This window comes from Brassica napus, chromosome C4 (assembly GCF_020379485.1).
Source record: "Brassica napus cultivar Da-Ae chromosome C4, Da-Ae, whole genome shotgun sequence".
NCBI lineage: Eukaryota > Viridiplantae > Streptophyta > Magnoliopsida > Brassicales > Brassicaceae > Brassica > Brassica napus.
This window is the reverse complement of record NC_063447.1, coordinates 16,019,002-16,155,114: the sequence shown is the minus strand read 5'-3', so window position 1 is coordinate 16,155,114 and position 136,113 is coordinate 16,019,002. Positions and strand designations below refer to the sequence as shown.

General features: G+C 35.8%; 15 protein-coding genes, 1 long non-coding RNA gene and 1 pseudogene across 19 annotated transcripts; 12 read left to right on the top strand and 5 right to left on the bottom strand.

Annotated features, from left to right (window-relative positions):
• Window positions 1-17,249: 17,249 nt before the first annotated feature.
• Window positions 17,250-20,108, bottom strand: LOC106390563. Of its 2 annotated transcripts, none has more exons than XR_007322313.1 (2): window positions 18,172-20,108; window positions 17,250-17,749 (listed from the first exon to the last, which is right to left on the bottom strand). It is a non-coding gene; the product is annotated as an uncharacterized LOC106390563 (long non-coding RNA). The 2 variants fall into 2 exon arrangements; XR_007322312.1 differs by having other exon boundaries at window positions 17,250-17,550.
• A 6,466-nt stretch (window positions 20,109-26,574) lies between these two features.
• LOC106394926 (cell division control protein 6 homolog) lies at window positions 26,575-30,508 on the top strand. Its single transcript, XM_013835467.3, has 16 exons — window positions 26,575-27,130; window positions 27,241-27,319; window positions 27,393-27,613; window positions 27,699-27,773; window positions 27,858-27,967; window positions 28,072-28,178; window positions 28,286-28,345; window positions 28,471-28,544; window positions 28,828-28,878; window positions 28,979-29,028; window positions 29,173-29,254; window positions 29,360-29,449; window positions 29,731-29,793; window positions 29,904-29,999; window positions 30,136-30,225; window positions 30,328-30,508. The coding sequence occupies exons 1-16, from the start codon at window positions 26,942-26,944 to the stop codon at window positions 30,358-30,360; spliced, it is 1,470 nt and encodes a 489-aa protein (XP_013690921.1). The 5' UTR covers window positions 26,575-26,941; the 3' UTR covers window positions 30,361-30,508.
• Window positions 30,509-33,430: 2,922 nt separating this feature from the next.
• LOC106396425 (pleckstrin homology domain-containing protein 1) lies at window positions 33,431-34,207 on the top strand. The gene has a single exon (XM_013836811.3). The coding sequence runs from the start codon at window positions 33,590-33,592 to the stop codon at window positions 34,025-34,027; it is 438 nt and encodes a 145-aa protein (XP_013692265.1). The 5' UTR covers window positions 33,431-33,589; the 3' UTR covers window positions 34,028-34,207.
• LOC106396424 (UDP-glycosyltransferase 71D1) lies at window positions 34,105-36,399 on the top strand. Its single transcript, XM_013836810.3, has 3 exons — window positions 34,105-34,335; window positions 34,556-34,661; window positions 34,799-36,399. Exon 3 carries the CDS (start codon window positions 34,868-34,870, stop codon window positions 36,260-36,262), a length of 1,395 nt encoding a protein of 464 aa, XP_013692264.1. The 5' UTR covers window positions 34,105-34,335; window positions 34,556-34,661; window positions 34,799-34,867; the 3' UTR covers window positions 36,263-36,399.
• A 7,705-nt stretch (window positions 36,400-44,104) lies between these two features.
• On the top strand, window positions 44,105-45,903 carry LOC106396507 (UDP-glycosyltransferase 71C2-like). Its single transcript, XM_013836915.3, has one exon. The coding sequence runs from the start codon at window positions 44,241-44,243 to the stop codon at window positions 45,705-45,707; it is 1,467 nt and encodes a 488-aa protein (XP_013692369.2). The 5' UTR covers window positions 44,105-44,240; the 3' UTR covers window positions 45,708-45,903.
• A 233-nt stretch (window positions 45,904-46,136) lies between these two features.
• LOC106392213 (F-box/kelch-repeat protein At5g48980) lies at window positions 46,137-47,633 on the bottom strand. The gene has a single exon (XM_013833015.3). The coding sequence runs from the start codon at window positions 47,480-47,482 to the stop codon at window positions 46,337-46,339; it is 1,146 nt and encodes a 381-aa protein (XP_013688469.1). The 5' UTR covers window positions 47,483-47,633; the 3' UTR covers window positions 46,137-46,336.
• A 3,659-nt stretch (window positions 47,634-51,292) lies between these two features.
• On the top strand, window positions 51,293-53,756 carry LOC106392876 (UDP-glycosyltransferase 71C2-like). Its single transcript, XM_048754334.1, has one exon. It carries the CDS (start codon window positions 52,198-52,200, stop codon window positions 53,656-53,658), a length of 1,461 nt encoding a protein of 486 aa, XP_048610291.1. The 5' UTR covers window positions 51,293-52,197; the 3' UTR covers window positions 53,659-53,756.
• Window positions 53,757-57,584: 3,828 nt separating this feature from the next.
• Window positions 57,585-62,559, top strand: LOC106395817 (F-box/kelch-repeat protein At5g48980-like). The gene is made up of 2 exons (XM_013836164.3): window positions 57,585-60,629; window positions 61,990-62,559. The coding sequence occupies exons 1-2, from the start codon at window positions 59,842-59,844 to the stop codon at window positions 62,303-62,305; spliced, it is 1,104 nt and encodes a 367-aa protein (XP_013691618.1). The 5' UTR covers window positions 57,585-59,841; the 3' UTR covers window positions 62,306-62,559.
• A 761-nt stretch (window positions 62,560-63,320) lies between these two features.
• Window positions 63,321-65,754, top strand: LOC106396637 (pentatricopeptide repeat-containing protein At2g29760, chloroplastic). Its single transcript, XM_013837087.3, has one exon. The coding sequence runs from the start codon at window positions 63,388-63,390 to the stop codon at window positions 65,605-65,607; it is 2,220 nt and encodes a 739-aa protein (XP_013692541.1). The 5' UTR covers window positions 63,321-63,387; the 3' UTR covers window positions 65,608-65,754.
• Window positions 65,755-66,624: 870 nt separating this feature from the next.
• On the top strand, window positions 66,625-72,184 carry LOC106396598 (villin-1). 3 transcript variants are annotated; one of them, XM_013837033.3, is made up of 23 exons: window positions 66,625-66,765; window positions 67,098-67,204; window positions 67,286-67,385; window positions 67,465-67,533; window positions 67,623-67,856; window positions 67,945-68,122; window positions 68,207-68,339; window positions 68,410-68,575; window positions 68,641-68,791; window positions 68,868-68,956; window positions 69,036-69,191; window positions 69,309-69,377; window positions 69,486-69,554; window positions 69,626-69,754; window positions 69,844-69,972; window positions 70,079-70,226; window positions 70,374-70,384; window positions 70,450-70,590; window positions 70,802-70,930; window positions 71,024-71,086; window positions 71,237-71,444; window positions 71,645-71,796; window positions 71,899-72,184. In XM_013837033.3, exons 2-23 carry the CDS (start codon window positions 67,149-67,151, stop codon window positions 72,010-72,012), a joined length of 2,694 nt encoding a protein of 897 aa, XP_013692487.2. In that variant the 5' UTR covers window positions 66,625-66,765; window positions 67,098-67,148; the 3' UTR covers window positions 72,013-72,184. The 3 variants fall into 3 exon arrangements, with proteins under 3 accessions (XP_013692487.2, XP_013692486.2, XP_013692488.2); XM_013837032.3 differs by having other exon boundaries at window positions 66,633-66,765; window positions 67,124-67,204; XM_013837034.3 differs by having other exon boundaries at window positions 66,690-66,765; window positions 67,116-67,204.
• A 1,195-nt stretch (window positions 72,185-73,379) lies between these two features.
• LOC106395002 (protein FLOWERING LOCUS T-like) lies at window positions 73,380-83,809 on the bottom strand. Its single transcript, XM_022700332.2, has 4 exons — window positions 82,734-83,809; window positions 81,899-81,960; window positions 80,417-80,457; window positions 73,380-80,206 (listed from the first exon to the last, which is right to left on the bottom strand). The coding sequence occupies exons 1-4, from the start codon at window positions 82,932-82,934 to the stop codon at window positions 79,983-79,985; spliced, it is 528 nt and encodes a 175-aa protein (XP_022556053.2). The 5' UTR covers window positions 82,935-83,809; the 3' UTR covers window positions 73,380-79,982.
• Window positions 76,569-77,034, top strand: LOC106392877 (non-classical arabinogalactan protein 30-like). The gene is made up of 2 exons (XM_013833653.1): window positions 76,569-76,905; window positions 77,021-77,034. The coding sequence occupies exons 1-2, from the start codon at window positions 76,569-76,571 to the stop codon at window positions 77,032-77,034; spliced, it is 351 nt and encodes a 116-aa protein (XP_013689107.1).
• A 25,260-nt stretch (window positions 83,810-109,069) lies between the features above and the next one.
• LOC111205642 lies at window positions 109,070-114,558 on the top strand. Its single transcript, XM_022701776.2, has 10 exons — window positions 109,070-110,442; window positions 110,884-111,747; window positions 111,836-112,237; window positions 112,338-112,436; window positions 112,521-112,568; window positions 112,646-112,714; window positions 112,802-112,876; window positions 112,972-113,040; window positions 113,108-113,257; window positions 113,349-114,558. Exons 2-10 carry the CDS (start codon window positions 110,896-110,898, stop codon window positions 113,433-113,435), a joined length of 1,851 nt encoding a protein of 616 aa, XP_022557497.2. The 5' UTR covers window positions 109,070-110,442; window positions 110,884-110,895; the 3' UTR covers window positions 113,436-114,558.
• On the top strand, window positions 113,694-116,673 carry LOC125585831. The gene is made up of 9 exons (XM_048755526.1): window positions 113,694-113,771; window positions 113,869-113,937; window positions 114,031-114,117; window positions 114,195-114,605; window positions 114,689-115,117; window positions 115,253-115,506; window positions 115,594-115,675; window positions 115,798-116,182; window positions 116,279-116,673. Exons 1-9 carry the CDS (start codon window positions 113,694-113,696, stop codon window positions 116,542-116,544), a joined length of 2,061 nt encoding a protein of 686 aa, XP_048611483.1. The 3' UTR covers window positions 116,545-116,673.
• A 7,352-nt stretch (window positions 116,674-124,025) lies between these two features.
• On the bottom strand, window positions 124,026-125,867 carry LOC125585830. The gene has a single exon (XM_048755524.1). The coding sequence runs from the start codon at window positions 125,865-125,867 to the stop codon at window positions 124,026-124,028; it is 1,842 nt and encodes a 613-aa protein (XP_048611481.1).
• Window positions 125,868-127,562: 1,695 nt separating this feature from the next.
• Window positions 127,563-128,889, top strand: LOC106377250 (presenilin-like protein At2g29900). The gene has a single exon (XM_013817449.3). The coding sequence runs from the start codon at window positions 127,687-127,689 to the stop codon at window positions 128,857-128,859; it is 1,173 nt and encodes a 390-aa protein (XP_013672903.1). The 5' UTR covers window positions 127,563-127,686; the 3' UTR covers window positions 128,860-128,889.
• A 6-nt stretch (window positions 128,890-128,895) lies between these two features.
• LOC106377251 lies at window positions 128,896-130,393 on the bottom strand (annotated as a pseudogene).
• Window positions 130,394-136,113: the final 5,720 nt, after the last annotated feature.

Below are 136,113 nucleotides of genomic sequence, written 5' to 3'. Positions count from 1 at the left end.
CTGTGTACTTGGATGATTACATCCTTATGGCGGAAACATAATGTGAAAGGCTTCTAATGATTATCAATGACGAACCTTGGGATTTTAACGAAGCAAAATAACTAAAAGTCTGGATCAATGCATGTAAAGATGAAATTGTATCTATTGAGAAGAATGATACATGGGAGCTCGTCGATCTACGATTGGGAGTAAAACCCATTGGTCTCAAGTGGGTGTTTAAGATCAAAAGGAAAGCTGACAGGAGTATTAGCAAATTTAAGGCGCGTTTAGTAGTAAAAGCCTATGTTCAACGCCATGGAGTTGATTATGATGAAGTATTCGCGCCCGTAGCTCGTATTGAAACAATTCGTTTGATCATTGCTTTAGCAGCAAGCAAAGGATGGGAGATTCACCATCTTGATGTGAAAACTGCGTTCTTCCATGGAGAACTCAAAGTGGAAGTATTTGTCTTACAGCCAGAAGGCTTTCATGTCGCGGGAAAGAAAACAAAGTCTACAAGCTTAAGAAGGCACTCTATGGTCTTAAACAAGCACCTAGGGCTTGGAACACTAAGTTGAATCAGATTCTTTTGGAGCTCAAGTTCGAACGGTGCTCGAAGGAACCGTCAGTGTATCGAAAGGTAGAAAAGAAAGGTCTTCTAATTGTTGTAGTCTATGTAGCCGAATTACTAGTGACTGGAACATGCTTGCAATCAATTCTTGAGTTCAAACAAGGGATGTCTACGAAGTTTGAGATGAGCGACCTTGGATTATTAACATATTACTTGGGCATAAAAGTACAACAATATGGCGAAACCATCATCCTTAGACAAGACCGATATATATGCTCAAAAGATACTTTAAGAGAGTGGTATGAATTCATGTAATCCGACAGCCATACCTTTGGACGTGAATGTGAAGCTTTCAAAGTTGTCTGAAGAGAAGAGCATCAATGAAAGGGAATATCGAAGAGCTATAGGGTGCTTACGGTATCTGCTCCATACTCGACCAGACTTATCGTTTTTTTGTTGGTGTTCTCAGTAGATATATGCAAGATCCTAAGGAATGCCATGGTGCTGCGTTGAAACAAGTACTCCGATATCTGCGTGGGACAACGGCTTTGGGTCTTGTGTTTACACGGACTAAGAAGATCGACTTGATAGGTTTCAGCGATAGTTATCATAGTGTTGATGCTGACGATGGCAGAAGCACTACAAGACATGTGTTCTATCTTGATCAAAGTCCAATAACGTGGGGTTCACAGAAACATGAGATAGTTGCTTTATCGTCTTGTGAGGTTGAGTTCATGGCTGCAACAGAAGCTGCTAAGCAAGCAATATGGCTGCAAGATCTCTTGGGTGAAGTGGTAGGCCAAACAAGCAAGAAGGTGATTATATACGTCGACAATAAGTCTGCTATTGTATTAACCAAGAATCCGGTGTTTCATGGAAGAATCAAACACATTCATCAATTTTTTCACTTTATCCGGGAGTGTGTTGAGAATGAACAAGTGGAGGTTAAGTATGTTCCAGGAAGTGAGCAGAGAGCCGACATATTAACAAATTCGCTTAGAAGAGTTAAGTTTGTCGAAATGAGAAGACTAATTGGAGTTCAAGATATGAATGAAGATGATGTCAAGCTTAAGGGGGAGAATATTGGATTAAGCTTGGCAATAGCTTGAGAAATAAGCTATCCTAATCATAATATGTTTTGTGTTTATCTAAAGGATTAGGAAATATTAAATGTGTTATTACTATTAGGTTTAGGATATATCTATTCCTATATATTGAGATGCATATTGTGTTGCATCACTTGTGAATTGTGAGAGCAAATTGTGAGTTGTGATTTGTGATCTTTTGAGTGATTAACAAGAGAAGGACTTCTTATTAAATTTTGTATGATTCAATAAAATATACCCAAATGTACTAAGCATAACTACATATCATACATAATTTATAACGCCAAAATCGGAAGAGACTAAAATTAATCAAAATTGTTGAATCCTAAATCCGGTAACAAGGGATTTATAGACTAAACAAAGATATAAGTGTGATTAATGGGCGCCAAAGGTTTCGTTTAATGAAGTGTTTACAAAAAGCCGAAGCGAAGAATGAAAGAGGAACTCGTAGTCGTAAAGACGAAATCGGGATTCTCTATACTTTATCTCTCTAGTCTTTCTTTCTCTATTTTGCCTCCCTTCTTCATTCAATGCTCTTCTCTATTTATACCGGTTTGGATGCGTCTTCACCGCTTTGTAGTGGTTGTGTGTCAGGTAGTTGGTTCGGCACTCATCATTACCCTATCGCTTGCTTAGGTGTTCTATCTACAATCGGCGGTCGGTGCAGGATATACACCTAGGCTCCTGTTCCTTGCGTGCACCGCGGATGTTCTTCTTTTGACGTGGGCCTTTGTTGGGCTTGTCCTATGGTACCAAACTTGCGAATGGGCCAACGGCCCACCCTCCAACAATACCCCCCCCCCCCCCCGAGTCTGGCGCGTGGATGTGCGTCAGGCGTCATTATTGCGGTTTTGAGCGAGTTGGGTAGATAGGTTTATTTCGGACGCATGTCGACTCCGGAGTGGCCCTTTCTTCTTCGTGGAATGGATTCGCTGTAGTGAACCGCCGATATTGGTCACTCAAGAGTATTTCAGTCACATCGATAGACGTCGAAGCCTGCAATCCTGCCGCCCTGCTCTCCCTATTGCCTTTTGTTGTTCACTTATTGACTTGTTTACTCCGATTTTGCTGCGTTTGCTCCTTTAAAAGGTACTCTTCTTCTTCCTACTCTTTTGGTTTCGTTGTTTCTTTTTGTTTGTACGCTTTTTATTTTCTCCCCCTCGCTTCTTTTTATAATCGTATCGTCAGTATTTCTTCTTTCGCGATGGACGAAAGTCTCGAATCGTTAGTTAGAACCCCAGAAATGGCAGATTTTGAGGATCTCCTTCGCACTGTTCCGGCTTCTGGCCCTGTTCTTCCGGAAGAGGTTTCTTCTCTTCAGACGATGGTCCTTGTCCCTCAGGCGGTGGCTTCGTCTGCTGTTCAGGAGGCGACTTCCACTACTCAGGCGATGGTTTCTCCTGTTACTGACTCCGTCGGATGGGCTGGTTCCGGAGCTGATCTTCCGTCTTCTCCCCCCGCTGATTCTTCCGGTAATGACTCTGGTGGCGAAAATTCTGCTGCAGACGAGCCGGTCGAAAGTAATCAGGGGATCTAGGGGGGCCTCTCTTCTTACCAAGGATAGCTTGAAGCGTATGAGGAGAAAATGCGGGTTTTCCCGAGAGATCGAGACACGACTTCCTTCAAACGAGGAGAGGCCGTGGTCGGCCCCGCCGGGTTGGATATGTTTATATAGTCAATATTTTCTTCAATCGCGGCTATGGTTTCCTCTTCCTCGGCTATTGACTTCTTATGCCACAAAGCGTGATGTGGCTATCTCTCAGATGTCCCCGGCTGCCATCCGTAATATGGTGATTTCTCTGGTTCTTGGCGCAGAAGTGGACGTTGATGTCGACGCCGAGTTCTTTGAGATGATTTCCCAGATGAATTTTATCACGGGCAAGACGTTCTCCGTTAGTATCAAGACTCGCTGTCGCTTTATGGAGGGTCGGGGACCGTCTAAGGCCAATGGTTGACAGCGGAAGTATTTCTTTGTACGCGTTAGCCCTGCTTCTGTGGCTGATTCCTCTGCGGTTTTAGGACCGAGTGGAATCCCGAGCCTGGTAGTTTATTTGTTCTCCCCTTTTCTCGTTGTCTATGTTGCTTGGTTCGTTGACTTTGCGCGCTGTTTTGTTTTAGTGCTTCATGGGAAATTCCGGCCCCTTCCGTTGTGGGCGACCGACCGCTTGAACCGTATTCTTAGTCCCGGGTGGATTGCTTGGGTTGATTTTACCGCTGAGCGCGTTCGTCGGAGTATTCCCCGTATTACTACTGGCAAGTTCGACGATCGCGACATCTTTTCTTCTTCTTTGTGTATGTTTCTGCTCTTTATTTCCTTCGTGTTTTCTAGCTTCTCGGGTGATTATTTTCAGTCCTTCGATTGTTGTTGAGTCTTCTAAGAAGAAAGGAGGTGCTTCCTCTGGTAAGAAGATGGGAAAAATTAAGAGGGATATTCTCGTGTATACTAAGGTTATGAGAGGACGCCTTCTGTTCCTCCGTCGGCGAGTCTGAAAGGGGGTGGTTCGTCTTCAATCTTGACTTCGGCTCCAGTTGTTATCCCTCCTGCCACTCCTAATGCTGACCTTTCTACCGCGGCTATTCATTCCTCTCTTGACAAGACAACAGGCAGTGGTGATCACCTGTCAAAGGCCGGTCTCTCTGATCCTGATGCCCCGACATTTTCTCCGCTGGCGGCTCCCACTCTCTCAGGTGCTCTAGTTGTCGGAGGCCCTGGGGCCGCAAATGCTTCTGAGCGGCCTTCGGCTGGAGGTTCTAAGAAGAGGAAGAGGACGTTTGTTTTCGAAGATCCTGAATCTCCTTCGCTTACGCCTGAAGATTGTGCGCGGTATTTGCATAGTTTTCGTTTGTCGTCGAGTTCTTTGCCAGATCTGGAGGATATATCCTTTGTTCAGGAGTATATTGAGTGGGCTTCCTGCGAGGCTCAGGTATTTCTTCTTTCTTTCCTTCTTGCTGTTTTGTTTATTTTCTTCTTGATGTGTTGCTGCTGTTTTTGCAGTCGAAGATAAAAGGAAATCATCTGGTAGGACTGTTCGAAGGGAAATGCATGCGTCTGTCTGACGATCTTGAGGAGTAGCGTTGTCTCTTGGCTGAGGAGAGGGAGAGGTTGTCCGCAGCTCTTTTGTCTTTGAAGACTTCGGAGGAGAACTCGATCAAACTTGAAGCCGAGAGTCGGGACTTGAGGGCTGAGTCGGTTGTCTTAAGGAAGATGTCACCGAGCGGGACTGTCGTGAGAAAGAGTTGCTGACTCAGAAGTTGGTTTTGCAGGCGGAAGTAGCGCATCTGAAAGAATCTCATGCCGAGCTGGCGGAGTCGGAGAGGCGTCGTATTGAGTCTGCTATGTTTGCTCGTTTTGGGCGGGTTTGTGGAGAAGGTGAGGAAGTACTTGTCTGGTCGGAATGTAGTTCATCCCCAGATTTTGATTGAGTCTCAGCTTTCGGGGGTCGTTAGCTGCCTTAAGTTGTTCATCGAGGAGGGGATTCCTATACCCGCGGCGAAGCTGGCGGAGAACAAGCAGGCTTTCGGCGCATACGACCGCTTTAAATCAGATGGAGGTGAATGACTTGGAGAAGAGCGATCTTCCGTCTTTTTCTTTTGATGGTGATTCGGTGATTGACTGATCGTTTCTCCTTTGTACTTTTTGTTTATGTATGTGTAAGACTTTTAAGAATGTTTGAAGGAATTTCTTATCTTTGCTTTTGAAGTCATAGTTTGGTTGAGTTTCCTTTTGACTGTCGGAGATTTTCTCTTGCTTTGGAATTTGCGTCTTTTGTTTGTTCCGGAGGCGGGTCTTGTCTTCGTGCGAGCTCGACCTCGGCTTCGCTGTAGGGTCGGGATTTTTTAAGCCCTTCGCAGAGAGCGTTTTTTCGTTAGGTGGAGGGCGTGACTCGGCCCGGCTTATCCCTTGTAAGGTAGGACCCAGATAAGTGCATGAGCAAAGCTCGATACGGCTTATCCGATCGCCAACCCGTGCGAGTCTGGCCTCGGCTTCGCTGTCGGGTCGGGGTTCTTTAGGCTATTCACCGAGAGAGTTTCTTCTTTAGGCGGAGGGCAGGACTCGGCCCGGTTTATTCCCTGTAAGGTAGGACCGAGACATGTGCATGAGAAAAGCTCGATACGGCTTATCCGATCACCGACCCGTGCGAGTCTGGCCTCGGCTTTGCTGTCGGGTTGGGGTTTTTTAGGCCCTTCACCGAGAGCGTTTCTTCTTTAGGTGGAGGGCGGGACTCGGCCCAGATTATCCCCTGTGAGGTAGGACCGAGATAAGTGCACGAGCAAAGCTCGATACGGCTTATCCGATCACCGACCCATGCGAGTCTGGCCTCGGCTTCGCTGTCGTGTCAGGATTTTTTAGGCCTTTCACCGAGAGTGTTTCTTCTTTAGGCGGAGGGCGGGACTCGGCCTGGCTTATCCCCTCTTAGGTAGGACCGAGATAAGTGCATGGGCAAGGCTCGATACGGCTTATCTGATCACTGACCCGTGCGAGTCTGGCCTCGGCTTTGTTGTCGGGTCGGGGTTTTTTTAGGCCCTTCACCAAGAGCGTTTCTTATTTAGGGGGAGGGCGGGACTCGGCCCGGCTTATCCCCTGTGAGGTAGGACCGAGATAAGTGCATGAGCAAAGCTCGGTACGGCTTATCCGATCACCGACCCGTGCAATTCTGGCCTCGGCTTCGCTGTCGGGTCGGGGTTTTTTAGGCCCTTCACCGAGAGCGTTTCTTCTTTAGGCGGAGGGCGGGACTTGGCCCGGCTTATCCCCTGTGAGGTAGGACCGAGATAAGTGCATGAGCAAAGCTCGATACGGCTTATCCGATCACCGACCCGTGCGAGTCTGGCCTCGGCTTCGCTGTCGGGTCGAGGTTTTTTAGGCCCTTCACCGAGAGCGTTTCTTCTTTAGGTGATATTGTGGCTGCACCCTTTTCTGTGGGCTGCCTACGTACCCCGAGGGGATCAAGCCATACGTAGTTCATATGGAACTCCATCCTTTTTTTTTTTGAGGTCGGGGGCTAAGCGTTTTCATGTGTGATGCTTATTCCGCGAGCTCGGGTTATGAATTGCTTAAGTCGTTGATCTCGGTTGTTGGCGATGCGAGTGATGACGATGATGGTGATGATGGTGTTGCGTTTGACGGTGATGGCAGCGTTTCTTCCTTAGTTTTCTGGACGGGGTTTCCTTTTTCGTTTTGTGACGCTTGTTTTCCTTCGTCTTGGGGGGTGGCACCTTCTTTTCTGATTATGACGTGCTTGATCTTGGTATTCTTCTCGGATGTTCTCTTTCGCCGTTGGATTTTTTCTTTTAATTTTTTGTCGTCGTCGGGTTTCCTCTTTTGTTCCCTCATTTTCCGTTATGTCACGAAGCACGCTCTGGAAGTGCTTTGGCTTCCTTTTATCGTGCAGACTCCATCCGGTAGTGGAATCTTGATGCATTGGTGGTAGGTTGACGGTACCGCTTTCATTGAGTTGATCCAGGGGGTTCCGAAGATTGCGTAGTAGATGTTTGGCTTGTCAATTATCGTAAATCGTACTGCTCGGTGGGTGTTTCCTACGTACACTGGGAGTTTGACCGTTCCTTCTGATATGGTGGTGTCTCCTCCGAAGCTGACTAAAAGACTTCTTTCGGGTTTTACGCGGCTTTCGTCTATGCCCATCTTCCTTAGGGCGTCTTTGAAAATTACGTCGATGGAGCTCCTCGTATCTATCAGGATTCGAGGTACTTTGAAATAGGCAATGGTTAGCGTGATGACCAGGGGATCGTTGTGCAGGGAGTCTAGTCATGTGTTGTCTCAGTTGCTGAACGTCACCGGGGGATGTTTGATTTGGTTGCAGGTGACGTCGTTCTTGGACGCGCCTGATCCTTCGGTGGTTACGGCTATTCTCACTGCTTGAGGGGTTCCCCTCATGACGCTGTTGATTCGTCTTCGCGGTGGAGGTGGGAGGTTGTCTTCAAGCCGTTATTCTGAGCGCTCTCTTTTTGGAGATATCACCTCTATGCGGTTTTCGTTTTTGACCTCTCGCTCCGTGCGGATTGGCTCTTGGCGGCGTTCTGCGGCGGTCATCCCTTCGGTTATCGTCGGTCCTGGTTCTTTCACCGTCCGGGGGTTTTATTTCGCCTCTTTGATACTTCCCAAGTAGGTATTCTTGCAAGTGCATGCATTCCATCGTTGAATGCCCGTTCCTCTTGTGAAATTCGCAGTACCTTGTTGAATCGTCTGCTCGGGACCATTTGTTCCAGGCTTGTCTCGGTGGTCTCTGCACATCACTGACATGGAAGCTCAGGGCCTTTCGATCACCTTCTTCTTTCTTTCATTCTGTCTCTGACCGACTTCGTGACTCGCGACTTTCTTCCTTCGGTTTCTCTTTGGTTGCGACCATCCTTGTTGTTGCGTATTTCTTAGCCATGGCCTCCTTTTCTTCTTCCAGTTCGATAAACAAGTTTGATCTGTGAAGCGCGTCTTCGAGCGTTTGTGTTTTGTTTATCTTGAGGTCTTTGCGCAACATTTATTCGTACCACAGGGCGTTGATCAAGGCCGTCGTGGCTATCTTGTCTGGTACTTTGACGCGAGACACGATCTATTTGAATCTTCCGATGAAGCTTCTGAGGGATTCGGTTCGTTCTTGGGACAGAGTGTAGAGATCTGCTTCTGTTGCTCCGTCCTCGATAAATATCGAGTAGTGTTTAAGGAAAGCCGTGGACAGTTCTTGGTAGCTGTCGATCGAACCGGATTCGAGCCTTTAAAACCAGCTGAGGGCCTGTTCGCTGAGATTTTCTACGAAGAGCTGACAGTATCCGGCGTCTTTCTCGTCTGGGGTGAAGTTGGTCCGTCCCATGGCTATGGTGAAAGCGATCATGTACTGACAGGGATCTGAGTTTCCGTCGTAGGTCGGGAATCTTATTTTTCCTACGTGTTGTATCGGCTTATTGTAGATCCTGGCGGTGAACGGGGAGTTTTGGGTACACAGTCTATTTTTGGTGCAGCACTCGTGGCCTGATGTACACGAGAATTTATGTCTTTCAGGGTCGCCTGTAGTTCTTTTATCGCTTTGTCTTGATCTGCGTCCTCCGGGTTGCTTTGGCCTTGGTCAGGAGCAGGTGTCGCTTGTCTTTGTGTCGGTGTTCCTGAATCCCCGAAGAGGTCTCTTTGGATTTGTGCTGCTAATTCTGCGGGTATGCGCCTGGCGCTTCGTAAGTTGGCTATCTCCTCCTCCTGACCCTGGGTTGACTCGGGACCGTGTTTGTCGGTTCCTATTTTTGCGCGAGTGAGATCGTTTACCTTTTCTAGTAAGGTACGTAGCATCGTTGCTAGGTCGGCGTTAGGCATATTTCCCGTGTCTGTGTTCGAGGGTTCTTTCGAGTAAGTGGTTGTTTGCGCCGGAGGTGCTGCACTCACCGTTGGTTCGACAGGGTGACTCGTGCGTGCCGTGGAGGGCGTCGTCGAAAAGGCGTTCTTTGCCGTTGATAGCATTGCGTCAATGGCTGCGTTGGTCGGAGGGCGAGCGCTTCCCGGATTTCTTTGGCTGCTTTTTCCTACTTCAGATGAGCCGTCGCTTGTTGTGCTTGAGGGGTGTCGTTTGCCGGCTTTCAGGGTCGGTCCCCCGGGTGTGGAGGACATTTCAGTGTTCATTCGTTTTGCTGACTTCGTGCGTTAGAAACCTTTCAGCCCCACGGTGGGCGCCAATTGTTGAATCCTAAATCCGGTAACAAGGGATTTATAGACTAAACAAAGATATAAGTGTGATTAATGGGGGGCAAAGGTTTCGTTTAATGAAGTGTTTACAAAAATCCGAAGCGAAGAATGAAAGAACTCGTAGTCGTAAAGACGAAATCGGGATTCTCTCTACTTTATCTCTCTAGTCTTTCTTTCTCTATTTCGCCTCCCTTCTTCATTCAATGCTCTTCTCTATTTATACCCGTTTGGATGCGTCTTCACCGCTTCGTAGTGGTTGTGTGTCAGGTAGTTGGTTCGGCACTCATCATTACCGTATCACTTGCTTAGGTGTTCTATCTACAATCGGCGGTCGGTGCAGACTATACGCCCTAGGCTCATGTTCCTTGCGTGCGCCGCGGATGTTCTTCTCTTGACGTGAGCCTTTGTTGGGCTTGTCCTATGGTACCCAACTCGCGAATGGGCCGACGGCCTATCCTCCAACAAAAATCCATCGGATTAACAAAACCAACAGATGAACCAAACCAAACTGAAAACCAAGTGTCAATAAAAACACTCGCACAAGATGTGATAGATATCTTTGTTGGAACGTGCCAACACAAGAGGGGTGAAAAATCGACGGTGGGAGGGAAAGATATCCACCAACTTGCCGTAAATTAACGTCGTTGGGAAAGCGACGTTAGAAGAAGGTGAAGAATTGACGGCTCTCATTTGGTAGTTTGCTCATATGCCCATGACTAGTTTCTTTCATTGAACTCTTCTCAACTCATTGATATTAATTTCCCCAAGTTTAGTCAAATTCATTTAAAACACGTACGTTGGAATCTAGCCCCGTACTTTTCTTTATTTATTATGGTCTATATTTGGACCGCCGAGAAGAATTCATAAGAAAAAAATTGGGGGCACATGGATTTTATATGATAGTTATCTCCTCTCGTGACTAGTTTTAAGCATATCGAAAATGAAATGTATTGTTGATTTTCTTTTAATGTGTTGTGAAAACATGAAGTTCAAAGGACCTTATCACTAATAAAAGTTACTAAGCATAGTCGGAATTAGGGGTGGGCAGTTTACCCGATATCTGAAGCCGCACCCGAACCCGATCCGAAAACCCCGAACCGAAATAGCAAAATACCCGAACGGGTATTGAATTAGGAAGATTGGATATCCGAACCTGAACATGTAATATCCGAACCCAAATGGATATCCGAAGATAACCGAACATATGTACAATTAACCTTATATTTCTAGTTTACATCTCTCATTTTATATAAAATATTTATATTGATACTACACATACTTTAAGTTCATATGATATACATAGAATTACAGAGAAAATGATTTGCTACTCACTTAAAATGCATGTCAAACTTTTTATTCCAAGAATTAACAAAAAGTTACATCCAAAATTTAAAAACAATAACAAAATAAATGTCTTTTTTAGTTTCAAATGTTATGTCTAAATCTATTAACCATTCAATCTATTAAAGATAAAAAATTAGTTAAATGAAAGTTATATTTTTAAATACAAGAAATTTGAGAAATGAAAACTTTTTTAAAAAAATTCAAAATCTAAATATCTGAACCCGATCCGAAATAACCGAACCCAAACTAAAAATACCCGAATTACAAAAATACCCGAACGGGTTCTATACCTCTATACCGAAATACCCAAAAATCAGAAATACCCGATCCGAACCCGAACGCTCACCCCTAGTCGGAATTTACAATTTCAAAGTTATTAAAAGTCCACAGTTATTACTTATTTACTTATAAGGATTATGTTTTCTGGAACTTTACTTTTAATGTATGACTAGATCCTGATCCGCGCGACAGCGCGGATATGAATTTTCAGTTTTTAATTATTTATTTTATTAAATGATGTATTTGTAAAATTCATTCATATTATATTCATTAAGTAGATTTTTTTTTTTGCATCTTAAACTATCTAATTTTTTACGAATGTGTGATATCATATAAAAAAATACAAAAAAATGAGTATACATAGTTAATTAGATAATTGTAAAAACATAAATTTTTCTTTCGTTTGCGATATCATATAAATAATGATCCGCACAGTTAACAAAAATCATGATTTTTTTATGTGTAATTTTTTTTATTTTGACTATTTCCTTAAAACTATATTAAATTTTACATATTTTAATTAGAATATTTTTAATATCTTTACCTTTTTATTTGAAATGCAACTCAATATTTTTTAAAAAATTATAACAAAATATTTAAAAAATATTTTTAGAATTTGTTTAAAAAATATAAAAATTACATTTTAAATTAAAATTATCCTAAAATATGATAAGTTTTGAAGTAAACGAAAATTCAAATTATGTCAAAAATAATTATATTCAATGACAATAACAATTTAAATTGATTATTTTTTAAAAAATACATTTACAAAAATATTGTTTGAAAGAAAATTCATTTCTCTTTCAAATATAAAATGAAAATATTATAATTAAATAATAAAAAATATAAATAAAACAATAAATTTAGCAAATGACAACTGAGTTATATTATGCTAGAATTTTATTTATAACAATTTAGCAAATGACAAATGAGTTATGAGCAAATAATACCATATAATTTTTGAAAACATAGCTATTCTTAAATATTTTTTGAATAAATATATATTATTTTAATTTAATCAACTGAAAATAATATTCGTACAATTGTGTGAGTCAAATTCTAGTTTTATTGATGCATGTTATATATATTAGTGCTGTATGTTTTAGGTAACATTTTAATGATGCGCGTTTTTTTATAATCTCTATTATTAAAATTATGCACGTAAGGATAACTCATGAGTTTTTTGTTGATTAAATGACATTATGTCCAAATTTATTTAAGGATATTTCATTAAGGTAACTGAAAAAGACAAACAATAAAATAGGAAGTTTAAATTCATTTAAGCATATTTCAATAATGTAACTGAAAAGAGAAGTAATGAATTAGACATTTTTATTCGTTTTAGTATATTTCGTAAATGCAACTGAAAAAGACAAGCAAAAAAAATAAGGAGTTTAATTAATGAAGTAAAAACATTTTCAAATGAGGACTTCTCTTTTAATAATATAGATTGATATCTTTTTACTAAATTTACTGGTGCTCAATTTCGGCATTTGCAGGAATAATGGTAAAATGTAAAATGAGAGTAATTATATGAAACTATATACAACTAGGTAGTAATCCGCACATGCGAAATAATTTATTAGATTATTTATTGTATGTTGTACTAAATGATTTGTTGTATCGTTTTTTCTATGGATGGACATTCATATATTTGTTCGGATTCAGTTGATCTATTCGAATTTCAGATTTTAGAGTTAAACATTTAAATCGTATTCGTACACTGGTTTGAATCATTGTGGGTTCGGTTCGGATACGAGTTAAGGTATCTATTTTAGTTATGTATTTTTAAAAAAATATATATATTTAAAAATCCTCAAAATACAAAAAAAACTAATAATATAAAACATAAAAATTTGAATAATGTAAGGCTAAATATTCAATTTACATAAAAATTAGTTCAATTTAAATATTTGGATGGAGAACAAATAATATTTTCAGTATTTTGAACATTTCTGTTATTTTTAGATATTTAATTGTAACTATGTTGATAATTTTTAGATATTTTCATATTTTTGAATATCTAATAGATATAAAATTTAAAATAACTAACATATTTAAGTATATAATTGTGATTTAGATATTTCTGATATCCAAAATATTTTAGTTTGGATCATATTCGTATCTGGTAATTTGGATATTAAACTTTTAGATCCATCTGAGTGCTTAATCAGTTTTAGTTTGTGTTTAGTATTACTTTCAAATCTACTTCAGTTCGTTTCTTCGATCAGATATTTTATTCAGACTTAATTTCTACTAATAATATAAAGCAAAAATAAAATAAATGTAAAACAAATATTCTGGGTTTATTTAACATACATAATTATTTGACTATATTTTTAAAATACTAATAAAATGGTTGGGCATCGTGTAAATATAGTTAGGCATGTTTCAAAAATGACGTAGTGTATAACCAATAAGTTTTATTTTTTTATAAAACTTTTTTGGTAAATATAATAAAAACACTATACAATCGAGTGAAAAGTGTTAGAGTTGCGTGGAAAATAATGTGAGTCTTCAGTCGGCACCTGAATTATGTTTTTCAATCAATTTCATGAACTATTTTTCTTTTAAAGTTTTTCAGATTTCTGATTTTTTCTAGAAATTTAATTATGTTTCTAATTTTTGGTCTGATATGAAAACTCTGCAAAAAACAATATTTGGTTATGCTAACGATCTAACTTTGTGTGTGGTGTTTTTACCTCAATTTCTTTAATTCATAATTAGTCACAATTATTTATTGCATTCATGTACAGAAACTTCAACAATGGCTAAGTTCGGCAACGTACGAATTTTTCAATTTCTAAAAACATTCTCATTATAACATTTTAGTTGATGTGAATTTTAAGGATTTTTTGATTTTTTTATATTTTAAAATGATATTATTCAGTAGTTGTACATAGAGAATTTAAGTTCACTAATACAAATGTTAAAAATACATAAACTAAAACTGAACTGACTAATAAAAATTAGTTTAAACACATTAAATTGTCCACGGTAGAGTTAAAAAAAATTAGTGTATAAACACATTTATTGTTAAATAGTTATGAGACCGACACGTTAACATGCTCAAATTAAAATCGATGTGAGGGTAGCAGATGTCCAATATAGCGTAAAAACGATAAATAACAATGTTTTTCTTTTAGTCTTTTAATATACAAGGGATGATGATAGAGTAATCGTGCAAAATATTATGGACAACAATGAATGAGTAATTGTAGGTAGGGGTGAATCGGATGATGTGTCATGAGTTATGATTGATAAGTATATCTAAATTATTTTGTTTTATTCAAATGTTAAAACTATTGATTAGAAAAAGTGAGCACTGATGGTTCACCCTGGAACAAGAAGAATTAAAAAAACAAACCTATTAAGTAGCATCAGCATAACTCGAGCCTTGGCTCATTCACTATTGATGCAGCATTCCGCCAAGGCGTGTACAGATCTATAATTGTGGAAACTTGTTTAGTCTAGTGTTTTGCTTGATGATTTCTTAATAATTCTGTATTAGAAAGTCTATGTTTTGAATTAAAAAGATTTATTTAAAAGGGAAAATTGTTTTTTTAAAGCAAAAAAATGATAACTATGTCTTTTTAGACTAATCTCTATTTCGTTTCATTTTTTGTCTATAATACCTTTTAATATTTTTAAAATAAATTTAATAAATAGTTTTACAAACAAACAAAAAAAATTGAAAAAATAGTAACTATTGATAAAATACCTATATGAATTCAGTGGTATTTTTTTCAGTTCTAAAAATATTTAAATCATAATTTTCATATTCCGTTCTAAATAAAGTAGAAATGACATTCTACGAAGTAGAAAACGAAATCCACTTTTTCATTGAATCTACAATGTTTAGAATACGTGATCTAGGTAAATAAGATTATTATAAAAATATTTAGAATACACATTCTGCGCTTAACCTACCGATCTAAAATCTTTAGAAATCAAAATCTACACATTAATATTAATCTAAAACACGTAGAAACCGACTTCTGCAGATTTACTTTAAATCTAAAACATGTAGAAATCAAAATCTACACATTACTATAATTCAAAAAACCTGTAGAAACCGATTTCTACATATTAGTTATATTCTACGGATAAGAAATCAGTTCCTAAAAATATGAAAACAAAATATTTGAGAATATTCACTTTCATATTTTGAAAAAAACAATTTTTTTTTCAAAAAACAAAAAAAAACGAAAAAAGTGGTTACCTTCTTCTTACGCCGTCTTCAATATTCCATTGATTGTTCACAAAATTTTCACTTTATTTCTACCATGATTCATATATATGCTTCCACGGATCGATCGGTCTATAATTCGAGATCGGTCGATCTGTATGAAATCGACCTTTGCCGATCGAGTGAAATGGATCATGTCGACCAGTATACGCTCCACGTTTTTTTTGTTCTGCATAGTGATCAGGATCGATCGATCCGTTCGACCTTGTAATTTCGGATCGATCGATCCCGTTTGATCGAACTCATTATTTATTATATTTAAAAATTATAATTTTAAGGGCATTATTGCTCTTTTGAAAATAATTAGTGTAATGAAACATAAAGTATGTGAGATTAGTATAAAGGGACATAGTTATCATTTTTGCTTTGAAAAAACAATTTTCCCTATTTATAATTATCCAAACTAGCGGATAATTGGGTGAAGCTTCATCTATTTATAGCTTGGTATTCTCTTTAACGAGACCTACATCTTGATTTTCAGATCTAGAGTAAGAGACTTTGCATGTGATGTTTTTTGGTTATTCCCTTGGTTTAGAGATGTTTGGATGTCTCAAGATTCGTTGGGTCTTGGTCTTCTGGGTCTCAATCACCGGTTGTTAGGGTTCCGCTTCGTCTCTCGCTTGTTTCCTTCTGGCTTGGATCTGTATGAGCGTCGTGGGTTGTTGACTTGTTGTTTCAGGTGGCGAAGAAACTGTACTTAGGAGGAATGCTTTCTATTGGCTATGGTGCAACGGCTGTCCATCGTTTCCATTATCTGGTTATGAATTTTGCAAGTGATGAAAGTACTTGCTAATTGGCAATGACGAGAAAGACCAAAGTATTAAGACAAATTGGAAAATCAAACACTAAATGTCCGAGAAATGTATGGAGGGTAAATAAAAACAAATACAAAATGATAGAATACACCATGTGAACGGGTTTGGTTTATGAAGATTGAAACGATGAACCATGGGACAAATAATATGACGCCATTTTCGACGGGTAAAAGTGGTGGGGGAGGAGGGGGAGCGAGGACCGCGGCCTACTTGTCGTCGGAGACTATATATTTTTATGGGAAGTTTACTATAATGACACAAATTAATTGTGTTATTATTAGAATAACTCATATTTTTTGAAAATTATTAGAAAGTTTTTCTGGTCATAATTGCACTTATTCATAGTTATAACAATAAAAAACATTACTAAAGTACCATTAACATTTGATCGACGACCGATTTATTTTCAAAAAAAAATCTATCGAGTAATAAATCTGTTCATAAAATCTGTATAGACAAAAAAAAATCTACCGTTAAAGTGGTGCCAGACTTTCTTAGAAATGTCAGATTTGTTTCCACGACAGAGTTAATTGTCCAATTTGAATAAACAACAGATTTATAAAAATATGTCTGTCGAATGAAGTGGCAGATTTGCTATAAACGGTAGATTTTTGTTGTCAACTTATTTTCTTATGTTCGACTTATTTTCTTACGGCAGAGTTATATATCTGATTTAAAATTATCGGTAGACTTTTTATTTATGTGGTGACATACTTTTTAATTCATGTTGTGGCAGATTTATTGACGAAGATCTGGATTTATATAAACCAAACGTAATTTAATGTTCAATTTCAACCCGGTTTACATTAATTTCAAATCTGGTTTATTTTTAAGTTAATTAAGATCAGAATTAGGTAATTTTTTTGGTAATTGTCATCATATCATCTCTTTCATCCCTCTTTTCTTTCTTATCAAGTTGTTTATTTTTTATGGTGGTTTAAACAACTTGCATCCCTCTTTTCTTTCTTATCAAGTTGTTTCTTTTTTTTATGGTGGTTTAAACAACTTGTTGCAATCTTTTTTGATTGGAGAAATATGGATCACATCATTCTCGTCCGCGGAAAGTGAAAATTTGACTCTTTTTAATGATCTCACGGTGTAGTCCGAGTGATAGTGAGAAAGAAAGTTCCAAACTTTTTCTTATTTTATCAACAGCTTCATATGTTGCACAAAAAAAATCAACAGCTTCTTTGATGCTCTTTCTGGTAAGTTCAAGCTGTGGTTACCATGAAGAAAGGTTTGTAACATTATCAAATCAAAGTAGTATACAACATTCAAGCGTGTAGAGTAATATTAGCAATACAAAAATAGACAAAGAGCGGTCTCCTATGCATACAATACAATCCCAAATGAGAAAATTTGTACAAGAGAGTAAAAGTAAAATTCTCTGAACATCTTATTGGAGTAGATACATTCATCCACAAGCAGACAGAGATTAGGATTCTCCAATGCAGCTACCAACTACCAAGTCTTTCTTTATCATTCAGCTGTTCATCGGCATGAGAACCGGGAGACACTCTGATATCAACCTGAACATGAGTAAAAGGAAACAGTGACAAACATACATATATAGCAAATGACCATTGAAAAAAATCTATCTTTTTACTTAAAATCATAGTTGACATTATAATGGAGGGGCAAGCATTCTTTAAGCTTAGTTCTCAAACACAGACCAATTATAGTTGCCATACTACAGTGCTGGATCGTCGGTGTAAACGTTATCCTGAACTGATCACATAACCAAAAACCACAAACTCACAAATCATTAAAGATCATGTACACAGAAGAAAAAAAAAGCCTCACACTTTTGGATCCAAAAATAAAAAAAGTTTGGAACTTTCTTTCTCACTAAAGGAATTGAAAGTTAAAATGTAAAAACAGAACCAAAATTAAACTTAAACTCAGAGTTCAATGTGAGCCGGTGGCAAAAGAACTAGGAATTAGAGTCTACAAACTTTCACAATCAATAAAACAATAATCAAACAATCTGTAATAACCAAAATTAATTACGGAACAGAAAAAAAGTCTCGGTTCAAAGTGGAAGGAATGTTGAAATTGGGATTTAGGGATTTCAAAATTAAACACTCAATCAAACAATACATGTTAAAATATGTAATAACAACTTGGAATTGGACAGATTTAGCACTTACAGTTCAATTTCGTTGATCTAAAACGGAAGACAAATCAGACCTAGGGTTCACACAACAGGGGCGATGGCTACTTGACGAGGAGGTGTCGAAATCTACGGCGGCTGTGACGGAGGAGATGTTGTCGGAGTGGGATAAGAACGACGGCGACTCCTAAACGGAGAAGGCTCCAGCTTCCGTTTCGTCGATGTCTTGTGAGAGAGTTCCAGAGACACCACAAACTCTTTTCTTCTTTTCTGATTTTTTTTTTTTGTCGTCAGTTCCTTTTTTTAATGTTTTTAACATATATTTTCTAATTTGGAAAAAAAAACGTATATTTTGTTAAGATTTGAGAGAAGATTTTGTGAAAATGTGTTGTATATTTCTTATTGCTTACACCACTATATATAGTGGTTCATACAAGGTGGAGTCAAATGGAGAATTGATTACAAAGATACTTTACATAATGACATGATCAAACCCATAAAAACTAAGGTTGAATGGGTCTTCCATGTGGCTGGATGTAAACCTCCAATGGACTTTAGTCTTGAACTTGTATGGTCTAGGTTATGGACCATTCACTTCATGATTCATAACACTCTCCCTTGGATGCCATAACCATATAAGGTTTGTAACATGTTAATGTTGCCTCATTAAAACCTCTCCCGGAAAACCCAAAACCCAATGTGGTAAAAAGGGAAACCAGAAAAAGGAAAAAGGTCCTTGAGTCTACGCGTGCCAATCTTGTTGCATGAACTTCCTAAATGTGCAAGAGGGCAATGATTTGGTGAAGAGGTCGGCTGAGTTTTCACTAGACCGGATCTGAAGGACGTTGACCTCTCCAGCTTTCTGCAACTCATGGGTAAAGAAGAACTTGGGTATAATATGTTTGGTTCGGTCACCTTTGATATACCCGTCTTTGAGTTGAGCAATGCAAGCTGCATTATCTTCATATATGATGGTCGGACCCGTTGGGTCGCATATGGACGCATAATGTGGTCCTATACCTTTTGTTCAAAGATGAACTTCGATCTTATAGCTTATCTTTATGATAGCTTATTCATTCATACCACATCTTGGTTGGTTCATGCTGAGAATTCGACCAACCATAAGTATTACCAAAATTTGGCTAATTTGTGGTGATGGTCTATAACCTTTTCTAAGGTTTAATGAATAACCATTTAACCTATCTTAGGCTGGTTAGTATAAAACACAAGGAATTTAAAATTCCTCTATGGACTGATTTGAATTGTTCTTATAGAACTCTTCACTTGCTTACATGTAGTAATTTAATTTAGTCCATGAACAACTTTAGGAAAATGCTGTTCAAGAGAACTTCTTTTCTCATCTTTTGATTCTGAGCTCAATACCGTTTGGTAAACCTTTTGGTACCAATAATATTATCATCATCATCCAGTGAGTCATATATAGCATACTACATCTTTTGAATTTCTTCCAGACATCATATGTAGTGAAATATGTAGTAGTATCCACCACATTAGATTATATAGACCTTTTCCGGTCTGTCTCACGATTTATCCTTCTTTCAGGATTTATATATTCACTGGGCATCATATGGCGTTTACATATTCATGGCCAATACAATACGCCTTTTATATATCACTTTAAACCCCACGTTTCTTTCTTTATTCATTATGAGTATTCTTGTGTGGGTTTATGATCCTCGATACATATCTTTGTATTCATGTGCTACATACTTGCGCATTTTCTATGAATGTATGTGTCGACACACTTATATATATATATATATATAGTTCATTTTAGTTCCAGTGGTATAAATCAATTTGAGATTTCATTATCTAGGACCTTAATAACTTTATAACTTGGCGTCCCAAGCTATATGGCATGGTACCTAGTTGTTCAGCTGGCAAGCCTTATATCTCAATGTCTGGAATGATTTTCTTTAATAAAACTCAGATTTTATCCCATGCACCTTTCTTTCTTTCCGAGGTTCCTTAGAATTTATGGAACTTTATTTGGAACATTTATTTGGTCTATCTTATATAGAATTTGTAGCAACTTGGTTGTGTCTTTAAGACATCAAAACCGTGTGGTGCTAAGCTGGGATGACATAGTCATTCTTTCTCTCGGGTCAATGTGTCTGGCATTTTATTTTGCTATCATTGTAGCATATGGACGTCTATAAATTATTTTCTAGTCCGAGGATCTTTGCCAAGACATTGATGGTTGATACCAGATGGTAGATACCATTTTTATCATTCTTTATACCAGCTTATTACTTTTCTCCTTTCATTGTTGGATATTCGGATTCATAAACCTTATGTAATCCTTGTTCCTTGGTCTATAATTAGATCACTCATTTTGGCTCAAGGTTTCTTTTAAACTTATGGAGAAAGTATATTCATAATATATATCCAACATATATTCTCAATCCTCTTTATGAGATTCTAAGATCACATGATCTTAGATGGCACATATATTTGTGGTGGATTCTTTCATAATATCTTAAGATGATATATGTCTGGACTCATGACCCGTATCAGTCTGAGGTGGGAATATCTATGATCACTTATATGGCCTGATATAATTACTATGGCCTGATGCAGGTTCATTCTTTTATAACTCATGGTGTCCCCAAGCATATGTACTTTTAGAATTTGAACCTTATAGGTAATGGTCTTTATATCAAATTCAACCAATATGTAATATGGTTGTGGACCATGTTTCACGGATTTTAGTATGGTCATGGGATTTGTCTTCACTCCCCCTCATGAACATACTCAAATTTGTGGTGCTTGAGACAATAAATTCCCTTGTGCATAGATATATTGCACACACGTGAGATCTTATGGGATAACATTTGTGCCCTTTTAAATATTTGGATCATAATCCGAATGGCTAAGTATGGTAATGCCTTCTAAGTGATAAATTTCGTGGGTTAATCAAACATGATTGCCCTGGCTATTTGCCTAATATCATATTGATCACTAGATCAATAGAGAATGTAGTCTCGATCACTTAGGCGATTTTAATTTAGGTACTCTTATTCCCTTTTGTCCATTGTTGGAAACCATTTTCTCTTCTTAATTCAATGGACCTTATAGGGTGAATATAATGACATTTAGGCAAAGCCTTGGTCGAGCTTCTTTTCCTTTCTTTCAAGGAATGTCCAGTTGAGTTCAAGAGTATTTTATAACTGAGCCTGGATGGCAGAGCATGTCGTGCCATTTGTCAAAGGCTTCTTTGAACTCTTTGGAAAAGTGAGTTGGGGTATTAATCCTCAATCATATTTATCTTGGCACAATAAAGGCATATAGATATAGTTTCTTATCAAACAACAGTTTGAATAAGATAATGATGAACTCAAAGTAATTCATTTTATTAATGAAGTCGTGTATAAAGCAAAGTATCAAAGCAATTCATGAAACATAAACTCAGGAAACATGAAAATGAGAATGTCAAAAGACAATTATATAATATGGCCTTCACAATGCATGTGTTGCCATATGGCGCTCAACTTCAGCTTCATCAGCTATAGGAGGCCTCATCTCATTATTCTTTAGCTCAATGTATCTTTTCTGAAGCTTGTCAAATCTGTTGATGGTATTTTTGATTTCCTGCTTTCTTTGTTCAAAAGCCAAAAGATATGACAAAAGGTCATTATAAGTGGTGAACTTCTTAGCCGTGTGTAGCAACAGCACATCCTTTGGATGGAATGTGGAGTAGGTCTTATATAATAAAGAATAATGTGTTATCCTTTCACCACATAGTTCAAGACTATAAGCAATATCCATCAGAGCAGAATTATATTTGTCCACGGATTCAAAATCCTGGAATCTGAGGATCTCCCATTCATGGTTGGCCTTTTGCCACGATACCGGTTTGAACCTTTTCCTTAACTGTAACCAAAGGTCACAAGGATCCTCAACATGGAGATACAGGTCTCTTAATTCCTCAGTGAGATGATAACGAATAATCGTTATAGCTCTATGCCTTTCACTGTCAATGATATCATTGTACTCATTGATGCATTGTCCGAGTCCTCTGGATCTCAGGGCAACAAGAGTATTCTTTACCCATTCTAGGTAATTATCTCCAGAGAGATTTAGGGCAGAGTAATCTGAGGGTTCAAATCTCGACATCTGAATATTTAACGAGTAATTCAAGCACTCAGAATTCTATGTAAGCAATAGAATAAATCAATGTATATGATTTCAATAAGGTTTTCCCCCAAATCATATAATCTATTTGCTTAAGCAATCTTAGTATGAGAATGATCAATTGATCATTGCATCTAGTAATCCTTTTAATTATAATTCAAATTGGATTGATTATATATATAGGGTATTAAGGCCCTTTAGAATTTGAATAAGGATCAATCATCATTTTATTAAATGAGATCAAGCAAGATGGATGAAATCAAGCAAATGCATGGATCAAGAAATAGCTGAATGCATGTTCAGAACTAAGCATTTGACTTAAACAATCTATATGTGATTCCTAATGCATGAGGATATTTGGTTTTCAAAGATCATAAAGCAAAAACTGATTTCTTCCCCCTTTTACTAGGTAAACCAAGACAAGAAAATTTTATAATTTTCAGGATATGTCTAGAACAAATTCAATTAGATTTTCAATCAATCGGTTTCAAAGCTGGTTTATGTTTTCAAATTAAACAAACATGCTTAACTTTAAAAATAACCGATTTAATCTAATTAGATGCAAGCAATATGAACCAATTTAGATTTTATTTTAAATGCCCCATGATTAGAATGATCTATTATATGTATGCATGCTCAGTTTTAATAAAACTATATGACAAGCGGATGCATGGAAATGATCAGTTCATGATATGTGTATGATCTAACAATTTACTAATCCATGTTTGATCTAATAGATGCTATCATGTATGTATATATGATCAGTATATAATTCAATCATCACAAAATCAGTTTTCAAGGTTGGTTTTTAGATCAAGATAAATTTATATCATTTGTTCAAACTATAATGAACCGATTTCAAGGCCGGTTTAGATTTAGATAAATTTTGACAAACAACTATGTGATCAAATGATTTCAACTTAGTATTTATTTTAGCCTATGTCATAACTATTTAAATCAAGACTATATGTTATAATAGTTTGATAAATACTACCTAGTCAAAGATATGCATTTAAAACAATCATAAAAGTTTTAAATTTTGATCAGTTACAATATAAAACATCAATGGTCAAAGATATGCATTGATTAGGATTTAAGTTTTGATATCTTTGGGTTTGACTGAAAGATTATGGCTGAAAAGATTGTGGCCGGAAAAGGTCATGGCCGGAAAAAAATCATGGTCGGATTTGGATTTAGGGGTTCAGTCGATTATTGCTTAGAGTTTAGGGGATTGATAAAAATCAAGCAAAAAGGATGTAGGGAATTGATATGTATAATGGCCATCAAGATAAATATCCGGTTATAAAACAAACAAGGGGATTTGAGATTTTGATGTGGATAAGGGCCGATTTGGATCGGTAAGCACATCGAATGGGATTAAGATTTTGATGGCCAGCTTATTCATCCGGCTATACAGCCGGTAATACGGCCAAACAAAGATTATGGGTTTCAATCCTTTAGTCAATCTGGATTTAAGGCCGGATCAAAATAGGAGAAAGGTGAACCGATTTTAAGGCTTGCTAGCTAAAAGGGGTTTATGATTTTCTCTAAAATCTTTTATAATTTCAAATAGTTCTTAGAAACAAGATTCATATAAATCTTAGATTATTAATAAGTTTTATAAGTTTTTAGAGATTCTTAGATCTTTAGAGATTCAAATAATTTTAGAATCAAGATTCATATAGATTTTAGATTCAAGATTAATATTTGTGATAATTTTAGATCTATAGATTTTTATAAGTTTTATGATTCAAATAGATCTAATAATCATGATTCAGATATGTGGTGTTCTTAGATTTTATGGATAGATTAGTTTACCTTTTAGGAAACACCAAATTGATATGAATGGACCACCGTGAGAGAGAGCTGATCCGCGGATGAGCTGGTTGAGAGAGAGGTGGAGGAGCTGGCCGGAAAACCGTGAGAGGGATAGACTTGGCCGGCGGAGCAAGTTTGAAGGCCGGAAGAGATGGCCGGAAAAGAGATGATCGCCGGCGGATGGGATTGCTCAGGTGGAGAGAGTCTCGTGCTGATAACGTGTTAAAATTTGAGAGAAAATTTGTGAGAATGTGTTGTATATTTCTTATTGCTTACACCACTATATATAGTGGTTCATACAAGGTGGAGTCAAAGGGAGAATTGATTACTAGGATACTCTACATAATGACATGGTCAAACTCATAAAGACTAAGGTTGAATGGGTCTTCCATGTGGCTGGATGTAAACTCCCAATAGACTCTAGTCTTGAACTTTTATGGTCTAGGTTATGGACCATCCACTTCATGATTCATAACATATTTTCTAATTTAAATTTATTAGAATGGAAACTCGTGGTTAACTAAGTCAGAGATGGCTTTTAGTAAATTTGCTTCCATACCATTTTAGTCTAGTAATTAAAATTTAATATGACTCATTCTAGTAATTCTCAGATGAATTAGAGTCATTCCAAGTAATTTTTCTAGTTTTATTCTTAACAGTGTTATGGGTCTTAGAAAAAAATATTTTCTTTTACTTTTTAAGATTTATATTCATATAATGTTTACAATAATTATAAAATTTAATCAGTTTTCTGATTAGAATAAAACTATATACATATCAAATATTTTTTGGGTCTTCTTTAATTTTATTTCTTATATTTTTTTGTATGGCTGGGCAAAAAACCTGGATCCGAAGAACCGAACCGAACCCGTTCCGTAAAAGTAGTACCAAACCCGAACCGAAATTGATTAAATATTCGAACGGATTCAAAATTTTGGTATCTAAAGAACCGAAACCGAACTCGACCCGAACCGAAGTATCTCGGGTACTCGAATGTAACCGAAATAGATTTATATACCTAAATATATTGCTTATTTTTAGATTTAATATATATTACAAACATCCAAAAAATATAAGATACTTTTAAGTTGCCTAAAATACTTGAAAATATACATAAATAGTCAAAAGTAAATGTCTAAAATAGCTAAAATATATTCAAAACACCAAAATGCTTGAAATATCTATTGATTTTCTATCCAAATATTCAAATCAAACCAATTTATGTGTTAATTTTAGGTATTTTGACATATATTATATAAATTTATATGTAATATATTATTTTGTTTTATAGATTTTGAGAAATTTTAAGCATATAATGAATATTAAAATTTTAAAAATAATTTAAATGGGTTATCCGAGCCCGAACCGAACCCGCAAAGATCCGAACCGAACCCGAACCAAAATTTTGAAATACCCGAATGGGGCTGAAATCTTTAAACCCGAAATCCGATTAGATCCGAACCGAACCGAATGGGTACCCGAACGCCTACCCCTATTTTTTTGTATAAAAATATAGACTTATAAAAAAATTGAATCTCTTAACTATTAATATACAGAGGAGACACGGATTTGGATTCAGGATGGTCCCACTGTTCGTCCTTCTAGTTAGCCGGCCCTGGTCGGAGACATGGGCAGTCTTCAAATTTTGGGGCTACAAACATTTTAAATAAAATCAAAATAATTTTTATTTTTACAAATTTAAAAATATATATATATTTTTTTTTGAAAGCCTATAGGTCAATATTTCACTTCACTATGTGTATGACCATTTTTTGGTGGAGAGATTTGGTCGCTTGCCAGCTTCTTCAACGAAGATCTTGTTTGGTGCCTTCTTTACGCATCTTGATCTTGTTGACGGTAAAATTTAGAAGTCCCTCCCAACAAACACACTCGGATTTTGGGATGCTTAGCAATGTAGATGTAGTGCAAGTATATATACAAAATCACTGGTTAAGTCGGGATTCTCATTAGAATTAGTCAAGAATCTTGAATTTGAGTTGCAACATAAGAGAAGAGATCACTCATAAAAAAACATTGAACTACTTTTATTCTAATGCAAATCTTATTTACTTGAACAAAACAATATAGAGCCAAACACATGTGTATATGAAAGCCATGCTTAGCAGCTTAGGTGGTGGTTATTGATAAGATGCGATAGCCAATTTGAGAATCGAATGGAATGAGACACTACAAAAGGCCACCACTCTTATCTTTTTTCTACCTAGTATTTATCAAATTTTGCTTTCATATACCATTCGTATGTATCTCTTTACACTCAGCTTGTTTTGTTTATCTACGTACCATAAGATTATATCATCAATTTATGTGGATATCCATTTTTCTATAAGTTCTTTAATGAACCAACCTGATTGATGAAAAAAATATCTCCACGTCGTTGTATGTCGATATCTCATACGTGAACGATTATATATGTAGAAATAAAATAAATATAAGTAAGTGCATTGACACATCGATCACCTAGATTTCTATCTTCAGTTCTACAAATTGTGATTCTTTTATCAATAGAGGAGGATTATGCAAATATGGATGGGCCCTTAACGGGCTAAATTTAGTCAATAAATTGTTAAAGCGTAACGTGGCCCAGTAAAATTGCCGCGAAGCTGATTGTACAAAACGGCAACCGAATAAAAACAAGCGGTGAAAACGTTTTCCCGCTACTGCAATTTTCCCTCTATTGTTTTTGTTTTTCTCAACCATTTCCTCTTTCGATATCTCTTCATAAGGCTAGTATCGACCATGAGATTGATTCTTCACCTCGCTTCGATTCGATCTCCATCTCTCGATTTCTTTTCCTCTTTTTCTCCTGACGTACAATGCCTACCATCGCTGGACCAAGTTTGTCACCTCACAAGCGTATCGTCGCCGCCAGATCGGAGAATACCGGATGTCCTAGATCCGCCGAAGACATCACTCCTCGAAAGCGAAAATTGAGATCCGATTCCGCCGCGGCGGTTCCTACGCCGATAAAACGGAAATCTCCTCGACGATGTGCGCTTATGGCGGTAATTTCTAGCGATTAAGACTTGTTTAGTTTCAATCCGAGTGTTGTTCTTATTGGATGTATCATCATCATTAAATCGATTAGTGTTGGAATTTATAATTGATTTTGCAGGAGGTTGAGGAAGAACCTAATGGAATGCTGGAAACTCAATTTGATTGTTTAGATGGTAAATCGAAGTGGAACCCTAGAGGTATACATGATTCTTCAGTGTTCTATTTAGTCTAGTGCTCTCAGTTTAGTTAATGTACTAGTGTAATGCACAGATGATGATCAAATGAAAGCTGTAAAGGAGGCATTGCACGTTTCTACGGCACCATCAACTGTTGTTTGCCGTGAGGATGAGCAAAGACGTGCTTTGGAGTTTGTAAAAGGTTGCATGGAACAGAATAAGGCTGGGAGTTTGTACATATGTGGCTGCCCTGGAACTGGGAAGTCGTTGTCAATGGAGAAACTAAGACTACAAGCTGAAGACTGGGCAAAACAGGTGATCAATCTTCTGTCTTCAGGACTTGTGACTAATGTGAATTTATCAATATAAAAGACTGATGTTCGTTTATGAGTTCTTTCAGGAAGGCCTGCCTTGCTTGGAAACAGTTTCTGTTAATTGCATGTCATTGACCAAAACAACAGATATATTCTCCAAGGTAAGGCCTTGTGCAATTCAAATACCTCCAAGTTCTTGGTTTCATTTTTTTATCTAGTTATTTATTGGGCTGTTTTGGTTTCAGGTACTTGGTGAAAACGAGACTGGGAAGAAAGCTATTGGCTCCTCTACACCTCTAGAGCAACTTCAGATTTTATTTTCTCAAAAGCAACAATCATCCAGCTCAAAGATGATGTTTGTTCTTTCTTCATTCTTGTGGTTGCTGTGATTTGACCACCTGACAATAGTTTTTTTTTTTTGTTAAAACCTCCTAAAGATTTAAACTTGCATATGCACAGGCTAATAATTGCAGATGAGATGGACTACTTGATCACAAGAGATCGAAGGGTCCTTCATGAGCTTTTTATGCTCACAACTTTGCCATTGTCAAGATGTATACTTATAGGTACCTCTCTTTGCGATAATAGTTATAGTTCAAAGTTTTGTATATATGTTCCACTTTCCCTCTGGTCATACAAAATTTTAAGTTTATCTGACGTATTCATTCTCCAGGTGTAGCAAATGCAATAGACCTCGCAGATCGTTTCCTTCCAAAATTGAAGTCTCTTAATTGTAAGTATTTTTTCATCATTTTTTACAGTTGGAAGATTCGTTGCTGTTCACCATAAGTCCCTTAGCTTTGATAAAGATCAACAGTTGAGTTTACTCCTTCAACTTATTTTCCTCAATTAATGCAGGCAAACCTTTGGTTGTCACTTTCCGTGCCTATTCTATGCAGCAGATCGTAAGGATACTTCAGGAGAGGCTTGTGGTAAGTCTACCTCTAATTTGTGGTATAGAGTGTGCTTTCGCAGAGAGATAAATGCCTCATTAAGTGACTAGTAAAGCTAGTGAAAATATGATGTAAATAATTAGGACGAATCCGTTACCAGTGTAACAAAGAACTTTTTGTTTCAAAGTAGTTGGTATTCAAGAAACTCAAGAAAAAAATGAATAGCAAATTCAGAACCATGTAAATAAATTTTGACCTATCTAAAACTCATACGTTATCGATTTTGATCATAAATTCTTATTCTTCAAATCTGTTATAACAGGAGCTTCCATATGTTGCATTTCAACCAAAAGCCTTGGAGCTTTGTGCCAGAGTAAGAATATATATGACATTGTTTCACTCCCTGTGTAGTCGACCAACTTTTTTCATTTTGGCGCTCTATATTGATGTTCTATATTTTTGCCTTGTGCCAGAAAGTTTCAGCTGCATCAGGAGATATGAGAAAGGCTCTATCTGTCTGCAGGTGAATACTCTTAAAAAGTTGTCTCTGAAGTTGCTTAAGATGAATGAGAGTACTATCTTTTATATATTGTAATTATCCACTCTTGAAATCATCATATTGAGATTGATAACCCCAATTTTTTTTTCATATTGATTCGATATTCAGGAGTGCCTTAGAAATTTTAGAAACAGAAGTTAAAGGTTCAACAGATGAAGAACCACAAATTCCAGTTCCAGAGGATCAAATGGTTTGTATTTTCACTCTCTACTTTACTTAACTGACGATGTAAATATGAAGGATCCATAGAATATGTGGTCTTATAACATACTTGTTATCATCGATAACTCTACAGGTCAAGATGGATCATATGGTAGCTGCACTGGCTAAGACGTTTAAATCGCCAGTAGTTGACACCATACAATCTCTTCCTCAACACCAGCAAGTAAGTTCCATCACCATAGACTTAATTGATATCTGGTACTTCTGGTTCTCAAATCTTAATATGCTTACAACATGCATATGCAAATCTTTAGCTTTGTTTTCCAGTGTGATCTAAAGTATGGTTCATATAATTTAAAAATGCATACTGTTATACACAAATAAACTTAAGTCCCACGCTGGTCACTGGTGTTTGTATGGTGTATGTTGTGCTTTGCATACGCATGTTGCTTATGAAAGTTAGTAGTGGACTGTAATCACATTGCTTGTATTGAAAACTTGCAGATCATAGTCTGTTCTGCTGCAAAGGCCTTTAGAGGAAGCAAAAAGGACAGAACCACTGCAGAGGTAATAATATTTTATCGAATGCACAATACAGAAACACAGCTTCATTAAGTTATAATTAAAGACATTGTACATATTGTTTTGCGTCTCTGTTTTGACACACTTGGATGCAGTTAAATAACTTATACATGGAGATCTGTAAATCTTCGATGATCACTCCAGCTGGAATAACAGAGTTCACTAACATGTGTACAGTGCTAAATGACCAGGTACTAACTCCTATGAAGAATACACATCAACTCGTACGAGATTATGAGTTAGAATAACTCTCATGTTGTGTTGGTTTTATACTTTTATTTTATATAATTCAAGATAAATTGAAAGAGTCAGTTTGGATTGGCACAGGGGATTTTGAAACTCAGTCAAGCTCGGAACGATAAGTTAAAGAGAGTGAGCCTCAGAGTAGATGAAGCAGACATCACATTTGCTCTCAAGGTAACCACACACACCTTTTGTCTTGTTTCAAAATAATTGAAAACTTTTCTCCACACATATTACAGTTTCTCAACTTCTCTTTTTTGTTTATTTACATAATAGGAAATACGATTCTTCCGCAACTGTCTTCTGTGATGAAGTCATTGAGGATGTGTTTCTTCATTCTTTCCTTACAGAGTACAAAGAGTAAAAATCTCAGTATTCATATAAAATTGTTTTCTCTATGTTATGTAAATAAACAAACAAAATCTACCTTTAATCAATTTAGTACATTTTTAATTAATTTATTACATTTTACTAAGCAGATGAAGATAAGTGCGCAGGTTAAATTTATATGAAAATTACTTAAGAAATATTGTATGGAAAAAAAATTTATATTATTAATCGAATTAATATATTTGGCACTTAAACAATTTTTTTAAAATTTTTTTTGTTAATTACATAATTTGTTTACTAATGAACTGATCCAATTTTTAAAATTATTTTAGGTCAAAAAATTATTTATCGCATAAAAACTTAACGTTTATGCCGAAGAATCTCATGCCTACTGTTTGGTTACAATGAAACCATGTTAGCTCGGTTTTATATCATGATTTAGCAATTTAAAAGTTAATTATGGTTATGAGAAGTTTACGTTCACGTGCCAATTCTATCTATCTTCGATATTTTTCTCTTTTTTGTGTCATTTTGGTTATTGTTTGATATAAATATTGATTTTAGAGTTTATCCTCATTTCTTTCTTTTATTTTGGCCTGAGATTTAGAAAATGTTTAAGATTCGAAATTATTAAATAGTAACATACTTAGGTTAAGATCTGCGCCTTGTGCAAAATAAATACTTATTTTATATTTTCTGCATATTATGAAATAATAAAATAATAATTATATATTAAATAACTAAGAAATCAGTTACTATTATGTAATAAATTGGCTTGCACATATAAATCAAATGACTGCTCTTGTTTACTCGCAATCATTTTAGAATAAATAAATCAAAACAATCAATCTTATCTATCGTATATGATATATAATTAAATTGAAACGATATGAAGTATATATATATATATATATATATATATATATTAGCATAAACACCTATTAAAATAAAATTATTTAGTTACAAGATTTTATTATCATTATATCTTATTATAGAAAAAAATTAAACATTGATCACAAAAGTTTATGTGAGACTTTTAACAGTTTTAGTAATTTATATTCGTTTTGAAAAATTCAAAATACAACATTTACAAAAAAATCTAAATTTTTAATATATGATTAACGTAATTGTGTAATTTATTTTAATGGTAAAGAATTAAACAAAAATGATAGAAAGCATACAAATTATTAGTAAATCTTCATTATTTAAAATCATTAATTACTATATATATCATAATCACATTAAATAATTCCGTAGGTTTTATTTATGGAAATCATATATAATAAATAGCCACCTTGCTTTAGTTAATATCATATGATATCATATAGTTGGTATTAAATGTTTCTAGTGAGATATAAAAATTGAATTGGACCAACATGTTTTTCAATTTCAATGTGAGGCTGACACGTATGACTAATTAACTACATAATTGATTGACACATAAGGTAGAGATCTTTTTTAATTATTACAAAATTGAAGTTACATTTTTTTAAATGTTCCTCAATTAATATACAGAGGATGTTAAATTTATGCTTTTATCCAAGTAAACAAAAAACACCATTAAAAACAAATTTCAATCCAATCAAGTTTTTTCTGAAGGGTTTTTCACTTTTTCTCCTTTGTTAAGTTGGCAGCTAACCGGTTTAGGAGGTGTTATTGGTTTATATATTTTGATTGATTTAGAAATCCATATATTATTTATAAATCCAAGTAAAATATGCAAATCCGGAGGTTTTCTCTCGGATTTGAGTCTTTGTATTTTTAACTAAAAAATGCAAACAAATCCATTCAAATCCATTATTAAATCAAATATATTAGTAAATCCGTACGATTGAATAACATTTGATTTGATATAGAATTTATGAATCATTAAATCAATAACACATGATTTTAATACATATTTGAAAATCATAGAACCAATAACACTAAATTTAGTTCGGATTTTCAAATCCATTAAAATATAACAACCAATAACCCTTACTTAGATTTTTAATGGCTACAATTTGACATATTATTATATGGAAAGGAATGTTAATTCATAAATGCAATAAGAAGAATAATGTAAATATCAAATGTTATGTACACAGTAAATGAGACTAAATTGAATGGAATGCAGTAATAATCAGCGATTAGTATTTACTATTTACCAATGTTTTTAAATCCGACCCGGACACTGAATCGGACGACTTACTGGATTGATTGGTCACTGGATCGACCGCGGGTGAACCGCGGATTAATAAATAAATTAATTTTATTATATAATAATATATCAGCTATGTAAATAAAAAAAAATAGAAACTAAAGTTTAATATTTTGTAAATGTTTTTTAAGAAAGTAAAATAATAGTTTGGATATGTATATATTTTATGTTTAAAAACATTTAGAAAATACTTAACTTTTGTTTTTATATTTTTATTTTCATTTGACATACAAAATATCAAAAAATAGTTTAAACTATTTAAAATTTTCTCTAACAAGGTAAGATGTATGACATCTAAAAAAATCAAAACATAAAATTTATAAATATTTAAATGTGTAATGTGAATAATAAATTAAACTTCAAATACAAAATAAACCAAAAGTAAAAGATCATTGTAATAAATTGTCAATAACGAAAATAAACTAACACCAAATCACATCAACTAATTTTGGTTCTCTCTACCATCGTTTATTTCATTTTCTTCAGGTGGCATAGTGAAATCTTCATCAAAATCTAAAAATTACAAATATAAAATTGAAAAGGGAAAACCTAACTTTTTTTTTAATCATCACATAATTTCTTAATTGGAAATTTATAATATAAAACATAATCTAAAAACATAATTAAAAACTAAAAAAAGAAGTTAAAGTTATTTATTGGTTTAACCGGTGGTTCAACCGGTATCGGGTTCCGGTTTTTACGGGTTTTTGCGGGTTTCTAAATATTGGATTTTTCACAAAACCCAAACCGGATTTTTTCTGGGTCACCGGGTTTACCGGTTCAACCGCGGGTCCGGGTCGGGTTTCAAAACACTGCGATTTAGTAATGAAAATCTCTCAACAGTTATTGCGTGTCCCAATAATACGCAGCGTGAACACGACCGACTTCATTGAAAGAGTGACCAATACGCTGCGTTTTAACGGAAATGAATTAAAAGGCGATCAAGGCAGTTGAGCTTGAGAGCGAGCCGTGTGTGTGAGAGAGAGATTTAAGGAGAGACGGAGGAGGATGGAGAATCTTTGGCGAATCGCGACGGGTCAGGATCCGAACCGTGAAGATTACGAAGGGGTCGAGTTCTGGTCCAACCCAGAGCGATCCGGTTGGCTCACCAAGCAAGGCGATTACATAAAGACCTGGCGCCGACGCTGGTTCGTGCTCAAGCGAGGGAAGCTCCTCTGGTTCAAGGACCAGGCCGCCGCCGAAACCCGCGGATCTACCCCGCGTGGCGTGATCTCCGTCGGGGATTGCCTCACAGTCAAAGGAGCCGAGGACGTGGTGAACAAGCCTTTCGCCTTCGAGATTTCCAGCGGAAACTACACGCTGTTCTTCGTGGCGGATAACGATAAGGAGAAAGAAGAGTGGATCAACTCTATTGGAAGGTCCATCGTGCAGCACTCGAGATCGGTTACTGATTCTGAAGTCCTCGATTACGATCACAGGCGGTGACTTTAGCTCAAACTCTATGGTTTTTTTATATTTTTATCTTCGATGTAATGTTTGATTTTTGTCTTACTATTTCGCCTTTAGGGTTTCCACTCTTGTGTCTCTTGCTTAATTATTGTACCGATGTAAGTATGGCTCTCATGTCCTAGATCCTAATGTCTCTTTATTTATCTTCTTGATCGATTCTGTTGACTCAATAGTAGAAGGTAAACGTTCACAGGAGCACAACAAGAACTAGCTTCCCAGATTCTCTCATTCTACCGATCTGGTTTAGTTCGGTTTCTTCGGGTTGGATGGTTCGGTTTTTTTTGGTTAGTGGACTGGAAACTGATATTTTTGCCAAATTGACTTCCAATTGTATCACGTGTTCCAAAAACAAAATCCAATTGTATTACTTCAAGCAGAACCAAAATTTTAAATTCACGGTTAAATTAGAATAATTTTGGTTAGTTTATTCGAAATAATTGTATAAGTTGGTTCACTTTAGATTTCCGGAAATTTTGACATTCTCGGTTTGGCTCAAAACCGCAGGCTCTGTGATTAGTTTATCAGAACGAAGAAAGAGAGACGCAAGAAAATAGATTTCTTTTGGTTGTGGATCCCACTTGCTGATGTCGGCCATTATCTTTTAAATTTTGTAAGTTTATCTTCTCTCTTGAAACTGCCAAAGTGTGTGCCAAGGACCACCTCCGCATTTTTGAACACTCTTAACAGTAATCATCACGTGTGACAATGTCAAGATGAAAATTACTAACTCTCTTTTTCCGTAATTAGTTTGCTGTTCTTGTCATTACAAGAGAAAAGGCTGTCAGAGGAAAGAACAAAAGCTACCTCTTGTTAGAGATGAGGAACACAGAGCTCATCTTCATCCCAACACCAACCGTTGGTCACCTCGTTCCGTTTCTTGAACTTGCTAGGCGTCTCATCAACCAGGACGATAGGATCCGTATCACAGTCCTCGTGATGAAGCTCCAAGGTCAGTCTCATCTGGACACCTATGTTAACTCAATTGCCTCGTCTCTGCCCTTTGTTAGATTCATTGATGTCCCTGAGCTAGAAGATAAACCAACACTTGGCAGCACTCAATCTGCGGAAGCCTTCGTATACGACTTCACTGAGAGAAACATCCCTCTAGTGAGAAACATAGTCATTGGTATGTTATCGTCTCCTTCACTCGATGGAGTTAAGATGAAGGGAATAGTCGCTGATTTTTTCTGTCTCTCAATGGTTGACGTTGCAAGAGACGTAACTCTCCCTTTCTATGTGTTTTTGACTACAAGTTCCGGGTTCCTAGCTATGCTGCAGTATCTAGCAGATAGACATAGTAACGATACATCGGTTTTTGTAAGAGATTCTGGAGAAATGCTATCGATTCCTGGCTTTGTAAACCCTGTTCCAGTCAATGTTCTCCCGACAGCTCTGTTTATGGAAGATGGTTATGACGCTTACGTCAAACTTGCCATGTTATTTAACAAAACCAATGGAATACTAGTGAATAGCTCCATTGATATTGAGCCTTACTCCGTGAATCATTTTAGTAGTGAAAAGAGTTACCCTCCTGTTTATGCTGTTGGCCCTATATTTAACCCCAAGGCCCAGCCTCATCCGGATCAGGACCATGGGGGTCGCGACGAGCTGATGAAATGGCTTGATGATCAGCCCGAGGATTCAGTTGTGTTCCTTTGTTTTGGGAGTATGGGGAGGTTAAAGGGTCCTGTAGTGAAGGAAATAGCTCATGGACTTGAGCTTTGTCAGTACAGATTCATCTGGTCACTCCGGGCAGAGGATGATTCTTTGCCTGAGGGGTTCCTTGACCGTGTCAAAGGACGGGGAATGGTATGCGGTTGGTCTCCTCAGGTGGAAATATTGGACCATAAGGCAGTGGGAGGTTTTGTTTCTCACTGCGGATGGAACTCTATAGTAGAGAGTTTATGGTTTGGTGTGCCGATCGTGACGTGGCCGATGTATGCAGAGCAACAGCTCAATGCGTTTCTGATGGTGAAGGAACTGAACCTCGCGGTGGAGCTGAAGCTTGATTACAGGGCACGTAGGGATGAGCTTGTGAGTGCAAACGAGATAGATGCAGCTATTCGTTGTGTGATGAACAAGTATGATGGTTTAGTGAGAAAGAGAGTGATGGATATCTCTCAGATGGTGCGGAGAGCCACGTTGAATGGTGGATCTTCGTATTTGACTACTGAGAAATTCATACAGGACGTGATAGGAGTCAAGCCATAGACTTTTTTTCTCGTCCATAAGCTATGTAATCTTGTTTATGTTATGGTTATGGATTTGCTTACTTTTGAACGTTGTTCCTCTCGTTGAGGTTTAAACATTCATTAGTCGTCTCATGCATGAAGCTTCTTTGCCTCTAATTACAGCGTTTGCTATTTGTTTTGTACCAAATCAGTTAGTTTCCTTAGTTGTCCTCTGGTGTTTCTTTGTGACAATAAACCAATGCAACCGAAGATGAAGAAGTTTGTTACAACTTCAAAGACTCGACCTTATCTCTTTTATCTCTCTAAGCGAGGTCAAGTCTTTGGTTCTTCCTTATAACAGTCAAAATATTAACCTAGTACTCAACAGTTTCCACCTTGGTTTTACTCTTCGACCTTCATCTACAATCATCGGTTTCGCATGTGGATCACTTTCTTGAGTTACACCTTCCAGCTCTTTAAGCTTGTGAGACTGAGGGTATGTTCGTTTCTTCATCCGGATGAGCCCTTTGGATGGAGATAAGAGTTTTGTTTGTTTAGGCACTAAAAATGCAACTCATCCCGATAGATCATCCGGACGATTTTCAGAAATTTAGGCTTAACTTTAAATTCCATTCAGCTGATCCAATTTGGACCATTTGGATGAAGATTGTTCATTCAATATGGTATAATGTCTATTATGCCCATGATGTTATTCATAAATTACAAACATAAACACAATATCATTTTGTCACGCACGAAAACTGACAAAACCACAAAAACGCATTTTCCCGCGAAAACCTAAAATTGATTTTTTCACGCCAAAACCTAGAGATGGCAATCATGGACTTGGACCGCGGGTCTGGCCCGTAAAGGACTGTCACGGAACGGTATTGGGATGAGGTTTTCTAGGTCCGTAAATTTGCGGGCCTTGCGGGACGGGTCTTTGCGGGACTGAGCTTTTTGCGGGATGGGGCGAAACGGGTCATGCGGGATTACATGGACCCGCATTTTTTTCATTTCTTATTTTACCTGAAAAAACGAGAGAGAGAGCGAGAAGAAAGCGACTCTTGTGACTTTTCCCCCTGAAAACATAAGGAGTTCCGACGATGATGATTCGAGCTCCGGTGATGATGATTCAAGATCCGACGATGACGACTCCAGCTTCGAGCTCTGGTGGTATTTTGATTTGGTTTTCTCTTATTATTACACACAACTATGATTGATATATTACAATGTGGGATTTCTTGTTTAAGTTGATTGGTTTTGTTTTCAGTACTGTGAAATGGTGTTTTTCTTAAATTAAATTTGGTTACAATGATGTTGTTTTGGAGAAAAGTTAGTTGTATATCATGTCACTTGTATAGTTTGAAAAGTGATTCACGATCTTTTGATAAAGACATATGATACCATTCAAATTATCCTATGGAGTGATTTATACTCTCTCAAATAAGAGGTCGAATTGTAATACCTAGGGATCGAATTCACAGGGAGCTAGGGAACCTAGGGATTCTAATATGATTTGTTAAGCAAAGATGTTTTAAGAGTTTTAAAAGTAAATTGTAGTTTTATAAAACAAGTGTTTGTTCAATAGCACGTTTTTGGGGTTTTTTTTTTTTTTTTTTGACAACTGGGGTTTTGGTGCTTAAAAAGGAAATAGCTAGACTTAGGGTTTTTATTCAGGAAAGTTGGAATTATAATCCTATAGATGCCTAATGAGTTTCATGCATGATAATGTAAAGCTCAACTATTTGATCAACAAGTCTTTCGGCTCTTGCGGGCATTGACTTGTTGTCTATTAACTAGATCTATGATCTCAACTCTCGTTATATTGATCTATAGAACCTTTTGCACCGTCGATCGATTATTTAAGTATGATATCGATCAACGCGCTCTAATCAAGCTTTATGCGCAGGTTGAATGAATGCTTACTAAGCTCACTAAATCAGCTCTCGCCTTGCTTATATCAAGAAACATTGCTCTATTAGAATGTTTTCAGGATGAGAATAAAGCTATGGCTTTTATCAATCTATCCAAGGGCATGTTCTAGGTAGCTAATCTAGAAACGGGCATTAATGAACAATCCTAAAGATGATTATCACAACTCAACAATCTATAGTTGAGGCTAGTCCCTCCTAACCTATTTAAACCCTAAAATTTAACAAATGAACTACTCAGGCATGGCTAAGCAATTCATAACAATGGTTAAGTATAAAAACTTCATAGAATAGATAAAATAGATATCAATGGAGTTCCAATCACAAATTATAACTTTGGATCTTCTCTCCTATCTATCAATAAAACAATGAAACACAAAGAAAGCACACTTTGCCTCTAACATGGCGGCAAAACTTATATAATTAGGTTAAAAACTTGTCAGGGGCAATCTTGTAAAATAGTGAAATCTTGGGCTTCAAGCCGGCTGTGACCAAACGGGCTTTCTGCGCGCTTCGCTGTCGATCGATACCATGTCTTGTGTATCGATCGATTCTAGCTCTCCAATATCGACCGATAGTCAATCTCGATGGTCATCTCGGGTGCTTGCTCCAAATATCTCCAAAATGCTCCAAAATCATCACTTATCTCCAAAACATTCCTTATCTTATAAATATAATAAATAGACTCTATAATAATATAATTATTAGTAAAAGCACCTATAAACTATAGATAAAATGGGTCAAATCCATAGTTTATCAACATACAACACTTGAGCCAAGTTATTACAAAGACAACAACTCAATCAAATTCAAACTTAATAAAATCTTATGTTGATAACAAAAAAGGCTTTTAACTCAAGAACGCAAGCACAAACAGAGCTTTATGGCATTGATTTTGATAAGGTTTTAATGAAGCTTAATGAGCTATCTTCAACTCTCTTACACAACTCTTCCACTTGAACATTCATGAAGGAAGTTGTAGTAGGCGGTTTGATAAGGAGGCATCCTGCGGGACGGCCCGCGAAGGCCTATATGTTCAACGGTACGGGTTTGGGCCGACATTCTGAGGACCGCAGCCCGCGCGGGACAGGCCCGCTCGATGACTAACCCGCCGCGGTACGGGACGTGACGGGATGGGTAAACCTGTTTGACATCTCTACCAAAACCCTAAAAATGCATTTCCGCACAAAATTGCAAAAAATGTGTTTTACCGCAAAAATTGTAAAAACGTGTTTTCATGCCAAAATCACAAAAACACGTTTTCCCGCCAAAAACACAAAACATGTTTTCCCGCCAAAACCACAAAACGTGTTTTCCCGCCAAAAACCGAAAAATGCATTTTCTCATCAAATTGCATTTCCCGCCAAAACTGGTTCTCGTGAAAACCGTAAAAAAATATATTTTCCCGCCAAAACGCATTTTCCACGAAACCCAAAAAAACATAATTTTCCCGGCAAAACGCATTTTCCGCGAAACCCGAAAACGCGTTTTCATGCCAAAACTAAAAAAATGCGTTTTCACGCCAAAAACGCAAAAACGCGTTTTCCCGTCAAAATCGTAAAACGTGTTTTCTCGCCAAAACCAAAAATTGTCGTTTTTCTGCCAAAACCGAAAAATCTTGTTTTTCCGCCAAAACCGAAAAACGTGTTTTCCCGCCAAAACCACATAACGTGTTTTCTCGCCAAAACCGAAAGTTGTATTTTCCCTCCAAAACAAAAAAAAAAAATCTCGCTTTCCCACCAAAACTGAAAAATGCGTTTTCCCGCTAAAGCTGAAAAAATTCATTTTTCCGCCAAAACCGCAAAAATGTATTTTCTCGCCAAAACCAAAAATTGTATTTTCCCAGCAAAATCGAAAAATCTCATTTTTCCGTCAAAATCGAAAAATCTCGTTTTCCGTTAAAACCAAAAAAATCGTTTTCCGCCAAAACCGAAGTTACAGTCGGTTTATTATTAATATTCTTTTAGTTTGAAACTCTATAAAGTTTTTTTTCAAATACATGTTTATCAAATTTTTTGTTTGTTAGAAGTTATTATTGTAGTAAATTTTAACATATGATTAAATCAAGACAAATGTATTTTGGTAATTTGGTTACTAAACTCATTTGGATGGAAATTAAAATAAAGAAACAAACATATAATTCATTTAGATGATTCATCTAGATGAACCATCTGGATGGACAAACAAACTGTCCGAAAAATCTGAATGGATCATTTGAATAAATCATACAAATGGATCATCTGGATGGAGATGACAGATGGTGAAACAAACAGCCCCTAACTCTAACGCTGCATTCAATTTATTTACATGAACCATGTTTTGTTAATTGTTAGAATGGGGCTGTCCGTTTCTCCATCTACCATCTCTATCCAGCTGCTCCATCTATGTAATACATCCAAATGAGCCATCTAGATAAGTCATCTCGATGGATTTTATGTTTTTTTCTTTAATTCTATTTCCATCCAATGAGTTTAATAAACAAATTACAAATACACTTCTTTTTGGATTTAATCATATGTTTGATATTAATTTTAGCTAGATTAATTTTTATTATTTAGTGTAAAATATATTTACACTGAAATTAATTTAAAATTAGCATTTCACATTTATAAATTTTTATATTATATAAATTTACTTATTTTTATTTAAATTTGCATTAAAATTTAACTACAACTAAATTTTAATAAAACTCAAAATAGAAACTCAAATTTGAATAAACTTCCAAACAACTCAAAGTAGAAACTCAAAGTGGAAATTCAAATTTTGTAAGACTAAAATTTAAAAGATGAAAGCAATGGTAAGAGCATCATGTACTCAAATTTTGCAGTTTCCGCGGAAAATATGTTTTTGCAGTTTTGGCGGGAAAACACGTTTTAAGGTTTTGGCGGGAAATCATGTTTTTGCGATTTTGGCGCGAAAACGCGTTTTTGCAATTTTGGCAGGAATACGTGTTTTTGCGATTTTGGCGGAAAACATGTTTTTGCGGGTTTGACGGGAAAACACAATTTTAAGGTTTTGGCAGAAAAACAGGTTTTGGTGGGAACCCGCATTTTTACGGTTTTGGTGGGGAAACACGTTTTTGCGGTTTTGGCGGAAAAACATGTTTTTTACGATTTTGGTGAAAATGCGTTTTTTGTGGTTTTGGCGAGAAACCGCGTTTCTGCGGTTTGGCGGGAAACACACAATTTTATGATTTTGGCGGGAAAACACGTTTTTGCTGTTTTGGCAGGAAACCACGTTTTTACGGTTTTAGCGGAAAAACATGTTTTTGCGGTTTTTGCGGGAAAACACTTTTTGCGGTTTTGGTTGGAAAACGTGTTTTGATGTGAAAGTAGATTTTTGTGGTTTTGACAGGAAAATCTGTTGTGGCGGGAAAGTACATTTTTACGAGAAAATTGTGATTTTGACAAAAATATGTGTTGTGGTTTTGGGGGAAAATGTGTTTTGTAGTTTTGGTGGAAAATGTTTTTTTGTGGTTTTGTCGTTTTCATGATGGTATAATAGACATTATACCAATTTGGATCAACCAGCCGATTTTCAAAATTAAACCTAAATTTTAAAACTCATTCAAATGAACCATCCAGATGACTTGTACTTTTAATGTCTAAACGAACAAATTTTTTATCTTCACTTAAATGACTTATCTGGATAGAGAAACAAACAACCTCAATATATGTCGGTTTCCTGCCTGTATGTATGTTTTATACATCAAATTAAGTCCCATTAGCTATGGCATCAAAAACAAATGCCTATTTCTTTCAAAGTTCTACATTGTTAATAATGGAGCACATTCTCATGAAAATTTTAAAACAAAACAAAATCATATTTGGGTTCCAAAAAAAAATGAAAATCACAAATTCATGAAACTAGGAGGGCAAACTAAAAACAATGGGTGCACAGATGAAATTTGACTAGAGTTTTTGTTTAACTTAAAAACAATTTTCTTTATAAAACAAAATTTATTTAAAAAGTAGTAGGTTATGCCCCATGTTCGAAAACGCGGCCGTCTAGCTGCCTAGGCGCGACTCGGAGCTTGACCGTGGCGAGGAGAGGCAATTCGGTGATTCAAATCGGTGGACCGCACAACGTCTGCGTTTATCCGCGTTGTCCGCGTAAATATGAAACGCGGCCGCCTAGTTCAAGACAAAATTGTGGGGCTAACCGTTCTCTGTTCGCGAATTTTAGGTAATAATATTTTTTCTTTTGCTTCTTCGTTTTGCTCATATGTGTTTGTTTGAAACTGATTTTAATTCTTTGTCTGGATTCAACGTACTTGTTTGTTTTTATTCTCTTTTTGTTCACGTTTTTTTTTATGTTATCAAAACATAGAAGACTAATGTTTTCATGTCATCAAAGTTTTGAAGACTCATACATTGTAGTTCTTGTTCACAAAGAATCATACATCGCATATAACATGTGTATATCATTGACTCAAGTAGTATAGTTTTTTGTTAATGAACTTCTGAGAAATTTGATTTTAATTTGTTATTGATGGTCAGTCAAGTGTTTGTATCTAACATGATGTCTCTCTTTATATGCTCTGGTTTATAGGTATTGGTTGTTGTATGTCTTTTTATTTGCCATGGTTTAATTGCAAGTTTGATCGTATTGTCCAAACTATTGCAGGTGTATGCTACAAGATCTAACTCCTAACCCATCTTCACAATTCATGGTTTTAGAACCTAAAATCTACACTCAGTATTTGATAGTCATCGGGGTTTGATCTAGGGAAGACAGATGATGTAGGCAACGATATCTTAAGAACACAACGATGTTAAATAGTTTCCAGTAGGTAAAAATGGACTTTATTGATGAATAAGATAGAATACAATGAGTTGAACTAGATCGAGTGATACAAGCGAGATTCGTAAAGAAAGAGTCTAAGATCGGGAGGAAAACAAAGTCGATGTAAGTGTGTAGCTCTCTCTAGGGTTTTCAACGTGTCCTTCTTCATGTCTCCTCGCCTTTCTTTATAGTGAGTCGACTTCGTGATCTCCGTAACTGCTCCGCGATCTCCGGGACTATTCCGCGATCTCCGGAACCTCGATTCCTTTGCTTTCGAGCTCGATTGCTTGCTATGGGCTTCGGTTCCTGGCGGCCCATAACTTTGATCGCGGCCCACTATCGTTTTGACCAAAATTGGGTCCAACAATGGTGATTACTTACTTGATCTGAAGACAAAAATGATGAATACTTGCAATCTTTTATTGTATTGTGTTTTCAAGATCAAAACATTCATTTTTTTTTTGTTTATCTCATGAATTGGAAGTTTCTTTTTGTGACTTTTGAATCAGATGTATACCGGAAAAACAATGTTATTCTGTAAAAGTTATATAAGCATGTATTAAAACATATATTTGGTACTTAAACATATTATAAATATATTAAATCCTATTAAAAACTAGACTCCGCGTATATCCCGATTACTCCCTGATTTTTTAGTAACTCGCTAGGTATGAAATAGCCGCCTGACTAGCACCTAGCGTAGTTCCAAATAGGGGTTTTGCCACACCCATCTATGTGATGTGCACGCAATGCATTTAATAAATAAAGACAGATGATCTATCTTTTTCATCCATTGCTACAAACGAAATCAAAGAGTTGTGAGGTAACCTATAATCTTTGATTAACTATGGTCAGAAAACCAAATCCACAAAAACCTTTAGTCAGAAACTCACCACAGAAACTAAGTCGAATAGTCTCGAAATCCTTAGATATTGTAAGGCTTTGATATTTTCTCATCCCATCCTATCCCGAGATATGTACATGCCCACATCCTTACCGGCTTCACCCAATGTTTGATTCAAAACCCTCTTTCTAAATCCAATCGAGTGGTTGAGAAAGTCACAGACACATCACATATATATTATCATAGAATTCTACATCTATAGAATTCTCGAATGGCTGAGAAAAATACAGACGTCACATATATATTGTAGTTATCTAACTTATTTGGCGCTACCTTAAAGTCACGTGTCATCATGGTATAATCATATGCTTATTTGTTTTTAAACGACGTCCAACTCTCACTACTCTTAACCATCAACACATACTTTTATTTCTAAACCAATAGAAGCCCTCGTGATGGAGAAGCAAGAAGCAGAGCTTATCTTCATCCCTTTCCCGATCACCGGACACCTTCTCGCCACCATCGAACTCGTAAAAATTATCCTCAGCCACGACCCTCGTCGGATCAACACCATCACCATCCTCAACTGGGGTTTACCTTTCCTCCCTCAGTCCAACAACGACGCTTCCCTCCAGTCCCTAGCCAAGTCAGAGCCTCGAGTCCGTATCGTCGCTTTACCCGAGCTCGCAAACCCTCCACCGATGGAGTTCTTCGTAAGAGCTCCCGAAGCTTACCTTCTTGAATTCGTCAAGAGAATGGTTCCTTTGGTGAGAGACGCTGTCTCGACTCTCTTGTCTTCTTCCCGTGATGGATCAGACTCGGTTCGCGTCGTGGGAATTGTCCTCGACATGTTCTGTGTCCCTTTGATGGATGTCGGAAACGAGTTGTGCCTCCCTTCGTACATTTTCCTCACTTGTAGCGCCGGTTTTTTGAGTTTGGCGAAACACATCCCGGAGAGGCACCTTCGTGTGAAGTCCGGATTCGATCGGAGCTCCGGCGAGGAGGAGAATACTGTTCCTGGATACGTCGCCTCCGTTCCGACCAAGGTTTTGCCACTTGGTCTGCTCACGAGCGAGTCCTACGACGCATGGGTCGATATGACCGGAAGGTTTCATGAAGCTAAGGGTATTTTGGTAAATTCGTCTATTGCTATCGAGCCTAACGCCTTTGGTTATTTCGATCGTATACCAGTAAATGAATACCCACCCGTTTACCCAGTGGGTCCGATTCTCTGCTTCAACGACCGTCCAATTTTGGACCCGTTGGAGCGAGATCGGGTCATGACGTGGCTCGACGAGCAACCAGAGTCATCCGTAGTGTTCCTCTGTTTTGGGAGCTTGAAGAATCTCGCTGCGACTCAGGTTAAGGAGATAGCTCAAGCTCTAGAGATCGTCGGCTGCAGGTTCCTCTGGTCGATTCGAACAGACCCGAAGGAGTACCCAAACCCGTTTGAAATTTTACCAGACGGGTTTATGAACCGGGTCTCGGGTCTGGGCTTTGTGTGCGGTTGGGCTCCACAAGTTGAGATTCTGGCCCATAAAGCAATCGGAGGATTTGTGTCTCACTGCGGTTGGAACTCAATACTTGAGAGTTTGCGTTTCGGTGTTCCAATCGCCACGTGGCCGATGTACGCGGAACAGCAGTTAAACGCGTTCACGATGGTGAAGGAGCTTGGTTTGGCCTTGGAGATGCGTTTGGATTACGTGCTGGCAGATGGAGAAATAGTGAAAGCTGATGAAATCGCTAGAGCCGTCCGATCTTTAATGGAGGGTGAAGATGTGCCGAGGGGGAAACTGAAGGAGATAGCTGAAGCAGCAAAAGAGGCTATGATGGACGGTGGATCTTCGTTTGTTGCGATTGAAAGATTCATCGACAAGGTGGTGGTATCTGCTATGGATTGTTCCAAGTCTAGAGAATACTAAATCATCTTACATATACTTGATGAAAAAGTTGAAGTTGAGGAGAAATAAATAAATAATATTAAAAGTCTAGGATGAAGAGTGTTTCAAAAAAAAAAAAAGGAGTGATAAAGTGAATTTTTAGTCACAAAAATATATGTAAGAATTATTTTTCAACTATTTTTATACAAACAATAGATGAACGCAAGCTTTAATCAAACCTCATTTTCTTCTGCAACTTGGTCATTAAACAAATAAGAAACAAACGGTAGTTTGGTTTTGTTTTAAGGCCATTAATTAGCTAAATAACAACTTATGAGAGCTTAAATAGCCGAGTAACAGAAATTGACACTAACACTATTATCATGGTTGTAAAGAGAACCGTAGGCCTTCTATGCAAGGCAACAAACAAAAGCGTTTTAAAAGACAAAAGCTAAGCTAAAAGTGAATGCATAGGTTGAAAGCCGCTTGTCTCATGAGTCATTCATCAAAGAGTAGCCTAAACAGTTTGAAATCAAATACACAGTTACATAATAAGCTTTAATCATCTACAAGAAACATGACATAACTTCAAGAAGTGCATAATAACAAAACATAACCTGCTTAATTCCCTTCAAACCTGTCTCATGAGTAGTTAACCTGATTCATTCCCTTCAAAGGGTAGCGGCAATAGAATACACGAACTTGTAAGACTTTGGTACTGTAAGCACAGCATCGAACCACTCTACCTTTCCCCAAACCTCTTCACTGCTGCGCGTATCCAGCGAAATCTCTGCACACCAAATCATCTTCTCCTTATACCCACCACGTGCAGGCACATACTTATCCCAAAACACCACCAACTTACCACCACTTTCAACTAAATAAACATTGCAATAGCGGGTAAACTTAGGCAGTCCTTCCAAGCCTTGAACTTTCCTCCAAACATCTGATTCGGTGCTACGGTTAGACCAAAGTAGCTCCCCACTGGATGATGCATATCGATAGAATGCTTTCTCTATCAAACAGAGAGTACCAGACCCTTCCACGGACGTTGTACAATCCTTTAGCCTTGCAACCACAAGCCACCTACGAGACGACGCCGCCGCTACATCATTGTTCTCGTAAGCCCTTCCTTGTAAATCTCTGAGTCTGAATATCTTCTTCTCGGGAGGCACGGGGTTCCAAGTTTGTGTCTTTACGTCAAACACTTGCACAAAGTTGAGAGAATCTGGGCTCTCGGAGCCTCCTGGTAAATACATCATCCCATCACACTCTGAAAAGGTGTGAGCAAGCCTCAAGCTCGGAGTTTCAACCCACGTGTGCGTTCGACAGTCGAGAAAGAAGACGTCTGAAGAGCAGGGGCCATCTCTGACTGCGTAGAGCTTATGACCAACAGCTACGAGATTTGACCATTCCACGGGAGGAGGAGAACCGAGAATCCGAACCTGACCCAAGACATTGCCACTTGTTGAACTCTCCTTCTTCTTCTTCTTCTTCTTCTTCTTTATCTTAAGGGCTTTGTCGGGTTTCCGACAGAGAGTGAACCAGCGGAGGCGAGGGTCATTAGGGAACTGCAGGCACACGTAGAGACAGTTCTCGGTGCAGTTTAGTAGAGATCGGGTCTGGTAAAGCTCCGGTGAAGAAGTGAGCGAACGAAAGGTCTTGGAGACGAGTGAGAGAATCGGGTAGTGCAATCTCGAGGCGCGAGCGAAGCAACCCAATACTAGCTCATCTGGGAGTGGCAGATTGGTCGTAGGTTCTATTGCTAGCTTCTTTGACGGTGGCTCTTCACCGGAACCGATGGCTGTCAACGACATTTCAAAAAGATTAGGGTCTTTCTTGGCTCCACTCTCTCTCTGCACTGCAAGACTACAACTACTTTGGGCTGCCCTACGCGCTGAATTTGCCACATATTGGGCTTTGTTTAAATATGGGATATTAAGGGATAACGAGCTACCGATCAAGATTTTTACTTTCCTTTCCATTTATGGTTTGCCTCTGGCAGAGGCAGCTTTTAACTACAAACATGAGATGAATAAATGGAAAATTGCATTAAAAAAACTTAAAATAATATTCATTAACATGATTCACTTGTTGTTCAAGTTGAAAATATGACATGTTGATAAAATAAGGTAACGTGTCAGTTTTTTTTTCTGTTGGGACTCATATGTTCAAAAAAAAAATATAAAACAAAAATTTAGAGCTTTTATATAATTTTAAAATGTAAAAATTCTTAGTTATATGACTTTTTCCAAAAAAAGTAATTTCTGACATATGGATAATAATGGTGATATGTTAGTTTTAATTAATGGTGATATGTTAAATATTATTTTTTGAGCTTTTATATGATATTTTTAGGGAAAAAAGACTTAAAAAATCTTAATATTTTTTTGCCAAGTTGTATTTTTTTAAAAATGAAACACTTTTAATTTTATGATTTTTTTAAAAATTGATATTTCTTTTTGCTGTAGTTTCTAATTTTTATTTATGTTTCCTATTTTATTTTCTTATTAAGTGCTTTGCTTAATTAAATAAAAATATTTTTGGAGAAAAATTGACATGTCACTTTATTTACACATCAACAAGTTAAATTTTTGACTTGATGAATGAGTAAGCCCTGTTGAAAAATTTTTGTGATACAAAACTCAATTTAAAAATTTAATAGTGCTAGTTTAATATTTTCAGTATTTAATGTGTTAGTGGATGTCAATTTAAAAGTTTTTTATGCGATTTTCTTGATGAATAGATAATAGCTATATAAATATTTTAGTGTGTGCATGTGTCTGTTTTGTGGGTGAAAATAGTTTGACATTGAGGACAAGGACTTTAAAAGTGACGGTTTTAATCTAAATTAGAGTTAAATATTATTCAAAACATCAAATTTAAGAAAAATATTTCAAATCATCATTAAGTTTTTCCGTTCTTTTTAAAAATCTTACCAAAATCAGTTATATTCAAATCTAATCTATTAAAATAGAGTCCTATTTGAAAATTACCATGACATATTTTTTCAGACATATTGAAAATGTTGTTACTTATTATCTATTAATTAGCCTTCCTTATATTTCTATATATATCGTATTAACTAACCTTCCTATTATTTCTACATATCTTTAAATTAGCTTTTATGAAATATATACTTTCTCTCAACACATTATTTAGTCAATCAATTTAAATCATCTAAATAAATATCGTTTGAAAAATTCAATAGATAATATCCTTGAAATTCATACTCAACAGTAGACCAAAATATATGATACTTTTATATTAGAGTTCATTGTGCCCTATAGCTTTGACCTAACATTAGGTGAATCATAAAACATGTTATATAAGACTCCGTTTCAAATATACCGTATTGATATTATCTTATAATTTGTACATTATAATGACTTATAAAACATGTTTACTTTCCAGATTCAAATATTTTTTCTCCATGAACAATAAAATTCCGGATAATTTCGTTGTTCATCATATAGTTTGTGTAAAAATATTTACACAGCAGTGACAAAGAAATATTTTTTAATATATTATATCCTCTTTATTATTTCTAATATCCCAAATTCGTAGAACTAAAAGCAAAGCAAAATCGTATAACTATATATATAAATATATTCCAAAAATAGGTGCAGCGACATATTTATTATGTTTATAGATATAAATGAAAACAAATCGTAAAGAGATTCAAGTATAGTTCTTTAACAATAACATTCCAATCTTTATATGGACAACCAAATGGGATATTTACACAATAAATTCATTAGTTTGTAAATTAAGTCTAAACTAGTTCATGACCCGCGCTTCGGAAGCGCGGGATATTTTACGATTCAAAATTCTATTAATAATGTTATAAATAGTTTGTTAATTTATAAATTTTTTATCTATTTTAAAAAAACTGTATTTTAATCAACACTTTTAAATCTAACTTAGATCATCGAATCGGTAAACCCGGTATTAACAATTGGTTAAGGAGTAATATATTTCATGGTGATTATCGCATGTGGATATTGGATGGTGGTTATGAAATCTCAAGTTTGACATTATTGAACGTTGGTTATGAAATCGATTGGGCAAGGAAATATTTTTTTGAATATAAAGAATATGAGCCAACTGATAAAATGATTGTATATAAGGTATTAAGTTAGCAAAATAGAATGAGGAAATAATTTACTAACATTAATTGTTAATTAATAGGAACAGGAAATATATCATATCTACTAGTAAGTCCAACTTAAAAATCCACCAAGAAAAAGTCACAATGTTTCTGTTTTAATAAGATAGATATTTGTTGCACCACGCCCAATGTGGTTAAATTTTATATATTAGTGTAATTCACTCTTTAATATTATCAAAAAAATATTAGATTCTAAGTATTTATAGTATTATTTGTATATAAAACATGCATTAGTCTACATAATTTTTATTGTAATTTTATTCATATTTTACTAAATCATACTCCATATGTTTCATTTTAATTGTCGTTTAATTTTGTTCACACATATTAATGATTTTGTATATTTTATAAATAAAAACGCATTACCTATATAGCTAACCATATTTCAATCAATAAAAAAGAAACTGAAAAATAAAGTTTATAAATTTTGTATTGAAATTCTAAAGCAACATTTATTTTGTAACGAAAATTTTATTATAAAACGACGCTTAATATGAAACTTAAGAGGAGTAATATTTTACATTTGAAATTTTAATTATATTATGGAATTGATGAGCCAAATAAGGTTATCCCATACCCGAACCGAAACCAAACTGAAAATTAAAAAATTCAATCTAGAAGCGAATCAAAACCAAAAGCTTATACTTAAACATATTAATGAACAAATATATATGTTAATAGATTTGTCAATAAAAAATAATTCTGCGCTTTCAAAACGCGGGTACTATCCTAGTTCTCTTTAAATCCCACCATATCTAAAATCCATCAAACCATTCTTAAATCATTAATTCAATACACCCCTCTAAAACCCATTTTCCCCAACATGTTACCATTCATAGAATCATAGCTCTGCAAAATATTTGTATTTATACCAACATTCAAATTTAACTAAACATTTAAACATAACTGAATGATCTCGACATTGCCAAAACTAGGGGTGGGCAAAAAACCCAAACCGAACCGATCCAAACCAAACCAACCGAAGTTAAATCGATCCAAACCAAACCGTGCTCTTTACATAACCCAATTGGTTCATGTTTTACTCAACCCGAATGGTTTGGTTTGGTTTGGGTTCAAACCGAACCAAACCAATAATCCAATATATTTTTATCTATAAATATATATATATATATATATATATATATATATGTTAACATATTGTAAATTTTAGTTAAATTTCTGTTTTCCATTTTTTCTTAACTTCCATATATTTAAAAAAAAATCCAAATATGATTCAAATAATCCTAATACCTAAAGATTGTACTGAAAACAAAACCTAAAAACTATAAGCATCTAAATCGTAGCCATCTCGTTTCGTTCATCTTCTCCAATTTTCATTATCTAAATTATGTAACAAAGTTATTATAGGACCAATATAAACAAAAAGGTAAATGCAAATAGTTTTTTAGTTAATAGGTTTTGGAATGCTTACAAGTCTTTGTTACGCTAATTAGATTACAAATAGTCTGCTATTTGCTTATTATGTATTTCTTCCTTCGACGTGGTTAAGAGTTTTGTCATCGAGCTTTAAATTGTTTTTTGTTTCATAGATTTTTAAAGAAAACCAAACTAAATCTAAACCAAACCGAACTAAACCGAACCAAACTAAACCCAAACCGAACCCAAACCGAAGCTACTTTGGTTTTAATTAGGTTGAGTTTTATTAAACTCAAATTAACCAAACCAAACCGAATCCGAAACTAAACCGATATACCCACCCCCTAGCCAAAACTAGTAATTGAGTTGAAAGCTGAAAATGAGTAACCATTCCTTTGCTAGTTGCTTGCGGGATTGAATGGGGGTCTTGTTTGGCACACCTGCTATTTTTTTGTTTCTGTTTTGAGTATTTTTTTCCTTTCTTTCATTCATTTCATTTTGAATGGTTACTTTACTTTTAATTGCTTTGTGTTTCATACACTGTATTGGATAATTCGTTTCTCTTTAGATTTTAGAGTAATAAAGTTTCTGTTTGTGGCAAAATACAATCCATCTTTTTGCTATAGATGGGAAAATCTTGTAAAAGCAATGCAAGGTACAATGAAGGCCTTACATTTTTGGTCACTGGAGTTGATTCGTAAGGCTAAAAGAGTAGGGCACTTGGAAAAAATATTCGAAATTCTTTGATTCTTTATGTTTCAAACATCAATGCATAAAATGCATGCTACTAGCCACATAACATGTTCTTAGAGAATAATAAATGCTTGGTAGTTAAATGGCTAGTGGCTACACTAAAAAGCCACATGTTCATCATATATGGTTATTTATTTTGAACTATATATTTGTGCGACTCTTACTCTACTTGAATTCGCTTAATTATAAGCATCAACACAAACGTCTACATTTCGAATTACTTGTATCGCGATGGAGAAGCAAGAAGCAGAACTCATCTTTATCCCTTTCCCGATCCCTGGACACCTTCTCGCCACTATCGAACTCGTAAAACTAATCCTCACCCACGGCCGTCGTCGGATCCACACCATCACCATCCTCCATTGGGGTTTACCTATCTTCCCTCCGTCTGACAACGACGCTTCCCTCCAGACCCTAGCCAAGACAGAGTCTCGCATCCGTATCGTTACCTTGCCCGAGCTCCAAAACCCTCCACCAATGGAGTTCTTCTTAAAAGCTCCCGAATATTACATTCTTGAATTCGTCAAGAAAATGGTTCCTTCGGTCAGAGACGCTGTCTCGACTGTCTTGTCTTCCTCTCGTGATGGTTCAGACACGGCTCGTGTCGCGGGTATTGTCCTCGACATGTTCTGCGTCCCTTTGATGGATGTCGGAAATGAGTTTCACCTCCCTTCTTACATTTTCCTCACTTGTAACGCCGGATTCTTGTGTTTGGTGAAACACGTTCAGGAGAGACACCGTCGCGTCAAATCGGGATTCGACCGGAGCTCCGGCGAAGAGGAAAATATTGTTCCTGGATACGTCACCTCTGTTCCCACGAAGGTTTTGCCACTTGGTCTGTTGACAAGCGAACCCTACGACACTTGGGTCGATATGACCGAAAGGTTTCATGAAGCTAAGGGCATTTTGGTGAATTCATCTAAATCTATCGAGCCTAACGCTTTTAGTTATTTCGAGAGTATACCCGTATATGATTACCCACCCGTTTACCCAGTGGGTCCGATTCTCTACTCCAACGATCGTTCGATTTTGGACCCATTGGAGCGAGATCGGGTCATGACGTGGCTCGACAAGCAACCCGAGTCATCGGTAGTGTTCCTCTGTTTCGGGAGCTTGATGAATCTCCCCGCAACTCAGATCAAGGAGATAGCTCAAGCTTTAGAGATCGTCGGCTGCAAATTCCTCTGGTCTATTCGAACAGACCCGAAGGATTATCCGAGCCTGAGCGAGATTTTACCGGACGGGTTTTTGAACCGGGTCTCCGGTCTGGGCTTTGTGTGTGGTTGGGCTCCCCAAGTTGAGATTTTGGCCCATAAAGCGATCGGAGGTTTCTTGTCTCACTGTGGTTGGAACTCAATACTCGAGAGTTTGCGTTTCGGCGTTCCAATCGCCACATGGCCGATGTTCGCGGAACAACAATTAAACGCGTTTACAATGGTGAAGGAGCTTGGTCTGGCGTTGGAGATGCGTTTGGATTATCTGTTAGCAGATGGAGAAATAGTGAAAGCTGATGAAATCGCTAGAGCCGTCCGATCTTTAATGGAGGGTGAGGATGTGCCTAGGAGGATACTGAAGGAGATAGCTGGAGCAGCAAAAGAGGCTGTGATGGACGGTGGATCTTCCTTTGTTGCAATTGATAGATTCATCGACAAGGTGGTGGTATCTGCTATGGACTGTTCCAAGTCTAGATAATACTAAATCATCTTACATTTACTCCCTTTATTATTATATGTATTATAAATCATTACTACGTTTATTATTAATTCAAAGATCAACGTGATATATTATTATTTGTATTCTCACAAAATTTAAATAATATATCAAATTATTTATATATAACAAAGTTTTCCATGAAAAACAAAATATTTGTTATTGTGAAAAACTAATTTCTTTATACAGTACATTCATTGTGTTGTTTTTGCTTGATTAGTATTTGTGCATCTGATCTCTGAACGAAGACCACAACTCCGTATTTATTTTCTGTCAACATTTGCTTTGTGCCCTTCCTCGATCTCCATTGATTTTGAAACCCTTATCCCGCTTTTCTTCGCAGATCCATATATCTTTCACTGCTATCAGACTTAAACTTTTGACGAACAAGGAAATCTAATATGTTAAGATTCATTCCTCATTTTTATTTGAAATGCCAATGATTTCAATTATAAGCTTCATTAGACTTTTAACATGATTTCCTCTATCTTTATTTTTATGTATGAATAGATCACAGATATGTGATTTTCGCAAAAATTGAAAAGCACAAAAATGTATTCTTAGTGTTCGACAAAATGTTCTACGAAAACATATATGTCCACAAAACAGTGTACACAAAACGATGTCCACAACTTTGTTCGCTCTGAAACTGTCTTTCACATATTTATCTACCTAATGCACATCCACCAAATATATATCCACAAATACTATGTAACACATTGTGATTGTTTTCTTATAAGGGTATGTGATACATACATGTCCACATTTATCATTTTCAAGTTCTCTACGTCTACGCTTAGGCAATCCACATTTTTCCATGTCTAACGAGCACTCAAATGAATGGTCAAGCTTTATTCACCTAATATCGGATTCCAAAGTTCTATATTTTAATCTTTGATCAAGCATATGCAAATTGACATATTTTTTTAAACGCTAATGCATCTCTAATCTGAGTTCTACACAATTCACATGTACACAACCCTCCATCCACATTTTTACATTCAACAAAATCTTTCGTCTACACATTTCACACCTTTTAGATTTTATAATATGTTTTATGCTATTTGTCCGTATTTCTTTCGTCCATATTCTTTTTACACGTTTTTGCCGTCTATAAATATTTTTTTTTGTATATGTGTTAAAATATATTAAGATGGACGTTAAAATATAGAAAATATAATATTTAATAACTTACATATTTATTTTAAAGATTATAAAATGCAAAAATAAGCAAATAAATAAAGTAAGAAGTGAAATATATAACGATAAATATAAAATACAAAGAAAAAACTCTGTTAAACACATCCCCTGTATATATAGAGAAACAATTAAAAAGTTATAACATGTAGTTTGTATTAATTAAAAAAGTGCCCTGCTGAGTTGTCACGTAATTAGAATACTAATTTTGCTTACGTGGCGGCTTGAGAATCAATTGAGAATTTTGTTAGTCCAAAATTAAATTGTTAGGGAATGTTATATTATATAGTATGTTCATTATGAACTATTCATTTATCAAATTGAAATTATTATATATTCATTTCTTAAATAAAACCTACGGAATTATCTAATGTGTGCACATATGACAATTAATGATTTTCAATAATAAAGATTTGCTAACAATTTGTATACTTTCTATCATTTTTGTTCAATTATTTATTATTAAAATATATTATACAATTACATTAATCATATAATAAAAATTTAGATTTTTTTGTATATGTTGTATTTTGAATTTTTCAAAACGAGTATAAATTCCTAAAGCTGTTAAAAGTCTCACATAAACTTTTGTGATCAAAGTTTAAATTTTTTTCTATAATAAGATACAATGATTATAAAATCATATGAATAAATAATTTTATTTTAATAGGTGTTTATGTTAATATATATATATATATATATATATATGTTTCATATTGTTTAAATTAAACTATACATCATATAAAAATACATACTTATATTTTGATATATGCGTTGAACATATATTGAAAAGTTAATATTTTAATTTTGAAATCTTCATTTTTTTTTTTAAATGATTATAAATTATTGAAACCACTAAACATTCCACATTAAAAAAAACGTTGGTGTAAAATTTTGTTACACAAATATGCAAATAATCATAAAATCATATGAGTAGAAACCTCATTTAATAAATATCCATATTAAAATATATTATATATCTATGTTAATATCATTTAAATTTAATTATATATCATATACGATAGATAAGATTGATTGTTTTGATTTATTTACCTTAAAATGATTGCGAATAAACAAGAGCGGTCGTTTGATTTATATGTGCACGTCAAATTTATAATATAATTATAACTGATTTCTTAGTTATTTAATATATAATTATTATTTTATTATTTCATAATATGCAGAAAAACATAAAATAAATAATAAATATAAAATATTTCTTCTGCACAAGGCGCATATCTTAACCTAAATATGTATCTCTTTACTAATTTTAAATCTTAAACATTTTCTAAATTTCAGGCCAAAACAAAATAACGAAATGAGAATAAACTCAAAAATCAATATTTATATCGATCAATAACCAAAATGAAAAAAACGACACAATAATGAGAAAAATATTGAAGATAGATAGGATTGTCACGTGTCTCATAACCATAATTAACTTTTAAATTGCTAAATCATGATATAAAGCTGAGCTGACATAATTTCATTGTAACCAAATAATAGACATGAGATTCTTCGGTCTAAACATTAGGTTCTTATGCGATAAGTGATTTTTTGACCTAAAATATTTTTTAAAATGGGATCAGCTCATCAGTAAACAAATTATGTATTAACAAATATTTTTAAAAAAAATGGTTTAAGGGCCAAAAATATTAATTCGATCAAGAATATCAATTTTATTTTTTCATACGATATTTCTTAAATAATTTTCATATAAATTTACACTGCGCAAAGCGCATGTCATATCCTAGTACAATACTATTCACTATCCCTTTTTTATTTATTTTTGTAATCTCTTTATCACAACCATTGGAATGTTCTCTTACTATCAAATCCTATAGTCTTGAATTTAATTTCTTAACATTTGTCATACATAATGTATTATGTATTTATATAACGTATCAATAACTTGAATTACTCTTATATGCAACTATACGTTATAGATATATTTATACAATTTACAAATTGTGTCAATGCATGCTGTCCACCTACTGTGTCATTAATATATCATACTCCAAAATTAATTTATACAGTCGTACGGGCACAATTGCCCCCCCCCCGTCCCCCCCAAAAAAATCTAATGAGTCATTTTCATCACTCCTGATGCGACACGTCAGCAGGTAAGTGGGCTCCACTTTTAAAAAGTGTAAAAAAATATCAAATCTGTGGCTCGAACCCGGATTACTGTGATATAAACACCAAAATTTATACCACTAAACTAAAGAATACTTTGTACATTGATATCCGAAACTAATATATATTTATTAATGATTTCTTATAGTGGATCCCACACATAACTGTAATGTTTCAATACTCACATGTAACTTTGATCATCGAAACCTATTTAGTAAAATCCGCATTCTGGCCCAATAAAACTTATAAGTGGGCTAAATCTCTTTTGTATGTATCTAAGATTTTTAAAGTACTTTGTCTCCACCGATAAACCGAAGCGTTACCCTTTTAGCTTATCAAAAAAAAAATCTGAAATTTTTCATCTTCACCTCTCTATATCCAACGATCAGTTATGGTACTGTTTCACCTCTGAAACGATCCGTCTCAGTATATATAATTTCTCAAACAAACCTTGAGACCCATATCTCTTATTAAATTACTCCTAAATTGAACTGTCGCAGCTTTTAGCCAACATTCGAAGATGTCAGCCTCCAGTGTTGTTGTTGCTTAATCGGTCGTTGTTCCCGCCACCTTTCTCCGCCTAGAACATAGTACCCATGAAAAGGTATTGACAATTTGACTTTCTATGGAATACTATATACCATATTTGTTTAATCAATATTCAAGCTATCAGCTTTAATACTTTAAGCGTATGTTTCTCTGGGCAGAATTCCGAGATCCACGGTTCTATCCCAGTTCGTGTGAATCACTACCATCAATCGCTACGATAGGGGGTCGATCGTGAAAGTTGATTGATCGCTTTGAAGTTGTCCGATTAACTAATATGATGTAAACTCTGTTCTGATGGGCTATAACGGAAAGTTATTTGGTTGCTAGGACTAACAGAGGCTGCAAGGCTGGGTACGTCTCAGGCGGAGCTGAAGGACGGTACAACTAGAGCGCCTATTATCCGGTTTTTGTCGTGCCAACGTGCTATGGAACTTAAGCCTTCCTAGGAGAATCCAGATCACTTCGAAACGTCGGCTGTCATTTTCAACATGTACCACCAAGATGTAAAATTTTTTATGTTTGTGGTATGGTTCGACTCAAGATTGAAACTTTTGCTGATGAAATAATGTTTTTGTGGATGCATGTCAATTAGATTTACGAGGCTACAAACTGTTCATTGTACATTGGCAGGGAAAAAATGGCTATGTATGGTTCAGTTGTAACACCGGTGTGGTGCAATGGGGATGGACATGGTAACCAAAGGTGTGCATAATGTTATTGAGTTCCTCAGTGATGATTCCCCTGACATGGATGTGATCGGAATCTCTGGTGAGTTCCTTTTGTATGTTATTGGTTTGATTTTAAAACAATGCATTTTAGCTTAGTGTCATCTTGAGACTTAAAAAGTTGAAATTTATTGGTCAGATAACTTCTTCTCCGACATTAACAAACCTTCTGTGGTGAACTGCATCAGTAATTAGAAGAGATATAGGGAACAAGGTGTTGAAAACGAGTGTGTCTGGCTTGGTGGAGCTCAATATACTCAAGAATCTCACCGTCTATGTTGTTGCAGGCTCTCTAGGTCAATTCAAATCTCATGCCAGCAACATAGTGTTTGATGTATTCATAGCTACTTGCCAAGATCCAGCACAAAACATGGAGAGCTCTCAAATTGATGGAAGCAATTAATAGCAATCACCGTACCTTCACTATCTCCACCATCACTGAAGATACCATCATAGAGAACCATGACAAGGTTGTCTAATTTTACTTGTCATCACGTTCATGTATTTCAGGAGCACAGTGAGAACATTCTTCCAAGCAGTGAAGGTGACGTAGGATTGGCAGCATCATCGGGCCCGTCTGTTTTGGGAGACAAGGTCGATGAGGAATGTGCTGCAGCAGATCCTCCAGAGATTTCAGACGCTCAGAACAACCGCAAGCGCTGCCGTGAGTGATTGGAAATATCTATTATATTCATATCAGCCTGTCAATGTCTTTTCGATGCATTTTTAAAAACTGCTATTATCTTTGTATTCCATCATAAACTTTGGATATTTTTTCCCTTGCGTGTTTTCTCTGTTCGGAGATTTTATTTCTATTTTGGATTATTGTGAAACGTCGACGGGTTCTAACTCATACAAGATTTGTCAGTGGTGTATTTTTTTGGTTTACCTATTTCTGACATTTTTTTGTCCACCATAAACTATTTTTAACAAAGTCGAGTAAAACTCTAAAAATAAATAATTTTGCAACCGTATAATTTTATAAATTTTTCTAGAGTTATTAATTTTTTTTAAAAAATAGTTTATTACAATTCTATATTTTGAAATTAATTTAGGTAAAATAAAAAAATAATTTAATTTATTGTTCGATAAATTGTTTAATTTTTTGAATTCAAATTTTATATTTTGTTCCTTACACTATTTGTTTTATATACTAACAACTACCTAAGTAAATACTAAACAACTTCATAAACTTTATCTTTTGAACATGAAAGCGCTAATAAAGCTAATGGTCGATCAAATCATTACGAAAATAATGCATATGAATTCGCCGGTCATTCTTATATCAACTTAATCAAACTGTGTGACTTCCAAATGTTATGTTCATCACCATTATATACAACAAGGAAAAACAAAAGTGGAAAAAAATAAACGACAAAATCCCGTACCAAAAACTACACAACGATCAATAACTTATCCGGCTCCGCGCTTGCGCGTATATCCCATTTAAACAAAGCCCAGCAAATTCAGCGCGTATACCTTACGGGCCCAAAGTACTTGTAGAGTCTTTGCAGTGCAGAGAGAGGGAGAGAGGAGCCAAAACCCTAATCCTTTTGAAATGTCGTTGACAGCCATCGATTCCGGTCAAGAGCCACCGTCGAAGAAGCCGGCGATAGAACCTACGACAAATCTGCCACTTCCAGAAGAGCTAGTATTGGGTTGCTTAGCCCGCGTCTCAAGATCGCACTACCCCATTCTCTCACTCGTCTCCAAGATCTTTCGTTCGCTCACTTCTTCACCGGTTCTTTACCAGACCCGATCTCTCTTAAACCGCACCGAGAACTGTCTCTATGTGTGCTTGCAGTTCCCCAATGACCCTAACCTCCGCTGGTTCACTCTCTATCGGAAACCCGACAAAGCGCTTAACAATAAGAAGAAAAAGAAAAAGGAGACTTCGAGTGGGTATGTTTTGGGTCAGGTTCGGATTGGTCATAGGCTCTACGCCATCAGCGATGGCCCCTGCTCTTCTAACGTCTTCTTCCTCGACTGTCGAACGCACGCGTGGGTCGAAACTCCAAGCCTGAGGTTTGATCACTCCTTACCAGAGTGCGGTGGAATGATGTATTTACCAGGAGGCTCCGAGAACCCAGATTCTCTGAAATGTGTGGAAGTGTTTAACGTAATGACACAAATTTGGAACCCCGTGCCTCCCGAGGAGAAGATATTCAGACTCAGAGATTTACAAGGAAGGGCTTACAAGAACAATGATGTAGTGGCGTCTCGTAGGTCGCCTGTGGTTGTAAGGCTAAAGGATTATACATTGCACTTGGTAGGATCTGATACTCTTTGTTTGATAGAGAATACATTTTATCGCTATGACGCATCGTCCAGTGGGAAGCTAGTTTGGTGGAAGTTACCGGTTGGGCATGACCAGTTGGACCATAAGCTAGTTTGGTGTAAATTACCAGTTGGGCATGATTAGTTGGACCATTTTAGTTTTGGGCAGTAATGGATGGTCCATATTGGACAATAGTCCAAACAAATGTCCAAGACCAATAGAGACCATGTCCAAATGGGCATGTCTATGGACACCTAATAATATTTATAATTATTTTTTAATTATTAGTTTAGATTTTATTTCTTAAATTTTGAAATTATGTTTACATTCCAAAATTATAAAAGAATTTTTTTTTCTTGTCAAAACTATAAAACTATGTTTTCCTCTCAAAATCGAGAAATTTCATTTTTCCCGCCAAAACCGAAAATTGTGTTTTCCCAATAAAACCGAGAAATTGCGTTTTCCTGCCAAAACCGAGAAATTGCGTTTTCCGCCAAAACCGAAAATTACGTTTTCCCGATAAAACCGAGAAATTGCGTTTTCCCGCCAAAACCGAGAAATTGTGTTTTCCCGCTAAAACCGAGAAATTGTGTTTTCCTGCCAAAACCGAGAAATTACGTTTTTCCGCCAAAACTGAGAAATTACTTTTTTCCGTCAAAACTGAGAAATTATGTTTTCCCGCCAGAACCTAAAAATTGCGTTTTCCCGCCAAAACCAAAAATTGTGTTTAAAACCGAAAAATTGTGTTTTCCCGCAAAAACCGAGAAATTGCGTTTTCCCGCAAAAACCGAGAAATTGCGTTTTCCCGCCAAAACCTAAAAATTGCGTTTTCCCGCCAAAACCGAAAATTGCGTTTTTCCGCCAAAACTGAAAATTGCAATTTCCCGCCAAAACCGAGAAATTGCGTTTTCCCGCCAAAACCTAAAAATTACGTTTTCCCACCAAAACCGAAAAGCGTTTTCCTGCCAAAACCGAGAAATTGCGTTTTCCCGCCAAAATCCGAGAAATTGCGTTTTCCCGCTAAAACCTAAAAATTGTGTTTTCCCGCCAAAACCTAAAAATTGCGTTTTCCCGCCGAAACCGAGAAATTGCGTTTTCCCGCCAAAACCGAGAAATTATGTCTCTCGCCAAAACCGAGAAATTGCATTTTCCCGCCAAATTTATGAAATACATTTTTCCGTCAAAATAGTGAAATTACGTTTTCCGTCAAAATCGTTAATTTTTTATTTTAACGGTAAAACTGTCTTTTTTTGGTTAAATTGTAAAGGTATGTTTTCTTTTGTTAAACTCATGAAATTATGTTTTAGGAAGCCCATGGACACCCATTGTCCAATTGGACCATTTATTAATTGGGCACGTCCATAGCCCGCCTAAAATGACTTGGACTGGGGCTAGGCCATGGTCAGCTCGCCCAGTTGACACCTCTAGGTGTAACCGTGATACCGAACCAGATGTTTGGAGGAAACCAGATGTTTGGAGGAAAGTTAAAGGTTTGGAAGGACTGCCTAAGTTTACCCGCTATAGCAATGTTTATCTGGTTGAAAGTGGTGGTAAGTTGGTGGTGTTTTGGGATACGTGTGTGCCTGCACGTGGTGGGTTTAGGGAGAAGACGATTTGGTGTGCAGAGATCTCGTTGGAAACGGGCAGCGGTGATGGGGTTTGGGGAAAGGTAGAGTGGTTCGATGCTGTGCTTACAGTACCAAAGTCTTACAAATTCGTGTATGCTATTGCTGCTACCCTTTGAAGGGAATGAATCAGGTTATGTTTTGTTAGTATATTTCATTTCTTGAAGGTATGTCATGTTTCTTGTAGATGATTAAGCTTATTATGTATCTGTCTCTTTGATTTCAAACTCTTTAGGCTACTCTTCGATGAATGAGTCATGAGACAAGCGGCTTCCAACTTGTATGTGTTTGTCTTGTGTTTTTAGCTACTTGTAAACCTATGCATTCACTTTTAGCATAGTTTTTGTCTTTTAAAACGCTTTTTGTTTGTTGATGTTGCATTAGTTGCATAGAAGGCCTACGGTTCTCTTTACCACCATGAGAATAGTGTTAGTGTCATTTTCTGTCACTCAGGCTAATTAAGTTCTCAAAAGTTGTTACCTAGCTAGTTGCCTCCAACAAAACCAAGATACACAACTACGGTTTGTTTAATGACCAAGTTGAAGAAGAAAATGTGGTTTGATTAAGCTTACGTTCATCTATTGTTTGTATAAAAATCGTTGAAATATAGTTTTAACATATAAGATTTTTGTGACTAAAATTTCACTTCATTCTTTTATTTTTATCATTCTTGTTTAGACTTTATTCGATAAATATGAAACCAGTCTTCATCCTAGACTTGATGTTATTTTTCTTATTTATTTTTGCTCAACTTCAACTTTTTTGTTCTAATAACACACCCACGATCCATCCATAGGTGTAACTAGATCACTTCAAAGCCCATTTTCTTCAACATGTTACCATTTCATAGCTCTGCAAAATATTTGTATTTGTACCAATATCCAAATTTAACTAAACCTATGAAACATAACTGAATTATCCATATTTTATGAAATTATCAAAATGAAACGATTTATTAAAGGATAATTAAACCGAACTTAAACAAAAAAATTGTTACTATTGGTCTTGATACCTAAAACTGAAATGAACCAAGAACCAAGAACCAAACTGAACCATTTGTCTTGGGAAAATACGGTATAACCTTCTTCTTTGATTAACCGTTAACCAAAATACCGGTTAAGTTGGATTCGGTTAACCAGAGTTGCAGGCCTGATTCAGCTTATAATTTGTACCCCAAAAAAGTACCAAGAGAGACGGAGTAATGGCTAGCTTCTCCACAGCACAACCTCTCTCACTGCCACGTCACCCGACCTTCTCCAATCCCAGTCAACCAATGACCAATAACGACCGCTCCCGCCACACTCTATCCCTGATCGACCGATGTTCAAATCTCCGACAACTAAAACAAATCCACGCCCAAATGGTCCGTACTGGTCTCTTCAACGACCCTTACTCAGCCAGCAAGCTATTCGCCATCTCCGCCCTCTCCCACTTCGCGAGTCTCGATTACGCCTGCAAGGTGTTCGATCAAATTCCCCAGCCAAACTCCTTCACCTGGAACACACTCATCCGCGCTTACGCTTCGGGACCAGACCCTCTCCGAAGCATCTCGGTCTTCTTGGACATGGTTTCGGACGGCCAGTTCGGTCCGAACAAGTACACTTTCCCTTTCCTCATCAAAGCGGCCGCAGAAGTTTCTTCTTTATCTCTGGGCCAATCCCTTCACGGGATGGCTGTTAAATCAGCCGTCGGATGCGACGTCTTCGTGGCCAATTCTTTGATACATTGTTACTTCTCCTGCGGGGATTTGGATTCTGCTTGTAAAGTGTTTACCACGATTCAAGAAAAGGACGTGGTTTCTTGGAACTCGATGATTACAGGGTTTGTGCAGAAGGGCTCTCCAGATAAGGCCTTGGAGCTTTTCAAGAAGATGGAGTCGGAGGACGTTAAGGCGAGTCACGTCACGATGGTTGGCGTCTTGTCCGCTTGTGCAAAGACGCGGAATCTTGAGTTCGGGAGGAGGGTTTGTTCTTACATAGAAGAAAACAGAGTGAACGTGAACTTGACGTTGGCTAACGCGATGCTTGATATGTACACAAAGTGTGGAAGCATAGAGGACGCGAAACGGCTGTTTGATGGCATGGAGGAGAGGGATAACGTCACGTGGACGACAATGCTTGATGGGTATGCGATTTTGGAAGACTACGAAGCGGCTAGAGAGGTTCTTAACTCTATGCCTAAGAAGGATATAGTTGCTTGGAATGCTCTTATATCTGCTTATGAGCAGAACGGTAAGCCTAACGAGGCGCTTCTAGTGTTCCATGAGCTGCAGCTTCAGAAGAACATAAAGCTGAATCAGATCACGCTGGTGAGTACTTTATCGGCTTGTGCGCAGGTAGGGGCACTGGAGTTGGGTAGATGGATCCATAGCTACATCAAAAAGCACGGCATTAGGTTGAATTTTTACGTTACGAGTGCGTTGATTCATATGTACTCTAAATGCGGAGATCTTGAAAAGGCGCGTGAGGTGTTCAGTTCCGTAGAGAGGAGAGATGTGTTTGTGTGGAGCGCGATGATTGGTGGCTTAGCGATGCACGGATGTGGAAACGAAGCCTTGGATATGTTTTATAAAATGCAGGAAGCTAATGTGAAGCCTAACGGTGTGACTTTCACCAATGTCTTCTGTGCTTGTAGTCATAGTGGTTTGGTAGATGAGGCTGAGTTATTATTTAAAGAAATGGAATCGAGTTATGGTATTGTCCCTCAGGAAAAGCATTACGCTTGTATAGTTGACGTTCTTGGTCGCTCGGGTTATCTAGAAAAAGCTGTGAAGTTCATTGAAGCGATGCCGATTCCTCCAAGTGCGTCTGTCTGGGGAGCGCTTCTAGGAGCTTGTAAGATCCACGCCAATCTGAGTCTCGCTGAAATGGCTTGTACACGTTTGCTTGAGCTCGAACCTAGGAATGACGGCGCACACGTGTTGTTATCAAACATATACGCTAAGTCCGGGAAATGGGAAAGCGTTTCTGAGCTGAGGAAGCACATGAGAGTCACCGGACTTAAAAAAGAGCCAGGATGCAGCTCGATTGAGATAGATGGGACGATCCACGAGTTTCTCTCGGGAGACAACGAGCACCCAATGTGTGAGAAGGTGTACGGGAAGTTAAACGAGGTTATGGAGAGGTTGAAAGCGAATGGCTATGAGCCAGAGATGTCTCAGGTCTTGCAGATTATTGATGAAGAAGAGATGAAGGAGCAGTCTCTGAATCTGCACAGTGAGAAGTTGGCGATTTGTTATGGACTGATATCAACGGAGGCTCCTAAGGCGATTAGGGTGATTAAGAATCTAAGGGTGTGTGGAGATTGTCACTCAGTTGCTAAGATGATATCTCAGCTCTATGATAGAGAGATCATAGTGAGGGATCGGTATCGGTTTCACCATTTCAGAAATGGGCAGTGTTCTTGTAACGATTTCTGGTGAAAGTTTCAGATTGTTTTTATTGTCAAAATTTTGTATTGCAATCATATCATATGATCATCACTGTAGACTGTAATGATATATGGACTTCCTCTCTGTACCATTAGTTACCAGAACTGTCATTTTTCTAATCATTTTGGACCTTTGATAGTTTGTTGAATCCCAGGATATATATATATATATATATATCACAGCATTTGGGAATGTTAAGAGCCATCATCAGCCAATGAGTGCTCGTTGTGTGTCGCCATCATCAAACTAGTCTTCATCTATTGGATCCTGGAGGGATCCTCTTGGTATGTTCCTCCATCCATCTTTGGATTTTGAAGTATGGTTTGTTGGTTGGCTGCTGTCTCTATTTTTTCATACGTTTATGTTTAAAAGGTTTACACTAGAGTTATACAAAAGACAATTTGAGTAGATCATTAGATACAGTGTCCTGAGATCTTACTTTCCACCAGCGAAAGGTTTGGATCAAGTATAAAAAGTGAAAATCATTGTTTCCATCTTCCCTTTTTTTGAAATAATTCAAAGAGTTTATACTGAAAGTAACTTTTGGATGATAATGAAGACTTTCCTTGAGTTTCTAAAAGTTAAAATAATACTAATAATTAGTATTTTGGTGAATATTACACTTAATTTATAGATTTTATTCTGTAATCTATTACTAATGAGAACACAAAATGCAGTTGTTCAAAAACAAAAGAGAACAAAATGCTGACAAAAGTCAATAATTTCTCTTAAATTAGTTATGAATTTGTTTTCTTTCACTGAAATTATGGATATTATGAAAAATAACAAATATAAGGCAACAATTTTTTTTTTGTAAATTTATATGTTCCAGCCAATTAAGATATACTCCATATATTAAATTTCAGTATCTATAGAAAGAAAAAAAAAATATATATATATATACAATTATACATATATGGGTTGCAAAATTAAAATAATAATACAAAGAAATCCAACCAAAAAGGCGTGTTTTTATGTCTACTTTGAAATGAAACCTTGTGGTGGGGCCCCCACAAAGTGGCATGCAGCAGAGATAAAAAAAAGGCATTATAATTATTTACTCATCTGTTTGTTTGGCCGCTGCTTCCTCTTCAGCTTTTGAAATCTCTTGTTTTCTTCTCCTATCCTTTCTGCCCTCATCTCATCTCTGTAAGTATTCAAAAATCTAAACAATCATCTCCAGTTTCTCTATTAATTGCTAGTAATTAGTGTCAGTTCTATGTTTTTAATGCTATTTACGTTTCGATTCACATCATTCTTGTAAGAGATCTTCTTCGGCGTTATATGAGATTTTCTTTAGAAATTGGGAAACTAAGAGATAAATTGTGTTGTTAGAGTAGGTTTGCGTGCATATGCAGGAACAAGAAAAAAAGAAAACGTAAATATAAATGTAACGGCGTTGGTTAGAACAACACTGTTGTTGTTCTGTTGTGTGATTGATGTTTACTCTTCTTCTTTTCTTTGGTTTTATGATTTTTCAGATTAATTAAGCGTTACAGTGTTGTAGCCTTGTAGGAAGATGAGATAACAAAATGTTTAGGCTAAGCAAAGACATTGATTCTGCATTTCAAGGTGTTGGAACTAAAGGGTACGCTTCTTTTCTTTTTAATGCGATCTACGAGAAGAAGATAGTTTGTCTCTTTCCTCTTATGCTTGTACCCTTTTTTAGTGGCCTGGAGGTTTGGTGCATCTTCAATAATCAGCTTATATCGATCCCCAAGTCTTCTTTCGGAAGATTCCACTCTGGAAATGCTTACCTTCTTCTCAGCGTAAGATGCATCTCTGACTTAGATTTGAAATTTCAAGTGGTGTGCTAAATAATACTTAGTTTCTGTGTGTGATGTATAGACGGCTTTGCGGAAGATCGGATCTCCTCAGTATGACATTCACTATTGGCTAGGACATGATGCAACTGAGGTTTTTGCTTCTTCATCTTCTTGACAACTGTTTTAATGTATATGGTATAACTAAAGATTGTTACCTATTTTTAAAAAAAAAATCTGAAGGTGGACTCAGTTTTGGCATCTGACAAAGCACTAGAGTTAGATGCAGCACTTGGATGTTGTACGGTTCAGTACCGTGAAGTTCAAGGTCAAGAGACTGAGAAGTTCCTCTCATACTTCAAACCTTGTATCATACCCCTTGAAGGGAAGTATTCACCACAAAATGGTTTGGCCGAAGAGACATACCCTGTCACCTTACTAATGTGCAAAGGAGACCATGCTGTTCGTGTTAAAGAGGTATATGATGAGGCTTGACATGTTTAGGCTTGACATGTTTAGGCTTCAAGCTATTCATTAATGGTTGATTGATTTTGATGTACACAAGGTGCCTTTTCTACGGTCATCACTGAACCATGACGATGTGTTCGTTCTCGATACCGCATCAAAAGTGTTCCTCTTTGCCGGTTGCAACTCAAGCACTCAGGAGAAGGCTAAAGCCTTGGAGGTTGTCGAATACATAAAGGATAACAAGCATGCAGGAAGGTGTCAGGTCGCCACTATCGGTTAGATTTTTTTTCCCTCCTCTTAAGCAAACTCAATAAAAGTACTGGAAAAAAAAAACAATTAATCATTTTAGTTTCTTGTAGAGGATGGGAAGTTTTTAGGTGATGCAGATGCTGGTGAGTTCTGGACTTTCTTTGGTGGTTATGCTCCCATTCCAAAGTGTTCATCTTCTACAAACCAAGAACAGACTCCAACCACATGTGCAAAACTGTTATGGTAAAGATTTTTGTTTAATTTATTTGTTTAAAAGGATGTTTTTAAAAGAGACCATCATATGAACAAACAGGATAGATACTCGGGGGAATCTACATCCAACTGAAACAAGTTCTTTGAACAAAGATATGCTTGGAAAGGACAAATGCTACATGCTGGACTGTGACAGCGAAGTATTCGTTTGGATGGGAAGAAACACATCGCTCACTGAAAGGAAGACATCCATTTCTTCCTCAGAAGTAAGTCATTCTTGGTAGTAGTATATAAGTTGATTGATACAGAAGCATAAAATGTAAATGTTTAGGAGTTTCTACGAAAGGAGGGACGCTCGACCAGCACAAGTCTAGTACTTTTAACGGAAGGACTAGAGAATGCTAGATTCAGATCTTTTTTTGATGAGTGGCCTCAGACAGCAGAGTCTAGCCTTTACAATGAAGGTCGAGAAAAAGTGGCAGGTCTGTGTTTCATATTATTATTATTGATATGGTTTCTATAGATGGGAAATAACTAACTTAAAAACTTTTTATGCAGCAATGTTTAAACGGAAGGGATATGATGTGGAGGAGTTTTTTGATGAAGAAGATGAACCTCTTTATACAAACTCCCGAGACGCTCTGAAGGTACACTTCATATCTAATATATTTTTGACCAAACTTTCATAAATGTACCTGATCAATTTGGATTTTAAACTGGTTCCAGGTTTGGCGTGTAGATGGTGGTGATGTCTCGCTTCTCTCCATTCATGACAAGGCAAAGCTGTTTAGCGGCGATTGCTACATTGTGCAGTATAAATATACTTACAATGAAAGAAACGAATATCTATTATATGTATGGATAGGTTGTGAAAGCATGGAGGTAAGCAGGCTGTATGTAGCCTTTGAGTTTTGTTTCTTTTCAACAATCATTTGTGAGTTGTTCCTCAATGACCTTGGTTCTGATTTTTTTTTTTTTTTTTACTTCACTTCATTGCAGGAAGATAGAGCTGATGCCATATCTAATGCTAGTGCCATTGTTTCTTCAACCAAGGGTGAATCTGTAATGGTTAGTTCCTAATCATATTGCAAAAATAATTTAACATTTTTTATTTTTCTCTTTTTTTGGTTCGAACTAACTGATTTGTTGTTACATTTGACATTCTCCATATTCCAGTGTCATATACACCAGGGCAACGAACCTGCTCGCTTTTATTCAATGTTCCAGTCGCTAGTTGTTTTCAAGGTCAGTTTGCAATACTTTCTTGAACATTTTGTATTTTAGTATGCGACTCTACTTGTTTGATACTTTTCCAGGGTGGTTTGAGTAAACGGTACAAAACAACGTTTCTAGTGGAGAATGCAAACGAAGGTGAAAGCAAGGCTTCTCTTTTCCGTGTTCAAGGGACAAGCTCAAGGAGCATGCAAGCAATTCAAGTTGACCTAGTGGGTTCTCTTGTCCTTTCTGCGATTCTGCTTTGTCATAAAATACCTTTTGGTAGTATAATTTATGTCTTTGGTTCAACTGCATGCAGGCAGCAACCTCCTTGAACTCATCCTACTGTTACATTTTACAAAATGAAGCTTCTGTCTTCACTTGGATTGGGAAACTTACCTCAGAGTCTGACCATGATGTTCTTGACAGAATGCTATATTTCCTTGATGTAAGTAACATTAACATACAAACATGCCTTCGGGCTTATTAAGAGTTAGTTATTTTTTTCTTTCAGGTTGCTAGTAACAAATATGTTTCTTGGTTTCCATCTGCAGCCGTCTAGGCAACCCATGTCCACAAGGGAAGGAAGTGAACCAGACACATTCTGGGATTTGCTTGGTGGGAAAACAGAGTACCCAAAAGAAAAGGAAATGAGAAAACAAATAGAAGAACCACATTTATTTACATGTTCCTGTAATTCAGGTAAATGGTAAACATCTCTCTGCATTTATTTGTGTTGTTTTCATCTTATTATTATATATATATTATTGTTTAGTTACATGGTTCAGCTATACGCACTTGTATTTTATGCCTAACGTAAGAGTGGTCTCGTTTTGCTCTTCTCTTCAGATGTACTCAAGGTACGATTCACGTGTGTATTAAAATCAGCTTGGAATACTCTCTCATCTGATTGCATGATTTTTAGGCGAAAGAAGTATACAATTTTGTGCAAGACGACTTAACTACTGAAGATGTATTACTGCTGGACTGCCAAACTGAAGTGTATGTCTGGATTGGACTAAACTCAAACATAAAGTCGAAGCAACAAGCTCTTACTCTTGGTCTGGTTAGTTTCCTCTGTTTTTTTTTTTTGGTTAGGCTGATATTTTAGTATGAATGAGATCAGAACATAACATGTATGATTTTTTTTTGGACAAGGGTGTAAACATGACTTAATAATTAGACTAATCCAACAACATATATAAGATTTAGGAAGCAAAAAACTCATGTTCCTGTTTTTAGTGTTTCTTAGTTTGTTGTACTTGTGATATTTGCAGAAATTTCTAGAAATGGACATTCTGGAGGAAGGTTTATTACCAGTGAGAAGTCCTGTATATATTGTCACAGAAGGCCACGAGCCACCATTTTTCACCCGTTTCTTTGATTGGGTTCCTGAAAAGGCAAACGTAAGGGACCTACCTCCCTCCTCAAACATAAGCGCTTTTGATACTAGTCTACTGAACTTGCACTAATAATTAATATGCATGGGAACATTGCAGATGCATGGTAATTCATTTGAAAGGAAGCTTGCTAGTCTGAAAGGGAAGGAGCCAGTCACTAAGGTAAGTCACGGTTGAAAGAATTTAGTTTGTGAAAAACAAAAGTAATGTGAAAAAGACTACTGATGTTTTAATAGATAAATGATCATAAACTAACCAAATATAAGAAATGATCAACGTGTTTCTAAGTGGCTGCAACATTTGTTCTTTCAGAGATCTAGTGGAAGCCCGTGGAGATCAGACTCAAAGGAGAACGCATCACGTGGTTCGCGAAGTCGGTCAAATGGATCAGAGCGAGGAGTATCATCTTGCTCCAGCGAAAAGTTTCCAAGCTATTCACAAGGCAGAGAAAGCAACAGTGACTCTACTCCACTTGTCAAAAAGCTTTTCTCAGAATCTCTTTCAGTGGATACAAACAATGGTAAGGTTTCATATTTCAACCTTTTCTTTGACCTTCTTGCTCATATAACTCGTAAGGTAGCAGAATATATAACTATAGTAACAACATAAACTTCTTGATGATTATACCAACAAATCTTCCATTGATTCCTCAATGTTGTAATTGCCTCTAAGCTATTTGATGCTTTAAATCTCACATCAAAACATTATTTTTCGATGCAGGATCGACGAGCTCGAATTCAGACATATCTAAAGAGAATCCACTGGGAGGAATCAAAGTCGATCTTAGTCTAGAGTCACTTGCATATTCATACGAACAGCTTAGAGTTGATTCTCCGGAGCCAGTGACAAATATAGATGCAACAAGAAGAGAGGTAATCCTGCAATCACATATGTCAACTTAGATCTAGTATTATATATGGGATAACACATGAACTTCCAAGATTATTATTATTATTTTTTCTTTTGTCTTCCAGGCGTACTTAACAGAGAAAGAGTTCGAAGAAAGATTCGAAATGACAAAACCAAAGTTCTATGCACTTCCGAAATGGAAACAGAACAAACTCAAAATGTCCCTCCGTCTTTTCTAAAACAGCCTCACATTCAGTTAAAGACCTTTGGAGCAAGACATGTTTTAATGTAACTAATGTTTCTGTTTAGTGCAGTGACCTTCCTGATATAAAGTTGATGCTTGTTTCTTACAAAACAAAGTATGACACCCCCTAACTATTTGAGATTATATGTATCCCTGTTAGTGATGGATTTACATCCTCTCTCAAGGTCCATTAAAACAATGATTTAGGCTCACTTTATTAGGAAACCCTAGACACATTTTTTCTATAAATAAAGAGCTATCTCTTTCTTATAAAGAATTCTCTATTTTCCATTTAGACCTAGAATACATCCTATAAGGATTTTATACATTTTTTGATTCACCTTACACTAGAAATCATTTTTGTAATGCAATCTTTGATCAATGAAGTCTTTTGGATGTTATTTTTCTCATTTGATTCTATGAAGATTTCTCCTAAAACTCAAGAATCTAACATTTATCCTTAGATTCTTTATTGCATGATTCAAACAAACATCACCAGCATAAACACCGTTTTTGGGTCAAACAGTTGGCGCTAGAAGGAGAGGGTCCAAGGAGAACTATCTTCAAAGCATATCAAACTTGGAAGAATCCAGATCTCTCTCTTGCAGTTACTCGGCGCGGATCGCTCTCTTGCGATTACTCGTCATGGATAGCTCTCTCGCAGTTGCTCAGCGCAGATCGTTCTCTCGCAGTCGCTCGGATCGATCTCTCGCGGTCGCTCGACTCGCTCTCTTGCAGTTACTCGGCATGGATCGCTCTCTTGCGGTTACTCGTCATGGATAGCTCTCTCGCAGTTACTCGGCGCAGATCGTTCTCTCGCAGTCGCTCGGATCGATCTCTCGCAGTCGCTCGGATCGATCTCTCGCAGTCGCTCGGATCGATCTCTCGCAGTCGCTCGGATCGATCTCTCGCAGTCGCTCGGATCGATCTCTCGCAGTCGCTCGGATCGATCTCTCGCAGTCGCTCGGATCGATCTCTCGCAGTCGCTCGGATCGATCTCTCGCAGTCGCTCGGATCGATCTCTCGCAGTCGCTCGGATCGATCTCTCGCAGTCGCTCGGATCGATCTCTCGCAGTCGCTCGGATCGATCTCTCGCAGTCGCTCGACTCGTTCTCTCGCAGTCGCTCGACTCGTTCTCTTGCGGTTACTCGTCACGGATCGCTCTCTTGCGGCTACTCGTCACGGATCGCTCTCTCGCAGTTAATCGGCTCGGATCGCTCTCTTGCAGTCACTCGGATTGCTCGCAAGTCTCGAGCATGACGTGATACCGCGAAGACACGTCCAGCCGTGGCGATTTGATTGTGATGGTTTGTTCATGGCGGTACGTTCATGATGATGTCTATGGCTGACTTGTCGTTGGCAGTTTGTCGATTGACGCTTCATTCATGGCAACTTGCTCCGGTGGTTCAGAACAATGTCCTCAAAGATTGTTCGCGCAACCATCCCGGAGTAAGAAGTTTGATCGGAATCAGAAGTATGTCGATGACAGCTCGCCCGAGACGGTCCATCTATGACACTTCATCTACGACAACCTAACCATGACGGTCCATTCATGACAATCGTCTGCGACATGGGTATGTGCCTAGTTCATTGTCTCATAAACCCTATTCGTAAAATTCGCAGAGATCGGTTTCATCTCTCTCTACGAACTTGGGAGGGGGGGCTTACTGTTGGGGGTGAATTTACATCCTCCGTCAAGGCCCATTAAGACAATGAATTATGCCCATTTTGTTAGGAAACCCTAGACACATTTTTCTATAAATGAGGAGCTACCTCCTTCTTAGAAAATATCCTCTCTTTTTCATTTAGACCCAGAACACATCCTATAAAGATTTTACACATTTTTTGATTCACTTTACACTAGAAATCATTCTTGTAATGCAATCTTTGATCAATAAAGTCTTTTGGATGTTCTTTTTCTCATTTGATTCTATGAAGATTTTCTCTAAACCTCAAGAATCTAACCCTTATCCTTAGATTCTTTATTGTATGATTCCAACAAACATCACCAGCATAAACATCGTTTTTGGGTCAAACAATCCTGAACGTTATAATTTTTTTTCAAGAATAGCATTAAACTTTTGTAGCTTCATCTTCATCTACACATCATTTTATTTTTCATAGCCATTTGTATTAAATTTTAGTTTAATATGGTTAAAAATTCAGGTAATTTTGTTTTTACCGTTTAAAAATTTGATATGATTCTGATGTGGTTTAAATTGAATCAGTATCATTTTGGTTAGAACTTTTTGACTAGAAAACCAAACTAACCAATAACCATACTGACCAAATTGTCTTTATAAATTTACCAACTATATCAGAGCTCCTAACCGAACAGAATACCAATGTTCGGATCGGTTCAGAATCACAAGGCCTATGTGGTTCCAATCCATCATCATTCATCAAAGTTAATTCATCAAGAGAATATAATACCGAAAAAACGTGTTGTAATTTCACTACACATCCCTTCATCCTTTATGAAGGGTACAGCGGTTATACAAGAGGGAAAGCATATCTTTTGTTTGATGAATGATGATGGATTGGAACCACATAGGCCTTGTAATATATTACTAGTGTTCGGTCCCGTGCGGGCAAAAAATATGGACTTTTGTTGATGCAATCAACAGCCAGAAAAATGATGAAGAGATAGAACGATTAAGAATAAAGAATGAGAGAAAGAGAGAGTAAATATAGAAAAAAAATTAGCTAACCAAAAATTAGATAAAAGATAAACAGTTTGAAATTATGCCATGAAAGGATCGAAGAAAACAACATGTAAAGACAAAAGAAGGGTGTGGGTAGTTGTTTCCCTTCTTAATGTACGCTTTTATCTCTTACATTAATCTATCATTTTCTCTCATAGTGCACGAAAAATAAGCTCACTGAACTTAAGAGTATCTCGATAAAGAGGGGTTTCATTGGTAAGATTGTTTTTGAAAGGACCCGACCCATTTTTTCGTAACATTAGTACGAGTCTGGCTCGACTTCCTCGATCAGATTTGGGCCGTTTTCATATTTTTCCTTACTTAGAATTATTTCAGAGTGTTAGTTCTTTTTCAGACAGTCAAGTAAAACATAATATGATTTGAATAGATAATCTGAGGTTCGAGTTAACAAGTCAGTTTGCTATAGGCTATTACATGTTAAACTCGTCTTATATCTATCCAAACCCACCATCCTTCCTTCCTGCCTTTGTCTCGCGTTCAAGCTATGTCTTTACCCATTCGGGTCTGGTCTTGATCTGCATCCAAACAAGGAGGCATAAGCAAACAGTATGCTTAGTGAGAGCGGTCATTCCGTCCCACTCAGCCAAGTAAAGCAATCGAGTCAATCAGTCAATAAACGGACATGCGTATCATCAGTCAGTTACTTAGCCGACCCAATCGTTCCAAGCCAGTGCGCCATCAGATTCAGTCAAGCCCTAGCAGGCCAATACGGCTCTAGGCGCATGATCTGATCCAGATGCGTCGATAGAAGGAACCGACTGTTCGGACCAAGCCAGAACTTAGCAGATAATTCGAATTAGACAAGCAATCAGTACATATAACATTCATATCAATCAGACTACGATTCAGTACGATAGGCCACGGTCACGCACTCACCTTTGTCTTAGAGTCGGTTTATTCTGTTTGATTCGGTCTCTTCTGACACCTCTTGAGCGGTTTCCATCGGATCTTCGAACGTTCAGACAGTCGGATTCACCCCACAGACAATCGTTCTTGACTCGGACTTGATCAATCCAGCCAAATAGCGAAAGCTCTCTCTTAATCAGACTTTTCTCTCTCTGAGTTTCTCTCTGGTTCTTTCTTCCCGTTTCCGTACAGAAAATGGCGGAATAAGACAAAGGAGACGATTAAAATGGGCAGTTGGGCGGTTTAGGCCCGAGAAACTGCCAAGTTAACCGTTTCCGCTTATTTTACACGCGGCTCTTAATCCGTAACCGCCACCCCGCGCTCCAAGGCGTTTTAGCGCGAGTTTTTCCTCTTTTCGGACTTTAACTGTTCCCGCCAGTTTTACTTAGGCGAAACTCGAGCTAGAGCTGACTGATCCATTCGACAACTCTAACCGCCTTGTCCGAATCAGACCGTTTCTACTGTAATAGCTCATTCCAGCTCAGTCAACAGTCTTAACCGTTTTGTCTGATTTCCGACAGTCGCTGTCCAGCCGACCAGTTCAACCGTCTTGTCCGAATCCAACAACACTTGTCCGGATCCGACCATCGCTGTCCGAAAATTTCGCTTTGCCTGGATTTTAGTCGAGTTGTCCAAACATCCTGAGTTCCACAAACCGAATGGCCTGTCCAATAACCCGAGCGTAAGACCGACTGATGGAGCTTTGTCTGGCTCAAAAACAGATCCGTTCCTAGCTTTAATCGGGTACATGGTTCCGTTCTAGTCGCTACTAATCAGGCGCCGATCCAAGTTCTCCCATCCACCCACGGAAAGTCCCTCAACTCTGATCAGCTCTTTCTAGCATCATCCAATCCATTTAGTACGTTCTCACAGTCCGGCCAGTCAGTCCTCAGATCATCCTAACAGCGATCTTCGGAACATGGTCGCTACAGTTTTGCTAACTCTCATAGCACTTTGCTACTTCATTTCCTCTGTTTTCAGCACTACAGCTCAACCTCCAATGAAACTAATAACACCATTGCCCACTCTCCCACCGGCCAAAGCTCCTATCAAGATACCAACTCTTCCACCAGCCAAAGCTCCGACCAAGGTACCAACTCTCCCACCTGCCATAGCTCCGATCAAGCCTCCGGTTCTCCCACCGGTTTCACCTCCTAAGTTCAACAGGACACTAGTGGCCGTGCGAGGTGTGGTCTTCTGCAAAGCCTGCAAGTACGCCGGTGTAAACATTCTCAAAGGCGCCAAACCCGTTAAAGGTATATACACTATGAAATGTTCATGCTTCCCGTCCCATTGGTTTATCCTATACGTTTTAGGGACAAATGTAGATGTACATATAGACATAATGTCACCCGCAAATGTTCATATTAGGCATGTTCGTTTAATAAACGTCAGCGACAACGGCAATGGTTCAACATAACAGTTATGATCACGGAAAATACACCAGTCGCTGCAAAAGAGATTTTCTTTTTTGGTCGGTACTGATTCGCCCTAAATTGAAGGATCACTTTAGCTGAGTGTTGGATATGATCCGAGAAGGCAAATGACACTTCTAGAACTGAGATGGATTGAAAGGATCGTCAAGAGATGCGGAATGACTCTTGATATACCCACGATCTAAGACTAACCACCTAAGAAAGAATGTAGTTCGTTGGCTAACCACCAAACAACACAGAAAGATGAATTGGCTGACCACCATATCAACAAGCTGGTTCACACCAATGAACTAGCTAAAGAACTCTCTCTCTCACTCAAAGAAAAGAAGAAAACAAAAATAAACTCAAACTTAGACTGATTTTATTCATATAAGAGTTTACATATTTATACTACTTTGTAGTCAAAGAGAATAAAGGAAATTGTATGAAAACAATTCATATAAAATGAAATCTTTGACTAGAAAATCATAAATGAATCAAAGGCACGAAAATGGATGAAGAATGGTCAAGGTGACCCTTCGGCTACATGTCCAGGTTCATCCGAACCAGTTGAATTCGCGAGAACTGAAGATTTCCTGATTTGTAAATTGCATAACTCCTTCATCTGAACTCCATTTGATCTGATTCTTGTTCGAAGAGCTCTGTAATTGAGTTGAGCACATTCTCCAAGTGATTTCATGCGTAGAAGCCTTGTGGTTTGGATGATATGAGTCAAACAATGAAAATATATCATTACTGCTTCCCATGATCAAGCTAAGCATGTCTGTTTTGCCGGTGCGCTACCCAAGGGCACATCATTCCCTCCCGTTGTGACTAATAATTTTTTTGGTTAACACAACCAAATGCAACGGATCCTTGTTCCCTAATCTCCCGTTGACTGCTTTAATTCTTTGAATTAGAGTGAAACAAGAGTCCAATGGTACGTTATTCACTTACTCAATCTTATTATGGGAAAACAAATTACAATGGCACGTCAAGACGTAGACATGCATGACAATTTCTTTCCAATGAGGTGATAGTATTGTATTACATTAGATCAAGGATAATTTGGCTGATCCTTTGACTAAAAGGCCTATCTAAAAAGCAAGTTATTTTCATTTCGAGGGGAATGGGTCTTAAGCCAGCATAATGAGTCATCAGTTGATGGAAACCTAACCTAGCAACATTGGAGATCCCATGGTCTAGGTTCAATAGGCAAACTAGTTGAGGAAGACTCAAGACGTTTTACACATTTCTCATTCCTATGAAATAATAATGTATATCCATTGATGATTAAGGGTTGAATAATTTATTCTTAATAATGTTAGTATCTTTTGTAGAAGAGAGATAGAATGGACTATCTTTAACTAACGTTACCTATATGGGAGTGGTGTCGGGTCGCACCTATGAGAATTGATTTGGCTAAATTCTCTAGAGCTCTCACGAAGTTAGGATATGTTCAGGACCAAAATGAACACAACCGTATAAACTAGAAATGAGCTGATGAGATATGTGTTTCACTTTGTCTAGGTTTACTATAAAATGTGGTTAATTCAAGACTATAGTTCATTACCCACAAAGTAAATCCGATAAGTTGTTACTAGGAAAGGTTCAAGTCCAAAAGACAATGCATACTGATTCTACTTTCTCAGAAATATTTGAACTTATTTTCTATTCAAATGTGGGGTATTGTTGAGTTTGAATAGAAAATATGGGGTATTGTTGGACTTTAATTAATTAAAGGAAGCAACGTTTCAGACAAAACATGTCGGTTATGAGTCAACATGTGCGTATATTAAAAGGCACCGCTTGAATTAACGTATGCGTTGATTAAAAGCACCACTTGAGTCATTATATAAAGTGAAAGAGAAAAATGAGAGAAGAGAGAAGATTAGTGAGAATCAATTGGATTTAATCTTCTTCTTTCCAATAACAAGTTTCTTAAGGAAAACTCAAAGTAAAGTTTGTTAAGGTCTCGATACGGGTGTGTTGTACGGAGATCGATAGTTGTATCCTAAAGATAAACGCCTACGAAACTACACACACCATTGTAGGAGCGAAATTCTGTCTTAGAAAATTACTTAGGCAAGCCTCTCAAACCACAATCGGTTAAGTTGTGAGAAGAAGAAATATAATTGTCTTGTAACTTTTTATAAAGGTTTATAAATCAAGTAAGATTTATAAAAGTACGTGTGATTGATTTGCATCTGTACTTTGGAATAACACCTATATTATCAACTTTAGTTCAACTGGTGAAAAAGAAACCTGTGATGCTATTCATGTCATGCCATCAAAAAAATTAAATCGACAAAGGTAAATAAATTCACCACAACAATTTTAAACAAATACTATGAATTAGTTGGAATTTGTTCATATTTACTTGTTCAAGTTTTGAGTCACCACCCGCGTTTCCCTAGTAAATTACATTGGTATTGTTTGTAGAAAAGTGGCTTTATATATTTTGATGCAAAGAGTAGTTTGGATATGTTTTGCACCAAAAAGAATAATTATTTTCTTTCAACTTTTTCTATGTTTAGGAAAAGCATTATTCTTTTCCCTTTCCAAATGCCATAGCCAGCTTCTATAGTCATTCTTTCCTGAAAGTTAAGTATTAAGAATTGTCCCAGATGCCACGCTGATATAGAGTTTGTAGAATGAAATAAAAAGTCACATTTCACACCATACAAGTAGAACACATTCATTTTCATTCCTCCCTCTCTCAATTATTACATATAAAATACCTTACATAGATGTCAGCATGCATCACCTTCTGTTTAGTTTTTTTTTTTTTTTTGAAACACTGCCTTCTGTTTAGTTATATCATCATATTCTTATTCCAACAACCTGATCTAGATGCTTAAAAATAAGGTTATACAGTACACAAATGGATTAACTTAAGAGGAGGGAGGCATGGATATCTATGTTCTTCTTCCTCCACAGCCATTCTCTCTCTGGCAGTTGAAGAAAACGGCAGCCACGGGTAGACCGAGATTGTAGTTCTCAGCGAACTCACGAGTGTTGAAGCGTTGGCGCCACTCAGGTGCATAAACAGTTTGTCTTCCGAGTTGCCAGAATAACATCAATGCTACTCGGTGAATTCCGGAAGTGGGACATGGGTTCTCATAGTGCACCAACTCATTGCCTTAACGAATAGTCATCAAACAAATATTTTGGTTATTGCTACGAATGGTTGCATGGACAGATGTAATATATGAAACGGGCTAATCTTTTCCGCTTAAAATTGTTTTCAGTGTATACGAACTCTCTTTTCTGTCCACGTCATGGCAAACACTTGGTTAATTGCATATTTGCATGTATGGCTTAGTGAATATATAGAGTTAAATAAACTCACCAAAAGCGGTTCCAGTTGTGGCAGGTATATCAGTCACCAACCTGTAATGGGAGCATCCATTTAGATTTAAGATATTGTTTTTGTTTTTTTGCTAATGATTTAAGATATTATCTAGCCGCATACTTAAATGCTCTTGATTTTAAAGCATCATAGTTTTTCAATGTTTCCAATCCCCTATATATTATTTGTGAAACATTACAACTTCTTTTTGTAGTCACGTGTCATCACTAGTCCCCTATATATTATTTGTGAAACATTACAACTTCTTTTTGTAGCCACGTGTCATCACTAGGATGATTCTTAGAATTATTAAAGAAATATGTTAGTACATCTAATTATATAATAAGTTTTTTTGTTAAACTAACCATAAATTCATTATTAATGTCATTTATTATTTCCTTAAATAAAGATTACGGAATTGCCTAATGTGGCTAAAGTATATATATGACAATTAATGATTCTGAATAATAAAGATTTGATAAAAAAATAATGTATCTTCTATCAAATTTGTTTAATTTTAAACTATTAAAATAATTTAAAAAAATCACAATAACCATATTATAAAAACTTAGATTTTTCTGTATATGTTATATTTTGAATTTAAAAAAAACGACTATAAATTACTAAAACTGTTAAAAGTCTCACATTCAAATTTTGCGATCCATGGTTTAATAATTTTGTTAAGACAAAATACAAATGATTACAAAATCATATAAATAAAAGTCTAATTTAATTAATCATTAAGATTTAAAATATATATGTATATATATCATTCTAAATTAAACTATAAACCATATTGAATAAATAAATATTTTAATTTCAAAATTTACTTTGAATAATTTTTTTTGATAAAAGTTTTGAACTAACATTGATAATTTTTTTAAAATTATAAATTACTAAAATTATTAATCCCACAATAAAAATTTAGTTATCAATAATTTAAAGTTTTTGATATTAAAGATACACATGATCAAAAAAACATATGAGTAGAAAGCATAATTTAATAGACATTAATATTAAAAATATACTTTATATGTTAATATCATTTAAATTTAATTACATATCCTATCAAATTTTTTAAAAAATTGTTTGGATTAATAAAATTGATTTATACGTTCGCACCAATTTAATTATATATATATATAATAATTACTGACTTTTAATTATTCAATATATATATTTATTATTTCATAATATATAAGAACATATAATACATAAAATAATTTATATATATAATGTTTATCCCGCACAAGGCGCGGGTTTTAATCTAGTCATATGTATTTTTATAAAGGTGAGACAAAAAAAAACATATGTTGCGTAGATAAGCGTATGATATAACATGAAACTCTTAATTCTTAAATGAAAACTAAATTAACCTGACTATAAGTCATGTTCTGTACTTGTACAGAATCTCTGTGAGTGTGGGGTTGTATTTTTCTCTCAAGTAAATTAGAATGAAATGATTAGAGAGCTGATACTAACCAATGGAGATATTCTCGGAGGTGAGGGTTGCTTGGACTTGGCACATCTGGATCCACCATAACCTTCATTTATACCCCGTCAACACGAAACGAATAAGAAGATGATGAAAGATCAAAAAGATCAAGAAAACATTAACAAATGTATTTTTTAAAAAATTCTGGCAGATGATAACGCAAGAATTAATTAAAAGCTTAGATTATCTTAACAAAAAAGCTGATGCTAGTTAATAGAGTTTTTTTTTTTTGCTAAAAAGCTAGTTAATAGAGTTAAGGTCGTAGTTTTTTTTTTTTTTTTTACAAAGAGTACTTAAGGTCGTAGTTACATGTCCTGACGTTCAAAATATGTATTCATTCATATATATCAACTGCTAGGTCATTATATTTTGTCTCAGATATTTATGCTTTCGAAAAGTACATTTAAACATATTTAAACAATTATTCAATAAATTAATTAACTTTTCTTATACCCAATTGGTTTATTGATGTAGTTAAGTTCTCTATAAACCTCTATAAATTAAAAATATTAAAGTTTCAATACTATTAATTAATTCAAAAAACTTATTAAAAATTATGATTTTTCTAGAAATTTTGGAGAAAAAGAAATTAACATGATAATCAAGAAAATTCCCGGAAAAAATCACCAAAAACCCAAAGTAGTTATGCATGCAAGACACTCGAAAACACATCACGTAGCTAGGTAGATAAAAGAAAAGAATTATCGAAGTACAATATCACACTTAAGTTGGTATGCCCAAGCCTAACATATTGACTAAATTAAGTAGATGATATAAGGTGTTTCAAAAAAAAAAAAAAAAAATAGATGATATAAGACGAACCAAAGTGTAGAAATTTCTGAGGTCATCTCCTCCGATCTCGACCGTTGGTTTATTTAGAACTTGAGAAGTCCTTAGATCCAAACCATTAGTAACCTGTCTCTGGCCATAATTAACCCTAAGAGAGATCAATCTCATGAAAGGATCAACAACATCACCCACAACTCTTGCAAGCACAAGAGGATCTCTCGGACTTAAAGACATGATCTTTGATCTCAAGTCTCAACAAAAGCTTGTTTTTTGTTTCTTCGTATAAATCCTACATTTCTATCTTCTATATTTATAGTCGCTGAAATGAAACCATTACAACTGCCTTATTCGTGTCTTGTTATCTTCAAGAATCTAAAACTGGTTCGACGTACGTACATCACTTATCGAGTTATTATCGTCTTCTGATTCATACTTTTCATTTTTTTCTGTTGGTTGTAATGTTGTATTTCATTCCACCACTCTAAACTATAAACTAAAGTTTTGCAAATTATATTTCATCCACTTGCGGCTCGCTAGCCAATAATATCTGGCTTGTTTACTTTCGGCTAAAATATTTGATTTGATTGATTTGCTTCCCCTAGTCAAATACCTCACACATGCTATATGAATCATCGTTCGATTTACACTAATTGCGAATTAAATAGGACATTTCTAGCTTAGTAGCCAATTTGATAGATTGTTGAGGTTTTGAAACGGACTTCTTCTAATTGCCGAGGTTGACCCCAAGACTGGGCCATAATATGTTATAGTTACAAGACTAAACAATAATTAGAGCCGAGCATCTCTATAATATTATGTAAAGTAAAAGTATCTCTATAATATTATTCAAAAATTAATTTTGTACTTTTGGCTTTCATAATTATTAGTTATAATGATATATGTAATGAATTAAAATATCATGCATAATGTTATTACTTAATTTTTATTTAATAATATTTTTAAATTCACTTACAAAAATAACGAAAGGTTTTTTCAAAAAAAATTAAAAAAAAAATAACGAAAGGTCTAGGTTTTTTTGGTAAAAGAAAAGTCTAGTTTTGTACAGAACATAACTTTATTGTGTTTCCATTTTGCTTGTTTTACACAACGCTTTAGTGGTCCATTTTTATTGCACTTCCATCCCTAAGATGAGGATCTTAAAAAGTTATTGAAATACAAAAAAAAAAAAAAAAATTCAAAACATAATATATATGTATATTCATCTAATAGTTTTTGTTTTGTGTAAAAAAGTTAGTACACGATGCTAGCATTTAAATTATTTCTCTCATACTAGAGATAAAATCGATTTTACGTTAAACATAGATATACCAGTGCCGTGCCACAGTGTTGAAAAAAGAAACCTTTGTTTATGGCAACAAAAAAAAAATTAAAGATCAAGGGCATCCTCTATTTACTTTTTTTTTTTTTTTTTTGACAGCAAACAAAATATTTATAGATTCATATTGACTCTGTAAACCAATTCGGTAAATCTGCATCCATGTGAACGACGAAAGACAGTTGTTTCCTAGCACTACGTGCTAAACTATTAGAATTTGAGTTTATGCGATGAAAGCACTATAATAATTTAGATTAATAAAACATGAGCTTATAATTAACGAATACATGGACTTCCTAAGTAACAAACATGTAAACAATTGCTAAAGAACTAAAATGTTTAGATAATGTTGATTATAGTTTTGATTGCATTTTTGAAATATTAAAAAGAGCTAAAGTTGGTGAAACTTTATCTTTGTTTGATTATGGCATAATACATTGAATAATTTAATTAGATTATCTTAAAATTAGTTATAAAATTTAATGATAAATACTTGATTAATATTTTTAATAAATATAAAAAATCATGTTGTATAATTACTACTTTTATTAGTTTAATTAAGTATACGATTTTCCTCTATTATAATATATATTTTTATTTTTATTGTAATTTTTTTATGATTTGCTTATGGCAACCATAAGTGTTGGCTCTGGATATACAGGTTACGTAAACATCTCAACTAATTTGATTGTTTTTCGGATATCATGTAGACAAAGCTTAACAAGCATCTTAATTTACCCTTCATCAACTTTGATCTCTCACACATTAAATTAAGAATTGAAAGCTCCGTTTCAATTCTTTTTTATGGGGGACAACTAAAGTTCCGTTTCACTTGGTGTTAACTAATCGGTTTGATTCACATTCAAAGGAAATTCGTTTGACGAATTACAACCCCAAAATTGAATGTTATTCTTGTTTACTGATATTTCAATATATTTGGTTGCTCTTTTATTGGTGGTTTTCAATTCACTTAGTTCTGTTTTACAATGTAAAAAAGCAACTTTAGTGTTTGGGGCAAACAAAAGGTTGCTCCAATACATTCTTGTGTGATGTCACACACATTCGTTATTTCTGATGTGTTCAGGTTGTACGCGCTTAATTTATAGTTGTGGCAGGTGTCCTCCCTTGTTTTTGTTCTTGTCCTTCTGGATTTATGATTCATTCTTTAAAAGTTTCATTTTCTCCTTTAAAGTTTTTTCGGTCTAAAAGTTACATCAACGATTTAACTAAATTTAGATATTTTTTTATGTTACATTTGAATTTTTAAGAAGACTATAAATTAATAAAACTGTTAAAAGTCTCGCAATGAAAATTTTGTAATCAATAACTTAAAATCTTCTTTTAACAAGATACTTCTCCTTGAAAGTTGTTTATATAAACTGATAAAAGTTTTATTCCTATAAGGCTATACAGCCTTAATTTTTTTTTTTGCGTATGTCCAGTATGAATCTCGTACTTAAATAATAATAATAAAATACATATAGCTTTTTATCCCTGGAATACTTGACTTATCGATTTCAATGAATATAAAAATGCTAAGATTGTTGGGAATTTGTAAAATAAAAAACCTTACTTTGGGAATGTATGGTGTGTGTGACTCAAGCAAATATGCATGGTTTGTTCATGTCATTAACACATGTAACACTAGTAAATTGTGTAGGTTGTGTTGATTTGAGAAGCGGTTTTATGTCTTTTAGGCAAAGGGCATAGTTTTAGTATACTCTTTTTTCTTTAGTATACTAACTAATCTCCTAAACTGAAACCAATATCTTTTTTTTTCCAACCTTTTCTATTAGGAAAACTTATTCCCCACCCCCCCCCCCCCCCCAATTAGTAGAAGTATACGAGATCATCTTTCTAAACTAAAAAGTTGATTCCAACGTCCTAATTATTAAGAGGTGGTCCATCGAAAATATAGCCGAAGAATACAATGTACTGTTGCTATAGATTAATTTGCATACATTCATTTAGAATGACATATAATGTCGCATCACAGAGTATCATACAAGTAAGAACACTTTCTTATTTCTTTCCTCCCTCTCAATTATTAATAGAAAGTATATTCTTTAATTCTATGTAGATGTCAGCAAGCACCGCCTTCTTTTTACTCGTGTCATTGAATTCTTATTACAACAGTACCTCAATGCTTGGATATCTAATTATAGCGTACAATACACGAATAGATTAGTTAGAGAAAGGCGACATTTAGGTTCTTCGTCCTCCACGATCATTATGATCACGGTCAATATGAAATTTGTCAGCGGAAAGACCAATATTAATAACTAATGTAGGGATTTTTGGATTTTTTTGGAGAAAATAGACATCAATTATGCTGGAACCTTATTTTACTACCACTGGAAAACTGATATTTGTAAAAAATAATATGAACATAAATTAAAATTACAATATATACCGAAATATAAGAATAAAGAAAAATTGCAGAGTCGAAATAGTTAATCTTTTTCCTTAAAATTTTAAACGCTCCGTAGTGTGACGGTTTCATAGCGCTCAGATTTCCGGGATACAACTGCAGCATTGTTTCTGTTTATAATCACCGAAAAACAGTATCTATCAAACCTAGTTTTGTGTTGTATTCTCAGACACAAAAAATAAAAATAAAAATAAAACAGCACTATTCTACATGGAATAATTGTTTTCTTATTTGTATGAAAATGAATCTTTCAATATGGAAAGAGTAGTGGGTTTATAAGCTTTTCCAAAAGCTAAGACCCCAAAAAGCGTTAGGACACTGATTCCTATAATTAATATTCCTTCCGTTCTTTAAAGATACATAATCTAGAGAAAAAAATTATTTTTAAAAGATTCATTTTTTACATTTTTAATGCATGTTTTATTAACTAATTGCAAATTTCAAAAATTTTAATTGCACTAATTGATTTTTTATTAGGTTAAAATTGTGGAAAGAAAATAAACACAAAAAAATATGTAAATTTAATATGTTTTATTAAAATGTGTGAAAAGACTAGAATATGAATCTTTAGAGCATGAATCAACCATTATGACATTGTCAAAACAACCATAATGACATAGTCAAAAAACGTTTTTTGATATAAAGAAAAGATATTTATGATTTCTTTTTAATAATTAAATAATTTAAGACAATCACTAAATTGATTTGACTTCAGTCACAATAACAAAAGATCGGTTAGAGTCCGTTGACCAAATTTCAAACTCGATTCCAAATTTGAACCCGAATCTGATTCCAACTTTGGTTTGGTTTGATTCAATGCAATCACACATTTAATCAGATATATCTTTTCCTCACTGTACTATACCATAGTATATTGACAAGGTTCATAACCAAGTCACTACTTCTCCATATATATATTAGAGGACTCATAACTCATATTTCTATGTGGGACATTTACTAATTTTAAACATAGTTAAATTGTCAAACTTTACAAGCTTTCCAATTCCAAGTCAATGACTTTGGACTAACATTTTTCATTCAAAACCAACTTCGATTTTGACATATAAGTATACTACTTCACAGTGTCAAACATTTGGTTATTCTGACAAACATTTTCGTCCGGAAACTTACCGAAAAATGGTCTTAAACTATTTTGTCAAAAACGAGTTCCAACAGATTCTACAGATTGAGGGTTCGAAGAATATGATTTTTTAACAAAAAAAAATTATTGAATTAATAAAAGTTTAAGTTACCAAATTAATAGATCAGAAATCAATTGAATGGCTGGATGAAATTAGCATAAAACAAACATAAAGTTTAGAAGATTTTAGATAAACTAGTTAAACAACTATAACTATACTATTATTTGCGACATGATTTTTCAACTTTGAACTCTCACGTTAAAAAAATTGCAGCAGTTAATATGCCTTTACAACCCTTCATGAATTATTAAATTTGCTCTATATATAATTAACTATAAATTAAAAACAAATTTTATATAAACTATAATCAATAATGTAGATACATCGTGATCACAAATGTTTGAACTGCTTCCGCCACTCGGGTGCATATAAACCATCTCATTGCCTGAAAAACAATCAGTGAACACATTAAGTTAAAACTTTGAATGGTTATAAGACGGCACACAAAACATAATGGGATGATCTAAGTTGTAGACATATGGAGCAGATGAAGTTCACCAACGTTTTCTTCTTAAACCCATTATGCTTTGTCAAGAAGAATAACCTATAAGAATAGAAAGGAAACTGAAATTGAAATTTAGAAGAATAACCTAGAATAATGATTTTAGTTTCATTTCATTTTAAAATAGAAAGGAAACTGAAATTTTATGATAATCTAGAAGAATAACCTAAAAAGCAAAGCAATTGAGATTAATAAGAATCTTTTATTTTTCAGCTATAAAAAAATGATGGGCAATTCTCTTAAAAGATACAAAAATGGTTATTCACTAAAACAACACACAAGGAAGAAAAAGACCAAAGAATTTTTATTAAGGAGGTAAAAGATAACTATATCCTTACTTTATTTATATATAAATAATTATTTAAATAAATAATAAAAAGGAAAAAAATAATTTTTTTTAATCATTTTCGAATAATATGTTTTTCAATTCAAATTATTCTATTTTCTGTTTTTTTTTTGAATTTTTATTTTGAATTTTGAATTTTTTGAAACTATTTTTAAAAAGTTTAATTTAAATTTTAAATATTAATTTTATTATTTTTCTAATTCCTAAACCTCACTTCCAAAAATCCACCTCTCAAATCTAAACTTTAAATTTTGATTAGTTAACCAATATAAATATCTATTTACCTCTTTGATAAATGAGGAAATTACGTATTTACCACTTTCATGCTACCACTTTTCATTTTTACCACCACTAAAGGAATATTTTCAAAAATACATTATTCATTAAGTGGCAAAAGACCCTTATGCCCTTGTTCTTTATAAATATTTAAATTAATAAAAATCTAAAAAAATAAAAAATAATTTTTTTTAATTTTTTTTCGAATTATACTATTTCGAAATTCAAACTATAAACCCTAAAAGTCAACTCTAAACCCTAAACCATTAATCCTAAACCTTTTTTTTTTGAAATATAAATCATCAATCCTAAACCCTATTTTTTTTTTAAATACAAACCCTAAACCCCGAAACATCAACTCTAAACCCTATACCCTAAACCTTCGCCCATCGATCGATAGTCTGGTCAATGGTCAGCTTCAGGTCTTTATCATTTTATCTCCAAAATGCACCAAAATCACCATTTTCCTCCGAATCTCTCCAAAACCTGAAAACATACTAAAAAGACTCCAAAACAGTAAATATGTATTTAAAAACACTTATATGCAATGACTAAAAATAGGTAAAATCCATGGTTCGACATTCTTCGGTCGAGTGACCTTTTTTCTTATGGAACTTGCAAAACTTTTCGAGATTGAAATTTACATTCTTTGTGTTGGGGGACCTGTCGATTGCATAGTTATGCTCGCTGGACAACGAGCCATTTGGTTTGGTATTTTTTTTTGCTAAAGGTAGTGGTGATGGGTCTCGACTGTGTTTGGCAGAGAAAATAGTGGTCTTATCTTCTAGTAAGTAGTATGCCAAAGCATGATGTATCACGTTCTCCAATAATATTGGTGGTTGAACTTTTAGTTGTTCCTTGAATCTTGATGAGAACCAAATGACAGTTCTGAGTGTTGTTAAAGTTGTGTTGACGTTCAGATTCATGATTCGAGATTTGACCTCCTTGAACCTATCTATCTATCGATTTGTTTATTTGTTGGTAAGGTGAGATCAGGCAATCGCGAGCCTAAAGGCTTGTACATGAGCTTTAGGATCGAATCTCTCTGAAAATTCTGAGAATTTAATTTATACAAGTCTCAGAGATTAGCTTTTGCTATCCGATTTGTAAATGAAGTCCAAGGCGTCTCTTCTATTACACAATATATTTCGGGTGCTGATCTTGTAGCTGTATGTATCCAAGAGTTCACTTGCTTGAGTTTACGTTGGTCTAATTCTGATATCTTTGAAAGGATTCAAAATCAATCGATCCTTATTCGTTGATATGAGGCAGTGGGGGGGGGGGGGGGGGGAGGGGGGGGGGAGGGGGGGGGGAGGGGTTGTATACATTTATTTGTGCAGCTACGTATACTATAAAAACCTCAGTCAGCATTGACTTTACAAATGAAACATAAGATCCCAGAAACATACTCGACGGTAGAGCATAAGTAGAGAGAATTACGATAAATCGAATGATAAAGCCGTTAAAGGGCAAGTCATGCTAAGCAGTATGAAGAAAACCATGGAAAGCTTCATCTTAATCCTTAAAGAAATTGTTCGATATAACAGATTGGTAGTCGAATAAACGACGTTGATGCATCCATAAAAAAAGAGGTTGGAATGTTGATCGACATGAACTTTTGGTGAGAAGCTCTAGAATCTTAGGCAACATCGAGAATACGAAGTCCTAGCTGACTTGAATTGACAAAGAAACAAGCACCATCAACTGTAAAACCAACAAAGCTTACCGAAGAAATTAGGTGAATCTCAAACGGATTGGCGAGCATATTGTTTGGTCATGAGGACAATGAGAAAGTTGATGCTATTAATGTCATTTTACATTTTAACATACACTTAGACTTAAAATATATATATATATATATATATATATATATATGATAAATCTTTTAGTTTCACACTTATCTTTATGTTCATTAAATTTCAAATTCTAACAAAACATTTGTAATTAAAAAAAAGAAAATTTAAGTATTTTCAATATATTTGAAAACACGTACATAAAAAAAACGGAGTTATAAATATCTATATCTTTGGACGATGGCGACAATTGCCGAGGCTAGCACACATCCCACAAATATGCTCTGTCCCATATCTTACGTAAGAATCCTTGGACGTAAAAAGTGTACGCATACATTGACTCGATTCTCTACGTTTGATCGCATTACAACAGTTTGTTTCGTTCCCTTGGACCAAATTTATCAATGGATCGATACATTTCTCAATGTCTCTGCATTCTGCTGGCACTGGCAGCTTCGGTCTAACGGGTTTAATCGGAGCCGAAAATGATGTCAAGAGGTACGAAGAGACAATGAGAATAAATGGAATAATAAATACTATTAAAACAGAAGTACAAAAAAAAAATACCCCTTAAACTTACAATTTATTTACAATAAAATGCCATTGAAGTGATAACTACTCCTTATTTTTAGCATATATTGTTCTCTTTCAAATTTAATACATAATTTGCTAAATTGAATTAATACATAAGAAATTCAATATAAATCTCTAACACACAATTTCCTAAATAAATTGAACAATGATATCAGTATAATTATTTAACTTACGTATTGCACATAATACTATAAACTTTAATGTACATCAGTATTATACACAAAATATAATCTTTCATCATTTGTCTCTTTGCTTACCAGACCTCCCCACGAAACTCTTCCTCCTCGACAATATTGACTTCTATCATTTTCTTAAACTTATATGGATTTTGTAAATACATTAGAACTTATATAGGTTATGTTAATGCAATAAAACACTTTAATATGCACATTAGTAATATACATAAATGAGTTATTTGCAAAGATACATCCACGTAACCTTTCTTCTTCAAAATTATAAGCACTAAATTTATATGGGTAAACTATAAATTTATATTATACTAGATGATAACCCGCGCGCACATGCGCGGGGTGAGTTCTTATAATAATGTTTGTTTATGAAATGATTTTAACATTTTGCAAAACTACAATCTTTATCGATTATAAAATGATGAATACAAATGTTGGTCTCTTAAATATATATTGTTGAAGAGCTAACGTATTACATCTCATTTTAATTATTTCTAAGACTTCATATGCACAAAAAGAAATTAAGTTTTGCGGCTGACACAAATCACAAAAATCAAATAGGCAACATTGATTGTATAATGATGAAAGGGGATTAGTTTTCTGCTCTCGATTTGTTTACTATTGACTCTCCATAAGTTATTTTATTTTATACCTCTATAGAATTGTGCTTTCGTTCTCGTCTTTGTTTCATTGATATGAGTTAAGTTTCTTTTCTTAACTTCTTTTATGAATTCAATGAATTACATAAGTGTCAATTAAAAAAATGGACATCTGTAAAAATTAGTTTCACTCCATATACATATCTAAGAATCAAAATTTTGAAAAAAATCACCGGCAAACTATATTAACAGGTTAGTGTTCAAATCTAATATATCAAGCTGTTATAGAATATAAGTGCAAGCTCGAAATATAAATGTTTGTCTAGTATATATTCACCAGCTTGGTCTAAAAATCATCTAATTAGAACAACAAAACAAATTAATTATTTTACCAGTTCGGGTAATATCTGAATCCGAACGGGTAATATATAACTCACGTTTCTTGTGTGTGAACCAAGTTAATAGTCCTCTTGTTTACTTTTCATTCAACCATCGACAACAACAAAAAAAGAGCCATAGAAGTAAACCACAATAGCAAACATAAATTGTATTTTATGTATTACAAACTTTAAACTCAACTTATAAAGTACGAAAACACAACAAATGCTTGTGAAGGAGAGCACCTGAACGTTACTAACTCATTATTCATTAGTAAGAAAAACGTGCAAAAATAAGTTGTGTTTTTTTTTGTTGGGATGTAGATAGTAACAAATGTGGCGCAACCTACTGTCGTGTTTGAGTTCAAGACGTTGTTTAACTTCATTCTCTAGCTAGTTTATCTGTTTGTCAACAGCGAAATGATTTCCCCGAGAATACCCTGAGCCCGACGCTTTTTCTGATAGTCTTACATCTCTGTTTCTTCAGTTTACTCGCTTTTATTTACTGTCTTTAGTCATTAGAAAACCAAACAAAAATCTCATTTATAGCCTTAGCTAGTAATTTATCTATAGCTCCTCGTGTGAATTTTGGTCCTTGTGTATTCGATTCCGCATACTACTGCGTACTTTACTGTGCACTTGCAGTTAGTCTTTCGGGTTAAAACCTGAGTGATCAAGTTTTTGCAACATACACCAAAAGCGATTAAAGATGGTAAACCCATCACTTCATCTACTATGGAGACCATTTCTTCAGTTGATCCTAATGTCATTTTCATTGCTGCTGGAGCTCTTCCCTCATGTTTGGTGTAATATCTTTCAACTTCCATGATAGTGATAACCAAAATAAACCTACAACTTTTTAGTTCAAACTAAGAAAATAAGGCGAGAACTGATTGAGAATAACTTTGTGTTTGTGGTTTATGTTTTAAGGTGATCTCATACAGGCTCAAGCACTTGACCTTCTCTTCCAAGAGCTATTGAACATCTATATAAAATCAGAGAAAGAAAAGGAAAAAGCTAATACTAATGCATGATATTCTTAGACAAAATCTTAATTACTAAACTATATTTAATGTAATCATTTTCTTATTTACTGAGAATAATTAACATTATTTTACAAAACAAAACAAAACTATGTTCCAAAAATGTTGACACCTAGCTCCGAGTAAATCTAAAATGCTATAATCATTATAAAAATGAATATATTTGCTGAAAATGAGTATTTATTTCATTTTCAAGAAATCATATATTTAGAACGCCTTTTGTCAAAAAGAAAAGAAATCATATATTTAAGTAAATAAATATACAATAAAAACCATATATAATTTTAATCAATTTTCATAAATTTATGTTACCCGCAACTGGAAATAATATTAATTTTACTATCATGTTTTGTTATCTTTTATTATAGATCAGTTATTGTTTAATAGATTTTTAAAATTATATAATTTTCTTGTATTTTCAACATTTAGTCGGTTCTAATTATGATAGTAAGTGAAATATTTTCTTAACACAAATCATAGTTTTTCTTACTCTTATACATTTATTTTTAAGGAATTTACTTTCACTTTTTGTTATACTTATTTTCGTAAATTTGATATAGATAATGTAAAAATAAAATAAATGATTCAATGTAATAGAGTAAGTATCTTAGTCAGATAATAGATATAAAATTGGAATTGTTTGTTGAAATTTAAATATAATTTTATGTTTGATAATTTTATGTTCAAATATTCCATGTATAAAATAAAACAAATGAAAATATATTTTTTGTTATAATTTAGATTGAAGAATTTTTAAGATTACACATCAAAGTTTTTTTTTGCTTTTTTACAGATCAAGTGGTTAATATCAAAAGCGTCATGTCACCCATCTGTCCCACATCATCACTTGAGGTAGAATGTCTTACAGTCCTGATTTCCCCGTGGTCAAAATCGGTTTTGGAAATGAACTACTATGCCAGAGTAAAGGCTACGACAGAGGACCCGTTTGTGGTTTCACGGCCTGCAACTTTGCTGGTCCCCAGATACCATGTAGTCTGAAACATTGGTAACAAACGTGAGAATGAAAGATTTTGAGGTTTATTGTGACAACCCGTCCTGCGGATCCCAGATTTCACAGCGCTGCAGCGCACCGACCCTAACCCCTCAAAATCATCCCACGGTGAGGGGTTAGGGTCGGTGCGCTGCAGCATGGCTTAAATCATTTTCCATAATTTTTCTATACTAATAAAAGAAACCTTTTGAGGTTCCATAGAGCATCCACATCAGCGAAAAGACCTCTCCAGAAAGATGCCACGTGGCTTAAATCATTTTCCATAATTTTTCATAATGTAATATTATGATTCTACTTATTAAGAAAATGTATAGTTTTACATTTTTATTATTTCTAAATCCCTATTAATATTAATTTTGATCAGAATAAATAAAAAAACTACTAATAAATAGGACGTAATTGAACAGCATGATTCTCTTTGATCATGCAACCTACGACAAGAACCATGTTGATCTCTCTTTCATTACAAGTTTACAACTGTCAAGTATGAACTCTTTGATACATAACGCTCTTCGTAAGTGCTCTTTGTAGTGGTCAATAGTCTCTCAAGTACTTTTTTTTTAACATGATTATTTCAAGATACGGGCTATTGAGCTAGATTAGAAGAGAATTAAGCTGCAAATCTGGGATACTACCAGACGAGCGATTTCGGACTATCACAACTGGTTTCTCTTTGTTTCGATTTAGTATATCCCGAATTTTTCTTCTCGATTCCTCTTACTGTTATATAATCATTATTTCTCTTTCCTCACTATCGTGGGAACCTGTAAACACTTACCTATGTGGTTTCTTTTGTTGCAGCATAGTACCATGGAGACGTGAGAATTTCACTTGCGTATGATGTAACTTATGAATCATCTTTCAACAATAAGTATTCTCTTTACTTTTTAACTTACAGTTTTATTAGTTCAATTTTAGGCCGCCTCATGCAACTGTCTAAACCTCGCAAGTTAAAATTGATCAAATTTCCTAACTTTTCAGTGGATAAGCTCTTACATTGTATGTGTTTTCTTCTAGCTTTGAAAAGCTAATTAAATTTTTTGGATAGTTATCATTATCTTTTGTATCAGCTATTGGTTCTATTGAATGGGTTTGAATATCAGTTATTAATTATCTTTTTTATAGTTCTCTATGGATAAGTGTTTATGGCGTGATTAGATTTTTAAAGCTTTTGTATCATATAAGTTGATGGGTTTTGATAACTTATTAGTGTCTGCATCATTTCGTTAAAACCAAAATCTTCATGATAATCATATAGTGAGTTTGTTTGTATTGGGTACGTTTCTGAAGCTTAAGTAAGAAATTCCTTCTTGCTTATTACTAGATGTTCCTATTTTCCTATAGTTTGCACACATATGTTGTATTGGTTTTGTCATTATTTAAATTTTGTGACCTGGTTATATGTGTTCGTCATGCGGAACAATGGTCACTTGCTATGAAGGTGATCAGAGATTTGATAACGGTAAATTTGAATTTGTCCTGAATTAGAGAAGACAATTGGGTATTTGATCAGTCTAATTAATGATGAGATACAAGTATTTTATTGAGCCATCGATAATACACTACACTTGCATGGCTAACTTGTTGGGTGAAGCAGAGCTATTGGAGGAACACGAAGCAATGATAAAGAACATAACAGTGGAAGAAGCTACTATTATATGGAGTTATTTTCTTTCTACTTGCAGGAAAAACAGTAACGTTGAGATGGTTGAACGAGTAGTAAAGTGTTTGATGAAGCTGGATCTAGATGAAACTTGTGCTTATGTGCACATATCTAATGCTTGCTATTTATGGATTTTTCGAAGAGGCAGTTGAACAGAGGGTTTTCATGAAGGAAACGCAAGTGAATAAGGAAGTACGGTGCAGTTCGATGGAGGTAGATTACAAAGTTCACGATTTTTTTTTTTTGCAGGAAAAGACACACTAAATACTGAACATCAACAACAAATTCAATGTCAAGTATTATCTGAATCTTGTGTTGGTGGACGAAGAGGATCGTTGTTACTTCAAGCAGCAAGGAATGAAGTTGTACAGGCTCAAGGAGGAGACATTTTGATGTTTACAGAAAGAAAATAACTAATGAGAATTTTTCAGAACTTTGTAAAGCATTTTTCTTAAGATTTATTTTTCTTGTATCAATTGGTTTGGAAACTTGGAGTTTGAAAGTTAAACAATGAAAGTTAAACACTGTAAGTTTGTTCAATGATTTAGAAATTAATCAATGAAAGTTAAACACTGTAACCATTACTTCTGTTTTGTAAGTTTCTATACTGCAAGTACAAGCTACACATGCTGATTAATTTCAGTGATTTTACCAAACATAATACTTATATTTCACTGATCAACCTACACAAACGCTGATTTTTTATTCCAAGGTGAAATAAATAATAATATGATATATACTTCGATATGATGAACAATGGAGATTATAGCCCTTTCTCAAAAAAAAACGATGGAAATTATATGAGTAATATTGAGGTTTGTACATGGAACGCTGTGAACCCCCCTCTCTCTAGCCCCAAGACTAAATACTAGAATGGGAATTTCCATTGGTGAGCATGATTAAAGACAATCATTGAATGAATGAATGTCAATTAAAAGACATAAATTGTCAATCTTTTTTTAAAAAATTAACTACATTCTTTGGATTTTCTTAGGGAAAACATACAAATATATCTTAGAGAATATATTATATTTTTAGTAATTTGTTTTCCTGCATGGAAACAAAAGTATTTGACATAATTCAGGATTCTTTTAATGTAAATCACTTTTATATTTAAATTGTTCTTCATTTCACCACTGCTTTAACACTTAAGAACGAATTATATAGATTTTCTTAGCACCACATAATAAATAATCAATATTAAAAATTTTAAAAATATATTGGTTGGTTTTAGTGTTAAAAAAATGTTTGAATTGTATGTTAATATAACCATATTTTCATAAAAATTCAAATAAATGAGATAAAGGAATAATTTAATTTTAACTAAAATTCAATTTATTTTTTCATCCAATTTTCTTACCAACTTATATGAACTTTGATATTGAAATAAAAAAAAATTGAATTTTAATATTTTAGTCACCAAAAATAATACAAGATTGCAAATTTGTCTAATAATTTATTTAGCATATTTAGTCTAAGTGTAAAAATATATAGTCAAATACAAATTCTATAATAAACTAAATTAAAATATAGGGAAAAAACCCGAGTGTAGCCCGGAAAAATCTCTAGTCTTACAATACTAAAAGAGTTTAATACTCAACATTTAGAGTGTCCACCTCAGTGGATTAAATAACCAATTAAGTTCTAAAGTGTTGCCACGTCATATCTAAATCTCCTCTTCCAAATTCGACGAACAAATCCAATAACTTGCAGCTAAATCAAACTCTATAATTCATTTTGTCATTATTCTGAGCCCCATAGGAAGCCCATCAAAACTATGAAGTTTCTTCTCTGTACTAACGCGACATGTCTCTTTCTCTTCATCTTCCTAACCAACAAAACCCTAACTTCAGACGTTCTGATTCTTGGTGTAACGGCTTTTCCACCACTCCGATTCATCAAAGCCTCATTACTATAACACTCCGATGGCAACTTAACGCTTCAATTCCACCAGATTCACCCTATATATTTTACTCATGTCTCTTGGAACTACTTCTCCAACTCCAGTCCGATGATAACAATTCTTAGCCGAACATATATCAGCCGGTGATCCATAGCTTATATCGCTCCACTAAAATATTCCGATGCAGCATTCCCGTTACTTCTTATATCCTTTTTACTAAAGCTGCTATCCACTTTTACGCAGGCGAGAGCTAGGCATAAAACTCCTAAATGTTGCATTTGAGAAGATATCCGTATTTCTGCAGTAATGGTTATTTTGTAATTACAATTGCTTGGCCTGTGAGATATATTGTTTATTGCTTAAAACTCCTAAATGTTCTCTCTTTTCATAAATATTTTGTTTGTTGCTTAAAGTGTTTAGCTTGATTGGTATGGTAGTCGCATCTTTAAGCTAACTTGGTTTCTCTTATTAAAATACCTACGCTGATTTATTAATCTATCCAGTCTCATGGAGATATAATTCCTATCTAACATTGGGTTGCTTTTCTTTTATATACTTTTACAGTGTCATAAACGATGTAAAATTCATAAATAATGAGTTCATTGATGTGTATCTTCTAACAGTTCTGCATCCAGTCCAGTTACAAGCTTTTCTTTAAGTGGGAATTTTTCTTCTCTTTTACCAAGATGAGAAAATAAAAGAATTTTTCTTCTTATGAAGCTGAAAGTTTTAGTGCTGATAATTTAGCCACTTTAGATTTTCAAGTTGCCTCACCATTTCGCTTTTTCATATATATATATATATATATATTAGATATAGTAAGTCTCTTCCGAACAGTATATAGTTATGTAGAATACATAACTTTCTGGCCAGGGAAGATCCTCCTTATGTACCATATAATGTAAAGGAGAGTATGGAAAACTATTCGATATAATCAGGTAGAGGTACATTTTCTTTTATATTTTTAGTGAGTTAATTTCATGATATATATATTAACAACACCAGACAAGAATTTTGTATCACGTATCTTTTGGTAAGCTACAGGTTTTATATAGTTCTTATCTTACAAAATAGTGTTTCTTCTGTTGAAGGTGCCATGTGAACACTGAGGCCCGGAGTTTGTCTATGCAGAAGCAACTCCTAAGATATTCTCTTATCTCCCTCGAAGCAAAGGTAGTAATTTTTCACATATATTATTTTGATTTCTTTGTTTTAATGTATGAAAAACTCAGGTATTTTCATATTTGTACTATACAGTAGATAGAACTTTGTAATGCCTATCAGAAGATAGAACTTTGTAATGCCTATCAGAAAGCATTAGGTGGAATCTGAAGGCTGCAAAAATTGTTGACGATATTTTCCATGAGCATGCGTCGTAGATTTGCAGTCTGAATTTTCTGTTATGTTCGTGAACAAGGGATAAACTTCAACAAGTTGATCCTAGCCTCTGGGATATTAGGAACTCTTTGGCTCAGTCGTAAGTAATTGATCATGATTTATGTTCATACCGTACCTGCTCATGCAGGTATTCTAAATTTATTATCATATGTGGTAGGATGTCTCCAAATATGGTAGCTTGCTGATATACCATGGATTTTACCCATTATTAGCCATGGTATATAGGTGTTTTAATAACTTAGAGTCTATTTAGAGTATTTACAGGTTCAGGAACAATCTGGATAAATATGATAATTTTGGAGCTTTTTGAGGTGCAGAACTTCACAGGCGCGTCAGATGTCTAGCTATGGATGGAGATCTTCCTACCGTTAGATTGAGCCCATATTTTGATGTAAGATATATCTTTGCGTTAGCTTTCCAATGCCACCAGTTTTATGTCAATCAGCATCCTGTAACAGAAGTTATGCCCGTTTTACTGAAGAGTGGTCAGTCTGCCTCGCAAGAGGAAGTTGTCGAAGAGATGAAGGATTGTCGATCGATAACACAGCATTGGTGTCGATCGACAGTGATGCCAGAATATGGGATGAGCATGTTTTATGACCGCTGAAGGCCAGAAGCAACCCCAAATTACCAGAATACCCTTGTACGACCTAAAACCCTATTTATGTGTTTTCTAAGCCATTGTTGACGGCTAAGCTTTCTTTAATTCATTGTTCTTAGTTAGGAGAAAAAGGAGGAACTCCTTCAGAGTCCTCCTGGAACTCCATTGTCTTTGGTTTTTATATCTATTGCAATTTCATCTATTCTATCCATGATTTCTGTGACAAACTTCATGTCTGAATAGATCCACCTGTTAGGTTTAGGGTTCAGATAGGTTATGAGGGATCAGCCCAAAATATAGAACTGCTAAGTTGTGATATTCATCATAGGATTGTTCTTACTGCTTGTGTTCTAGAGTTATGTACTAGAACCTTGATCTTAGAATCATTAGGCACAATGCCATCGCTTGGTCTTTTATCTGAACTGAATTCTATTGAGCTAGGATTGCTAGAAACATACGAGAGTTGATTTAGGAACCCTAGTGAACACATATTCAACCCGATCGTAAAGCTTACAAGAAGTGATATCGATCGATGATCCAATAGATTAATCGATCGATATTGTGAAAGGTGTATCAATCGATATTCCTATACAATAATCGATCGACACTTTCTACAGATCAACATGCGAGAGCTGAGATCTTAGATCTAGTGATAGATAATCTAGACATGCGAGAGCTGGTAGATTATTGTTATTGTTTGAGTTCTATAATATCTTGCAAGCAACAATTAGCCTCTATATCATTATAATCCTGATTACATGAATAGAAACCCTAGATCTAGTAACCATCCTTCCATCAAATAAATCCATGCCAAGCTGAACAATTGTCTTGTTCAACTTGTTTACTGCTTTCTATATTTATTTACTGCTTTAAAACTATTAGCCTAGCTTAATCATAAACTGTTTAGATCTAATTGGTTCCCTAGCTACCTGTGAATTCGATCCCTAAATACTACAACTCGACCTCTTATTTGAGAGAGTATAAATCACTACTTAGGGTAATTTGAGAGATATCAAATTTGGCGCCGTTGCCGAGGAGCTTTGATCGCCATTGGATCTTGTTTAGTTAGATTTAGTTTAGGTTTTACTACTGTTCACAAAAAACTGATAAATTTTTTTTCTTTTGTTTCAGGTACATACATCTTAGTACCATGAACAATAATGAAGAGAGGATTTCCGAGTTCTTCAAAGAAGGAGCCTGCTGGTTTTTGCACGATCCGTAAGTCTACGAGGGAAGAATCGATCGACACCCTCCAAGCAACAGCGATCGACAGCGTGAACCAGAAATCGATCGACAGCAACACAACGCCATCGATCGACATTACTTGTGAGAAGGCAGAGAAGGTAGAGATACTCATTGCTGAGAGGGATGACTTTGATCTGAAACCTATATATATCCAGCTTATGCGTCAGCGTCCCTTTCATGGCTTTCCTCACGAACAACCAATGGATCACATCAACATGTTTGAGGAATTGGTATGGTTTATCTTCAGTGAAGTCCCTGAAGACAACCACTTCTGCAAACTCTTCCCATACACCCTAGCTGGAGATGCAACTCACTGGTTCAAGAAGCTACCACCAATCTCTCACTACCTGGAATGACATGAGAGATGCCTTTCTCAACAAATTTCTCTATGATGCTGCAGCGAATCTATAGATTGAGATGGAATCTCTGAGGAGATATGTGGTAGAGGGTGATGAACAACATGTGCCTGGATAGTTGAGCAGAGTAGAGGAAGCTGGCACTGAAAACTCGACCTCAACGTCTACCGACGGCAGGACCTCAACGTCGACCGATGGCAGGACCTCAACGTTGACCGACGATAGGACCTCAACGTCGACCGACGGCAAGACCTCAACGTCGACCGACATCACGACCTCAACGTCTACCGACATCACGACCTCAACGTCGATCGACGTTGCAACCTCATCATCGATCGACGATGTAGACAGAGAAGTCACTATGGAAGACTCCTTAGAGCTGGAGGAATGACTTGAAGATATAGATCAGAATTCGGAGAAGAAGCTTGATGACGATCAGTATACTTCGAGAGGAGATCTGGAAACTTCAAAGGCTAGCATCGGTCGACACCAACCTGATGAGATCGATCGACAACCACCCCACATCATCGATCTACACCCACCCGACATCGATCGACATCGCCAACCACTTATCTATCGACACTACCCACCTAATATCGATCGATGCCCATTGCTAGACGTTCCGCCAGGTTGCATAATTGAGATGGAACCGATTGAGGAAAGGATGTACATGTCTAAGGCCTCACACCTTGCTGTCCCTAAACATCAGAGACCACCTATCTGGACAGAAGAAGCTGATGGGCATCACAAAAGAGTGAAGATGATACATGATCCTGTGAAGATTGTGGTCCCATGCGCTGTGGTTGAAGTTGAATTTCCTATCCCACCAGATAGAAGTATGCAGTTAAGTCATAACACTGGGATATTTGATGATCATATACTTGCAGAAGCTTCTCAGAGAGGATTGAGATGTAGAAGTGAAGTCGATAACAGCCCAGGAGAGGCAGCATCGATCGTCACCGAACATATACCATCGATCGACACTAACACTTCACCATCGATCGACACTACCACTTCACCATCGATCGATACTGCCACTTCACCATCGGTCGATACTACACCTTCACCATCGATCGACACTACCACTTCATCGTCGCTCGACACTGGATGCGTATCAGAGCAGAGGGAGTTCGATGTGTGTGGAAATCTTAGGGATGGAGATACCACCACGCGATCAGACATGTCTGGGGGAAAGAAGAGGAGAAATTAGAAGAAGATAAAAAGGATCAAGGATGATCCTCAGGTATCATTGACCCCTCACTTCTCAGATTGTGTCAGGAAATCCAGAGTGCGCAGTAGATGCTTCTCACATCCATTTGCAAAGCTTCGAGCACTCCTTCTTGCTAAGATGATAGACAAAGGAGAAGAGTCTACAGAGGAGGCTTTCACACAAGAATGATAAAGCTTCAAAGAGTAGAAATTGAGACTTTTTTTGGAGCGAGTTCTCATCCTCATCTGGACTAAATCAGATCTCCAAAGTCAAGCTAAATGACTATAACAAAGCGCTGAGTGGGAGGCAGCCCACTATTAGGTAATTTCTTTCAGTTTAGTTTTGATTGTTACTGATTAAAGTTTTTATTTATTGCAGGTCAAAAAAAAAACGGATGATTAGTAACGACGATACTGTAGCAATCGCACTGTAGCATCGATCGACACTGTAGCTAGGAAATCGATCAACACTGTAGCAAAGAAATCGATCGACACTGTAGCAGAAAACGGGGAGGTACTGTAGCAGCCTTAATGTAACAGAACACTGTTCATCGAAAAAAAAAAGTTATGTTTTATTAGTTATCTTTTACTGACTTTTAGTGTTTTGTTTATGATAGGTAAAAGGAAAAAGATCCAAGGAAGAAGACTTGATATACCAGAAGCGATCGACGACAACATGCCATTGTCGGTCGACAAAGCATCACGAGTATCGATCGATCGCCACTTAATTGTGTCGATCGACGCTCACCATCAGCGATCAGGTATAACATTTCACCTTGTTAAATATTGTCCTTATGGTTTATTTCTCCACCAATCTTTGACTGTATAACACTGGTCACAGTGTTGTTTAAGTCTGGGGGAGGTTCTACTAATATTGTGTTTTAGTTAGCTATTTAGAAAAAAAAAAACCAAAAAAAAAAAGATCTGAGTAGACGATTCCTCAGCATATCGACCGATGAGACCAGCTCGATATCGATCCACATCATTTCAGATCCAACGATCAATTGTCTCTTCATTGTGTCGAATGATTGCTCTAGCCATTGACCGATGAGACCATGTCGCTATCAGTCGACAACACTTCATCAACAACGATCGATTGTCACTTCATTGTGTCGATCGACACTGAGCAGGTCATCGTTCTTACTTGTTAAATTATGTACTTATGATTATTTCTCACCATAACTCCGACTAGATATACACTGGATATAGTGTAATTTAAGTCTGGGGGGATGTTTACTGATATTAGTGTGTTTATGAGTCTTATAAAATTGTTTTCAAAAGAGTTTTATTGAGTCAAAAAGAGGATTATGAACTTATTATGTTTTTGCTTGTTATCTAACCACTCTTTAGCATCATTCTAGATTTACTGATTGCAGATAGTACTAAAGATACTAAAGTGGATCAACATGTCAACTATTCACACTTGCTGAGATTGTTTGAAGGAACCAAAGCTGGCCTCCAACACTAAACCTGACACAACTGCTTGTCTTGGGGCTTGGTATACATGGGATCGGATTCTTCAAACAAGTCTGGAAGGTAAAGCCTTGTGTAGATTTATCACATTTTCTCTCTCTATTTCGACCCTAGATTATAGGTAGAGATATTTATTTTCAAAAAAAAAAAACAAAAAAAAAAAAATAAATATATATATATATATATATATATATATATATATATATATTTAAATATAATAGGTGTTAGTTAGGTGGAATCCGAACATGACTTGGTGGCTACAACCATTAAGGCTTGCTTCATAAGGATTCCAACAAAAAAAATTCGAACGGGACTTGGTGGCGACAATCATCAAGGTTCGATTCACATGAATTCTTGGATATATGTCAAAAAAAAGTGAACAGAACTTGGTGGCAACCACCATTAAGGCTTGATTCATGGAAGCATGTTCAATCTTGGTCAATGATCTTGCAATATAAGCAGACTTTGACTAAAAAGAGAAATTAGTAGAGAGAAAAGATAGGAACTAACTTTTACCTGCAGATCCAGATACTTGTTTGAAAATCCTTGCATCCTGTGATCGATACTCCCAAGGTAAAGCCTACACTTTTATTTATGTTAAGAAATGAGGTTGATAGAGGGGAATGTCAGACATGATTTGCTAAGTTGTTGGCTAGGTGAATTTGGTTGCTAAGCTAGGATATGGTATAATGTGCTTTTGTGATTAGGAATTCTTAGATGTGGATTGCAATATTGCAGAGGTGATGATTTTAAGTTTTAAATCATGTGAGTCCTTGCTATTTTCAAACTTCTTTCAAAGAGACTGCCCGTCTGTTTTGCTTGAGGACAAGCAAAAGGGTAAGTCTGGGGGAGTTGATATACCATGGATTTTACCCATTATTAGCCATGATATATAGGTGTTTTAATAACTAATTACTATTATATAGAGTCTATTTAGAGTATTTACAGGTTCAGGTACGTTCTGGATAAATATGGTGATTTTGGAGCCTTTTGAGGTGCAGAACTGCACAGGCGCGTCAGATGTCTAGCTATGGATGGAGACCTTCCCACCGTTAGATTGAGCCCATCTTTTGACGCAAGATATAGATTTGCGTTAGCTTTCCAATACCACCGGTTTGAGGTCAATCGGCATCCTGTAGCAGAAGTTATGTATGTTTTACTAAAGTGTGGTCAGTCTGCCTCGCAAGAGAAAGCTGTCGAGGAGATGAAGGACTGTCGATCGATAACACAGCATTGATGTCGATCTACAGTGATGCCAGAATATGGACTGAGCATATTTTATGACCGCTGAAGCCCAGAAACAACCCCAAATTACCAGAATACCCTTGGACGACCTAAAGCCCTATTTATGTGTTTTCTAAGCCATTGTTGACGGCTAACCTTTCTTTAATTCATTTTTCTTAGTTAGGAGAAAAAGGAGGAACTCCTTCAGATTCCTCCTGGAACTCCATTGTCTTTGGTTTTTATATCTATTGCAATTTTATCTATTCTATCCATGATTTCTGTGACAAACTTCATGTCTGAATAGATCCACCTGTTAGGTTTAGGGTTCAGATAGGTTACGAGGGATTAGCCCAAAATATAGAACTGCTAAGTTGTGATATTCATCATAGGATTGTTCTTACTGCTTGTGTTCTATAGTCATGAACTAGAACCCTGATCTTAGAATCATTAGGCACAATGCCATCGCTTGGTCTTTTCTCTGAACTGAGTTCTATTGAGCTAGGATTGCTAGAAACATACAAGAGTCAATTTATGAACCCTAGTGAACACATATTCAACCCGATCGTAAAGCTTGCTAGAAGAGATATCGATCGATGATCCAATACATTAATCGATCGATATTGTGAAAGGTGTATCTATCGATATTCCTATACAATAATCGATCGACACTTTCTACAGATCAACATGCGAGAGCTGAGATCTTAGATCTAGTGATAGATAATCTAGACATGCGAGAGCTGGTAGATTATTGTTATTGTTTGAGTTCTATAATATCTTGCAAGCAACAATTAGCCTCTATATCAGTATAATCATGATTAACTGAATAGAAACCCTAGATCTAGCAACCATCATTCCATCAAACAAATCCTTGCCAAGCTGAACAATTGTCTTGTTCAACTTGTTTACTACTTTGCTATATTTATTTACTGCTTTAAAACTATTAGCTTAGCTTAATCATAAACTGTTTAGATCTAATTGGTTTCCTAGCTCCCTGTGAATTCGATCCTTAAGTACTTCAACTCGACCTCTTATTTGAGAGAGTATAAATCACTCTTTAGGGTAATTTGAGTGATATCACTTGCATTGCAGTGGAGGCGATGTCTATTCTTGAGAAACTGGGTATGAAGGGTTAGTGAAATTTGTTGTTATTTCCAACCTTTTTAGCAAATAATTCAAGTATTTCAAACAAAACATTTACATTTTACAGCCAAGCTTCGGTATCATTGAGCTGGCTGTCATGCCATCTTCATTCCCTATATCAAAATTCAGAGACTTAGAAGGGACAGAATTCAGAGAAGAGTGGTTTCAATCCGCTATAAACCGTAACGTTTAGATACTCGCTAAGTTTAATCATCTTCCATCATTTACCATATTTGGTGTTTGATGGGGGATTCAGCGCCTTTTACACCAAATCTATTATGCCTATAATCTAAAGCAAGCAAAACATCCACATATAATATTATCTCGGGGGGGGGGGGGGGGGGGGTTGACCACTTATTGGCAACAAGTAAATATTCTTTCGATCTACAGAACTTTGAAACAAGGTAATATTTCTATTCGTTAATCAATTCCAAGCTTTTATCATCTTATCATCTGACCTCCATTTTTAACAATTTCAGACATTAACATTCACTTTTCTACAATTGTAACTAAGTAACTTTGGTTTGGCTCCATTTTCCTTAATTTTGTTTTGCTCATATGACCTAATGAATATGCAAACTGACGTTAATTATTATTGTAAGATATACATGTTTTTAAAGAATCACATTTATTGTTTTGGTTTTGATTGAACCAAAGTTGATTTGGTTTTGTAGTTTATATAATAGGTTGTTTTTAGTTTATATACCTGCCACTTTGTTGTGCTCCAATGTGTTCCAATATTGATAGTATGAAATTAATCATTAATCTAATTATTTTTCAGGCTGAAAAACTGCGGCTTAGTAATGCGAAATAATATTGGGCAGAATTTTTTACAAAAAAAAAATAATATTGGGCAGAACAAGCTTAAGGTGGAAAAGAGATATTTGAACCATTGACTATATATTTCTCAAATTCCTATAATAAATTTTCGCTTCCTTTCTACTACCACTACTTTGGTCGAGCAAACTTCTTTAATTATTTCTAAATTGAAGTATGGAAAAACTCACCTTCTTCCAAATAGGAAGCAACGTTTAGGGCTTCATGTAATTTCAGAAACAATGGTAAGCATAACAACATCATGATATTTATTTTCTTACAGTTATAAATTTTTCATTATAATTTTTTATAGTGTCAACTGTCAAGCTGTTGATTGTATTAAGCCATCTGTGAAATTACTATAATAAGTATTATATGAAATTAAAATATAGAAACCTATTAACTCAAGTTGATACAAATAAACCAAACTTCACAAATTTGAACTTTAAATAAAATAAATACATATACATAGTAAATTAGTAATTATGACGTAATTAAACGATCACTTAAAATGTCACAATAAACTAATTTAAACAATAAATTTACATGAAATTTCTAAATTTCATATTATTCAATCTATAAAAATAAATACATTTTCATACAAAATTACATATGAACATATATATATTGTTCGGTTCGATGTAAGGTTCTACAAAAAGGTTTGTATAAAAGGAAAGAAAGGGAGGTGGAAGGATAACATCTTTATGAAAATATAAGAGTAAAGAAAAGAATTATGCTGATTATTACACGGAAACGGCCAAATTGCAGAGATTTGGAACAATGATAGAGAAGTGGTGAAGTCAGAGATCATTGCTTTGCTTCGAGCATTTTAATTTTTTTTATGGAGGATAGATGGGTTGTATATTAAATGGCCACTTAAAATTATGAGAAATTTTTGGGTTCACCCTGGATCCACCAACCAATAGTGTTTGAGTATTTGATATTTGATATCTTTTAAAAAAGGAAATAAAATTGAATATCCAAATTAGATTATATTTTTAAAATAAAATAATAAAAATAAATAAAAATAGTTACAAAAAATAAATAAATTAATATTGTTAAATCTTCAGCAAAATACTAAACCCTATACCCTAAATCCTAAACCCTAAACCCTAAACGTTAAACCTTAAACTTTAGATAAACTCTAAACCGTTGGAAAATCTTAAACCCTAAATCATACATTAAAAACTAAATTTTACTATCACTAAACCCTAAATCCTAATCACTAAACCCTAAACCCTTGGGTAAACCCTAAACCCTTAGGTAAACTCTGAACCCTTGGATAAATCATAAACTCTAGGGTTTAATTTTAAATATTTTTGATTTAGAGTTTATGATTTATCCAAGAGTTCAGAGTTTATCCAAGGGTTTACGGTTTAGTGATTAGGGTATAGGATTTAGTATTTTGCTAAAAGTTTATCAATATTTATTTATTTATTTTTTGTAACTATTTTTATGTATTTTTATTGTTTTATTTTAAAAATATAATCTTATGTGGAAATTCAATTTTTTTTCTTTTTTTAAAATATATCAAATATCAAATACTCAAACACTATTGGTTGGTGAATCTAGAGGTTCAACCTAGGGGGTGAACCCAAAAATTTCTAATAAATTATTATAAGTCCAAGTGAATAGAACCAATATGAGTTTGTCTCGACTAAAGCTGACGTGGCTGTAAAACCCTTTTTATTGGTTGTTTTTTTATCATACATGGAGGGCCTGCGAGTTGAGTATTAATTAAGAACAACTGCTCAGTTTGTTTTTGGTGATCTCAAGTATTATATATATGGTCGTATCTTCAAGTTTGTGAAGTTTTGCATTATTTGTTCGAGCAGTTTCATATGTTTTCGATGGTTAATTGGCTCATATGAACATTGTTTGTTTCGAAGCAAAACAGTTCATGCCAATAAAATTTCAGGTGAATTACAAAAAAAAATATTAGAACATTTTGTGTCAAAAAAAAAAAAAAAAGAAATATTAGAACTTTAATTTTAAAAGAAAATTAAAGGCAAAATTAAAATTAAAAGGAAAATTAAATTAATTTACATGAGAGTTAAGTGGAGTCGAAGATAAATAGAAAAAAACAACTTCAATCTACTTTTCTCATTGTTTTTCCTTAATCGTCATATCATCATATTCTAAAACAATAAAAAATTGTATTAACAAAATATATATTATCTATTTATTAGAAGATTATGGAAAATTAAGATAATATTTTTTTAAGAAATTAATAAAAACTGTTCTCCTAATTTTCAAAAATAAAATGTAAATATATTAAAAGATATAATCCGCGCACGAATCTAGTACTTTTAAAGGGTTGCATGACTTTGGCATTAGTGTTTCAATATATTTTAGTTATAATTAAAGGGCAATTGTACAAAAGAACACCTTTCAAGTTTATGTCACAAAAATGACACCAGGAAATGAAAGTCACAAAAATGACATTCATTAAAGGGCAAAATGTCACTACTACCCTTGTGTTATAAGAATAAAAAAAAAAACAAAATTCATTTCCTTCACTCGCGACTCTTCGAACCATGTCGTCTCCGGCTCGGGAATCTTCAAACCCTCACCGGCACTGTCATCTCCGGCTCGCGAATCATCGTCTCTGGCTCGGGAATCATCGTCTCCGGCTCGGGAATCATCTTCTCCGGCTCGCGAATCATCGTCTCCGGCTCGGGAATCATCATCTCTGGCTCGGGAATCATCTTCTCCGGCTCACGAATCATCGTCTCCGGCTCGGGAATCATCGTCTCCGGCTCGCTAATCATCTTCTCCGGCTCGCTAATCATCTTTTCCGGCTATCTAATCATCAGCGTCACACTCTCTACTCTCAAAATCGGACACAAATCACTATGTAACTTTTTAAAATTAGGGTTTTTGAATTAAAATTTGTGAAGCTTGCGTTTTGATTTTGATTTGTTTGTTACTCTTTCTTATTAACCAGCGAAGCAAATGAAAGACTTTTGAATTGTGGGAACACAAAGTTGTTGGAGCATAATTCATCTCTTTGAGGTATGTTGCAGATTCAACCTTCTGTGTGTTTGTACAAATTTATAAAATAAAAGTTTGTTGTCTCTTGCTGCATCTATTGAATGTTTTTAGAAGATTTCCAGAAAGCATTTGTTGCTGCATCTATTGAATGTTGAATATTGAAACTCGTATGGTAACACATTTTGAAACTTTTTTGCTTGGAGTCTTGTTTTGATTAGGAATGTTGATATTTTTGATAGGGTCTTGAATTTGCTTATGAGTCTTTTGTTGCTTGTGAAACTGTCTAGTGTTTATAATAATTTCAGGAAGCATTTGTTTTTGATAGGGTCTTGAATTTGCTTATGAGTCTTTTGTTGCTTGTGAAACTGTCTAGTGTTTATAATAATTTCAGGAAGCATTTGTTGTGTTATTTCAGGAAAGCCTTCCAGAAAAGTTTGAATTTTTTTTTCCTTGTTTACGCAGGATAGAAACAAGATGGGAGATTCAGTACCTCTAAAACTAGCACTGCCAGAGCTGAAGTATCCTATTGGTTCACAGCCAAAGCAAAAGTCAGCAATCAACCAATATTCCGGCTCAGAGTATATCTCCATTGTTGACAGCATCCTAAAACCAGATGAGATGATAAGAGTCCGAGGATCATTTCTGGGACCTATAATGAAGCTCAGTGAGAGAGGATTGAAGTTATCAGCAAAGATGGTCTACGCCATTCTCACTAGAAGCATCGTTTCTGTCAAGGAGAATGAAGCCTGGTTCCATTTCGGTGCGCAGCCAATGAGGTTCTCTATAAGAGAATTTCATATGATGACAGGCTTGAAATGTAGTGGTGCATTAGAAGGACCACGAAGGGAAACCGATAGATTTAATTGGGAATTGCTAAAGGGGCGTAGTCATAAGTTAAGTGACGTGGTGGAACAGCTCAGAAACACAAGAGAAGATGCTTCTGAGGAGAGAGTATGCCTCGCAATGCTCATCCTGGTAGAGAGCATATTATTGCGGAAGAGCAAAGGAGGGAGTTTTCCTTTGGAATATGCGAAAAATGCACAGGATATGACATATCCATGGGGGAAAGAGGCTTACATTGTGCTCCTGAAGTCAATTCAAAACGCTGTCGCGAATCATTTGGAGAATAAATCCAAATTTGAGTTGCAAGGTTATCCTCTAGTATTCCTTCTTTGGATACTAGAGTCGATTCCTTTGCTAAGGAATAAGTTCAGTAAGTGTGTACCAACAGTTGAGGTTCCTGGGCCGACTTACTTGTGTGAAAAATACACTGACGTAGAGAATCCATCACTTGATAGGGTTTTACAGGTTGAAGCTGATACAAAGGTAAGCTTTTCCAAGTATATGTTTCTCAGTTTATTTGGCTTCTTCTTTTTAATATGTTTCTCATTGGTCTTTTTTAAAATACTCTCAGCTGAAGGTCCATTGCATACTACCTTCTATTCCTCATGATCCAGAAGATGATATCTCCATTGAAGACAAATATAGTGACGAGCTGGAAACACTGAAAGATGTAACAAAGAAAGGGTACAAGCTTACAGCCGATGACTGGGAAAATAGGTGTGTAGACACATTTGAAACATTGGATGCTCTTATTCAAATGATGGCAAATAAGGAGACTGGCCAAGCTTCTACTCCGATTGATGAGGATTCAGTAAATGAAAAAGTGAACAGGATCATTGAGGTAATGGAGGAGAATCTGAAGAGCATGAAGGATCGAATGTCATTACTGGAAGAAGAAAACATGCATCTTAGAGCCCGTGTGTCAGAGTTGGAAGGAAACAACAATGTTTTTCCCACTAACGTGACACAACAGGTAAATTCTCAAAACATCTTCTTTTACATTTGCATTTTCAAGTATTTTTTGGAAGATCTTGTACATATTCTTGAATGCCTTCCTAATATTTGACAAACAGCGATCCAGTGGGACACCTTTATCTCCAATGTCTCACACGCAACCATCGAGTGAGACGCCTTTATCTCCAATGTCTCAACAGCCTAATTTGACACATGAGGTATGTAACAAATAAATATTGTTGAGTTTTGAAGTAATATTTGGAAGCTTTTGTACTTCTTGAATGCATTCCTGATTTTTGCAGGAGACAATGATTGAATCAGCTGCATCTCCAAAGTCTCAACAAAATGAGGTATATGCTCAAAAATTTTTAAGAAAATATTTGGAAATTCTTGTACAAAATCCTGAATGCCTTCCTGATTTTTGCAGGATTACACGCAACCATCGAGTGAGACGCCTTTATCTCCAATGTCTCAACAGCCTAATTTGACACATGAGGTATGTAACCAATAAATATTGTTGAGTTTTGAAGTAATATTTGGAAACTTTTGTACATATTCTTGAATGCATTCTTGATTTTTGCAGGAGACAATGAATGAATCAGATGATGACACTCCTGCCCTTGATACTCAAGTATTCTCTCCTAATCTGACAAAAGAGGTATATGCTCAATGATATTGTTTTCACAGTTGGAGTTTACAAATTAGTTTTGGGTGATTTTTTTTACATATAAAGGCTTTTCTGATTTTTGACAGAAAGAAACAAGTGAGTCACCTGCTGAGAGGCCATCCAATCCTAATCAAGATGGAAAACCAGATGATGAGGTAATATTTATTCTAGAAATTATAGTTGAATGTATTCATGATGGCCTTTCCTGATATTTTTTTGCAGATTGTGAGAGAGAAATTAACAAGGGAGTCACCTGCTGCTCAGAGTCAAGTTTCGCAGAAAGAAACAGTGGAAATGAATGAGACACCTTCTTCTCCAATAGCTCCAAAGAGTATTGAAACTCCCGTTTATACTCCAAGTCAGACTCAGCAGGTACATGGTCAAAAAAAAATCTTGGATTTTTAAGTTAATGTTTGGAAGCTTTAGAACGTACTCTGGATTGCCTTCGTGATAATTTTTACAGATTGAGAGAGAGCCATCGGATGACACGCCTGCCCTTGATAGTCAAATTTTCACTCCTAATCTGACAAAAGAGGTATATGCTCAATGACAGTTGGAGTTTACAATTAGTTTTGGGTGATTTACATATATAGACCTTTCTAATTTTTGGCAGAGGGAAACACAAACCTCTACTGATGAGACGCCACCCAAAACTAATCAAGAAGAAGGAAAAACAAATGATGAGGTAATATTTACTCTAGAAATTATAATTGAATGTATTCATGATGGCCTTTCCTGATATTTTTTGCAGATTGTGATTGAGTCACCTGCTGCTCAGACTCAAGTTTCGCAAAAAGAAACACTGGAAATGAATGAGACACCTTCTTCTCCAATATCTCCAAAGAGTATTGAGGCTCAAGTTTTTACTCCAATTCAGAAACAGCAGGTAAATGCTCAAAAAATCTTGGAGATTTCAAGTAATGTTTGGAAGCTTTTGTACGTGTTTTTGATCCCCTTCCTGACTTTTTTTGTTTTTTTTGCAGACGGTAACAGAGGGAACGTATGAGGCTACACAACCATTGACTGAGATCATTTCAGCAAACAATAAAAAGGTAAGCATAGAAATGTCTTTCATAAGTACAACTTGAATTTTAAATTGTAGAAACTTCTTCATAACTACCTCTTTTATTTTATTGTTATTACAGGAGGATACACATGCTGTGCATCACACACCTTCCTCTCCATTGTCTTCACTAATTGCACTAGTTATTGAAGAAAATAAGAATGCTTTGGTAAGAAGAAATATTTAAAATGTTTATGTAATATTTTTCTATTCAACTAACTCTTACCATTTACTTTTGTCTTATAGAGTGAGACAGAAACTGCGACCCAATATTTTTCTCCAAGTGAGGGAGAGGAGACACAATCAAGCAGAAAGAATCAAGCAGAAGAAAATCTCAAGGATACTACAAAACATACAACTGAGCTAGTTTCCACAGATGTTTCGAAGACACAGCCTCTTACACAGCCTCTTACACAGCCTCTTACTCAGCAAACACAGCACCTTCAGACAAGTGAGGGAGAGCAATCCGATGAGACACCATCAGAGCAGAATCAAGCAGAAGAAAATCTCAAGGATACTACAGAACCTACTACTGAGCTAGTTTCCACAGAGCCTACTACTGAACCTACTACTGAGCATGTTTCGAAGATACCGCCTATTACTCAGAAAACAGAGCATCTTCAGACAAGTGCTATAGATTTTTCAGAAACAAACGAGGTATGCATCGAGTATATTTGATCTTTAATTATTATTCTAACAATTTGAAACCGCTGATGTTACTGAATCTTCATTTTTCATAGGTTGAAGTAAGCAGGCTTCTAGCTCACTTTCAAATAGGCGCAGAGGTTGAGATTTTGTCTACTGATGACGAAATATGGTATCCAGGAAAGGTTGTTGATCTTAAACTGTGTGAAGGACTAGAGGAGCTGACAGTTGAGTACACGACACTCTTCGCAGACCAACATAGACTTCAGAAACTTCAGGATACTATCACGGCTGACAAAATACGTCCTGCAACACCAACTAGTGACCAAAAATCCTTTGAGATGATGGATAAGGTAGAAGTCTTTTACAACAATGGCTGGAGCAGCGGACAAATTAGCATGGTACTTGGTGATAACACATACTCGGTGTGTCTCTATACTTCTATGGAAACTATTCTATTCAAACATTCAGATTTGCGAATTCATAGAGAATGGAAAGATGGAGTCTGGAAGATGGCAGATAAGGTAAATCATAACTTGAATTATACTTCACGTGAATTGTTTGATATACATACATTTTAGTTTCAGGAATGGTTTCCAGAAATTCCGATTGCAACAAATTTGATAATATTTTGCTTGGTGTCTATTGTTTGATTAAAGGTGAAGCCTGATAAGAAAAGGAAAGCTGCTGCCTCATCACAAAATTCAGGAATGGATAATGTTTTCCTAAGAAGGAGCGAGAGGGTGCCTAAACGATCTAGAGACACAAAAACTCCATTCAAGTCTGAAAGAAATCCGGCTTTAACTGTAATACCTGAGATTATACCTGCAGTTGATCCGTTTTCAACTCCTGCGGAACATAAGCTTTCAAGGCTTCAAAATTGGATGACATTAAAGCCCGGCATGCATGAAACGTAAGCATGTTTCTGTCCTTGTCTATATATTCTTATATTTATGTATAAAAGGTTTAGTAATTCCTTTGAATCTTCAATCGACTGCAGGTCCCTATCAATCAATGATAATAAGATAAGGAAATCTTTCTTTCAAAGCATGGAAAATGCAAAAAAGGACCTTAAGAAAGAGGTAATTTCTTTACATATGTTCTTGCCTTGAGCTTTTTTTTAAAAAAAAATTCAGGAAGGATTTGTTTAGTTTCAGGAATTAGATAGTAACAAAATAGATAATGTTTGCATTTTTTTTTGCAGCACATTGATGGAGCCTTTGCAATGCTAAATTGCAGAAGAAATGAGAATGCTGCTTGGTTCCACAACTACAAGATTCCAAAGGCGTGCTTCCTACCTATGGAGTTCTTGCATTGCTTGCTCTCTCATGATTTGGCTTACAAGAAAGAAAAGGTCAAAGGTAAAAAGATTTTCAACGATTTATTTAAAGATATTGTAAGAGGGAAGGTATATCCAGAGAAGACATGGGGAGAAGATGTTGATGTTGTGTATGGGATTACTCTTGGAAAAAAAAGCAATGTCTGGATTGGGATGGAAATTCATTTGAAGAAGAAAAGAATCACAGTATATGATTGTTTTCAAAAGGAAAGCAACAGCATTGATATTCCTCAAGTGAAAAAGTTGGCAGGTATATATAAACAATTTGTATTTGATGTATTCAACTGTTTCTTGGTTTGAAATATTCAACTGATTCTATCTTGATATTGATTTTTAAATATGACAGTGTTGATTTCTGATCTGCTGGTGGAATCTTCTGGTGATGAGGTAGATAAAGTGAAGATGATTCCATTTGAGGTTGAGCAGGCACAAGGTTTACCCAAGACAAAACATCCTTTCAACTGTGGGATATTTCTTGTCAAGATTCTGGAGTGCCAGTCATTGAAGATAGGAGACATGACAAAGATTAATGATGACAATGCATTGGAGCTAAGGAGAACCTTGTCTTGTGAGATCTTCAACCAATTTGTGGATGAGAGCTTTGGGAAATGAGAATGATGCATCAAAACATTTTTTGTTTTAGTTAAGACTCGGTTTTAGTTATGACTGTTTATTTTGTTATGTTGTTGGCGTCTGGTTACATAAGAAAGATTGGAAGGATATCAAGTATTTTTTTTGGGTCATATATCTTGGAAGGTTAAATAATGTTTCTGGATGGGTTTCCAGAAAAAATTGTAAGCTTAAAATTGTGATGTTTACAGACAAAAAAAAAAAAAAAAAATTTAGATCCAAAAAGGATCGAACACAGAGGGAGAGAGTTTGCGTATTTGGATAGTGTGGGATTTTAGCCACTAGGCAAAGAAGAATCATCTGTTAATGGATTACATTTAATTGTATTTAACTCTAAACTATAACACAAAAAAAATTAAAATTGATTTTGAATCCACCACTTATCGAACCCGGGGATAGAGAGACTTTTGTGTTATGAAATGCCTCGGTTTAACCGCTGGTCTGAAGTGAATCATCTGTTAAAGAATATTACATAAGCATACTTAAACCAATTAATATAGGATAGGTTTCCAAAACCAATACATTTCGATTGGAAAAAGACAAAACTTTTGCCGTCTCAACACTCTCGCCGTTTCTAACTTCTCGAATCTCACTCGTCTCCGCCTCTCGAATCTCTCTCTCATCTCCATATCTCTCGATCTCCGACGAAAACCCATCTCCAGAACTCTCTCTCTCTCGATCTTTTACGCGAGCTCTCTCTATTCTCCGAGAAAAACCATTTCTAGAGCTCTATCTCTTTAAGGTATGTTGCAGATTCAACCTTATGTGTGTTTTCTTTCTGAGAGATTGGTCTCCTGGTTTTTGCTTGTGTATAGACTTGCTCGTTTTAACCTAATATGATTGGTAGAATTCTAGTTCATGTGAAAGCATGTGTATAGACTTCAGGAAGGATTTGTATTGTTTCAGGAAACCCTTCCTGCAGATTCAACCTTATGTGTGTTTTCTTTCTGAGAGATTGGTCTCCTGGTTTTTGCTTGTGTATTGACTTGCTCGTTTTAACCTAATATGATTGGTAGAATTCTAGTTCATGTGAAAGCATGTGTATAGACTTCAGGAAGGATTTGTATTGTTTCAGGAAACCCTTCCTGAAACAAGATGGGAGATCCATTACCATTAAGACTAGCACTGCCTGAGCTGAGATATCCGATTGGATCAGAGCCAGAGAAGACGATATCGATAAACCAACACTCGATAGTTGCTTATATCAAAACTGTTAAGGAAATTCTAGGAAATGATGAGTTCAACAGAATAAGAGGGACGTTTTTGGGACCGGTGATCAAGCTTGGAGAGAGGTCTTTGAAATTATCAGCTAAGATAGTGCACGCAGTTCTCACCAAAAGCATCAAGACAGTGAAGAGACACGAATCCTGGTTCCATTTTGGTGCTCAGCCAATGAGGTTCTCTATAAGAGAATTCCACATGGTGACTGGTTTGAAATGTAGTGGTGAAGCAAGAGAACCACGAGAGGAAACCGAGAGATTTAAGTGGGACTTTCTAAAAGGGCGTACTCATACAGTAAAGGACGTGGAGAAGCAGCTCAGAAACACAAGAGAAGATGCTTCTGATGAGAGATTCTGCCTTGCAATGCTCCTCCTGATTGAGAGCATACTACTACAGAAGAGCCTTCTCGACGGTGGCACAACTTTTACTTTGGATTATGTGAAAATAGCGCAGGATATGGATGTCTTGATGACATACCCATGGGGGAGAACAGCTTATAATTTGCTGTTAAAATCACTTCAGAGAGCTGTCGACAAAAGCCTCGACAAAAACAATTATGATTTGCAAGGATTCCCTATGGCATTTCTTATATGGATACTTGAGTCAGTACCTTTGCTACAGTATGCATTCAGTCAAGTGGTTCCTATTCTGAGCGTTCAACCGTCTACCCCAATATTTTTGTGTGAGAAGTACCTTCAAATAGCTTCTCCACAGCTGATAGATGTTCTCCTAATTGAAATCAAAGATCATGTTAGTTTTTACATTATTTTTTTCTTGTTTCTGTTTTGCCTTATGATTCTCCATTTAAAAGCTAATTATTTTTTTGGTTTCAGCTTAAGGTCATATGCATCCTACCTCCTATTCCTAATGATCCAGAAGCTGATGTTTGCATGGAAGACGAAGCTAATAAAGATCTGGATGACATGGCCGATTTATCCAAGAGAGGTTATAAGTTTAAAATTAGAGATTGGCGAAACATGTCAGTAGACCTATACGGTGCTAATGAACAAATAAGAAGAGCATCTTTACTGTTTGGGAATGGAGGGATGAGTCAAGCTTCTTCTTCGTATCAGGAGGAGTCTTTGGAATCAAAGATCAACAGAATCAGCGAGATGGTGGGAGATAATTTAAGGATCATGAACGATCGTTTGTGTTTGATTGAAAAAGACAGGAAACAGATTAAAGAACGTGTGACAAAACTAGAGAAACTACAAAGAGTTACTTCATATGAAACTCCAAACAATGAGGTAACTTTTTTTCGGAAATTAAAATTAATGTTTATCTAGTTCTTGATTCAGTTTTTTTTTTGAGTTGTCAAGTAATTTTGGAAGATGTTATACATATTTAGGATTGCCTTCCTAATTTTTGTTCTACTTGCACAGACTGACACAACTCCATTTCATGAGACGGCTTCCAGACAAGGTGAAGCCAATACAGATCAAGCAGATGAACAACTTAACAATGAGGCAAGTATAATTTTGAAAACTGTTGGTATTTATAAAATTATGAATTTGGTTGTACTTCAATTAATTTTTGGAAGTTCTTGTACGTGTTCATAATCCCATTCCTGACTTCAGGATACACGAGAGCCTATGAATGAGATCACGAAAGAGACACCTGGTTCTCCAATAGCTCAACAGAATATTGAGACTCCAGTCCTTACTCCAATTCAGACGCAACAGGTACATTCTTTAAAAAAATGGACTTTTCAAGTAATTTTTGGAAGCCCTTGTACGTGTTCATGAAACCATTCCTGAATTCAGGAGACTCACGAGCTTATGAATGAGAACATTTCACCAAACATTCAGGAGACTCACGAGCAAAATAAGGTATTACTTTTATTTTAAAACCTTTAATAAATATAAAGCAACTATCAAAATGACTGGATATCCTTGAATCTAAACCATCACAGGATGTAGAAAGCAGAGTTCAAAATACCTTTGAGATCGGAGCAAATGTGGAGATTTCATCACAAGATGACAATACTTGTCATAAATGGTATCCAGGAAATGTGTTGGCAACATATTTGGTTGATGGGGTTGAGATGGTGAAAGTTGAGTACTCCGCACCGTCTCTGGACGAAAAGAAGAGGAAAAGGAGTGTTGAGACACGTGTATCAATTGACAGAATACGTCCTCAACCACCACCTGAGAGACCTGGAGCGAAGAAAAGTTATGAGCTAATGGATGACGTAGAGGTGTTCGACAATGGTGCCTGGTGCGCTGGAAAAGTTAAAGTCATTTTGTTTGATGGCACGTGTTTTGTCTCTTTGAACAATTCTACTGAACAAATTCACTTCAACCATTCTGAGATGCGAAAACCAAGAAAATGGGTAGATGGTGTTTGGAAGATGACAGAAAAGGTAAAACAAATGCCTTGGATAACTTGAATTGAAAAATAATGTCATTTGTTTAATATCTCGGTATTGTTTTTCAGATAGAAGAAGAGCAGACGCAGAGTGTGAATCCAAGTGAAGGAGATGGTGATAAAAAGGTATGAAATATTTATACATCATACTAGGAATTAAGATATAAATGTATCTGAATTTTTGTCATTCAAAAAGGGGAAGGCGAAGGCTGTCGCTTGTAAGAAGAAGAAGAAAGCAAATGCTCAGCCAGTAGATTTGCTTCCTTTTCTACAGCGAGAAGAGAAGAGGCCAATACGACCTAGAAACCCTCCTATGCCTGTAACACCTGAGGTAATCCTTCCAATTGATCCATTTGTGACACCTGAATTTCCTCGGTTTTCAAGGCTTGCACACTGGATGGATCTACGGGGCATATATCGTGTGTAAGCAACTTTTTGTCCTTGCATAAATATTCCTAATTTATTTTGTAAAAGTTTCGATTGATACTAGTTAATTTTATCAACTACAGACCGTTTTATATCAATGGAAGAGAAATTGAAAAAGAGTTCTTTCAAAAAATGGACGATGCAGAAAAGAATCTCAACAAAGAGGTAATCAACACTCTGTTCTGTCTTCTATTTATTTAATGTTAATAATTAATGTGGTTCTGGATGATGCAATGTGATTAGGAAAAGGATATGATTGAGTTTTGTATTTACAAACTCTGTTTCGATTCTTATTGAGTGGTAATAATGCTTTGTGGATATTTGATTGTGTCATATGTTTAGGAAGAGGTTGAGTTGAGCTATGTTAGATGTCCATGTTATAGCAGTTCTATATGAAGTTTCTAACTATATTGTTACATTGGCAGCACATAAATGTTGCATTTGAAATGCTAAATTGTAAGAGGGTTGAGCAAGGTGCTTGGTTCCGCAACAACAATCTTCCAGCAGCATGCTTTGTACCAGTCAGATTCTTAGAAGTGGTTGGGTACGCTTATGAATCTGTCAGGAAGCCACATAAGAAAAAACAAACGTTATTGGAGGGCTGTGTAGGCGAACTTGTGAAAGGTTTAATACATCCAAAGAAGGTATGGCTGGAAGATGTTGATGTTATATATGGTGTCATTGAAGATAAGTTGAGCTATCACTATATTGGGGTGGAGATACAATTGATTGATAACACAATCACACTCTTCCATTGTGGTCTTCCAAAAGCAAATATCAAACGTGCTCTTAATCAAATCCAAGAACTGGCAGGTAAAAACTCTTTGTGATTTATTAATTTTATTATTCAGTGTAGAAAAATCAGTTTTATTTATATTGTTACATTGATTATGGATAGGATTGTGAAAGTATGCGTATCCTGAAAAAAAATTTTTAGCTAATTTAGAAAATAAAAGTTTGTCTCTTGCTGCTTGTGCTTGTGATGCATTTTTACATATTCATTTTGTTGTCTGTTGGTGATTAATTTATTGTATAATTTTGGGTATTTAAGTTTGCAGAAGGGCTTCCAAAGACAAAATTTCCATACAACTGTGGTATTTTTGTTGTGAAGATGCTGGAATGCAGGTCACTAGGATTGAAGAGCATGGTTAATATAAATTATGAAACTGCGATGGACTTACGAAGCAAGCTATGTTGTGAGATCTCCGACCAGTTTATGGATAAAGATTTCCAGGAAGGTCAAAGGAAGTGAAAATGTCATATTTGTTCTGTTTTTTACTCTGTTTTTCTACTTTGACGTTAATTATCCCTAACGTTTAAGTTTAAGTTTGTAATGAATTATCCCTAACGTTTTTTTCATTTAGATTGTTATTGAAAATTTTTTAGGATGTCTTGATGAATTGTCAAATGCTTATGGTACTCTTAGGATGGGTTTCCAGAAAAAGAGTGAGAAAGCAAAATGCACCATAGCCTAGCAAATTCCTTTAAAGTTTACAAAAAAAATGAAAAAGAATGTGATCCGATGTCAATTGAACTCGTTAACTTTTGAATATTTAATTAAAAACAGAAAAAAATGTGAGTATACACAACGGGGATCGAACACGGCTTATTGTGTGATAAGGGTACACTAAGAGTAGAAGGGCTTGCCACTAGGCTATGGTGGATATTCGATAACAGTGTAAATGTGAATTTATTTAATCACCGACGATAGATTTATATAATCTGGATATCATTTTAGGTATTCAGGATAGCTTTCCAAAAACAAATTCCTTTAATGTTTACAAAAAAAATGAAAAAGAATGTGATCCGATTTGGATTGAACTCGTGAACTCTCGAAAGATGAATAAAAGTGTGCTAGGCTTAGGTGAATCATCTGATATATGTGTCCACATAAATGAATTTAACCGCATTTTATGTCAAATTCAGGATGGCTTTCCAGAAACGAATATGAAACCGAGATTAGCCAGATATAAGACCACTAATCCTCTACATTTTAATCAGTGTTTTTGTTTTGTTTTGACTGAAACACAACACAAAAGAAGATGATAACATGAGATTACTCATAATGTGGTTTCTTAAAATAAATCATAATGTGGTTTCTTAAAACAAATCATAATGTGGTTTCTTAAAACATAAGCTTTAAAACATAAAAAAAGAGAAGATCATAACATGAGATTACTCATCCAACAGCCACTTTTCCTCAAGCTTACACCAATCAGGAACTTTGACCTTCACATCAGCAAGCATTCCATCCGCTTCCATGAGTTCTTCTTTGAGTTTTTCCAACTCAGCAGTGAAGTCAAATTTTCCTTTAGCCTTAATAATCTCTTCAAGCAACTCGATTTGGGAAGCAATGGAATTTGCTTTGCTGGCTGCCTGATGCCATTCAATTTCAGATAGCATGTGTTCGTTGGAAAAACGAAGAAGAGCCCTGTAACGTTCCACAGTTTCCGCCTTTCCTTTGTTGAAACCATCGGAAGCATCAGATCCGTAAACCTCCTTTATGGGACGCTTCATCATCTTCTTTGACCCTTCCATTGAAACTTGATGAATGAGAAAAGAAAAAACACAGAAGAAATGAAAGTCAGTAAAAGAGAGATCTGATATCTTCCCTTGTATATATAGAACGAAAAGTAACCCTTCGATTACTATAAAATGGTTTAGAAAGCAACCTTTCGATTATTGAACGATTACTGAGATAAATGATGTCTATTTTAGAAAGGAACCGTTAAAAAAAAAAATCTAATTCCAAGGGGATTTGAACCCAGGTCGAGACAAGTGTATAAGTTTCGAAAGATAGGTGGTTTAGCCGCTAGGCCAAGGAGAATCATCTGTTAGATTTTCCCACATAAACATATTTAACCGTACAAATTGTGATTAGCAAAATTTGGAGAAAAAAAAATAAAAATATACACATCTCCCAGGATTCGAATCTGAAATGTCTGGGAGGAAAGGCGGAATAAGGTATACCACTAGACCAAGTGTGTTTCAATCGTTAGGTGAAGTAAGTAACAGAATATATTTCTTTTATCTGTAATAATTTTTAAAAAAAATCTGATTCCAAGGGGTATCGAAACTAGGTCGGGACAAGTGTTTCAGATTTGGAAAGATAGGTGGTGTTGCCGCTAGGCTGAGGTGAATCATCTGATATAAATGTCCACATAGATGAATTTAACCGCAAACGTTATATTATAAACTTTGGAAAGAAACTCTGAGTTTCAGGATGGGATTCCAGAATAGTTGAATATTACTGTGCTTTTTTCTAGCAAAGAAGTTTAAACTAAGAATTGAAATGAGATCTAAAGATAATGTTGTATATTACAAAATTTGGAAGAAATCATACTTATTCGGGATAGGGTTCCAAAAGAAAAAATGTATATGGTCTGGTGCATATCATGTAACCATCAAATAGCCAACATCCAAATAATAATCAATAAAAATGTAGAACTTCATCCTATAGGCCTCTCGCATGTGCTCTTGTTGTGCCCTCCTGTGCCACATCTGCTGCACTTGTGGGACTGAGATTTAGATCCAGGAACCCCAAACTCGCCAACGGATCTCTTTCTCTTTGTAGGAGGGCGTCCACTTTTCTTTTTGGTAGCTGGAGGTGGGCAAGACAGTTCATCAATATTCTCTGGATAGGTGGACGTTGACAACTCTCCACCAGGATGTATGCTTTCAGCATAAGCTTTAGCCCAGGTTTCTGTCAAGTGAGAAGCATCAACAAAAAGGTTTTCATCTCTCTTGATATGCTTAGCAGCAGCGATGGCATGGATGCAGGGGATCTTGTCAATGTCGAAAACATTACATGTGCAATGCCGCTTCTCCAAGTCAACAACAAACTTCATTGTTTCATTCTTCACCTCAAACTCGCTTCGATCAACTTGATACACATTCAACAACATTGCGGCCCCTAACCTAGATACCAATTTCTGCACAACTTTTGGAGTAACCAGGTGCTTATGTTTCGCAGCCGCTTCGCGTCGCTCAAAAAACCAAGTGGTCATCGTCAATCTGATAGTTTCAAGGAGAGAGATAATGGGCAACTCACGAGGCATCCTCAACATAGAATTGAGAGACTCTGCAATGTTGGTAGTCATGATATTATACCTGTTCGCAGGCGCATAGCTTCGTGCCCACTTCCTAAAATCAGAATCTTCCAGATACTTAGCCAATTCAGGACATTTATCCTTTATGTCCTTGAAGATTAACCAGAACTCGTGACACGTATAGGCATCAGCAGCGCTTTCCACCAGAGGTAGCAACCCAGTCTTCGCATATGTAGGAGTGATGTTGCGGAGCAGATGGATCCTGCAAATTCCATGGTGAGATAAGGGATATACATCCTCCAACGCTGAAGAAATGGAGTTAGCCCTGTCTGATACAAAAACAAGATCCGAAGCGTCCGGGATCTTCTGGCTCAAACCTCTAAAGAACCATTTCCAAGAGGCGCCATTTTCTGCGTCAACCACTGCAAAGGCGAGAGGATATAGATGATAATTCCCATCTTGAGCACAAGCTGCCAATAAAGTCCCATTGAATTTTCCCTTCAGAAATGTACCATCTACTGCAATAACTCTCCTCATCAATGAGAATCCCCTTATCGAAGGACCAAAAGCCACAAATGCATACTTGAACTTTTCTGCAGCATCCACATGTTGATAAGTCAAGGAACCAGGGTTTGTTTCTGTGATTTTATACAACCACCTAGACAAATTGTAATAGCTGTCTTCAGGAGTCCCTCTAACCAAAATCTGAGCTTCTTCTCTCACTCTCCAAGCTTGTTTGTAATTGATGTGAACACCATGCAGCATCCTGACCTGTTCAATGATCTGTTTCGGTTTGAGACCTTCCTTTTTTTCTCCATAATTGCTGCAAATCAAAGAACCCAACAACTTTGCAGATGCTTGTCTGTGGTTGGCTTTCCTGTGTGTTGTATCGCATGTATGCTCATGAACATACTTTTTAACAACGAAAAAATCTGAAAGAGGTAGCTTGGTAGCACGCATCCTCCACGTGCAATTTTCATCAACACAACTCAAAAGCACTCTTGACTTGTTAGAAGAGACAGTCTTGTACTCAAACTTCCACTCTAAAGCCCATTTCTTCATCCTCAACATCAACTCTCTCTTTGTCTTAAAATAGCTATTCACCTTAATATCGCCAGCTCCTCTCGTGGTTGGTGAAAGTCCAATATGGACAGGGCTAAAATCCGGAAGAGCATTCAGAGGAACTGTAGAAACACCTTCATATAGAAGACTCTGTAAAAGTCGAGTAGTTCTGTAAGGCATAATACTTGATTATGAAGCATATCATGCAAACACAAACAGAAAAAGGGAATTAGGGACAATGTACCTGTTTTTCTCTCTGCACAGTAGAAAGAATCATTGGATTGGCATTCAATGGAACAGGAGAAGCAAATGTATCAGAAGCTTGAGTGTTACAGCTAGCTGGATCAGTACTAACCTGCAAAAGTCCAATATGGACAGGACTAAAATCCGGAAGAGCATTCAGAGGAACTGTAGAAACCCCTTCATATAGAATACTCTGCAAAAGTCAAGTAGTTCTGTAAGGCATAATACTTGATTATGAAGCATATCATGCAAACACAAACAGAAAAAGGGAATTAGGGACAATGTACCTGTTTTTCTCTCTGCACAGTAGAAAGAATCATTGGATTGGCATTCAATGGAACAGGAGAAGCAAATGTATCAGAAGCTTGAGTGTTACAGCTAGCTGGATCAGTACTAACCTGCAAAAGTCGAGTAGTTCTGTAAGGCATAATACTTGATTATGAAGCATATCATGCAAACACAAACAGAAAAAGGGAATTAAGGACAATGTACCTGTTTTTCTCTCTGCACAGTAGAAAGAATCACTGGATTGGCATTCAATGGAACAGTAGAAGCAAATGTATCAGAAGCTTGAGTGTTACAGCTAGCTGGATCAGTACTAACCTGCAAAAGTCGAGTAGTTTTGTAAGGCATAATACTTGATTAGGAAGCATATCCTGAAAAGTCTAAGGAAGAAAAAAATCATACAAACCTTAACACACAAACGACAGGTTCCATCAAATGCTCTAGTCTTGGAAATGAAAGTTCTGAGCTGACGAGTATTACCTATCGAGAGTGGGGGGAAACTTTCAATAATACATATCATATCCAATGAAATACCATAACTCAAACTGATTTCTTCCTCTTTAACACTAAAATCTTCAGATACAATTTTCATCAAATCTTCATACAGTAGATCTTCTTCTATGGAAATGATTGATGCATTCCTCTTCAAATCAACAAGAAACTCCCACTGGAGATATTCTTTTGAGATCCATTGTCCACAGATGCACAAAACTTCCATTGTTCTACAAAATCAACTTCAATTCATCAACAAATGAATAATATATAACAAAAACTAGATAATGTATAACAAAATGAAATGATTCAAACCTTAATCAAATCAGACACACGAGAGAGAGAATGAGATGAATAGACGTAGAAACGACAGATCAATTGAGAAACGACGACGACGACGATAAATAAACGGAGAGACGACGACGACGGATCAACGGAAAGGCGATGACGACGACGGAGAGACGACGACGATGACGACGACGGAGAGACGACGACGATGACGATGACGACGAGGGAGAGACGACGACGATGACGACGAGGGAGAGACGACGACGACGAAAGACAGCGATGAGGAGAAGAAGAAGCGATGAAACGAGGACGGCGACAATTGATTTCAAATTTTTCTTTTTAATTACTTAAAGAAGAAGGCATAAGGATAAATTACCCCTTTAGTGAAACTTATTTTTGTGATTTCTGATCCTGAGTGCTAGTTTGGGGAGGAAAACTTTGTTTGGTGTTCTTTGTGTCATTTTCTCTTAATTAAATTCTACTAATTTTATTTTTATATAATTATATATATTTATTTTTGTTTTAAATATTTAGTATGTAAACCATTTAGAAAAAAAAAAGGGGTTCCGAATCCTAGTTTTTAATAAACTCCATACTGCAGTCAAACGACGCCGTATTAGGTATGCGACTGGAATAAGGTCATCGGAATCTGAGAAAGGCTCTCGTCCTCCTTTGCTTCTTCTTCCAAAAAATGGATCGAACCCAAAGACCGAGAAGCGTCCTGGACTCACTAGGCGAAGAACTCATCGGAATCCTCACGCCCGTCTCCATATGCATGTTCACCGTCGTCCTCCTCGTCTGCCTCCTAAACTCCGACCCATTCTCCTCCGCCTCCTTCTCCTCAATCGCCACCGCAGCTTACTCCGAAACGGACTCCGACTCCCCCTGGGACAAGCTCCTCGGCGCCTTCCTGAACTCCCTCGTCTTCGTCGCCGCGATCACCGTCGCGACGTTCCTCCTCGTCCTCCTCTTCTACCTCAGATGCGTCAGGTTCCTCAAGCTCTACATGGGATTCTCGGCCTTCGTCGTTTTAGCGAACCTCGGCGGAGAAATCTCCGTCCTTTTGATCGATCGCTTCAGGCTCCCGGTCGATTCCGTCACGTTTTCGATCTTGTTATTTAACTTCTCCGTCGTGGGTGTGTTCGCCGTGTTCATGTCGAGGTTCTCGATCTTGATCACTCAGGGGTACTTGGTTGTGATCGGTGTCTTGGTCGCTTACTTCTTTACTATGCTGCCTGAGTGGACTACTTGGGTTTTGCTTGTCGCTTTGGCGCTTTACGACCTCGCTGCTGTTCTGTTACCTGTTGGTCCGTTGCGTCTCCTTGTGGAGATGGCTATCTCCAGAGACGAGGATATACCCGCTCTGGTGTATGAAGCGAGGCCCGTGATCCGGGATGACTCGCGTTTGGTTCAGAGGAGAGTTTGGAGAGACCGGAGATCCAGCCAGAACGATGACGACTTGGAGAACAACGAAGTAGTAAATGTGGTTAGAGCAGAGGAGGACGAACAAAGATCAGAGATATCTGTACCGTTGATTGAGAGGAGTAGACCTGAGAGTTCGGAGACTTTTCTCGAAGGGATTGGGTTGGGATCATCAGGTGCGATCAAGTTGGGGCTTGGGGATTTCATCTTCTATAGTGTTTTGGTTGGAAGAGCTGCTATGTATGATTTGATGACGGTTTACGCTTGTTACTTGGCCATTATTGCTGGTTTAGGGGTCACGTTGATGCTATTGTCTGTGTATCAAAAGGCTTTACCGGCTCTTCCTGTGTCCATCATGTTAGGTGTTGTGTTCTACTTTCTCGCGAGGTTGTTCTTAGAAGTTTTTGTTGTGCAGTGTTCTTCAAACCTTGTGATGTTTTAAGAGTATTGAATACACGTTTGTCTAAAACTACTGCCCTACAATTTAGTCAATTTTACCAAAATCGCTGCACTTCCAACCACGAAGATTAACAAACAACTTTGAGTGAAGTGTATCATATTCATGCCTACCGATTAGTAATAACTGTAAAACTAATATAAGCAGAAACCAAAAAAAAAAAAAAAACACAAAAGGAAGCTCAAGGTTATCAAGATGCAATGTAGCTTATGTAAAACCCTAAACAATCATCAATCTGCTTTCTAAAAATCAAGAAGATAGATCTGATTTCTCTTTAATTTTTTGCCACCTTGAATATTTTGACTTGAAATGATGTAGCAGATGGTCTACAAATGCATTGCCTTTGGAGACATACTCGTAACTTATTCTCAAAACTGAGGCTCTCCTCAGATAAATAGCAAAGTATGAGATCTTTGAAAATCCTAGTAGAAAAGGTAGAGTTTTTCATTGAAGAAGAAGAAGAGTTTTAACGTTGCTTATCCCTGCAACCAGATTTGCAATATCAGGCAAAATACCTTCTCCATCACTATCACTATCACTATCATCATCATCATCATAATACTCTATATCATCATCATGAACCTTTGCAATATGCCCCGAACCAAAACAATTGCTATCTTCATCATAATCATCCTCACCCCAACCACCGTCAACACCATTACTAAAACCATTACAAAAACCATCCTCATCCAAAACTCGGTCCTGTCTAAGATCCAGTCTAGCTTCAACAAATCAACATGATAATGTCCGGCCACGTAACCAGAATGGTCAAGGTAGACAAGACTAGGTGTCCGAAACACCTCACTAGCGGGAGGCTCCCAGTAACCACGAAAATGGCAAGAGACGGCCAGTCTTTTGATACAAGGACTAGACACAGCGATGGACTGACTCACCACCATCCAGCGCATGAATAACTCCTCAAGCAGAGGGCAGCCGGAGATGAGATATTCATACACCTCACAAGGGTGAAACCCAACTGAAACGAGAGAAAGTGTTTTGAGGTTTGGGAAAAACACGCCACCGTTAGGAGGAGGAAGACCAGAGAGATAAAAACCCGTCTGATAACGTGAGCTTGACCAGCGTGTTGCTTGTGAAGGACTCTGCTTTTATACTATGCATACACACGCTCTCCAAGTGAAGCTCCAAGAAGCAGCTTCGCTCCAGCACAGTGCGAATCCATATGTCTCCACTCTGGTTTTGTCGTGTCTGTGTTCACAGTTGAGAGAGAATCTTTTGATGATTGAAGAGTTGGTTAAGAGAGCGAGCGTTGTGTCCACGAATGCAGAGAAGCCACGGGGATCGCCAATTGCTTCCCTCAAATCGAGCTTGTCTACAAGGGAGAGAAGACTCCTCCATCGTTTGGACAGAACGATGTGGAAGCAGCAAGTCTTGTCGGAAGCAACGACAGGATTTGTCCGAGGACCTCGTCTGGGAGACTGCTAATTGAATCTCTTGAACCCGTACACACTCTCTGGGCAGACATAGATTAGATGAAGGCATCTAATTTATTTAAATAGAGTTCTATTTGAATTCATAATTTTTTTTTACTTATTCAATAAATTATGATTAAATATAAAGATACACTTCATTACATAAATGATTTTTTTTCGCGATATGCTGAATAATATCATTTAAATACATTTATTATAATAATTTTTGTTTATATTAAATTTATAATAATTTTGAAAAATTAAATGTGTTGATAAAAATTCGATAGAAATTTTTTGATTAGTTAATAATGGATGAACTAGATTGGGATATATGCTATGCATGGGATGAGTTTACTCATTAACATATATGAGATAATATGTACAATAAATTATAGTAAAAAACTTTATTACAGAGAAGGTGTACTTTATATTTTTGTGTCCATTTTCCATTTCGAGAGAGAGTTACGTAGAAAGGTACTTTGTGTTGGGTCTTTTACTTCTCTAAGTACTTTACACTTGAGGTTAGACATGTCAATTAGAGCCGAAGCCCGTAGCCCGAGCCTGTCCAGCCCTAAAAATTACCGGGCTTGGGCTTCGCTTTATAAGCCCAAAAAAAATTGGGCCTTTCGGGCTAAGCCCATTTGGGCTTTGGGTATTTTGGGCTTAAGCCCGTTTGGGCTAGGACCGGTCCGAAAACCCGAAATTTATATTTTAGCGTAAATATTATATTTTTTTCTTGTAATTGAAACTATTATTAGTATTGATATATTATTTTAATATTTTTATCCAAACTCTAATAAAGCAAATATAAAAGTTGTTAATGCACTTTATTGTTTCATCATTACAAGTGTTACATTTTAAATTTTACAAAAGTACCTTATTCTTTCATGTACAACATGTTTTTATTTTCAAAATACTGAAACGTTTGACCATGTTTATCATAAATTTTGTTCTCTTATATTTTTTGTTTTAATTGATAATTGATTATTTAAATCTTATTAAATTTGGTTTGTGTATAAAATGTTTTTAAAGCATACGAAAAAATAAAAAAATTGTGATAGAGAAGAAAATTTTAAACTCACTTTATAAATTTTTTATTTTTTAAAAATGAAACTCTTTTTTTAATGAAAATTCACATGTATTAAAACGATGGAAGTGGCAATGACAAATTATTTTTTGAAAAGCCCACAAAAGCCCGAAAAGCCCTATAGCCCTATAAGGGCCGGGCCGGGCTTTGAATTCTAGGCCCAAATAATTTTTGGGCCGGGCCGGACCGGGCTCAAATATTTACGGGCTTAGCGGGTTTGGGCCGGGCCAGCCCGAATTGACACCCCTACTTGAGGTGTACTATTGGACTTGCTTTTGCTTTTTTTTCTCTCTAAAATGCACTTTCTCACAGATAAGAGTTTGCTTTCTAGTTAATGTTAAAGTGAGGGAGTAACGAATCGTTAGTTTCTTGTTTGAAGGCATATTTAAATTTAAGTAACAACCATGATTTCTTATTTGATTTTCTGTGAAACCATCACATTAAATACATTCATATGTGCGAAAATATTGTGGATATTGATCATCCATGTCTGGCTTGGTAGGAGCACAAGATTTGACAGACGAAGATACACGCAGTGGTGGTTGTTGCCTTTGTGGTTGGGTGAAGTGTGGTTGAATGATACATCGGTTGGTGAAGCTTGGATTGGTGATACGTGGTTGTTCGTAAAGATGTGGTTAGGGTCAGTGTTTATATGGTCAGAATCAGGATTGAGCGCGTTTACATAGTGGAGTTTGGTCACAGCTGCGAGACTCCTCCTTCCATGAAAGTAATGTTTGTGAGGCGCAGCAGATGAGATTTCCTCTTAATTTCTCTCTTCATGGAAGATTCAAAAGATTCCATTTTTCAGGAGAAGAAACATGACTGTACGTTCATTTCTAGCTTTTTTTTGTCTTCGTCACTGATCTTCTAGATTTTACATTCATCTATATAATCTAATTCTTAGCCGCCGCGTTTATACATAGACACCAGACACCGTTGTCTCTTCTTAGCCATGGAAATAAAATCAATCCTAAAGGTTTACGATTTTGAACAAAAAGATATATAATGAGTAAAAGAGAGAGAGAGAGAGAGAGAGAGAGAGAGAGAGAGAGAGAGAGAGAGAGAGAGAGAGAGAAGAAGAGGAAGATATGTTGTTAGTAGCAGAAAAGATGGAGAGGGTGAAGGAAAAAAGGAGGCGGAAGAAAGAGAGGCAGATGAAACATAAAGAGTAATTGGAGAGAGAAAATACATTGTTTGAGTGTGTTTAGGTTAAAGGGCCTTTTTGATATTTCAGAAGAAAAAATATCTGACCAATACAAAGTATGTGTAAATGTAAACGAAGAAAGAAAAAATATGTCTTGATGTAATTTTTTCTTAAATTTATGCTTGATAAGAACCAGATTATTTGAAAATTTTGATGGGCTCACCACATCTGATGAGCTATTGATGTTAATAATAAAGATAATTTAATATAAATTTTTGAAAAGCGACTATACATTGACTCGTTATTGTGGACCGATCACCCCGGTTCGACGACGGGATTTTAAGTTTTAATCTAATTTTAAATTAATTAATTATATATATATGTATAACTATAAAGAAAAGTAACTCTATATGGTTGTTAGAATCTAAAAATTGTATGAAAATAATATGAAAACTTCAAAAATAATATAAGAAAATTATGAAAACTAATTTATTTAGATAGATAATAAAAATATTATGAATTTTTAAGGAAATCTTTTTAAAATTTGCAATTTTATTTATTTTTTAACTTGAATTTTAGAAAACCAGGTTCTTGTATCGAACAAGATCACTAGTTTGGCGAATTTGACTGTTTTTAGCACAATCCAAAACTGATTAGAAGAGGGAGTCACGGTCCGGCCCGTCCGGTCCAATTTGCAAAACACTGGTTTAATGTCACAAACATTATTATTACTCTAATACTTGATTTAACTAATTAGTCGAAAACAAAACTAATTTAACACAAATCTGATATTTTATTTATTTATCTTGCAGCATTTTGTGATTGATTTGATCAGGGAGGACGCTAAAAAGCCTCTTATAAAATGATGGACTTTTTTACGACTTAGAAAACTGATCTTTATCAAAAACATCATTATTTGCGAGTTATTATCATATATATAATGAGTAAATTTATATTTAATGTGATTCATAGTAATACTATACAATAGCACTTCTATAAATTAATACTCGATAAATTAATAATCTCTATAAATTAATAAATTTTTCGAGTCCTAATTTGGGCCGGTTCAAAATTTGACACAAATCGAGAAAATAATAAGATAATATTTTTTTAGAAAATTATATGTAAATATATGATCCCATTAAAATCATAAATTAATAATATATATGTATGCATGTTCTATATAAGTAAGAACATTTTATTATATTGTCTGTTTTATATTCACAATGGAATTATCTTTATATTTTTTTTAACACATAATATATTTTGAAAATATTTAGTAATATTATATCTAAAACCACATTTACGTTCTATGCAATATAGATTATATACACCAAATAATATAATAAAATTAATATAAATTTCAAATTTCAAAACATAACAATTAATGTCTATACACTATAATCATATTTTTTATCTTAAAATAAATATATATCTTAAAATAAGAAATCTAATTAAAGAAACTTTTGTAAATTAATATCTTTATAAATTAATAACATTTCAAAGTCTCATCATTATTAATTTATAGAGGTTCTACTGTATCAAGGCGATATAACCCACAAATTACCTATTTAACATAGAAACATATATTTATATTTAGTGGAAAATAAGTATATATTTAACCTATGAACATAAATATATATTTAGTGGGAACATTAGTATATGTTTAAAAATGAACATAATTAAACTTTCCAAATAATTAGAATTAAGTGACATACCAAATAAGTATAGAAAGTCGCAATTTACTATTTAATATCATATATTTTGGTTCAAAAATCATTGGCGGTACATTTGATTTTTTCCATAATTTATCAAATTACACAAATCATGTATCTTCAAAATTAGGGGTGGGCACTTTCTCCGATATCCGAAGCCGCACCCGAGCCCAATCCAAAAAACCAGAACCGAAATCCGAACCGAAATAGAAAAATATCCGAATGGGTATTGAATTAGGAGAGATTGGATATCCGAACCCGAACGGGTAATATCCAAACCCGAATGGATATCCGAATATAACCGAACATATGTATTATTACCCTTATATTTCTAGTTTACATCTCTCATTTTATGTAAAATATTTATATTAATACTACACATACTTTAAGTGGATCCGTTTTATACGAGGGTCGTGTATAGTTTTTAATTATGATAATGGGTCGGCCCAAGTTTTTATTGGGCATTTGATTACTCATAGGAGAGATAAATAATTTATGATCTTTTTAGCCTTATGGCCCAATAACTTATACTTTGCAACCCACATAACTTAACCCACACCGACATCTCCACGCGATCCAAAGACTTTCCCGCACGTGCGAAACTCGGCGGTCCAACTCGGTGGTTTAATTTATTTTTATTTTTTTTGCGAAGGTGAAATGCTTTTTTACCTAGGTAAATCCGGGTATTTTTACCGCTATTTTTTTGCGCCATTTAACTAGCCGTACAATCCTTGGTGATAAAGTTAATAAAATAATTAGTGGATAAAGTTAATTGATAATGGTGAGACATAATATGGTCTGGTGGATAATACAAAGAAACCCTAGTAGAAGAGCTGAGATGTATTCTATCTGAGTTATGTTCGGGGAAATGCATCCACTAGATCTGAAAATGTTGGAAACTAATAGAAGTGTGCGTGGCTCCGGTGGAAGTTTTCGTGGTAAATCTCAGGCGAGCAGTAGCAACACCACCGAAGGTACACTATCTCCCTTCGACATTGCCGAATCTTTGCGTTTTTGTTCCTATAATTTTATTTGTAATTGTTCGTTGGGGTGTAGGAAACTCACGGTCACACGTTGTTGTTATGGCTGGTCGGTGGATAATGTATGATAATGGTGGTTGGGATTTCAAGATAGATAATGAGAGAATGTGTAGAGCAGTCGACTTCTTGCAAAGCAAGTGCGTTAACGGTTTGAAAGATAGTATTCTTGCTTCTTATGGTTTGTTGGGAAGAGACTTAGAGGTCGAAATGTGTTATTGGCTAATTGATGGAGAGAGTGAAATGGTTGGTAAAGGGGCCGCACCAGTGGAGATAGCAACCGACACTGATTATAAAATATTCAAGGCTCTTCATATGACAGACAAGTCTTGTAATGTTTTCGTGACATTTAGAGAGATTGTTGGGGAAAAATTGATATTTTTAAGGTCCGAACGAGATATCTTGTCGCAAATGGATGCATCACTCGGAATGGATGATGATGAGTTTTTAATTAGGCAAGTAGAAGCAGTTGAAGCATCTTTTGGATTGAACTCACAGACGGCTGAAGGGGTGCAAGGTTCGAAGGATAAAGATAGTGGAGCGGCTGTAGATGGGGTTAATTCGGCTTCGGGTAATATGCTACAACAAGAGAAGCAAAAGAGCTGTGCACTAGGAACAATAGTGGAGAATGGAAGTAAAATGTGGGCTCATGTTGAAGCAACTGAAGATGCCGTTTGTGGGGTTAATCCGGATAATATGCATCAACAAAACTGTACGCTACAAGAGAAGGAAAAGAACTGTGGAGAAGGAACAGTTGTGGAGAATGGAAGTAAAAAGCGGGCTAACGTTGAAGCAGTGTCTGAAGAAAACAAAAAAGATCACCTGG

What these genes read in the sequence shown, in the direction of transcription:
- LOC106377250 (XM_013817449.3), top strand. Translation starts at nt 127,687, where the DNA reads ATGGATCGAACCCAAAGACCGAGAAGCGTCCTGGACTCACTAGGCGAA.
- LOC106396598 (XM_013837033.3), top strand. Translation starts at nt 67,149, where the DNA reads ATGTTTAGGCTAAGCAAAGACATTGATTCTGCATTTCAAGGTGTTGGA. An exon ending in AAGCAATTCAAGTTGACCTA is followed by an intron (nt 69,755 to 69,843) that starts GTGGGTTCTCTT and finishes AACTGCATGCAG; the next exon opens with GCAGCAACCTCCTTGAACTC. An exon ending in TTCAGTGGATACAAACAATG is followed by an intron (nt 71,445 to 71,644) that starts GTAAGGTTTCAT and finishes TTTTCGATGCAG; the next exon opens with GATCGACGAGCTCGAATTCA.
- LOC106392877 (XM_013833653.1), top strand. Translation starts at nt 76,569, where the DNA reads ATGGTCGCTACAGTTTTGCTAACTCTCATAGCACTTTGCTACTTCATT.
- LOC106395002 (XM_022700332.2), bottom strand. Translation starts at nt 82,934, where the DNA reads ATGTCTTTAAGTCCGAGAGATCCTCTTGTGCTTGCAAGAGTTGTGGGT. An exon ending in CTCCGAGAATATCTCCATTG is followed by an intron (nt 80,458 to 81,898) that starts GTTAGTATCAGC and finishes CTCCCATTACAG; the next exon opens with GTTGGTGACTGATATACCTG. An exon ending in CACAACTGGAACCGCTTTTG is followed by an intron (nt 80,207 to 80,416) that starts GTGAGTTTATTT and finishes CTATTCGTTAAG; the next exon opens with GCAATGAGTTGGTGCACTAT.
- LOC106392876 (XM_048754334.1), top strand. Translation starts at nt 52,198, where the DNA reads ATGGAGAAGCAAGAAGCAGAACTCATCTTTATCCCTTTCCCGATCCCT.
- LOC106394926 (XM_013835467.3), top strand. Translation starts at nt 26,942, where the DNA reads ATGCCTACCATCGCTGGACCAAGTTTGTCACCTCACAAGCGTATCGTC. An exon ending in AAGGCTCTATCTGTCTGCAG is followed by an intron (nt 29,029 to 29,172) that starts GTGAATACTCTT and finishes TTCGATATTCAG; the next exon opens with GAGTGCCTTAGAAATTTTAG. An exon ending in CAGTTCCAGAGGATCAAATG is followed by an intron (nt 29,255 to 29,359) that starts GTTTGTATTTTC and finishes ATAACTCTACAG; the next exon opens with GTCAAGATGGATCATATGGT.
- LOC106396424 (XM_013836810.3), top strand. Translation starts at nt 34,868, where the DNA reads ATGAGGAACACAGAGCTCATCTTCATCCCAACACCAACCGTTGGTCAC.
- LOC106395817 (XM_013836164.3), top strand. Translation starts at nt 59,842, where the DNA reads ATGTCGTTGACAGCCATCGATTCCGGTCAAGAGCCACCGTCGAAGAAG. An exon ending in TCCAGTGGGAAGCTAGTTTG is followed by an intron (nt 60,630 to 61,989) that starts GTGGAAGTTACC and finishes TGACACCTCTAG; the next exon opens with GTGTAACCGTGATACCGAAC.
- LOC106396425 (XM_013836811.3), top strand. Translation starts at nt 33,590, where the DNA reads ATGGAGAATCTTTGGCGAATCGCGACGGGTCAGGATCCGAACCGTGAA.
- LOC106396507 (XM_013836915.3), top strand. Translation starts at nt 44,241, where the DNA reads ATGGAGAAGCAAGAAGCAGAGCTTATCTTCATCCCTTTCCCGATCACC.
- LOC125585831 (XM_048755526.1), top strand. Translation starts at nt 113,694, where the DNA reads ATGAATGAGACACCTTCTTCTCCAATATCTCCAAAGAGTATTGAGGCT. An exon ending in AAGAAAATAAGAATGCTTTG is followed by an intron (nt 114,118 to 114,194) that starts GTAAGAAGAAAT and finishes TTTGTCTTATAG; the next exon opens with AGTGAGACAGAAACTGCGAC. An exon ending in ATTTTTCAGAAACAAACGAG is followed by an intron (nt 114,606 to 114,688) that starts GTATGCATCGAG and finishes CATTTTTCATAG; the next exon opens with GTTGAAGTAAGCAGGCTTCT.
- LOC111205642 (XM_022701776.2), top strand. Translation starts at nt 110,896, where the DNA reads ATGGGAGATTCAGTACCTCTAAAACTAGCACTGCCAGAGCTGAAGTAT. An exon ending in AGCCTAATTTGACACATGAG is followed by an intron (nt 112,437 to 112,520) that starts GTATGTAACAAA and finishes TGATTTTTGCAG; the next exon opens with GAGACAATGATTGAATCAGC. An exon ending in ATGGAAAACCAGATGATGAG is followed by an intron (nt 113,041 to 113,107) that starts GTAATATTTATT and finishes ATTTTTTTGCAG; the next exon opens with ATTGTGAGAGAGAAATTAAC.
- LOC125585830 (XM_048755524.1), bottom strand. Translation starts at nt 125,867, where the DNA reads ATGCCTTACAGAACTACTCGACTTTTACAGAGTCTTCTATATGAAGGT.
- LOC106392213 (XM_013833015.3), bottom strand. Translation starts at nt 47,482, where the DNA reads ATGTCGTTGACAGCCATCGGTTCCGGTGAAGAGCCACCGTCAAAGAAG.
- LOC106396637 (XM_013837087.3), top strand. Translation starts at nt 63,388, where the DNA reads ATGGCTAGCTTCTCCACAGCACAACCTCTCTCACTGCCACGTCACCCG.